At 46.0% G+C, this 144,179-nt stretch overlaps 2 protein-coding genes and 1 long non-coding RNA gene across 11 annotated transcripts in view; 1 reads left to right on the forward strand and 2 right to left on the reverse strand.

Moving 5' to 3' along the window:
* Positions 1–2,777: 2,777 nt before the first annotated feature.
* Positions 2,778–118,751, reverse strand: LOC132395755 (serine/threonine-protein kinase 38). Of its 7 annotated transcripts, none has more exons than XM_059972738.1 (15): positions 118,613–118,685; positions 81,306–81,377; positions 53,071–53,214; positions 49,260–49,311; positions 47,365–47,487; positions 45,378–45,461; positions 39,910–40,033; positions 34,646–34,800; positions 33,756–33,858; positions 30,347–30,408; positions 25,566–25,683; positions 21,754–21,877; positions 7,293–7,388; positions 6,873–6,964; positions 2,778–5,785 (listed from the first exon to the last, which is right to left on the reverse strand). In XM_059972738.1, exons 2-15 carry the CDS (start codon positions 81,323–81,325, stop codon positions 5,655–5,657), a joined length of 1,428 nt encoding a protein of 475 aa, XP_059828721.1. In that variant the 5' UTR covers positions 81,326–81,377; positions 118,613–118,685; the 3' UTR covers positions 2,778–5,654. The 7 variants fall into 7 exon arrangements, with proteins under 7 accessions (XP_059828721.1, XP_059828722.1, XP_059828723.1 ...); XM_059972739.1 differs by lacking the exon at positions 118,613–118,685 and adding an exon at positions 87,090–87,460; XM_059972740.1 differs by lacking the exon at positions 81,306–81,377 and having other exon boundaries at positions 118,613–118,751.
* Positions 118,752–133,553: 14,802 nt separating this feature from the next.
* Positions 133,554–140,087, forward strand: LOC132395757 (uncharacterized). Its single transcript, XR_009512734.1, has 2 exons — positions 133,554–133,674; positions 137,467–140,087. It is a non-coding gene; the product is annotated as an uncharacterized LOC132395757 (long non-coding RNA).
* The window catches only part of LOC132395756 (mitochondrial glutamate carrier 1-like), a 19,674-nt gene continuing 14,885 nt past the window's right edge, over positions 139,391–144,179 (reverse strand). For all 3 annotated transcript variants that reach the window (XM_059972744.1, XM_059972746.1, XM_059972745.1), the window contains 5 exons: positions 144,112–144,179; positions 143,823–144,018; positions 142,037–142,191; positions 141,306–141,381; positions 139,391–140,685 (listed from right to left, as the gene is read on the reverse strand). The exon at positions 144,112–144,179 is cut by the window's right edge and continues 51 nt beyond it. In XM_059972744.1, the coding sequence (XP_059828727.1) occupies positions 140,532–140,685; positions 141,306–141,381; positions 142,037–142,191; positions 143,823–144,018; positions 144,112–144,179 (649 nt within the window). In that variant the 3' untranslated portion in view covers positions 139,391–140,531. The remainder of the gene's footprint in view (positions 140,686–141,305; positions 141,382–142,036; positions 142,192–143,822; positions 144,019–144,111) is intronic.

Here is a 144,179-nt window from a genome sequence, read left to right on the forward strand (position 1 = left end):
TCTCCTTTGACATTAATCTTTCACCTTAAATGCATGCCCTCCTGCATTTTAACCCTTGGGAAAAGATATAATGTATCTACATTATCTATGCCTCTCTCAATCTTAAAAATCTCTGTGTTGTCTCTCCTCAGCCTCCATTGCTCTCGAGAAAACGGAAGTTTGTCCAATCTCTTGTTAAAATACATACCCTCTAAACCAGGTAACATCCTGGTAATCCCTTTCTGCAGCCTCTCCAAAGCCTCAACATCCCTCCTATAGTGGGGCGACCAGAACTGTGTGCAATATTGCAGATGTGGCCTCGCCAGCGTTTTATGAAGCTGCAGCATAATTTTGACTTCTGAACTCAATGCCTCGACTAATAAAGGCAAGCATGACATACACCTCTTAACCTCCCTATCAACCTAGCTCACCATTTTCAGAGAGTTATGAATATGTGTTGCATCCAAACTACCAGAAATGAAAGCTTTACCCTATACAGTACATTCAGGGAATACAATGACATCGATGTGCAGAACAACTCCACAGTGAATTTGTACAGAGCAGGATCCAACCAGCCACTAGATACTGCACTCCCTAGAGCATAGGATGTTGAGGGGTGATCTCGGAGGTGAGAGTGCCCTGACCACCGACTGCGAGTCCCTCTCCACCCCAACCCAAGATATTTATCACGAGTACACTATCTCTCTGGACCTACCACCAGGCAGGAGGTACCATTACATTGGGACAAAGACTTGGGATGGGAAACAGTTTCTTCCCCCAGGCTGTAAGACTACCGTACTCCCTGCCACCACCCAGTAGCGATATGCTGTTTACTTTTTGACTTACATCGTAAATGCACCTCACTATAGGTGTCAGTCTTCTGGAATATATTATTTGTAAATCTGTGGTAACAGTACTTTGTGTTGTGTGTGACTTTACTGTGTTTTGTATTTTCGCCCTGGAGGAACAAACAGCCTTTCGTTTGGCAGTATACATGCATATGGTTGAATGACAATAAACTTGAGCTTATAAAATCACGAGGGTCATGGATGGTCACAGTCTTTTCCCCAGGGTAAGAAACCTGAGGGGCAACTCTGCACACAGAGGAAGTGGTAGAGGTGGGTTAAATTATGTTTATAAGACATTCGCATAGGAAAGGTTCGGAGGGATGTGGGCCAGACTCGGGCAAATGGGACAAGCTCAGGTGGTCACAGCCAAAGGGCCTGTTTCAGTTTTGTACAACCTTAGGACCTCAAAGATGAGCCATCGGCTAACATGCCCACGTTCTGTTATCTAGGATTCCCGACCTGGAAAGAGAAGCAGAAACTGCGGCCGAGTGACTGCTACGAGGCGTGCAGCCTTTCATTTATGTCCTGGCAAAAGAACGTGAGGAAGAGCAAGCACACAGACTGCCAGTGCATCCAACGCAGATTCATCACCAAGTAGCCACCTGCACCCAACATCTGACGGGCCTTGGTGCCTGTGAGTAGCAGGGTCCCAGAAGGCATCCACGGGCTGCAGTGCCCAGGAGTAGCAGGGACCCAGACGTACCCACGGGCTGCAGTGCCCAAGAGTAGCAGGGACCCAGACGTACCTACGGGCTGCAGTGCCAATGAGTAGCAGGGAGCCAGACGTACCTACGGGCTGCAGTGCCAATGAGTAGCAGGGAGCCAGGAGGGACACTGTGACCAGGAACAGCTATCCTGTTGCCACAGCTCTACCTACAGACTTGGGCACTTTCATACCAGGAGATAAGGGCAATGTCAGTCATTGCTCAAGTATCGCTGCACTGTGATTTTGTGCTGGATTTACAGAACACGTCCTTACTGTGACGGCACGTCAGAGTAAAAAGATGGATCACTGTGGGCTTGGTACGTCTGCCTTTCTTCTCCCCTGCCGGAGGAAACATGCAGCCACTTACCCTGTGCAGAACTCCCGGGGTTTAGATCATGATCAGTTCCACCCAAGGACTCGAGTGCACACGTGTCACATATCAGAATCGCCAGAAGAGGGGGCTGCAATGTACCTGGACACCTGTCTTCGATCCTTTGTCTAAATCAGTCATTGCAAACAGCAAAAGGTTTATGGAAAATAAATCACCCTACTTCACCAATCTCTTTCAATCAACTGAGGGTGATTAATAGCTGGACAGGGTCCAACCTCGATTACGAAAGCTTAAACATTCTGTGCAGAGGCAGATTGTAAAGAACAGATCACAGCCCTACCCAGGAACGTGGACAATGAGGCAAACTCCCCCCACCGGAGTTCGGGGCCTCATCATCAGCAAGACCTGCAATCAATGGTGAAGATCAAAGCTGGAAGGTGCATTGGAAATCCAGAGGTTGTAGCCCAGTGACCGGAGCTCCAAGTCTGCAATGAACTGGGCAAGTTGAAAGCCCAGGGTCTGTGAAATCTGTGAGCTTACTGGAGACTTGACAGCCTGGCCTAGGGTCAGAGGACTTTGTGATTAAAGGATCACCACCTGTTAGGCAGTTTTTGCTTGTTGTGTTCTGTGTTATTCTACTGAGAATGGTGAGCATGCTATGTTGGCATGGAATGTGTCTTGACAATTGTGGGCTGCCCCCAGCACATCCTTAGGTTATGTTTGTTGTTCACACATTTCACTGTATGTTTCAATATATTCAAGAAAAATTATTCAGAATCTGATTCTGAAATTGTGGCTAAAACACTACCTGTGCTCCAATAACCAGCCCCGCTGGGTTACACAGCAGTTCCAAGTCCAGAATAAAGTGTAGAATCATTTTCAAAAGCACTCGAAATAAAGTGAACACACAATATTAACTTTGAAGCAGACTTGGTGTTATGTAAAAGGTCTTTTATAATACAGGTTTAAAGAAAGTGGGTGGTGATTCATAAAAAGCAATTCTGCTACGCATACAATACTTACACCAGATTCACCAATCTCACACAGTCACAGCAACACACCCCTTCCCCCAACTCAACTTCACCCACAGGCCAGAGCTTCAGACAGCTCTCAAAGCCAGAAGGTAAATCCTGGCCTGAGAGGGAACAACTGCAGCCGGTCTCTCTCTCTCTCTCTCTCTCCCCCTCCCTTGGACATGTGATCCCCAGTAACACCAGACTGCAGTATGTGTGGAGCTTCCTTTCCTTCAGAAGGGGCTGAAGCTGCTAGCCTACTCTTAAACCAGCCACAGCAGAGAAGTGGATCACCATTGTTGCAGTAATGGATGGGACATCAAACCGCTCCTGACGGGTTAAGGTTGGGGAACTGACAAGCAGGACTGTCATGCTGTGACCAGCTGCTCATCCTTGAGGTCCGGACTATTCTTAACCAGTGAGGTGCAGAGGTCCCGCTGGGAGTCAGCAGATTACAGCAGCTGCTTGGTCCATCTCTCCAAAGGGGGAGGGTGTGGAAGGTCACCTTCATCCTCTGGCTTTCTGCAGGATAAGGAATTTGGCCCAAGGAGAGCGAGTGTGACAAGGTGTAAGGCATGAAGTGGCAGAACACGACCTGCTACAACAGAAGAGCAGCAGATACTCCTGCCAGCAGTGAAAAGCGCTGAGATTTTATACTTACTGTTCAGTTTGCAGGCTGACAGGAAAACACCTACATCCAGTCATATTAACTGGAGGCACGTCTACCACCACATCTCATGGCACCGGGGTCAGAGGTGGGCACACCTATGGGATAAGCAGCTTACCCTGGCATCACAGGGACTGTACAGAATGTCCTTGCTGTGCTGGCATGAGGGGCCCCCTACAGAAACAACCAACTTCAACGCCAGACCCTTGAGCCATGAGCTCCTCCTTTGGATCAAGAGAGATGGTGGTGGTCAACCCTTCCTACATTAAAGTTAATCCCCTCTTGACCGACTAATGGGCCACATTATCTGCAGATAGTGGCAGAGGAAAGTGGAAATCAGAAGAGACCCATCGACGGGGGTGGGAGGCTCAGAGGAAGGGGAGATCAGCCTGTGAGATTAGATGGGAGGGGAATTTTTATTCCTCCATTGCTCGCTGTCCTAACACATTCAGACCTTCTCAGAATAAAATACAGAAAAATTCCACATCGCAACCACAGCTGCATCCTGGATTGTGGTTTGGCCGAGACCCTTTTGGGAGTTAAAGGAAGCAGCGAGCCGGGGTTGTATGCCGTGGTTCTCTCCGGCACTCAGTGGAGCACGATACAGGGGAACAGAGCCTACCACTTGCCAGCAAAGTGAGTATTCTCACTGGCTGGCAACCACCTGGTCCACAAGGAGCAGCAGCACGGGTTTTCACCTACCCTCACCGCACCAAACAACATGCCAGCAATCTGTTGTAAAGTAATACTAGGCCTGCAAACTCCATCCGAGGCAGGCCTGGGGGGTGGAATGGAGAAAAATGAGGAGGGCTTTCCAACAAACTACCAGGGATTAAATGAGGCAGAGAATGTACTTTCAATCACCAGACTGTCGAACCAGAGCTAGTGCACTGACTAGAGACACACACAGAAATACCCCGGACTTCAAAGGCCCACATAACAAAATCATTGCAGCAAAGTCCACTCCTGGGCTGCCAAACATCATGGTGGACTCTCCCATTTTTTTTGGCTACATAACTTCTTTATCTACATTATAAAATGGCTGCCATAATGCAACATCACACAGTGGTTCCCAGGAACACACTTCCCCTCGCTGTAAGGTGAGGTTTTACTCTGTTGGAGGGAGGAGAGCTCTTCACTGAGCCTGCAGAGATCCAGATTCCCGACAGCACGGCCAAACCGGAAAACATCTTCTATACAGGTACAAACACATAATCGGTATTTACAAACAAGAATTCACCAGAAATGTTCCCCTTATAAAATAATAAAAACTGCATGTCGTCAGAAAGGAAGGAGGAATCCCACAGAGTTCTTCACGAACCCCATCCAATTAAATGCATCCAAGCAGAGATTCAAACAGACACGAGAACAGTACCTTGGTGTTCATAGAGTCGATGACAGAGGATGGAAGCACTGAGCACAAAGCAAATGGATGGCTGCAGGGCCGGGCAGCCAAACACTTGGCAGATGTGCAGCGGCCAGCTGTGCATATCCAGATGTGCTTGGGCCATAGGTCAGGTGAGCAGCTGTCTGCTTTGCTGATCCCACACTGGGAACATCATTACCCTGCCCTCTGCCCAGTGCTGTGCATCTCTCTCACCATGGGTAGGAACTGAGGAAAGTCAGCACAATACTGACGAAACGCATCAAGAGTTGCTTCCTACGCTGGCACTTCATGGGGAGAAAGAGGTGGAGCGACTGAGGTACCTTTCAATGAAGGGTCATTATGCTGACATGCTCCAGAGACCTGGACAACCTACATGGACAGGGCAGAGTCAAAAGGGATGCAGAGACAACCCCCCTGGCAGTACGGCCGGAAGGCAGAGGTGTGGCACCAGGTCTCTGCCCCGGGACACCCATACTCACCCTTACACTGCCACTGATTCAGACAGGCACTGACCGATCTCTGGGTCTGCTTCCCATCAAGTTCCTAGCCCCGCCCCACATGGCCAGAGAGATTACAAAGGATATCTGGATATTAGGAATAAAATCTTCAGTCTTTCACAACTGTCACTATCCAGGGCACTCAGGCCCTACTACAGGACGAATCGAGTTGCTGAGAAGAGACCGGCACTGAAGCAGGGAGTCGCGCCCCTGGGGTCAGAGTTGGTCATTTGCCAGACTTCATGTACGAGGGGATTGCCCCTCGAGCCGTCAGACCCTCGAACCGCTTGTATGTGTAGTTGATGAACACCCAGTCCTTGTTCTTGTAGTCCGACTCCGAGTGGTTGCTCACTGCAACTGAGAGAAAAGACAAAGTGAGGGCGAGGCCCAAAGGCACCACACATTCTCGCGTAGCTCCACACACGAGTTCAGACCGACAGCATTACACCATACAGGAAGCTCCAGTCAGTCCCCTCCCCAAGCCCATGAAACCGTGCTACACTGTCATTTCTCCACTGACCCTGTAGCTAAACAGGGAACTACAGAGCAACACACACACACAAAGTGCTGGAGGAACTCAGCAGGTCAGGCAGCATTTATGGAAATGAATAAACAGTTGATATTCTGGGCTGAGACCCTTCATTGGGACTGGAAAAGAAGGGGGAAGAGACCTGAGGGAGAGCAAAGAGGAGAAATGAGAAGGTGAGACATGAATGCAGGTGGGTGAGCTACAATCCATCAGCAGCCCCATGTCAAAGGGAAGTAGGCAGCTCCTTTAGTAAATGATCTGAAGCGTACAGCTCAAACGGCTGGACGTTGACTGAAAGTGGAACGTAACGATTTGGAACAGTGGGAGCAAATTCCAGGGCTTCAGAGAAAGACCAGGTTTTTGCTACAAAGAGGCACAAAGACTGGGTCTGGGTCTATACTTGTTGGAGTTTAGAAGAATAAAGGGTGGGGTGGGGGAATCTCATTGAAACCTACTGAATATTGAAAGGCCTAGATAAAGTGGAAGTGGAGGAGATGCTTTCAATAGTAGGGGAGTCTTGGACCAGAAGGCACAGACTCAGAATAGAAGGATGTCCATTTAGAACAGAGATCAGGAGGAAATTCTTTATCCAGAGGGCGGAAAATCTGTTTAATTCATTACAACAGACAACTGTGAAGACCATGGCGTTGGGAATATTTAAAGCAGAGGTTGATAGGCTCTTGATTAGTTAAGGTGTCAAAGATTATGAGAAGGCAACAAAAGGATGGGGTTGCAAGGGATAATAAGACAGCCATGATGGAATGGTGGAGTGCACTCAATGGGCTAGAAGAGCATCATTTTATTTCTATGTCTCACGGTCTTAGCTCTAATTGAATATTTTGATAAAACAGGGTCCTATAATCCTGGAGAACATATGTAAATCTAGACAAGTCCTTCCTCTCTTGAAATCCTTACCAGGCTGCAAGATGTCTGAATCAGGAAATTCATCAAAGTTTGAAGTATCATCGATGCTCTTTATTTCAATCGATATGGCTGCCGGCCTTTCCCTGTTGAAAGAGGTTTGATCAGAAACACATTACTGTAGGACGGACTAAAGAAATGAGGGCTGCGTGATTTCGAGAGAGAATAAGGAGGGACAGGTCTTCAGTAGGTATATACACCAGGGTATACAGGGCACAAGTAGACCCACGGTAACCCAGCACAATGCAGGCTCAAGGTATCCAATCCCGTTGACAGGGGACTGCAGCTGTGTGACACTGGGAAGTATTCAGTGGACTAATGAATGAGAAGGAACCAAAATGTCTGAGGGAGGAGAGCTGTGGAGAAATCTATAATCTGGAGAACTGAAACCAATGGTAACAGCTCCACACTCACCTGATGTGCTCCCAGTCCACACACTCAAAGAACAGATTGCTCTTCACATCTTCCACTCCATTGGCCCCAATTCGCGTTTCCGACTCACAGCAGAACCTGGGGGATCGGAGGCCATAACTGTCAGGCAGGCACCAGGGACACAGCACATCACGTGTCACAATCCAATGTTGTCTCCCAAACCCACTGCCAACCTTGCTTGGTGCTTAGGTACAGGGGCAGAAGTGCCCCATTCAAAACTCACTCAAGTGCTCATTCACCAGGAATGTGTCTTCATAACATACATCAGCTATACTAGCTTTGTCTAGTCTCTTCTCCTTCCTCTAAAACCTCAGATTTCTCAATGTATTTTACAGAACTGCTGCCACAGAACAACAAATATTGCAACATATGCCAGAGATATTGAACCTGATCCTGATTCCTTTCCCTTGGACATTCCTTCTGTTAGGGCCCAGAGGAGGCCCACAAGAATGATTCCTGGAATGGAAGAGCGCTCGATGGCTCTGGGCCTGTACTCACTGGAATTTAGAAGAATGTGAGAGGATCTCATTGAAGTCTATAGAATATTAAAAGGCCTAGATAGAGTGGCTGTGAAGAGGGTGTTTCTTATTGTGGGCGAGTATAGGACCAAAGGGCACAGCCTCAGAATAGAGGGACATCCATTTAAAACAGAAATGAGGAATTTCTTCAACCAGAGGGTGGTGAATCTGTGGAATTCACTGCCATGGACGTCTGTGGGGGCCAAGCCATTGGATATAATTAAAGCATAGGGTGATAATTAAGGGTGTGAAAGGTTATGGGGAAAAAGCAAGAGAATAGGGTTGAGGAGGATAACAAATGAGCCAAGATGGAATGGCCTAGTTCTGGTCAATGTCTGCTCTAAATTGTGTACTCCAGTCCCTGGATTACAAGTGTCTTTGTGGTTGCCCCTCATTTCATTTTAGGCACTGAGGATTGCTGGAAATTGAGATGGACACCAGCAAGAGGAGTTCCTTGTGTCTGGCCACAGAACATAAAATGAATGACTGGAAATTAAAGCAACAGGGGATTAGTGGGTACGAAACAGTCAGCACAGTTAGGCTAGACATGTACAAGCATATCAATGATCACTTCAGTGACACAGATCCACCAGGTCAAGTATAGGACCTCCTTACCAGCACAGCTCACCTCAGGCTTGGGATGTGTGGAAAGGGGATGGACAGAAAGGGATGCAGCTGATGTCCAATGTTCTGTTTGTTCTTCTCCGAACAAACATCTCCGAGGATCTATCCTGGGCCCAACATATTGGCACAATCACAAAGGTGGAAAGACAGTGGCTATATTTTGATGAGAATTTTGATGTTACCAAAGGCACTTGCAAGTTTCTACACATGTACTCTGGAAAGCATTCTAACTGGTTACATCACCATCTGGTAGCACAGGATCAGAAAAAGCTGAAAAGGGTAGTAGACTCCGCCAGCTGCATCATGGAGCCTGAAGACACACACTCAATGTTTTAGGCAGATGCTGGAAACCTGAGCAACACACACAAAATGCTGGAGGAACTCAGCAGGCCAGGTAGCATCTATGGAAAAGAGTACAGTTGGACATTTTGGGCCAAAACCCTTCATCAGGACTGGAGAAAAAAGATGAAGAGTCAGATTTTGAAGGTGGGGGAGGGGAGGAAGTACCACACATTGATAGGTGAAACCAAGATTGGGGGGGGGGGGGGGGGAAGATGATGAAGTAAAGAGCTGGGGAGTTGATTGGTGAGAGAGATGCATGGCTGGAGAAGGAGGAATCTGATAGGAGACGATAGAAGGACACGAAAGAAAGAAAAGGTGGGGGGGGGGGCGGGAGCACCAGAGGGAAGTGATCAACATTTCAGGAGAGCTTCTTTGCCTCCAACATCAGATTTTGGAAAGGTCCATGAACACTACCTCATTATTTTTGCTCGTAAAAGGAGCATTAGGAGCACTATATTTAATTATTTTCTATATTTCTTACTGTAAGTTGTAACACACGGCGGATTCCAGTTAAGTGGGCTATCGGTTAATCAGGGCAGCTGCTTATTTGGGACAACTCTCAAAGAACTGTTATGAGTGATGAACAAACCTGATGGACAATGGGGTGCAGAGTTAACTATTCCCCACCCCCTCTTCTGAGGACTACGAACTATTGCTGTTGTTATGCTGCTATTGAGAGAGAGAGAGATAAAGCCCAGGCAAGAACATCTGCTACAGATAAGAGGGGGAGAGAGACTGTTGATTTACTGTATTATGACTCTTCCTGGATTATTTACCTCCCACGACAAGTTCTTTACTTTGCTCGTTAACATTCCTCAGGAGACAGCAGGAGTGGCCTGATTTGATGGACACAGTCATTCAGAGTTGATGGATAGCTGAGACCCTGTGAGTGGGGATAAAAAGACAGGTCTGGAGAGACACCCTTCAGACACACCAGTGGACACCGACTGAGTGTTGGGAACCCACAGAAAGGTGGGGACTTCGGAGACCAAACCAGGAGATCAGTCAGTAAAGCTCACAGTGTTACAGCAGGGCCGGTGAGGACTTGTGTGAGTGTCCACTCATGCCAGAGTGACGAGTCCACCACAGAAGAACGGTCTAGCTGAAGACCAGAGGGGTCATAACTGAATGGCCACAACGACAAGACAGATTAAGAAAGCCACAAAAGATTTGCCTGCCACAGCTGGTGCTGTTAAATCTCGCTCGCTCTCTCTCTCTCTCTCTCTCTCCAACAATTTCAATACAACAACCATAACTACTTCAGCATTTATGAACTGAACTCTATACTTTCCTATGACAATTCATTTACCCCTAGACATCGACAGAGCTTGTTCATTATTGATTATTATAATTCCTACACTTTTAGGTTTATTACTGCTAACTTTTTTATATGCATATTTGCATTTTTGATATTGTATTGTGTAGCTTACTAATAAACACCTTTAGTTTGGTACCACCAGACTCCAATGGATTCTTCTTTCTCTGCTGGTCAGACACCCAGTTACGGGGTACGTAACAAACTGGGGCCTCGTCTCCGGGATTTGATTACCAAATTGGGGGGCCAGTGAATCAGGATAATAGTCCCTTAACTGATCTGGTTGTGTGGATAACCAGACAGGAAACCAACAGAGATGGAAATTGACAAATTTTTAAAAGACCCGACTTTGGGGGCATTAGCAGATGCCAAGAAGGCGGAATTGATGAGCGTTGCAAAATGATTAAATCTCTCGGCGGTGAAATCATCTATGAGCAAGTTGGATATACAGAGAGCAATAACTGTGCATTATGTATCCGAGGGTGTGTTCACGTCGGATGTATTGGACCTGTTCCCTGAGAAAAAACCAGTCGAGGGTGAGCTTCAGATACAGATAGAAAGATTAAGGTTGGCTGCGGAGAAGGAGGAAAGGGAGCATGAGCTCCGGATAAAGGAGAAAGAAGCTGCAAGGCAGAGAGAAGAAGTTGATAGGCAGAGGGAAGAAGCTGATAGGCAGAGGGAGGACAGAGAGAAAGAGAGGCAGTTTGCGCTGGAAATGGAGAGGTTAAAGGCATCGCAGGGAAGAGACCAGGCAGCAAACCCAAATGAGAGGTTCAAGATTGGTCAGGAGATCCAGTTGGTACCTCCATTCGAGGAGATGGATGTCGATAAGTTCTTCCTTCATTTTGAGAAAATGGCTGTGAATCAGAACTGGCCTAAAGGGGAAATGGGCTGTTCTGTTACAGAGCGTACTTTGGGGAAGGCTCAACAAGCGTATTCGGCATTGTCCATGGATGAGTCTAAGGATTACGAGGAAGTAAAAAGTGCTGTATTGATGAGTTACGAGTTGGTGCCAGAGGGATACCGGCAGAAGTTCCGGAACTTGAGAAAGCCGTGGAACCACACGTATTTAGAGTTTGCCTGTGAGATGCAAATGTATTGTGAGCGTTGGTGCGCCTTAAAAGGGGTTGTTGGAGACTATGATAAACTATTACAGTTAATACTGATGGAGCAGTTCAAAGGTTGTATCCCTGAGAGTATGAAGACGTACTTGGATGAGAAGGAGACAGTGACTCTGTCTGCGACTGCCAAATTAGCAGACGTGTATGTCTTAACCCACAAAACAAAGTTTTCCCTAAATAAGAGCTACCAGAAAGGCAGAGAAAGCCCACCGGCTAAGGCAGAAAATAAGCCAGGAGCTAGTGGAAAAGGTAAGGAGGAGGAAAAGCAGGCAGGCAGGAAGGTTCCCAACTTTACATGTTATAATTGTGGGAAAGCTGGTCATATAGCATCTAAGTGTTTTGCTCTGAAGAAGGAGACAGGAAAAGGGAAAACAGCAGTCCCGACTGGTTGCATTGAGTCAGTCAACAGATCGATGGGGAAGGCAAAGTTAGGTAGAGCACAAGAGGGGCGTGAGAAGTTTATCTCAGAAGGGACAGTGTCTGTGAAGGAAGGAGAAACCCCAGTTCCAGAGCGGATCTGGAGAGATACTGGGGCTGATCAGTCATTGATTCTAAGGAAGGTGTTAGACTTCGGTCCTGAGACTGAGACTGGGGAGTTTGTGGTAAGCGGTATTGGGAAAGGGACCGAGGCCGTACCTTTGCACAGGATGTTTCTGAAATGTGAGCTGGTATCTGGACGAGTCGAAACAGGGGTGCGGTTGAAACTACCGATGGACGGCGTGGACGTCCTACTTGGTAACGATCTGGCAGGTGGTGACGTGTATTCAGCAGTGAAATTAACAAGCAAGCCTGTAAGTGCTGAGGATCTGCCCATAGATTCCAAGATTTATCCCGCATGCGCAATCACTCACAGCATGTCTAGAAAGGCGGCTGAGAAAGGAGACAGTTTAAATGAGTCCAGGGTTGATTTAGCGGAGGCATTTTTGCTGACCTTGTATGAAAAGGGGTTACCGGAGGAGAAGGAAAAGGATAGTGGGGTTAAGGAGAGTAAAGGAGAGGAAGTAGATCTACCACTAGCAAGGAGGGATTTTATAAAGGAGCAGAGTCGTGATGAGGAGCTTGTTAGCTCTTTCTGAAGTAGAGATTGATAAGGAACCAGGGGGATACTATCTGAAGGAGGGAGTGTTAATGAGGAAGTGGAGGCCGACCACGGTGCCAGTAGATGAGGACTGGGCGGTGGTACACTAGGTGGTGGTTCCGAAGGTTTATCAGGATGAAATTTTGAACTTGGCTCACAAGGGACCTCTAGGTGAACATTTGGGAGTAAAGACGACAGTAGATAGGGTTATGAAAGATTTTTAATGACCAAATATGAGGAAGGATAGTGTTGACTATTGTAAAAGGTGCCATACGTGTCAGGTGGTAGGAAAGCCAAATCAGGTTATCCCTAAGGCACCCCTCAGACTGATACCTGCCTTTGGGAAGCCTTTTTCCCGAATCATCGTGGATTTTGTGGGTCCTTTGCCTAGAATTGCGAGCAGGCAGCAGTATGTCATGACCATGATGTGTGCTGCTACTCGATTCCAAGAGGTTGTGCCTCTGGGGAACATTAGGACTCCTGCGGTGGTAAAGGCCCTCATTAAATTTTTCACCATGGTAAGGTTACCTAGAGAGATACAGTCAGATCAGGGGAGAACCTTCACGTCCCGTGCATTTCAGCAAATGTTGACACGGATGGGAGTTAAACAAATTCTCGCCTCTGCATACCACCCGGAATCTCAAGGAGCGTTGGAAAGATTCCACGCAACTTTAAGGACTGTGATTAAAACTTACTGTCAGGAAAACACTCGTGACTGGGATGATGCATTACCACTTCTGTTATTTGCAGTGAGGGACATGGTTCAGGAATCTCTGGGGTTCAGTCCATTTGAGCTCGTTTTTGGTCACAAGCCCAGAGGACCTTTAACCTTACTCAAAGAAAAATGGTCTAGTCCGAATGTGCAAGTCAATGTGATTGACTATGTTTTGAGGTTCCGTGAAAGGCTCCATAAAGTTTGCGAGTTTGCAAAGCAAAATCTTAAAGACTCCCAGACTAAAATGAAACAATGGTATGATAAACGAGCCCGAGAGCAAGAATTTCAAGTGGGCGATAAGGTTTTGGTCCTATTCTCTGTAGTTACCAAACCCCTACAGGCGAGGTTTCAAGGGCCGTACAAAGTGATTAAGAAAATAAACTCTCTGAATTAAGTGATCGAAACACCTGATAGGTGAAAGCCGAGCCAGTTGGTTCATGTTAACATGCTCAAAGGTTATCATGACGCGACCCCCACGGTGGTCAGTGTTGTCGCAAAGACCGATGAGGCAGAAAGGATTGATAAGGAGGGGTCCAAGCATTTTGAAAAGATAAGCATAGTACCCACCAGACTAGAGAACTCTGTTATTTTGGCCAACTTTGCTGATAAAGTCAGTCACTTGGAGCCTGAACAAAGAGAGCAACTGACACAGCTAATTAACCGGCATGCAGATTTATGCCCAGATGTTCCCAGAAGGTGCAAAGTAACAGAGCATGATGTTATTGTTATCTCAGCCCAACCGATTAAGCAATCCCCTTATCAGATGAATTTGGAAAACAGTAAGCTAGTGGAAAAAGAAATTGAGCATATGGTAGCTGCTGGTATTATTCGTGAATCTTCCTCTGCATGGGCATCTCCATGCGTGGTTGTACCGAAACCGGACGGTAGTATAAGATTCTGTACAGATTACAGAAAGGTGAATGCCATTACACAAACAGATGCTTACCCTATCCCCAGGGTGCATGATTGTATTGATAAAGTGGATAAAGCGAGATACATCACTAAGATTGACCTGCTAAAGGGATACTGGTGTGTTCTTTTGACTGACAGGGCTCAAGAAATTTCAGCCTTTGTCACACCATCAGGGTTTTATGAATACAATGTGTTGCCATTTGGAATGAAAAACGCTCCAGGGACATTTCAGAGAATGATTGACGCTGTGATTAAAGGGTTAACAAACACAAAGGCTTACATTGACGATGTAGTAGTTTGGAGTGACACTTGGGAGGAGCACATTGAAGCTGGGGAGAAACTGTTTAAACGAATGTCTGCAGCCCACCTCACAGTGAACCTTGCAAAGAGTGAATTTGGCCATGCCATGATCACGTACCTGGGGTATGTGGTAGGACAGGGGCGATTGGCTCCTGTGCAGGCTAAAATACAGGCTATTTCTGAGGTTCCTGTCCCAACAAATAAGAGGGCATTGAGAAGGTTTTTGGGCATGGTGGGGTACTATCAAAAATTTTGTAAGAACTTTGCGGACATTGCCCTCCCGCTTACAAAGCTCCTACAGAAGGAAGAAAAATTTGAGTGGAGCAGTCCTTGTCAGGAAGCTTTTGAGAAGTTGAAAACCATATTGTGCCACCACCCTGTGTTAAAAGCACCTGATCTCTTGAAACCTTTCTCCCTGGCGACTGATGCAAGTGATGAGGCTGCCGGGGCAGTCCTATTGCAGAAAGCAGGGGATGGAGTGTAACACCCAGTGGCATATTTCTCTCAAAAGTTCAATGTGCATCAGAGAAATTACTCCACTGTGGAAAAAGAATTGTTGGCACTTATTTTGGCAATTCAGCATTTTGAGGTCTACGTCTGTGCAGCACAGAGACCATTAATTGTTTATACTGATCACAACCCTTTGGTATTCTTGGCTAACATGAAAAATAAAAATAGGTGGTTATTAAGTTGGAGTCTGTTACAGGAATTCAATATTAAAACACAACATGTAAAGGGAAGTGACAATGTAATTGCTGATTGTTTATCTAGATGTTAATTTGAAAGTGTATCTGTATTATTCTTGTAGTTAAGACCACTTCTGTATTTTGTTAAACTCTGTAATTCAGTAATATTCTTTATTAGTTAATTTTCACTCTGGTGAAAATTTCCAGAAGGATGGGGGTGTTATGAGTGATTAACAGACCTGATGGTCAATGGGGTGCAGAGTTAACCATTCCCAACCCCCCTCCTGAGAACTACGAACTATTGCTATTGCTATACTGCTCATGAGAGAGAGAGAGATGAAACACAGGCAAGAACATCTGCTACAGATAAGAGGGGGAGAGAGACTGTTGATTTACTGTATTATGACTCTTCCTGGATTATTTACCTCCCACGACAAGGACTTTACTTTGCTCGTTAACATTCCTCAGGAGACAGCAGGAGTGGCCTGAATTGATGGACATAGTCATTCAGAGTTGATGGATAGCTGAGACCCTGTGAGTGGGGATAAAAAGACAGGTCTGGAGAGACACCCTTCAGACACACCAGTGGACACTGACTGAGTGTTGGGAACCCACAGAAAGGTGGGGGCTTCGGAGACCGAACCAGGAGATGTCAGTAAAGCTCACAGTGTTACAGCAGGGCCGGTGAGGACTTGTGTGTGCGTCCACTCATGCCAGAGTGACGAGTCCACCACAGAAGAACGGTCTAGCTGAAGACCAGAGGGGTCATAACTGAATGGCCACAACGACAAGACAGATTAAGAAAGCCACAAAAGGTTTGCCTGCCGCAGCTGTTGCTGTTACATCTCGCTCTCTCTCTCTCTCTCTCTCTCCAACAATTTCAATACAACAACCATAACCACCTCAGCAGTTATGAACTGAACTTCATACTTTTCTATGACAATTCATTTACCCCTAGACATCAATAGAGCTTGTTTATTATTGATTATTATTATTCCTACACTTTTAGGTTTATTACTGCTAACTTGTTTTATATGTATATTTGTATTTTTGATATTGTATTGTGTAGTTTACTAATAAACACCCTTAGTTTGGTACCACCAGACTCCCAACGGATTCTTCTTTCTCTGCTGGTCAGACACCCAGTTATGGGGTACGTAACAGAACAAAGACTTTAAAATCAAGAAAATAGCCAGGATCCCCTCACTTTATTTGCAGCACTATGCCACTTATTTGGGGCAGCAGACTGTTGCCAAACAGTTTCTAACGAGCATCAGTTGCATGCACTTGCGTGGCCATTAGACACAACAAAAGCTTTGAGCGAGCAATTTTTAAATAGTGCCAGTTATGTGTTTGTGTTCAAAAAGCAGAGATGTTTGTCACTGATAGTTGGCAAGAAATAAGCAACAATTCAGAACTGTTTTGCTCACTGCAGTTTCAAACATTCAGACTTAGAGATGCCAAAAACAGCTGGGAGTGAAAATGAAACAATTTCACTACTTCAACAAGTTAAGCACTACAAAGTATTTGCAGGCTCTATCAATCATCTTGAATGTTACAATGAAAATGAAGATTTGGAGGATGCATTCATCAACAGCTTTGAACGAAGGCAGTCCACTATCTGCACTAGGTGTCTGGGCAAATTTTGTTCATTTCAGTTAAATGAACAAACATGGATAAATTCCTCCGTCGATAAGTATTAGGAACTAATACACAATTTTGTATTATAGGTTTCCCCCACAATCCGAAGGTAGAGCGCTCCTCTGAAACCGTTCGTAAACCGAAATGTCGTAAAGTGAAGAAGCAATTACCATTAATTTATATGGGAAAAATTTTTGAGCATTCCCGAACGCAAAAAAATAACCAACCAATTCATACCAAATAGCGCATAAAACCTAAAATAACACTAACATATAGTAAAAGCAGGAATGATATTGTGGCGACCCACTTTCTGCGCAGGCGAACCGGCTCACAAGTAGCCAGTGCGCAGGGGGAGACTTTGGTAATGCACCTCCGACGTCATTTCCACCCGGAAAGGGCGGGCACTAGGGATTTAAATACCAGCACTGTGAAGTTTGAATAAACTAGTCTCGAAACGACTTACCGACTGCGTGTCGTTATTTCAGCGCTGTGTGTAGCACATCGCTACATTGGTGACCCCGACAGTCCAAACAGGATTTGGACCAAAGATGACTGATTTTTCATCTGGTCACGCAGTTTCGCACGAACTGCCGACTTTCTGGACGCTGCGACCACGCGTGTGGTTTAGCCAAGCAGAAGCCCAGTTCCAGATTCGGCAGATATCCTCTTGATTCCACGTGTTACTATCACGTGGTGAGCGCCCTTGACCAGCAGACGGCCGCCCAGGTTGCGGATTTCATACTGTCGCCCCCGGAAGAAGGCAAATATGAAGTATTCAAAGCGCTGCTCATTGGGACCTTTGGCCTCTCACGGCAACAGCGGGGTGCCCGCCTGCTTCACCTGGACAGTGTCGGAGACAGACTGCCGACAGCATTGATGAACGAGATGCTGTCTCTGGCTGACGGACACAAGCCCTGCCTCATGTTCGAGCAAGCGTTCCTGGAGCAACTGCCCGAGGACATACATCTGCTGCTGGTTGACGCGGATTTCAGCGACCCCCGGAAGGTGGCGGCCCGGGCAGACGTGCTGTGGAAAGCCAAGAGGGAGAACGTGGCGTCTGTCAGTCAGATTACCAGGCCACGCGCCCAACATCAGACCAGACCAGGCCTGGCCCGGCAGTGGAGCGCACACAACACAGAGGCAGGAGTGAGGAGGACAGTGAACAGTGGTGTTTCTACCACTAGCGGTGGGGCACAAAAGCCCGCCATTGTCGCCCACCCTGCAAGGGCCAGGGCCAGCTGCTGCTAATGACTATGGCGGCAGGCCACCAGGACAACCCTTGTATGTCTGGGACAAACAGTCGGGACGCTGCTTCTTGGTCGACACCGGAGTGGAGATCAGCGTTTTGCCCCCGACGGGGTACGACACCCGCAACAGGAAGCCAGGACCCACCCTGAGGGCCACAAACTGCAGCACGATACGAACCTACGGCACCCGCACAGTGCAGCTCCAGTTCGGCGTCAGCCGGTTCACGTGGGTCTTCACACTGGCCGCAGTGGCCCAACCACTCCTGGGGACGGACTTCTTGCGAGCTCACAGCCTGCTGGTCGACTTGCAAGGGAAAAGACTGGTACATGCCGAGACTTCCCAAACGTTCTCCCTGGGTGAAGCCAAGTTGCCGGCCCCACACCTGGACTCCATCACGCTGTCGGGCAACAAATTCACCAGAATCCTGGCGGACTTTCCATTGATTCTGGCACCGCAGTTCACGGCAGCCATGCCCAGACACAGGGTACAGCACCACATTCCGACCCAGGGACCACCCCTTCATGCCCGTGCATGAAGGCTCCCCTCGGAAAAGCTCCGCCTGGCGAAGGAGGAGTTCAACAGGATGGAGGAATTGGGGATCGTACGGAGGTCCGACAGTCCATGGGCCTCCCCCCTGCACGTGGTGCCCAAAGCAGCCGGGGGTTGGAGACCATGCGGCGTCTACTGCAGACTGAACGAGGCTACCACTCCAGACCGCTACCCCGTGCCGCACATACAGGACTTTGCAGCAAACCTGCACGGGGAAAGAATCTCGCCCGGGGATACCATCAAATCCCGGTGCACCTTGAAGACATCCCCAAAACAGCACTCATCACCCCGTTCGGCCTGTTCGAGTTCCTCCGAATGCCGTTCGGCCTGAAGAATGCCGCACAGATGTTCTAGCGGCTAATGGATGCGGTGGGATGCGACCTGGACTTCGTGTTCATCTATTTGGACGACATCCTTATAGCCAGCAGTAGTCATCAGGAGCATCTGTCCCACCTCCGCCAGCTCTACTCCCGCCTGAGTGATTTTGGCCTCACGATCAACCCGGCCAAATGCCAGTTCGGTCTCGATACCATCGACTTCCTGGGCCACAGGATTACCAAAGTCGGTGCAACACCTCTGCCCGCCAAGGTAGACGTGATCCGCCACTTTGCCCGGCCCAACACGGTCAAAGGCCTGCAGGAGTTCATTGGTATGGTGAACTTCTACCACCGTTTCCTCCCCTCGGCAGCCCGTATCATGCGCCCTTTGTACACCCTGATGTCGGGTAAAGGCAAGGACATTACTTGGGACAAGGCCGCTTTCGTTAAAGCCGAGGAAGCCTTGGCAGATGCCGCAATGCTGGTACACCGCAGAACGGATGTTCCAACCGCCCTCACGGTGGACGCATCCGACACAGCAGTCGGTGGGGTGCTGGAGCAGCTCACCGAGGGGCGCTGACAACCCCTGGCGTTCTTCAGCAAGCACCTACGACCCCCGAACTCAAGTACAGTGCTTTCGACCGGGAGCTGTTGGCACTGTATCTGGCAATCCGGCATTTCAGGTACTTCTTAGAAGGCAGGCCTTTCGCCGCGTTCTCGAACCACAAACCGTTGACCTTCGCATTCACGGAAGGTGTCCGATCCCTGGTCGGCTCGCCAGCAGCGACATCTGTCCTACATCTCCGAGTACACGACGGATATCCAGCATGTCTCGGGAAAGGACAAGGTCGTGGCAGACGCACACTCCAGACCAGCTATCCGGGCCCTGTCCCTGGGGGTGGACTATGCAGCACTGGCGGAGTCGCAGCAGGCAGACGACGAGATGCCCAGCTACAGGACCGCAGTCTCGAGTTTGCAGCTGCAGGACTTTCTCGTAGGCCCAGGTGAGAGGACCCTCCTGTGCGACGTGGCTACCGGCCAACCTTGCCCCATCGTCCCGGCAGCCTGGAGACGGCGAGTTTTCGACTCCATACACGGTTTGGCGCACCCATCTGTCGGGACAACCGTCCGACTGGCCTCCAACAAGTTCGCGTGGCACGGACTTCACAAGCAGGACAGTGAATGGGCCAGAATGTGCGCGCAGTGCCAAACAGCCAAGGTGCAGCGGCACACTAAAGCCCCGCTGCAGCAGTTCAAACCCACCCACCGGAGGTTCGACAACATTCATGTTGATATCGTGGGCCCCCTATCCGTGTCCCGAGGAGCGCGGTACCTCCTAACTATGCCAGACTGGTTCACGAGGTGGCCAGAGGCGGTCGGGCTCACCGACACATCTGCCGATTCCTGCGCCTGAGCACTGATCGCAACCTGGGTAACACGCTTCGGGGTACCGGCCCACATTACCTCCGACAGAGGCGCCCAGTTCACCTCCAGCCTGTGGTCGGCCGTGGCCAGCCTGTTGGGAACGCAGCTGCACCACACAATTGCCTACCACCCACAGTCGAACGGACTGGTGGAACGCTTCCACCGTCACTTGAAGTCGGCTCTCATGGCCCGCCTGAGGGGACCTAACTGGGTGGACGAGCTTCCCTGGGTCCTTCTTGGAATTCGTACAGCGCCCAAAGAGGATCTGCACGCCTCGTCAGCTGAGTTGGTGTATGGCGCACCCTGGCCATTCATACCAGCCCCAAGGGGGCAAGTGGAAGAACCCGCAGCTGTCCTGGACAGGCTACGCGAACGGCTCGGCAACCTGGTCCCCGTACCAACTTCACAGCACGGACTGACCCCCACCCATGTACCCAAAGAACTGCAAAACTGTAAGTTTGTGTTTGTACGAAGGGGCGGACACTGGGCGCCTCTACAGCGGCCGTACGAGGGGCCGTTCAGGGTGATCAACAACAACAGGTCCACGTATGTTCTGGACAATGGGGAGAAAGAGGAGGTTTTCATGGTAGACCGACTCAAACCAGCCCATGTGGACTTGGCGGGTTGAGGTTCAGGCACCGCGGCGCAGAAGTAGACCTCCCAAACAGATCCAGACTGTGGACATTGGGGGATGTATCACCGGTTCTGGGTGGGGGTTATGTGGCGACCCACTTTCTGCACAGGCGAACCGGCTCACAAGTAGCCAGCGCGCGAGGGGAGACTTTGGTAATGCACCTCCGACGTCATTTCCGCCTGGAGAGGGCGGGCGCTAGGGACTTAAATACCAGCACCAAGAAGTTTGAATAAACTAGTCTCGAAACGACTTACCGACTGCGTCTCATTATTTCAGCGCTGTGTGTAGCACATTGCTACAATATGATAAATATACACTCTATATAAAGTAGAAATATTATAGGTATGGTGTAGTTTCACATCAAAATTGACAAGACAGTGAGCCAAAATCGATTTGGAGAGAAAAAAAAATATCGGCACGTACATGCCTATGCACGTACACACATGTGTACAAACATGCATGGGCAAACAACTGCCTGCACAAGGTTTCACGGTCATTGTAGTCTTTCTCGGGATAAGCACACATATAAAGCGGGCATCTTTTTTTTCGTAAAAGCGAAAATCCTCTTTGGTTAGTGAAAACAGGTACTAATGCAGCAACAGCAAGTTGTCGTAAAGCGAACATCCGAGAAACGGGGGCCACCTGTACTGCAGTAGTATTGGGACTATTTTAATTTGTTCTGTATTTCATTTAAGTACTTAATTTCTTGCTCAGTTTGTCTTTTATACCTTTTTAACTATTTCTAAGAAACCTTGGCTAATTCAGACAGCCACTTAACTGGGCCAAAATGTATGGTCACAGTGTTTCCAATTAATCAGAGTCTACTGTATTTTATTATTGCATTGTACTGTCTGTAATAATAAATGACTCCAATTAAAAATCAAGTTCTCTCAGCAGCAACCAGAAGACAGAATTCAGCTCGATGTCGGGAACAGGCACACATTATCAGGCAGGTGCTACGACAGGATTCATTAAAAGACCGGAATTTTTGGATTTAAAGTGGGATTCCAAGCTTTACCTTAAAATCAGGTCCTTGGCTCTCTCTGAAATGGGAACCTCTGGTGGGAATGTGAGGGTCTCTCTCCAGTTCATCACCTTCTTGTACGTTTCCTGGGGGGTCTCCGAGCAGAAGGGTGGGTAGCCTGAAAGAAGCAACGGGCAGAAATGCAGATCAGGATCTGGTACATAGGGTGAGACACTTTCACAGAGTGTGTGCAGTTTGCATTGTGCACAAAGGGCACCATTCCCTTCACTGGAGCTTCAGGTCCCACACCACTGGGTTCAGGAACCAGTTATCAGGCTCTTAAACCAGAATGGATAACTTCACTCACCTCAACACTGAACTGATTCCACAGTCTATGGACTCACAGTGAAGAACTCCATTATTCATCTTCTCAGTATTATTTACTTATTTATTATCTGTATTTGTACATTTTGTCTTCTTTTGCACATTGGTTGCTGGTCAGTCTTTGTGTGTAGTTTTTCATTGATTCTTTTGTATTTCTTTGCGCTATTGTGAAATGATTCTGAAGGTAGTATATGGTGACATATCCATGCTTTGATAATAAATTTACTTTGAACACTCACTTCTCGCCATCGTATGTCAGAAAGTTGCGCTGTGGACAGCAAATGGTTTAATGGGCGAGAGCTGTTTTCCAGATGAGGCTGACTATGTGAAACATCAACCATAAGGTAGAATGCTCAGATATGACACCATCACAAAGCACCAGTGAGACACACCCAACAACCAGCACCGTCACAGGGCACACACTGGTAAAATATTCATTACCTGCAGAGGATGCCTACAATATAAACACACACAGTGTTGCTGGAACTCAGGGTTGGGCAGCATCTGTGGAGGCAGTCAACGCTTCTGGTTAAGAGCATCAGGACTGGTGAAGGATATCCCCTAAAACGTCAACTGTTTATTCCTCTCCACAGATGCTGCCTGACCTGCTCCAGCATTTTGTGTTGCTCACTATCTGTTATTGTCATACTGCTACCAGAGCTTGCTATGTACAAATCAGCTGCTCTCTCCTCTATATTACTGCAACAACTCTGTTTCAGAAACTATTCATTGGTTGTAAACAGAGTTGGAGTAATCCCAGATTGGATTCCTAAGTCTTCAGCCCTTTACCTATTCCACCTATCACCTGCCAGCTTCACCCATCGCCACCCACGTATCACCCGCCAGCTTCTCATCAACCATCCCCACCCATCACCCACCAGCATCACATCACACATCCCCACCCACCTATCACCTGCCAGCTACTCATCACCCATCCCCACCCACCTATCACCTGCCAGCTTCTCATCACCCATCCCCACCCATCTATCTCCTGCCAGCTACTCATCATCCATCCCCACCCACCTATCACCTGCCAGCTTCACCCATTGCCACCCACGTATCACCCGCCAGCTTCTCATCAACCATCCCCACCCACCTATCACCTGCCAGCTAATCACCCATCCATCACTCACCTATCACCTGCCAGCTACTCATCACCCATCCATCACTCACCTATCACCCGCCAGCTTCTCATCACCCATCCCCACCCACCTATCACCTGCCAGCTTCTCATCACCTATCCCCACCCACCTATCACCTGCCAGCTTCTCATCACCCATCCCCACCCACCTATCACCTGCCAGCTTCTCATCACCTATCCCCACCCACCTATCACCCGCCAGCTTCTCATCACTTATCCCCACCCACCTATCACCTGCCAGCTACTCATCACCCATCCATCACTCACCTATCACCTGCCAGCTACTCATCACCCATCCCCACCCACCTATCACCTGCCAGCTTCTCATCACCTATCCCCACCCACCTATCACCTGCCAGCTACTCATCACCCATCCCCACCCACCTATCTCCTGCCAGCTTCTCATCACCTATCCCCACCCACCTATCTCTTGCCAGCTACTCATCACCCATCCCCACCCACCTATCACCTGCCAGCTTCACCCATCGCCACCCACGTATCACCCGCCAGCTTCTCATCAACCATCCCCACCCACCTATCTCCTGCCAGCTACTCATCACCCATCCCCACCCACCTATCACCTGCTAGCTTCACCCATCGCCACCCACGTATCACCCGCCAGCTTCTCATCAACCATCCCCACCCACCTATCACCCGCCAGCATCACATCACACATCCCCACCCACTTATCACCTGCCAGCTACTCATCACCCATCCCCACCCACCTATCACCTGCCAGCTACTCATCACCCATCCCCACCCACCTATCACCTTCCAGCTTCACCCATCGCCACCCACGTATCACCCGCCAGCTTCTCATCAACCATCCCCACCCACCTATCACCTGCCAGCTTCTCATCACCCATCCCCACCTACCTATCTCCTGCCAGCTACTCATCACCCATCCCCACCCACCTATCACCTGCCAGCTTCACCCATCGCCACCCACGTATCACCCGCCAGCTTCTCATCAACCATCGCCACCCACGTATCACCCGCCAGCTTCTCATCAACCATCCCCACCCACCTATCACCCGCCAGCATCACATCACACATCCCCACCCACGTATCACCCGCCAGCTTCTCATCACCCATCCCCACCCACCTATCACCTGCCAGCTTCTCATCACCCATCCCCACCCACCTATCACCTGCCAGCTTCTCATCACCCATCCCCACCCACCTATCTCCTGCCAGCTACTCATCACCCATCCCCACCCACCTATCTCCTGCCAGCTACTCATCACCCATCCCCACCCACCTATCACCTGCCAGCTTCACCCATTGCCACCCACGTATCACCCGCCAGCTTCTCATCAACCATCCCCACCCACCTATCACCTGCCAGCTTCACCCATCGCCACCCACGTACCACCCGCCAGCTTCTCATCAACCATCCCCACCCACCTATCACCCGCCAGCTTCTCATCAACCATCCCCACCCACCTATCACCCGCCAGCTTCTCATCACACATCCCCACCCACCTATCACCTGCCAGCTACTCATCACCCATCCCCACCCACCTATCACCTGCCAGCTTCACCCATCGCCACCCACGTATCACCCGCCAGCTTCTCATCAACCATCCCCACCCACCTATCACCCGCCAGCTTCTCATCAACCATCCCCACCCACCTATCACCTGCCAGCTACTCATCACCCATCCCCACCCACCTATCACCTGCCAGCTACTCATCACCCATCCCCACCCACCTATCTCCTGCCAGCTACTCATCACCCATCCCCACCCACCTATCACCCGCCAGCTTCTCATCACACATTCCCACCCACCTATCACCTGCCAGCTTCTCATCACACATCCCCACCCACCTATCACCTGCCAGCTTCTCATCACACATCCCCACCCACCTATCTCCTGCCAGCTTCTCATCACACATCCCCACCCACCTATCTCCTGCCAACTTCTCACTTCACCCATCACCTGCCAGCCTCTCACTTCACCCATCCCCACCCACCTATCACCTGCCAGCTTCTCATCACCCATCCCCACCCACCTATCACCTGCCAGCTTGTACTCCTCCCTCTCCTTCAACTTCCCTTCCAGTCCTGATGAAGGGTCTCAGCCCAAACCATTGACTTTAATTCCCCCCGTAGCTGCTGCCTGACTGCTGAGCTCCCCCAGCACTTTGTGTGCAACTCCAGATTCCGGCATCTGTGTTTTCTTGTGTGTACGCAGCCCTGATGGAACAAGCCCTCTTCCTGCATGTGGTTCAACTCCATCACTCCACTTGTAGATGATGTCATTCAGGCAACCAGTAAAATGGAGGGGTTCATCCCCCTGACCCACACACCCTGTGCCGCAGGTGAGAGCAAACTTACCGATCAGCATCTCGTACATGATGACACCCAGTGACCACCAGTCGCACAGCTTGTTGTAACCAGTCTGCATGAACACCTCGGGCGCGATGTAGTCTGGGGTCCCCACCGTGGAGAATGCCTGAGGGGGAAGGTGAAGGAACAGACACAATGGTTATGAAATGACGTTTCTGTGCCTTTAACATCCCTCCTTTGAAAGTGATCCGGATTGGCCGCACAGATGAGAGCGCGTCTCAGATTCATCAGACCAGTAGGTTACCTCACTTCCAGTTCCCCTGACAAGCCAGATGGAACTCTGCCTCTCACAATTGCTCCCCAAATGTCCCTCAGCAGCACAGCTGTAGGTGTAACGCTAATAAAGTGCCACGGACCCGCTGTCTGGAAGGAGTTTGCATGCTCTCCCATCCCAGTGACAGTGCGGCTTCGCTCCAGGTGCTCCGGTTTCCTCCCACATTCGGATAGGTTAGTAGATTAATTAATCGCGAGGGTGCAATTGAGCAGCAGGGGCTCATCCTGCACTCACTGTACACACACACCATTCCACTCCTGTCTGACCCTCCCGTAGTCACAGCCTGCACTCACTGTACACACACCATTCCACTCCTGTCTGACCCTCCCGTAGTCACAGCCTGCACTCACTGTACACACACACCATTCCACTCCTGTCTGACCCTCCCGTAGTCACAGCCTGCACTCACTGTACACACACCATTCCACTCCTGTCTGACCCTCCCGTAGTCACAGCCTGTACACACACCATTCCACTCCTGTCTGACCCTCCCGTAGTCACAGCCTGCACTCACTGTACACACACACCATTCCACTCCTGTCTGACCCTCCCGTAGTCACAGCCTGCACTCACTGTACACACACCATTCCACTCCTGTCTGACCCTCCCGTAGTCACAGCCTGTACACACACCATTCCACTCCTGTCTGACCCTCCCGTAGTCACATCCTGTACACACACCATTCCACTCCTGTCTGACCCTCCCGTAGTCACATCCTGCACTCACTGTACACACACCATTCCACTCCTGTCTGACCCTCCCGTAGTCACAGCCTGTACACACTGTACACACACACCATTCCACTCCTGTCTGACCCTCCCGTAGTCACAGCCTGCACTCACTGTACACACACCATTCCACTCCTGTCTGACCCTCCCGTAGTCACAGCCTGCACTCACTGTACACACACCATTCCACTCCTGTCTGACCCTCCCGTAGTCACAGCCTGCACTCACTGTACACACACCATTCCACTCCTGTCTGACCCTCCCGTAGTCACATCCTGCACTCACTGTACACACACCATTCCACTCCTGTCTGACCCTCCCGTAGTCACAGCCTGTACACACACCATTCCACTCCTGTCTGACCCTCCCGTAGTCACAGCCTGCACTCACTGTACACACACACCATTCCACTCCTGTCTGACCCTCCCGTAGTCACAGCCTGCACTCACTGTACACACACCATTCCACTCCTGTCTGACCCTCCCGTAGTCACATCCTGCACTCACTGTACACACACCATTCCACTCCTGTCTGACCCTCCCGTAGTCACAGCCTGTACACACACCATTCCACTCCTGTCTGACCCTCCCGTAGTCACAGCCTGCACTCACTGTACACACACCATTCCACTCCTGTCTGACCCTCCCGTAGTCACAGCCTGCACTCACTGTACACACACACCATTCCACTCCTGTCTGACCCTCCCGTAGTCACATCCTGTACACACACCATTCCACTCCTGTCTGACCCTCCCGTAGTAACATCCTGCACTCACTGTACACACACCATTCCACTCCTGTCTGACCCTCCCGTAGTTACATCCTGCACTCACTGTACACACACCATTCCACTCCTGTCTGACCCTCCCGTAGTCACAGCCTGCACTCACTGTACACACACCATTCCACTCCTGTCTGACCCTCCCGTAGTCACATCCTGCACTCACTGTACACACACACCATTCCACTCCTGTCTGACCCTCCCGTAGTCACAGCCTGCACTCACTGTACACACACCATTCCACTCCTGTCTGACCCTCCCGTAGTCACAGCCTGCACTCACTGTACACACACACCATTCCACTCCTGTCTGACCCTCCCGTAGTCACATCCTGCACTCACTGTACACACACACCATTCCACTCCTGTCTGACCCTCCCGTAGTCACAGCCTGCACTCACTGTACACACACCATTCCACTCCTGTCTGACCCTCCCGTAGTCACAGCCTGCACTCACTGTACACACACCATTCCACTCCTGTCTGACCCTCCCGTAGTCACAGCCTGCACTCACTGTACACACACACCATTCCACTCCTGTCTGACCCTCCCGTAGTCACAGCCTGCACTCACTGTACACACACCATTCCACTCCTGTCTGACCCTCCCGTAGTCACAGCCTGCACTCACTGTACACACACACCATTCCACTCCTGTCTGACCCTCCCGTAGTCACAGCCTGCACTCACTGTACACACACCATTCCACTCCTGTCTGACCCACCCGTAGTCACAGCCTGCACTCACTGTACACACACCATTCCACTCCTGTCTGACCCTCCCGTAGTCACATCCTGTACACACACACCATTCCACTCCTGTCTGACCCTCCCGTAGTCATAGCCTGCACTCACTGTACACACACACCATTCCACTCCTGTCTGACCCTCCCGTAGTCACAGCCTGCACTCACTGTACACACACCATTCCACTCCTGTCTGACCCTCCCGTAGTCACAGCCTGTACACACACCATTCCACTCCTGTCTGACCCTCCCGTAGTCACATCCTGCACTCACTGTACACACACCATTCCACTCCTGTCTGACCCTCCCGTAGTCATAGCCTGCACTCACTGTACACACACACCATTCCACTCCTGTCTGACCCTCCCGTAGTCACAGCCTGCACTCACTGTACACACACACCATTCCACTCCTGTCTGACCCTCCCGTAGTCACAGCCTGCACTCACTGTACACACACCATTCCACTCCTGTCTGACCCTCCCGTAGTCACAGCCTGCACTCACTGTACACACACACCATTCCACTCCTGTCTGACCCTCCCGTAGTCACAGCCTGCACTCACTGTACACACACCATTCCACTCCTGTCTGACCCTCCCGTAGTCACAGCCTGTACACACACCATTCCACTCCTGTCTGACCCTCCCGTAGTCACATCCTGCACTCACTGTACACACACCATTCCACTCCTGTCTGACCCTCCCGTAGTCACAGCCTGCACTCACTGTACACACACACCATTCCACTCCTGTCTGACCCTCCCGTAGTCACAGCCTGCACTCACTGTACACACACCATTCCACTCCTGTCTGACCCTCCCGTAGTCACAGCCTGCACTCACTGTACACACACCATTCCACTCCTGTCTGACCCTCCCGTAGTCACAGCCTGCACTCACTGTACACACACACCATTCCACTCCTGTCTGACCCTCCCGTAGTCACAGCCTGCACTCACTGTACACACACCATTCCACTCCTGTCTGACCCTCCCGTAGTCACAGCCTGTACACACACCATTCCACTCCTGTCTGACCCTCCCGTAGTCACAGCCTGCACTCACTGTACACACACACCATTCCACTCCTGTCTGACCCTCCCGTAGTCACAGCCTGCACTCACTGTACACACACCATTCCACTCCTGTCTGACCCTCCCGTAGTCACAGCCTGTACACACACCATTCCACTCCTGTCTGACCCTCCCGTAGTCACATCCTGCACTCACTGCACACACACCATTCCACTCCTGTCTGACCCTCCCGTAGTCACAGCCTGCACTCACTGTACACACACCATTCCACTCCTGTCTGACCCTCCCGTAGTCACAGCCTGCACTCACTGTACACACACCATTCCACTCCTGTCTGACCCTCCCGTAGTCACAGCCTGTACACACACCATTCCACTCCTGTCTGACACTCCCGTAGTCACATCCTGCACTCACTGTACACACACCATTCCACTCCTGTCTGATCCTCCCGTAGTCACAGCCTGCACTCACTGTACACACACCATTCCACTCCTGTCTGACCCTTCCGTACACACCACACCATTCCACTCCTGTCTGACACTCCCGTAGTCACAGCCTGCACTCACTGTACACACACCATTTCACTCCTGTCTGACACTCCCGTAGTCACATCCTGTACACACACCATTCCACTCCTGTCTGACCCTCCCGTAGTCACATCCTGTACACACACACCATTCCACTCCTGTCTGACCCTCCCGTAGTCATAGCCTGCACTCACTGTACACACACACCATTCCACTCCTGTCTGACCCTCCCGTAGTCACAGCCTGCACTCACTGTACACACACCATTCCACTCCTGTCTGACCCTCCCGTAGTCACAGCCTGCACTCACTGTACACACACCATTTCACTCCTGTCTGACACTCCCGTAGTCACATCCTGTACACACACCATTCCACTCCTGTCTGACCCTCCCGTAGTCACATCCTGCACTCACTGTACACACACCATTCCACTCCTGTCTGACCCTCCCGTAGTCACATCCTGTACACACACCATTCCACTCCTGTCTGACCCTCCCGTAGTCACAGCCTGCACTCACTGTACACACACCATTCCACTCCTGTCTGACACTCCCGTAGTCACATCCTGTACACACACCATTCCACTCCTGTCTGACACTCCCGTAGTCACATCCTGCACTCACTGTACACACACACCATTCCACTCCTGTCTGACCCTCCCGTAGTCACAGCCTGCACTCACCAACTGTCGCCGGTTGCGCTTCCAAGTCTCTGCTTTCCGCTTGGAGTTCATGTTCTGGAAAGCTGAAAGGGCACAGGGTTAGTACACATCACAAGCCTCAATGGCAGCAAGGCCAAAGTTGAGCCTGAGAGACCATATTAAGCAGTCTCAGTGAACTGGGCGGAAAGCAGACTGTCGGTCAGAAGGATTGACCCCAGTTAAACTTCCCCAAGTCAGGGTGACAACTGTAGCTGCATTTATTCATGGTAAGAGGATAATTAGGTTTCATCTTTACCAACTGGGAGGATAAAGTAGCACCTGGCTCATCTCCTTTCTAAGTGGAAAGGACCAATATTCCTTACTTCTGTCAGGAGGAGGAAGACAGCCAAAATAAATGGATGGTACAGCGTGGAGGTGCAGGGGAAACAGGCATATAAAAAACCCTTGAACATTGGTAGAGAAAGACACAAGGTTGATATTTCAGGTTGATCAGGCAATCTTCTTAATGGATGAAAGTCAACTGATCAGCCTGAAACACTAACTCTCTCTCTCCCCGCAGATGCTAAGAGACTTGCTGAGTATTTCCAGTATTTTTATTTCAGATTTCCAGCACCTGCAGCTCGTTATTTTGTTCAGAAGGTGGCTTTCTAGATATTAGTTCAAAACACTGAAGCATTGAGTACAAAACCATGTCAAACTTTAATAAAAATCTGCTTTGTATGAATAACATGTTTTAATTCCGTGATACTATTCAGGATGGATGTGAAAGTGTCAGAATGAATACAGTAGTTTAACTAGAATACAACAGGACGACTAGGAAAGATGAGAAATTCTGGTGTTATCTGAGATAGTGCTGGTGAATCATGGTGACTGCTTACAAAACTTCTAAATAAACTTTTGCTGAATTACTCTCACTACAAGCTGCAAGTTCCCTACAAGTTATTACTTAATTATTATTATTTCTTTTTTTATTTGCAAATTATTGTTTTTTTTCGCACATTTGTTGCTCTTTCATTGATTCTCTTGTGTTTACTGTGAACGTCTACAAAAAAATGAAGCTCAGGGTTGTGCATGGTGACATATGTGTACTTGATAATAAATTTACTTTCGACTTCAACAAGAACGTGCTGTGCTTTGATAAGTGCTCAAGATCAAAGGGTTTTATTGGATGAATTAGGTGAAACTGATCCCAATGTTAATGGATCAGTGCTCACGTTGCCAAGATCCATTATAACCGGTAAACGAGCGGAAGATGACATGATAGATCTTACTTTAAAAACGAGTTGTGAACACAATGTCAGAGAGACTGGTGGAATTTTGTTTCAAAAAGGAGTTCATCAACACCTACAATCGCTCCTTGAGTAAACTGCCTCTAAACCATGCCTCACAAAACGCAAATTTATGGCAAAGCAGAGATAGAAACATACTTAATATTCTGTGATTGATATCACAGCCCACCTGCAGAAAAGGCAACAAATGACCTTCTTCCACTGCTCCGCACTGATGAAGAATCTCAGCTCTCCACAGACACCCACACTGTGTAGAATCGACTGGTCAAATGAATCACAAAGCTAACTTCACAGATTCTTCTAACATCTCTCCATCACATTCCGCTTCAAACGGCTACCCAACTTTGCCCATGTATTATTAAGTAAACAGTCTCTATGGCAAAGCAGCATGCTTCACAACACCATGTGGAAAGAAGTTTCTCCTGATCAATCTCCTCACCTATGGAGGACTGCGCTCTCCCCCACACCAAACAGAGGAAATAGATAATCACTGCTAAAAAGATGAATTCTCCTCAATTGTATAACAGACAGTTCCAATCTCACCAATCTCTTTAGATACTAGCACAGGGATTAAAACACATAGTTTGGCTCAGGCACAGACCAAACACAGATTTCTATAGAAACCTAGCCCATGGAGATCCCAGACATCCAAGAAGTTATCTGGGCACTACTGACAGAGTAGAGGCGGGACCAACCAGACATAGACAAGGTAAAACAGGGAAGATGCAGCCAATGAAACTCTGGGAAAAGGAGAATAAGAATGCAAAGCCGACTATTTCATTTCTAGTAAGGTGGTGGTGCTTTTGGACACAGCAGTCTCTCCGGAGCCAACCAAAGGCTGTCTTTGCTGTCTTTTTTATGATCGCAAGGCAATGCTGGACATTAAGAACTTCAGGGACTTTAGGCCTCCCCATCAGCGACCCGCTCATTAGTGGGGAAGCTGGACTTGGTGCAGATTGCGTTACTGCCTGGAACAGGAAGGCATTGAAGTTAGTGCGCAAAGGTGCTGTGCAGTCTAACAGTGAATGATTGTCCCAGATGTTTCTCCTGTGATCACAAGACCATATTGGACATCGATAACGTAAAATGCTGCAGGTACATTAACCTTGTTTATAGGCGAGACAAATGGCGGGAGGGCAGTGTGGCCTCGTTTGGAGAGAGGACTAAGCTTCAAGCTTGCCTGTTGCAGCAGTCCAGGAGAAGAGACGTCGGAGGCGGTGTAGCATAGCGTCCATGCTGGGGGTTGGCCCCACTCATCGGTGCTGTCATCCAGTGTTCGATCAGTGGAAGGACAATCCGGAATGTGTGTGTACATGCCACTGCAGACTGCTGAGATATACTTGTTCTTATTGATAACACCCATGCACCGTGTTCCTGGTGCTGTACGTGACTGCTGGCACGATGTTTTACCCCCTAGTCCTTGTTTGGCTGTATTCATGGATATTCATGTATGGTTGAATGATAATTAAACTTGTACCGAACGGGGGAGGGGCGAACCAACAGGGTCACAGCAAGGCAAGAAGGTCCAACCACCCACTCAAACCAGAACACGGGTCCAGCTGACAGGTCCAGTAAAGACTCGAGTTAGTATGCCTGTTCAGCTTTGCACACAATCTATTGATGAGGATGTATGTAGGGTGGATGACTTCTCACACAACACAGAACTCATTCCACAACCTACAGACTCACTTTTAATGACTCTACAACTCACATTCTCAGTATTCTTTTTGTACAGTTTGTCTTCTTGTGCATATTGGCTGTTTGTCTGCTTTTATGTATATATTTTTTGTAAATTCTATTGTTTTTTTTTTATTTTCCTGTAAATGCCTGCAAGTAAATGAATCTCAGGGTTGTACATGATGACATACACGTACTGATAATAAACTGACATTGACGAAGGCCTCGCCATTTCCACAGATGCTGCCTGACCTGTTAAACTTTTCCAACATTTACTGCTTTCATTTTAAATTGCCAGCTTGTGTTTTTTTAAATTCTCAAATCTTCGTGGACAGGCCTTGCCTTCACAAACATTCGCCTTAACATACAAAGGTTGTGAAATGACAGACAGCTACAAGAAAGCACCCAGCAACTGCGAATAGGTTACCACACCAAATGTTGATTCCGTGCTGTGATCAACTTACTGAAGTCGCTTGGCAGACTGTGACTGAGGTTTCGGTAGAACTCCGTCCTGTGAGCTTTCTTCAGACCTGTGCACAAGCCAAAGTCAGACAGCTTAACATGGCCCTGGAAGAAAAGCACAGCAAGAGGCTATTACACCACAGCCATCACCTACAACAGCCCTTCTTTACACCCTCTGCAGCCCCACAGAGGTGCACTGGCTTCCTAGATGTTGGCTGGAAGAGAGGAGTTTCCAAATGTTTGGTGATATGCTGCAAACTGGGTGCTTACAGCCTCCTTCACTGCATTCTTGATATAGTTATGTTTCTGTTGTTTATTTTGGATGATTGACTCCAAATTAAATTGAATTCTAATTCACTTTCTGCTTTTGCACAACCCAGGCATTTGTGTAGTTTGCCTGGGTAACTGCTTAAAGCAGAGCTATGTGTGACTGGCAGGGGAGAGGTGGTTAAAATTTCTGGAAGTGCACATCAAGGAAGGAAGTTGAGGACAGTTTGCAGAGTATAAATGGGGCGGCATGGTTAGTGTAACACTATCACAGCTCGAGCGAACATCAATTCCTGCCACTGTCTGTGAGAAGTTTGTACATTCTCCCCGTCGGTCGCTCTGCTTTTCTCTGGGCGCTCCACTTTCCTCCCACAGTCTAAAGGTTAGGTTACTGAGTTGTGGGTATACTATATTGACACAAGAAGCATGGCAGCCCTTGGGTACTGCCCCAGAACAATCCTCAGACCGTGTGGGATGTTGACACAAATGTCACTTTTCACTGTAAGTTTCAATGTACTCGTGACAAGTAAAGTACAGACTTTAATCTCTCATCTCTATGTCACAGTTGGGGTGCATTACCCTGTGAGTGCACTTCACCGCATTTATGCATTACCCGGACACACACCTTGCTGTCTAGGAGCAGATTGTCTGGTTTGATATCCCTGTGGATAAAGCCCATCTGGTGAATGGAATCGATGGCTAGCACGGTCTCAGCAATGTAGAACTGCGTCTCCTCTTCACTCAGTGTATCCTTCTTCATAAGCAGAGTCATCATATCCCCTACAGAGAGGCAACAAACATTTAGAACAGAGAACATGACAGCACAGTAGAAACTCTTTGACCCATAGTGCTGGGTCAAACTTTTAACCTACTCCAATTTCAATCTAACCCTTCCCTCCAACAGAGCCTTCCGTTTTTATATCACCCATGTGCCTATCCAAGAATCCTTAAATGCCCCTACTGTATCTGCCTCCATTTGTTTCTCCACACACCCACCATTCTCTGTGTAAAACACTACCTCTGACAACACTCCATTACACTATCTTCCAATAACCTTAAAATTATGTAGCATCATATTAGCCATTTCCACCCTGAGAAAAAGACACTGGCTATTTACTCGATCTATGACTCTTTATCATCTAATACAACTCTATTGAGCCATCTCTCATCCTCCTTCGCTCCACAGGGAGAAGTCCTGAGCTCAATTAACCTATCCTCATCAGACACACTCTCTAATCCTGGTAAATCTCCTCTGCACCCTCTCTGAAGCTTCTGTGTCCTTCCTGTAATGAGGTGACCAGAACTGAACACCATTCTCCAAATGTGCTCTAACCAGGGTTTTACAGAGCTCCAACATTACATCGTGACTTCTGAAGCTCAATCCATTTGACAGTGAGGAGTGAAGGAGTAGGCAGATACAATGGTCAGTTCAATAAGACAAAAAATTGTCCTGTGGAACCTAACTCAGCGATGTGCAAGGTCAGTGCATTTGGAAAATTGTCCGGCCGAACCTAAGCCAGAAATGTGCAAGGTCAGTGAATTTGGAAATGTTTCTTGTTAAACCTAACCCCGTGATGTGAGAGGTCAGTGAATTTGGAAAATTGTCCTGTTGAACCTAACCCTGGTGAAGTGAGAAGTCAGCCAATTTGGAAAATCATGGATTGTACCCAGCAATGGGCGAGGTCAGTGAATTTGGGAAATCGTGGAATGGACCCAGCAATGGGCGAGGTCAGTGAATTTGGGAAATCGTGGAATGGACCCAGCAATGGGCAAGGTCTGTGAATTTGGGAAATCGTGGAATGTACCCAGCAATGGGCGAGGTCAGTGAATTTGGGAGATGCAGAATATACAGGAACATATAATAATGGCAAAAGTCTGATAGCTGAAGTGGAACTTTGGAATAATCCACATCCTTAGAAGTAGCAGGACCTGTCAATAAGGTAAAGAAAATAAAAGCACCAGATGTTTTTCTTTATTAGCCAAAGCGTGAATATTAGAATGGCTGGGCTGAGGCAATATTAGATGCAGCACTGCTTGGGCCACAGCTCGTGTTCTGTACATGGCTCAGGTCAGTGATACTTAGGAAAGAAGGGATTACAATGGAATCCAGAGGAAAATGTTGGGGATGTTGATTGGGACAGAAATATTTTAACTTTGAGGAAAGGTTCCTCAGTGCCACAATAGCGTAGTGGTTAGCGTGATGCTACTACTGCTTGGCATTCCAGAGTTCAGGGTTCAACTACTGCTCTGTCTTGTAAGGAGTTTCCTCATATCCTCCCCGTATGCATGGGGCTTTTCCCTGGGTGTTCGGGTTTCTTCCCACAGTCCAAGGACATACCCGGTAGGTTAACTAGTCATTGTAAACTGTTCCATGATTTGGGTCGGGTTCATCAGAGAAGTGGGGTTGCTGGGGTGACATGGCTCTGAAGGGCAGAAGGGACTACTCCACACAATAATCGCCAAAGAAAATAATAGATTGGAGAGACTTGAGTTGTTTCCTCTAGATATGAAAGGAAGCTCAAATAAGATGTCCAGAATAAGGTGGCTGGGATTAAACAGAAAGCACACATTTCCCTTAACAAAGAAGTCAAAATAAAGTCAAAGGAGTCAAAGGAGACAGACCTCAGTATGTGCAGTTGGGAGACTGTAGGTCTGACACGGTGGTCAGCAGCACAGGAACGCCGCAGGGGACCGTGCTCTCTCCGATCCTGTTCATCCTGTACACATCAACTTCCAATATAACTCGGAGTCCTGCCATGTGCAGAAGTTCACTGATGACACGGCCATAGTGGGGTGTGTCAGGAATGGTCAGGAGGAAGAGTATAGGAAACTGATACAGGACTTTGTGATATGGTGCAACTCAAACTACCTGTTTCTCAATATCACCAAGACCAAGGAGATGGTGGTGGACTTTAGGAGACCTAGGCCTCATATGGAGCCAGTGATCATTAACGGAGAATGTGTGGAGCAGGTTAAGACCTACAAGTATCTGGGAGTGCAGTTAGACGAGAAGCTAGACTGGACTGCCAACACAGATGCCCTGTGCAGGAAAGCACAGAGTCGACTGTACTTCCTCAGAAGGCTGGCGTCATTCAATGTTTGTAGTGAGATGCTGAAGATGTTCTACCAGTCAGTTGTGGAGAGCGCCCTCTTCTTTGTGGTGGCGTGCTGGGTAGGCAGCATTAAGAAGAGGGACGCCTCACGTCTTAATAAGCTGGTAAGGAAGGCGGGCTCTGTCGTGGGCACAGAACTGGAGAGTATGACATCGGTGGCAGAGCGGAGGGCACTGAGTAGGCTACGGTCAATCATGGAAAACCCTGAACATCCTCTGCACAGCACCATCCAGAGACAGAGAAGCAGCTTCAGCGGCAGGTTGCTGTCAATGCAATGCTCCTCAGACAGGATGAAGAGATCATTACTCCCCAATGCCATTCGGCTCTACAATTCAACCACCAGGGGCAAGACAAGTGCCGGGGTTAGGACTGAGCTTAAGTTACCACTCAATGCACTTTAGTAAACTATTTAAGAACTTTTTAAAAGCTATTAATGCTTTTTGGGAGGGTGATTTTAGATGCATATCATATTTATACTGAGTTAAATACTGTATGTAATTAGTTTTGCTACAATAAGTGTGTGGGACACTGGAAAAATGTTGAATTTCCCCTTGGGGATGAATAAAGTATCTATCTATCTAAGGAGGCTGAGATTTTGGGTAACTGAAGAATCAGCACAAGTGTCAGCCAGCTTGCCGAGTGACCATGAACTGCAATTGGGGAACAAACATAAGAGAATTGCCAATCAGATACAACATTTTCAAAACTGATACTATCCTCTGGGTCTGCCTGACGATGCATCTCTAACAAATACTGGAGTTAATTGTTCTCCAAGACCAGTACAGATTTCAAATTTATTAACAAGATAGAGGTAGGTGACTTGAGAAGAACCCAAAACATACTGGTGCAATCCTCCACAGCCATCATAGGACAGAGAGCATCCTCACATCAGCCATCACTGTCTGGTTTGGTGCAGCACCCTCTCACAATACACAAAAACTGCAGTGAGCTGACAGGTCAGTAGGAAAGGTCACTGGCTGCAGTCTACCATCACTGCAGGACATGTACATGAGCAGGCAGGAAAAATCGACTGCACAGTACCCACCCTGTAAACTCTCTTTCCCAAAATCTCCTTTCTGGACCCTCACCACGTCCCAGTAGTTAATCTAATCAACCATTCTAGTTATCCCTTTACCTCTCCTCCATCCATTACCTCTGCCACTGTACTGCAAATACTTTAAACCACTTTTTATTATACTGGTTACCATGTATATACAAGCTGATAGTTCTGCACGTTTTAAACCATATCTGTACTTTATGGTCTCTTTTTTATATAATTCTTTATAATGCATTTATCATTTACTGACACACAGCATCGAATAGGCTCTCCGAGCCATGCTGCCCAACAAGCCCCCTATTTAACCGTATGTCATTGGACTGTGGGAGGAAACCGGAGCACCCGGACAAAACCCATGCGGTCACGGGGAGGACGTACAAACTCTTTGCAGGCAGTCACTGGAATTGAACCAGGATTGCCTGTACTGGAAAGCGTTGTGCTGACCACTATGCTACCGTGCTGCCCTGTAATTGTTGTTTTGCTGCATGTCATATCAACACACCACAGCAAACTCCTAACACATATGGTGAACAAAGATGATCCTTGAAATTAGAGCTGAACCATTCACTAAGTAGCTCCTGACACAAAGGACAATGAAAAACTGAACACATACATCATGCTCCCCCATCCTGAAGACCTGTAGTATCTGGCTCTAACTGATTTTTTCCAAAACATGATTAAAAAGTATTACTGAGCAAAGCTGGCTAGTTGGGGCTAATCGGCATTGTGACTACCATGTAAGACTGCTGAGGTTAGAAGGACTGTATGGCCAGCTAATCTCCCCATGAGCAGCAAGGCTGCAGTTGCCCTGAAGATGTGAGTTACATATGCACAGGACAAGAACAATAAGGGAGCAGTATGATTAAATGTTCTGACTTTTGTTATGATAGTAACTACATGCCGGGCAACTTGCAGTGTGGGTGCTATGAACCGGGTCTGGGACCACATCCAAGTCAGTGTCTGCTACATGTAGGAGGCCCAATCAGAATCAGGTTTATTATCACCGGCATGTGACGTGAATTTGTTAACTTAGCAGCAGCAGTTCAATGCAATATGTAATCTAGCAGAGAGGGGAAAAAATAATTAAAACATAATAATAAATAAACAAGTAAATCAATTATGTATATTGAATAGATTTTTTTAATATGCAAAAACAGATATACTGTATATTAAAAAAAGTGAGGTAGTGTCCATATAGGAATCAGATGGCAGAGGGGAAGAAGCTGTTCCTGAATCGCTGAGTGTGTGCCTTCAGGCTTCTGTATCTCCTACCTGATGGTAATAGTGAGAAAAGGGCATGCCCTGGGTGCTGGAGATCCTTAATAATGGACTCTGCCTTTCTGAGACACCACTCAATTGGCTGCAAGCGCACTTGCCATGTTCTCATAATAGATGCGATACAGTTCATCTCCCACTCCCCCACCCCGCACAGATGGAAACTGCGGAGGAAGGGAATGAGTGAGGTAACTGAGATCTACAATGAAATGCCTAGGTGCACCACGAGGGGGCAGCTTCTCCCTCTCTCTTTCTGCCCTCCTGGTTAGCTGATAGAGGGCAGTGGGCCATGCTTTTCCTATTCTGTCACCGCGTGATTGATCAGTTAGCTGCATGTGCACTTACCGCATTCTCATAATTACACTGACACAGTACAATGGGATAGGAAACACATGGGAATGATGGGAACAGCGGTGGGGAGGAGGTGCAGAACACAGCACTTACCTCCAGGAAGGAACTCCATGATCAGGTAGAGATTGAGCTTGTCCTGAAAACTGTAGAACATTTTCACCACCCACTGACTATCAGCCTCCACCAAGATGTCCCGCTCTGCACGGATATGCCCAACCTACGGCAGAAAGGATGATGATAGTGTTACTCAAATTACACAAGGAGACACAATGTTTTCCATGTGACCCCTGAACACAAAGACAACTGCACAACCATTCAGTAGAACTGAAGTTCTACAGCCTGCGTTTCCTCTGAAAAGAAGGCCCAGCTCTACCCAGCGGACATTAATCGGTTAGATTCTAATTCTTCTATTCCCCTATAAGGGGAATAGAAGAATTAGAATCTAACCAATTAATGTTAGGACGTTTCTCCTGTAAGAGAATGATAGAGGTATGTAAAATTATGAGGGTATAGATAGGGTAAATGTAGGCAGGCTTTTTCCACTGAGGTTGGGTGGGACTAGAACTACGGGTCAAGGGTTAAAGGAGAAAGGTGAAATGTTTAAGGGGAGCATGAGGGTGAACTTCTTCACTGTGAGAGTGTGGAGCGAGCTGCAGAAGTGGTGGATGTGGGCTCTGGTTTGATGGCAACATTTAAGAGCAGTTTGGATAAGTACATGGATGGGAGGGGTATGAAGCGGACTGGTCAATGGTTTGATGTGGACTAAGTGAGCAGAAGGATCTGTTTCTGTATCTGACTATTTCCAAGCTATGCAGACTCTCCTTTATCAACCCATCTGATAACAAAGTCAGCACAAAGAGATGAAACTGATAACTGCAGTACCCTCATAAGCCAGGTTGGTTAACAACTGCACCAGCAGTGGGACTAGGAGATTTCCCATTCTAATCCAATGACATGACTTGGGAAGAGAGTTAGACATTCTGAGTTGAACACCTACACTGGCAGGAATGCCTTTCCCTGGGATAAAACCCAAAATTTAAGGCGGTGCTGGTGAAACACAGTGACAACTTGCCGGCTGCAAACAAAACTACTAACTACTTTATTAATCACACATTTTTCTGGAAAACTATCACTGCAATCAATAGCCTGCAACTTCCTTTTCAGAGCTGAGCTTTCGAACTACCTACAGAAACTGGTGTTTTCGTGATGTAAACTGAAGGTGCACGACGGTTGCTGCATGGCGTGTACGGAATAAGTTGAGGCAGCAGGGCCCGAGCCTGACAGTGAGGAACAAGACAACGTTTATCTGATTTAAGCGCTTAGCTGGATTGGAAAGGTCGAGTGCGGCCCAATTCGAAATCCCCAAGAGCGTATCAAAGTGGCAGGGCCTGGGCCCAAGAGTGAGCAACAACCTGGCTGAGGCCTGCAGCTAACAGGCCCCTGGATCAGCTGCAGTGATGACCAGCTTCGTGGCTATGGGCTCACCTTCATGAACTTCAGTTCCGAATGAGCTTACTTTCATTGCTTGCACAACTTGGTTTTTTTCCTGCACATTGGGAGGGTGATGATCTTTTTCTTAATGGGTTCTATTGGGTTTTTTTGTGGCTGTCTGTAAGGAGACGAAGCTCAAGGTTGCAAATAGTGTACATATGTTGATAATAAGTGTACTTTGAACTCTCCACTATTGAACACGTGACAAGGAACGCTGCCACAAGAAAACTGCATTCACCATTCAGGACATGCTCTCTTCTTGCCACTACCATTGGGTAGAAGGTTCCACACTATCAGGTTCAGGTCTCAAATACCAGGCTCCTGAACCGGAGTGCACTAATACAAATCACCTCAACACTGAACTGATTCTACCGCCTGCAGAATCACTTTCAAGGACTCTTTACAACTCATGTTCTCAATATTTCTTTTACTTGCAGTTTGACTGCTTTTGCACACTGGTGGTTTGTCAGACTTTATCTGTTTATGTTAAGTTATTCATGAAATTCTATTTGATTTCTTTTTTCCCCTCTGTAAATGTCTGCAAGAAAATAAATCTCAAGATTATACATGGTAACATGTACATACTTAAGTAATAACCTTCTCTACACACAGCTACACACATAAAATGCTGGAGGAACTCAGCGGGTCTATGGAGCATCTATGGAGGGAAATAAACAGCTGACATTTCGAGCTCTGAGACCCTTCATCATGACTGGAAAGGAAGGGGGAAGAAGCCAGAATAAGAAGGTGGGGAGAGGGGAAAGAGTACAAGCTGGCAAACTAGTTAGGAGTACAAATACCAGTGAACCCCAAAACTCCACAATCTTATTTTGGCTTCTTCCCCCTTCCTTTGCAGTCCAGTCGATTGTCTAACCCCCTCCATAGATGCCGAGTTCCTCCAGCATTTCGAATGTTACTCTGGATTTCCAGCATCCGCTGAATCTCACGTCTACCCACAGCCACTAGCTTCAGTTCACATCAACTCTGAATGTGCTTGAGGCTAGAGTGGGAGAACAGTGGCAAAGGTGAAGTTGACACGAAGGTTGGTGATGTGGATAGTGTAGAAGGTTGCCTTCTGTTACAAAGGGACATTGATAGAATGCAGAGCAGGGCTGAGAAATGGCAGATGGAGTTCAACCCAGAAAAGTGTGAAATGATTCACTTTGAAATGCTGAGCTTGAAGGCAGAGTACAAGATTAATGGCAAGATCCTTCTCAGTGTGGAGGAACAATGGGATCTTGGTGCCTCAACGTGCTGCACAAGTTGATGGGGTGGCTAACGTATATGATGTGTTGGCCTTACTTTTAGTTGGGGGGGATTTCATTCAAGAGCCATGAGATAATGTTGCAGCTCTATAAAACCCTGGTTAGACCACACTTGAAATAGTGTTCAATTCTAATTGCCTCATTATAGGAGGGATGCAGAAGCTTTAGTGGGTACAGAATTGATTTACCAGGATGCTTCCTGGTTTTGAGAGCATGCGTTATGAGGATAAGGTGAGCGAGCCTTAAGTGAAGGAGAATGAGAGATGACTTTATAGAGATGTACAAGATAATAAGAGGCATTCATTGAGTGAACAGCCAGAGATTTTGTCCCCAGGGCAGAAGTGGCAAATGCAACAGTGTAGAGTGATGACAGAGGTAGGTGGTGTTTTTAAATATACGGTGGGTGCATGCAAAACGCTGCCAAGGGAGGCGGTAGAAGCAGATACAGTAGGGATCATTAAGAGGCTCTTAGATAGGTACATGGACAACAGAAAAATGGAGGGCTGTGAGGGAGGGATTGATCTTAGAGTAGGTTAAGAAGTCAGCACAACACTAAATGTACCAATGAGCTGCAATATGCTGTAACGTTCTCTGATCGACGCTTCAGTTTGGTACCCTGTCATCGGCAACTCCTGGGGTCAACACTGAAGGTTAAGGCCCAAAGTTCAAGTGGAAGTTCAGATGTTGGGTCCCGATGGCTGGAGTCTATGAGTCCATTAGGGGCTGGAGGGCCAGACGCACACAAGAAAGGAAGAGAGAAATACACAGACACACAGAGACTGGGTGAGAGGAAGGAAGGGGGCTTGTTGTTCTTGTTCTGATGAACACGGTGGACATGCCATGTTGGCGCTGAATATAAGGAGACGCTTGTGGACTGCCCTGAGCACATCCTTATGTAACTCCCTGGCTCGCCTCAGGCTCGCTCAGCTCGTTCTTGTCTAGGGGGAGCAGCCTTCGGCCCCGCCAAACTGGGTAATCAGCTGGTGTGGATGCTGTGTGATGTCCCCGCCTCGCCCAAAACCAGACAGTACACCATATGCGATTAAATGAGTACAATTTATAAAGGTTACTATAACTAAGTGATTAATAACGATACAGTATATATGAAGAGAAAATTAAAGAAAAGGCGCCAAACTTATCAAAGTCCAAACCACTTCGTGCACAGCCGTTGGAGCTCAATTACTGAAGTCTTCTGGCCACCATTCGCTCCCCTCGGAACTCCTCGACTCGCAGCTCAGGACCCTCCGAACTCCTCGACTCTCCAAACAGCTCAGGACCCTCCAAGTGGTCAACCAAGCACATCTAGCTTCATCCCCCCCCCCCTCGGAGAATCTCCCGGCCTCGGACCCCCCTTTGGGGTCCGATCCTCGCCCAGCTTAGAGCATTGCGTCCTCTCTCTCGACCCCCTCGCGCCGATCTGCCCAAAAGCCCGTCAACAAAAGCTTACAGACTCAGAAGAAAGAACATTAATCCCCATTTGGTTTACAAAGGAATACCATTCTCGTTATCAGTAAATTAGCATTCCTGCTAGTTAACAAAAAGAAGAAACCCTCTTTACACTTAGATTGCGCTGTTAATGCAAACAATGCATTTCACATATGTTTCCATAAGACCTTAAAACATAGGAGTAAAATTAGGTTATTTGGCCCATCAAATCTGCTCCATCATTCCATCATGGCTCGTTTATTATCCCTTTCACTCCCATTTTCCTGCCTTCTCCCTGTAACCTTTGATGCCCCGACTAATCAAGAACCATCAACCACCCGATGACTTGGCCTCCACAACTGCCGATGGTAATGAATTCCAGAGATTCACTATCCTCTGGCTAAGGAAATGTAACGTACCTGTGAAAAATAAATTAATCTGAACCTGTGTTCTGTGAGGGATGAGACTCCTTTGGGAACAGGATGGACTAAGAAGCTCCTGCATATTCGAAGATCTATTCTCTCAAAAATATTAATTACTTCCATGCTGAGATTTTATAAGGCATTGGTCAGACTGCATTTGGAGCAATGCGAGCAGTTTTAGGCCATATCTACGAAAAGATGTTCTGGCATTGGAGAGAGTCCAGAGAAGATTCACAAGAACAATTCCGGGAATGAAAGGGTTACCGTATGAAGATAGTTTGAGGATGGCTCTGGGTCTGTACTCACTGGAGTTTAGAAAAATGAGGGTGTATCAGATTAAAAGCTATCAAATATTGAAGGCCCTGACAGAGTGGATGTGGAGAGGATGTTTCCTATACTGGGGGGACTCTGGGACCAGAAGGCAGAGACTCAGAATAGAGAGATGTTCATTCAAAACAGGTGAAAAGGAATTTCTTTAGCCAGAGGTTAGTGTATCAGTGAAAGTCATTACCAAAGACCCGCTGTGGAGGCCAAGTCACCAGGTCTATTTAAAGCAGAGGTTGTTAAGTTCTTGGATAGTAAGGGCGTCAAAGGTTCTGAGTTGGATGATCAGCCATGATCATACTGAATGGTGGTGCAGGCTCGAAGGGCCAGATGGCCTACTCCTGCACCTATTTTCTATGTTTCTATGTTACAGGGAGAAGGATAGAGAATAGGGTTGAGAGGGAAAATAAATCAGGCATGATGGAATGGTGGAATAGACTCAATGGGCTGAATGGCCAGTTTCCATCTCTTATGGACTTATTCAGCATAACAGAGAACACATTTATTTCAGATACGTCCAGCAGCTCGACTTCGGGGAGAGGCTCGTGGAGACATGGTGTGAAGAGCTCTTCACAAGCCCTTCGCACCCATAAGAAAGGGGGAAACACCCTCTGGAAGTGATAGAGCCATCTACCTGTTCCTTCTCCAGCATGTCAGACTTGCGCAAGATCTTCATGGCATAGATGTGACCCGTGTCTTTCTTCTGCACAAGACGCACCTGCAAAAGGCAGAATCCACTCACTAGTTAGATCTCAGTTTAGCTGTTAATTACAGCCGACCCAGTCCATTCTGGAGACTCAAGTGCAAAATTCAAGGCTGACCCAGCCAAGACATGACCCACAGGAAACGGCAGTACAGAAAAAATGTTAACAAGTCTGCCCACTCAGGTTACAACCAGAAATCGGTAGAGTATTTGATGAAAAATGTAGAGGAACCTTCCCACTGTTTTGGCCACTATTTACCCCTCTAAGAGTACAATTAGAACTCGTTACAAGTGTTCGTGGGATCGTGCTATGTGAATACTGTCTTTGTGCATCCAACAGTTCAGTGGCAGCTACAATACTTAAAAACAGCAGATTCTGCTTCATTGGGCCACTGGTTAATCCGGGCAGCCGCTTATTTGGGACACATCTTAACGAACATAAATTAATTGAGAAAATAGCTGGGATTCCCTTCATTTATTTGAGACGCTATTCCACTTAATTGGGACAAGGGACTGTAGACGAACAGTTTCTAACTAACGTCAGTTGCATGCACTTGTGTGATTGCTGGACATAACGCAGTGCTTGGAGCGAACAGGTTACAAATGGTGTCAGTTGTATGTGCTTGTGTTATGTTATCCAAGTGGACCAACGAGAGATGTTGATTGAAAAAGCAGTGATTTTTGATCATTTTGATTTTTATTTTGACTTTAAAAAGTCAAAGAACATGGCAGCAAACATTGGATGAATTCTTCTATTGATAACTATTAGGAAACACTACAGTTTTATAGTACTGTATGGTTCTAATTGGTTCTGTATTTCATTTAAATATATTACTTACTACTCAGAAAAATGGTATCCTGCCTTTTTTATACTGTTTTAAATGTTTTCATGAAACTTCAACTAATTCCCATTCTGATGTTTGATCTGAACAACAACTGAACCTCTTGACAATGCCTGCATGCTTTTATGCACTGAGTTGCTGCCACATGATTGGCTGATTAAGTATTTGCATTAATAAGGTGTACAGGTGTACCTGATAAAATGGCCACCAGGTATAACTCATGAAACTTATTGCTTTGTGGTAGCAGTACCATGCAGTAATAATAAATTACTACAAGTTGCAATAAAAGATAGAAAATTGTTCAAAGCTGTGCCAAAATGCATCTTCAGCCATGGTACGAGCTGAGGTTTGATAAAAACAGTACCTCTCATGTTGGTTGCCTCATTACAGGAAAGATGTGAAAGCTTTCGAGAGAAGATTTAATAGTTGCTGCCTGGATTACATAGCATGTCCTATGTGTAAATGTTGAGTTAGCTTGGGCTTTTCTCTTTGAAGCGGAAGAGGATGAGAGATGACTTGATAGTGCTGTACAAGATTATAAAAGGCACAGATAGAGTGGACAGCCAGAGACTCTTCCCCAGGGTGGAAGTGGCAAAAATGAGGGGGCATAATTTTAATGTGATTGGAGGAAAGTATGAGAGTAATGTCAAAGATATGTTTTATTCTTTTTTTTAAACGTGGCGTGGTGGGCACATGCAACATGCTGAGGTAGGTACATCAAGGGCATTTATCTGACTCTTATGTAGATATGATTAAGAGAAAAATGTTGGGCTATGTGAGAGGGAAGGGTTAGATTAATCTTAGAGTTGATTGAAATGTTAGCACAAAATCATGGGCCAGAGATCCTGTACTGGTGTATAGAATATAGAAATCTACAGCACATTACATGACCTTCGGCCCACAATGATGTGCCGACCATGTTATAATGATATATTTTCTATATGTCTATAGTTTGTATATTTCTATAAGGCTATAATGTTCTATTTTCTCAAAAATGCATCAGGGTAGTTTGTAGAGGGACTCATTGGCCTTCAGAGGTTAGACTCAGTACACACCTTAGGCCAGGACAGACTTACCTCACCAAAGGCTCCTCGACCTATAACCTTTAAGGATTCAAAATCATCCAACCCTAGTCTGGTCCTCTTGAGCCTCAAGAACTCAGTCTCCTTCCTGGCGTGTTGGGACCTTCTCATCCGCTTCTAGACAATTAATAGAGAACACCGAGTTTAAACCAAAGTCCATGTATTCTTTACAATACCATTCCTATATAAAATTATAAGGGGTATAGTTCAGGTGAAGGCAAGCAGGCTTTTTCCACCAAAGTTGGGTGAGACTACAACTAGAGGTCATGGGTTAAGGGTGGAAGGGGAAATGTTTAAGAGGAACTTGAGAGGGAACTTCCTCACTAAGAAGGCAGTGCAAGTGTGTCATAGAGTCATAGAACACTACAGCACTGAGACAGGCCTTTTGGCCTACCTAGTCTGTGCTGAACCATTAATCTGCATAGACCCATCGACTTGCACCCAGACCATAGCCCTCTATACGCCCACCATCCATGTACTTATCCAAACTTCTCTTAAGTTTTAAAATCAACCCTACATCCACCACTTTCAGTGGCAGCTCATTCCACACTCTCACCACCCTCTAAGAGAAGGGGATAGTGTACCTCTATCAAATCTCCCCACGATCTTTTGTGCTCTGTAGTATGAAGTCCTAGCTGATTCAACCTTTCTCTATAACTCTGGTCTTCAAGTCCCGTCAACGTCCTTGTAAATTTTCTCTGCATTGATTCAATCTTATCTGCATCTTTCCTGTAGGTAGGTGACCAAAACTGCACACAAAACTCCAAATTAAGGCTCAATATCTTAAATAATGTCAACACCCCAACCCCTTTACTCAATACTATGATTTATGAAGGCCAGTGTGACAAGATGTGTGATGCCACTTTCAAAGTATTCTGAGATCCCTCTGTTCTAGCACACTCCTGAGTGCCTTACCACTCACTGTGTAAGATCTACCCTGGTTGGTCCCCCTAATTTGCATCATCTCACTCATACCTCCATTAAATTCCATCTGCCATTTTTCAGCCCCTTTTTCCAGCTGATCCAGATCCTGTTGTAAGTGGAACAAGCTGCCAAGTGTATGCGGGTTCAATTTCAACATTTAAGAGAAATGTGGATAGGGACATGAATGGGAGGGGTGTGGATAGTTATGGTCCAGGTGGACTAGGCAGAATAATAGCTCAGCAAGAACCAGATGGGCTGAAGGGCCTGTTTCTATGCTGAGGTGTACAATGCCTCTTCTTTGACAACTGCCCCCAGTTCACTATCAAATGGTCCAATGGGATAGCATTATTACCTGGGCTGCATTTGTTCAAATGGAGAGCCCAACATCTCCTCTGGAAGAGCAGTCATTGCTGTCCTCAGCAGTGACATCCACAGCTCAAGGAAAAATAAATCAGTAATCCCTCAAGCTGTTTGTCAGCGACATCAGGACATTTTAGTGTAGAAACCAGAACTAGATGGGCTGAATGGCCTTGCCACATGCACTGTATGTTTAAAAATCATTAATGTGCTGGATTAGAGTGTACAATTGTTATTTTTCCCCAAAGTTTTTAAACTTTTCCTATGCTTGCTTGTATTTTTATATAATCACCTATATATGTGTAATTACTAAGTGAATTTTCCAGTAATAGTAGTACAACTGTTTTTGTATTTTTCTACAAGCTTCTCCGTTCATCTGCAGGTGTCACACCATTTGAATCAAGCTATTTGATAGGTTCTTTGTTATCGTGGAATGTCTTGTCATCTTACCCACCCCAAACAGCTCCGAGCGATTCTGAGCCAGCGTAAAGGATGACTAAATTTAAACTCCCTCTCTGTTTATGTTGTTAGAGCCATTGCGCAAATACAGCTGCCACTCAGCTGAGATGATCGAGGCCAGGCCAAGACACCAGAGCAAACAAAATTACCTCATCATCCCCAAGTCCTTCTTCCTCCATCACTTTTTCCAGTTTTCTTTGTCTAGAAGAGAAACAAAGATGCCTGAATATATGAGAATTGTTAGTGCTCTGATCTGGTTTAAACATATGTCCTAGTGAGCATAAGGAAAGTAGCCAGCCAAAAGTGTAGAGGGAGTCTTCTCCTCCGAGCTTTGGGTGAGGGCTAGAGGGAATTATTTACACTTTTTATTTCAAGATACAGTGTGGAATAAGTCTTTCCAGTCCAACGAGCCACATTGCCCAGCAACCCGCCTATTTAGCCCTAGCCCAATCACAGGGCAAATTACAATGAACAATGAACCAGTACGTTTTTGGACTGTGGGAAGAAACAGAGCACCTGGGGGAAACCCAAGCAGTCACTAGGAGAACATACACACTTCTTACAGACTTCCAACTGTTTATATTGAACTATTGTTAATCTATGCTAATTACAGGCAAAGCACATCACATTACTGACCTATCACAGAGTTTTTCCATTTCCTCATTTGCAATACTGCTTTACAGCAAATGCTGCGCATTGAGCTAAGAGCCACGGTTGCACAGCTGGGTGGCCACAGTACCATGCCAGTTAGCATAACACATTACAGTGTCATCGAGGTTGCTATTGCCAATGGACTCCCGCCATTGTCTGTACATTCTCCACATAACTGCGTGGGTGCTCTGGTTTCCTCCCACGTTCCAAAGACGTTTGGGTAATGGTTAGTGAGTTGTGAGAATGCTTTGTATTTATTTTATGTACTCAGAGACCTGGCACAGAATAGGCACCAGCAGCAGCCCAATTGAACCTGTGGGAGGAAGCCACGCAGTCACGGGGAGGACACACAGACTCCTTACAGATGTTGGTGCTGGACTGTGTGCTGACACTTGCGGCTTCGCAGGTTGTTAATACAAATGAGAGGAGAGGCCGGAGTGGGGAGACGCATACCTTCTCACACAAGGGGAAGGTGCTGTGGAGGGACAGACAAGGGAGGAGGCACTGTAAAAGGAAACAGAGAGCAAGGAACACAGCAATGGGGAGGTGGGTGGACCACAGGGAGAAGAGGGTGCAAGAACAAATGCTTGTAGGAGGGGCTGGGAAAAATGGTCCACAGGAAGTAGTACAATCACTCGAGTCGGGTATGATCTTCTCCTAAGGGGTTGTCTATTGGGTCCTTGTGGATGTAGAGCCCGATTCTGTTGTAGCGCGGACAAGAGCAAGTTGTAGCTGTGGTCAGTGACTGGGTCTTCCTGTTGTTCAGTCTCTCCTTCCACAGCTGCCGCTTGTTCTCTGCGGCACAACCGAGACGTTCACATGTAGCTCAGATCCCTCTTGGACAGATTTCCTCCAGGTGTATCTATCGAGTGCAATGTCCTCTCGGGTTTTAGGCATAATGTAGAATTTCTTCAGGCTGAGTTTGATTTATCTTTGAAGTGTGCCTTTACCCACCAGGACTAAAGGATCAGTTTGGGGAAATACAAATTAGGCGTCCGGATGACATGACCATCTATCAGAGTTGGTGGTGTTTTATCATGGTGGAGATGTTCATGTTGGCCTTCCCCAGTATATTGGTGTTAAGTGTTGTATGTGTGCTGTTGCATGCACTTGGCGTAAGCAGATCACTTTAAATTGGACATGTAGTGTAGCAGCTAGTGGGGGGCATGGAAGGGGCAAGTCATCATACACCATGAAGAACCAGTGCACACATAGTGGGGCACGGGGAAGGTGAGATGGGGATTTGCTCTGAAGTGTGAAACTCCAAACAAGGATCAGCATGAGTGACTCATAGTAAAAGCACAAATCAATATCTGAGAGAGGGTGACCTACTCAAGGAACTTGTCAGTTCCTGACTCAGTGTGGGATGCTTGGAGGAGGCAAGTTCAAAATAAATTTATGATCAGAGTATATACATGTCACCATATACAACCCTGAGATTCATTTTCTTGCAGGTATTCACAGTAAATACAAAGGAAATGGATAGAGTCAATGAAAAACCGCAACCAAAGGCAGACCAACAGCCAAAAAAAATGCAAAAGACAACAAATTTTGCAAATAAAAGAACACAAAATAATAATAATATTACCACAAATTAAATTACACCTGATCAGTTATTACAGATAGGAGAATCCATAATAACCGTCTGGATCTAATAATATAGGATAAACAAGATCAATTTATTTAATAGATACAGCCATTCCAAACACACCTAACTTACAGAAATCAATAAGTGAAAAACACCAGAAAGATGCTGAGTTTAAAGAGGAAATTGAAACATGAACAGGGTATACATTGTCCCGACAGTCATATCCACAACTGGTATCATCCCAAAGCCACTACACAATAGTGTGGCGGGGTCCTGAATTACCCCTATGAACTGTGCTTTTGAAAAGAGAGAGGGAGTTGTTCAACACCAGACACCTTGTTATTAAGGGAGAGAGAGGCAAAGACTGCTCGGAGATGGTGTTATGGTTTCTCTGCAAGCATGTTTACACTTTGACAAGGACACTGTCAGCTTCTGTATTCATACAGAGAAGGGAGGAGCTGTTTAATGGACAGCTGATGTTCAGCACAGTGAATTAAATAGAAGGTCAGCTGATAGACCTACAGACACATGGTTTTGGGCTTTGTTGTGCCCACAGAAAAGGTGGGTTTTGGAGGATAGATCAGGCCGATTGATCAGTGGCTCTCGCAGTGTGAAAGGGTGTGACCAGTGGGGAGTTAATTCACGAGTCCAGCCCTCACCTGGGTTGATAATTCCACCACGGAAGAACGGTCCCCTTTGTTGTGGTCGCAAGTGGGTGACTGTAAGATTCGGGAAAAGGACGACGACGTGGAGGATCAGCATCGCCATTGGAAGATAAACCAACATTCTAACTCTCCATTTCTCTCTCCAACTCTACTCAAACCACATTCCAGAACTGAACTGATTACTTACCATACCACGTAAGACTGTATCACCTAATCACTGGAGCTGGGGAAGCTTGGGAACCTCATTTACCCACCTATATATATCTATATACTCTGCTAACCTGTATACCTTATCTCGTTTTATGTTACTTTATTCACGTAGTTACTAATAAAACAGAGTTTATAACAGAAAACTCAGACTCCAGGTGTGTCCATTTCTGCTGGTCCTTTTTAACCCGTTACGGGGTACATAACAATAGCATTAAACAATTAGGCCTACACACCAATACCTAAGTAAATCTTCAGAAAGCCCCAATACTAAACACCACTAGAATAATCGAAAAGTTCCCAGTGATTGAGAAATGAGCAGGCTTGATTATGTCTGTACCTCAGGTTTTACCAGCTTGAGCTGAGAGAAAATAAATAGATATAGTAATATTATTAGTATTAAGTAATATTAATGATAATCTTATTATTAATAAAAATTGAAAATGAGTTGTACAGTCCTTGAAAGTAAGCCTAGGTTGTGGAATGAATTCCAAGTTGGGGTGAGTGAAGTTATCCACGCTGGTTCAGGAGTCTGATGATTGATATAACTGTTCCTGAACCTGGAGATGTGAGTCCTGAGGCTCCTGTATCTTCTTCCTGATGGCAGCAGTGAGAAGAGAGCATGACCTGTGTGGTGGAAGTCCATCATGATGGATGCTGCTTTCCTGCAACAGCGCTGCATGTAGATGTGCTCAATGATAGGGAGGACTTTATCCGTGATGGTCTGGGCTGTATCCACTACCTTTTGTAGTCAGAAGAGTGGGAGGAGTGTTTACAGAGATCTCTGGCGAGCGTGTTCAGACCTGCAGACGGACATTAAGTAAGCAGACAAATATCCCACCCACTTACCTCATTTCTCTTTCTTCATGCTGTACAATCAGGTTGCTGTAAAAGTTTTCCAGAGTAACCTTTGTGATGGTGACCCGTTCCTTTGTATGGTTGCTCATGGTGGGGTAGGAGGTTGCCTGCCCAGTCATTGCCATGGTTACCTGCCTAGTAAAGACAAAACAGATGTGAATGGAGGTGTTTATACGATGTGGTTTTCACACAGCTGTTGTGCGCACCCTTTCAATGAGCCACCAGTAAAGCTGCCTTCAACAGACACAATTACCATCTTCCTCGTCTCCAGCTTTTCCCTAACCTGTCAAGGATTTTTCTTCAATTTTATTTTTATTTAATGATACAGAGTGGAACAGGACCTTTAGACTCACACAACCCAGCAAACCACTGATTTAACACTAGCCTAATCGCAGGGCAATTTACAATGACCAATTAATCCACCATCTGCTACACCTTTGGATTGTGGGAGAAAGCTGGAGCATCCAGAGGACACACACGCAGTCACAGGGAGAACATATAAACTCCTTTCAAATGGTGCCAGAATTGAACTCTGAACTCAAATGCCCCAAGCTGCAATAGCGTCATGCTAACCGCTACACTACTTTGGCACCCTGATTTTTGAACACAAAACTTGCACAGAAAGACGTTTCAATTTTGGAAGACAAGGTTAGTGAATCAGTTTAAGCCCAGTTTCAGATTTATCACATACACATGGAAACATCAAGTGAAATGCATCGTTTGATTAACAACCAACACACGAGAGTGTGTCAGGAGGCATCAACATAGCATGCACTTAGAGCTGGGCAGAACGAAACAGAACAAGCAACAACAGGAACAAAACAGTCTGTTTCTCGCACGCATGCAGTTCTAACCCCAGGACAGGCCGTCTTCTTCAGCTTCCATCGGAATTTGCAGATATTTCCCAGCAGCTATCAATTTTTTTGACTATTTTATATACCTTCAGTGACCACTTTATTAGGTACAACTGGTCATGAATGCAAATATCTAGTCAGCCAATCACATGGCAGTAACTCAATGCTTTAAAGCATGCAGACATTGTCAAGAGGTTCAGTTGTTGTTCAGACCAAACATCAGAACGGGGAAGAACTGGGATCAAAGTGACTTAAACTGTGTAATGTTTTTTGGTGCCAGACAGGGTGGTTTGAGTATCTCAGAAACTGATGTCCTGGGGTTTTCACACACAACAGTCTCAAGAGTTTACAGAGTTTACAAAAGAAAAATCCAGTGAGCAGCATTTCTATGGATGAAAACACCTTGTTAATGAGAGAGATCAGAGGAGAATGGCCAGACTGGTTCAAGCTGGCAGGAAGGAGACAGGAACTCAAATACCCACATACTGCAACAGTGTGCAGAACAATATCTTCAAAAGGTGATGCCTCAAAACAGCGGCACTCATCTTGAAGGACCCTACCCAGGCCATGCCCTCACCTCACTAATGGCATCAGGAAGATGGCATATGCGCATCAGGTCCCACATAACCAGGTTTAGTAACAGTTATTACCCTACAGTCATGAGAATATACAAACTCCTTGTAAACAGCAGAGGGAACTTAAGCCCGATCTCAATGCTGGTACTGATATGGTAGCTGCTGTACTAATATTCTTTGTCAGAAAAGAAAATATCATTGCTCATCTGGCAAAATGTAGTTATCATTGCCTCCACGTCCAGAAAGCAGGAACTGACAACTCAAAAAAAACATATCTTTTACATATGTTTGTAGTTGCACAATCTGTCTTTTCCACATTGGTTGGTTGTCAGTTTTTGTATAGTTTTTTCAAAGATTCTGTTGTATTCTTTATTTCTTCTGTAAGGAACTGAATTCCAAAGTAGTCCTTTGACTTTCAGAATCAGAACTAATTTCCAACTAAACAGAGTAATTTTGCATCGGTCTCAGAGAGACTACTCACCAATGTGACAAAGCCCAACAATAAATTAACCTCTCTCTGGATTCAAGTCCCCAGCAGTCGTTCACTCAGCTCCCCAAAACAATGGTGCAACCCACGCTGTTCACTGGGCCTCCCTCTCACAGACTTTACACAAGAACTAGTTCCACAACTTCAAATTCTTCTGAAATTGTCAGCCATGGCTGTCGTTCTACTCTAAAGCATAAATGGACAGATCACGGGTTCAAAGCCCACTGCAGTGACAGGAATCCATCATTAGGTCATCATTTACCTGCACTGTACTTTTTCAGCAGCTTTTACACTTTTTTTTTGAATTTTTTCTTTTACTTATTATAGCTCAATGTTCTATGTAACAATTTGATCTGTGTGAAGTCAAAGCAAATTGTTTATAAACGTATGTACCTTAAGATTGCCTTGAGATTCATTTTCTTGTAGGCATTCACAGTACAACAAAGAAATACAAAAAAATGAAAAACTATAAACAAAGACTGTCAAATAACTAATATGTAAAAGTTTGCGAGACAAATTTTTGACCGTATCTCAGTACATGTGACAAGAATAATCCATTTCCAATACTTCAGCAGCAAATTGTCACGCGAGATCCCAAAGCACCAACTGGAAAGTAGGCAAGCTTTCCCCTATGCCTTGGTTAAATTCAATCCTTCAATTACAGTGTAGAATTGGGTTTAAAAGTGCATGTGACCTCCTGAGGCTGGACAGCTTTTCATTCACTGCCACTCAATTTCTTGGTCTTCTTGAACAAACTTGGGAACTCTTTGTTCGAACATCAAGATCAGAAGGAGATCAAATTAACTGACTGGCCATGGCTTAGAGGGCTGCACTTGCACCTGTGGTAATTGTTGCTGCAAGTCTCATTTTAGAGTTCTGAGCACAATTATCCACTGATTGGAAAAAGTTGCATCATTAGATCACAGCCAGTCTGTCCTCTCTAGTGGGTGTAAAATATCCCATTTTGAGCGTGAGAGTGTTAACGAGTATCTTGGCCAATAGTTATTCTCAATGTCATTTGGATTGGCTGCCCAGTCACTTGTGAGAGCTTAACAGTGAGAAAGTTTCCTATATTATAACAGGGACTACATTTTAAGACTACTGAGTTATAAATCTCTTTGGTCTGTATGCCACAGACATCATTTAATTGCAAGTCCTTTTACTCCCAGGGACCTTAGCTCAAGAACAAAATGTGTGAGTGAACCCTGGAGGCTTTTACAACCAGCAAGATGAAAATCTCACGCTGCACTTTCCCCAATGCTTTGGCAAAGATGTGTTTATTTACCGTGTCTATTTCAATTAGAGCAATTTAATGAGGAAGTAATTTTTTGTCCCTGTGGGATAGTGACTGTGCGTGTCTGGTCCAATGGTTCTGATATAGCTGCTACACAACTACAACCACAGTGCTCACACATTACAAAACAAAATACGTTCAGATCACGCGCCAGCAACAACAGCAATACACTGACTGTTCTTACCTAACTGCCACCAGGAAAACCACCTTTCTTGAATGCACTGCAGCTTATATGCAGAGCTTACACCCCTTCTGCTGTTCGCTAGGATGATAAGACCATAAGACAGCCATCGAGTCTGCTTCACCGTTCCATCACGGCTCATCCCTGTCAACCCCATTCTCCTGCCTTCTCCCTGTAACCTTTGATGGCCTTACTAATAAAGAGCCTATCAAACTCTGTATTAAATATCCCCACTGACTAGGCCTGCACAACTATCTCAGACAATGAATTCCACATACTGACCACCCGCTGGCTAAAGAAATTCCTCATCGCTGTTCTAAAGGGACAAGCCTCTTTCTGAGGCTGTGCCCTCAAGTTCTAGATTCTCTACTATAGGAAATATCCTCTACACATCCACTATCTCAGCCTTTCAATATTCGATAGGTTTGAATGAGACACCACCCCCCACCCATTCTTCCAAACTCCAATGAGTACAGGCCCAGAGCCATCAAAGGCTCATACATTAACCCTTTCATTTCTAGAATCATTTTGTAAACCTCTGGACCCTCTTCAATGCCCAAAATGCTCACAATATTCCAAGTGCTGCCTGACCAATGCCTTATAAAGCCTCAGCATTACATCCTTGCTTTTATATTGTTACCCTTGAAATAAATGTCAGAATTGCATTTGCCTTCCTTACCACAGACTCAACCTGCCAGTTAACCTTTCAGGAATCCTGCATGAGGACTCCCAAGTTCCTTTGCACCTCTGATATCGAAATTTGCTACCCACTTAGAAAATAATCTACACTTTTAGCTTTTATTCATTCCACCAAAGTGCAGGATCGTCCACTTCCCGACACTGTGTTGCATCTGCACCGCAACGTCCACTCTCTTAATCGGTCCAAGTCATTCTGTAGACTCCCTGCCTCAACACTTCTTGCCCCTCCACCTTTCTTTGTATAGAAAAGTACAGCACAGAAACACGCCCTTCAGCCCATCTAGTCCGTGCCAAACCATTTAAGCTGCCTACTCTTATCAACCTGTATCTAGACCAGAGTACTCCCTACCCCTGCCATCCAAACTTCTCTTAAACATTAAAATTGAGCTTGCATGCACCACCTGTGCTGGCAGCTCATTCCATACTTTCACAATCTACTGCTTAAAGAAGTTTGCCTTCATGTTCCCCTTAAACTTTTCACCTTTCACCCTTAACCCATAACTTGACCACAAAGCGGATTTGGTAGCCCCACCTTAGGAAGAAGAAAGTTCTCAATTCAGAGCAGCTGTGTTTAGGGGAATTAACGTCCTATGGATGAATGGACTGACACTATCTCCTATTACCAACTTCAATCTTACATTATGCAGATATCACACAACTGTATCCCTCGTAAGGTCTGTGTGTCAAGATTCAAGATCGTTTAATGTCATTTCCAATACACAACTGTTAGGAAGAACAAAATTATTGTTACTCTGGACCCAATGCAGCACAAAACAAACATAAGATTAAGAACATAATAATAAAAAATATGCTAGGCACAGAAGCATCTGTACATTAAGTGGCTCTGACAGAAAATTATAAAGTAGTGGTGGTTGGGAGGGGTGTGGAGGGGTGGGTTAGTGGATGAAGGTGTTGATCAGCCTTATTGCTTGGGAAAAGTACCGTAAATTCCGGACTATAAGCCGCTACTTTTTTCCCACGCTTTGAACACTGCGGCAACACTGCGGCCTATACTACGGTGCGGCTAATGCATGTTTTTTTTCATCCCGCCAAAAACATTTTGCCTCGTAACAGTAGACCAATAAAATTGATGAGTAGTTCACAGAGGTCCAATGAAATTGTACGATAAATCAAGCGCACTTTCACAATTAAATTATTGTAAATCAGTCATTTGTACTCACCCTCATCAGCATGGAAAACACTCGAAGAAAAGCATATGATGCAGCTTTTAAGTTAAAGGCGATCAATCTGGCAGTTGAAGAAGGAAATCGAGCTGCTGCACATAATCTTGGCGTAAGTGAATCGATGGTGAGACGGTGGAGACGCCAGCGTGAAGAACTGAGTCAATGCAAAAAGACGACAAAAGCTTTCAGAGGTAATCATAGCAGATGGCCCGAACTTGAAAACTTTCTTGAAGACTGGGTTAGCACACAGAGAGCAGGCGGCCGCGGTGTTTCCACCGTGCAGATCAGACTGAAGGCTAAAGCAATCGCCACCAAAATGAAAATCGAAGATTTTAGAGGTGGGCCATCATGGTGTTTTAGATTTATGAGACGAAAAGGCCTGTCCGTCAGGGTATGCACCACTCTGTGTCAGCAGCTCCCTCCCGACCACGAGGAAAAGCTTGCTAACTTCCGCACATTCACTCAAACAAAGATAGCGGAGAATTCCATCGGGCCAGATGATATCATAAATATGGATGAAGTACCTTTGACGTTTGACCTGCCTCTCACTCGGACTGTTAATAAAAAAGGTGACTCGTCCATCACACTGAAAACAAGTGGCCATGAGAGAACGCATTTTACTTGTGTTCTGAGCTGCACAGCATCCGGACTAAAGCTTCCACCGATGGTGATTTTTAAGCGGCTGACAATGAAAGTTCAGTGAAAGCTGCCATCAAGAGTACAAACTCAATTCCAACTGTGATTCCTGGGGGCACCACGAAGTATTTGCAGCCACTGGACATCAGCGTGAACCGGGCATTTAAAGTGGCGCTGCACGTTGAGTGGGAGGCTTGGATGACGAGCGGCGAGAAATCCTTTACCAAAACAGGACGCATGCGAAGAGCATCTTTAACTCAAGTCTGCCAGTGGAGCCGTGTCACAACATTCACCATCACCAACGGGTTTCGAAAGGCTGGACTGCTGCGTGATGAAGAGGACCGCGTGCGCTCAAGTGAGAGCGACAACAAAGAGACTGAAGTGAGTGACGAGATCCTGAGGTTGTTCAATTCGGACACTGAAGGACTTTGATGGTTTTAGTGTGCAGGAGGAAGATGAAGAAGGCGATCAATAACTTTTCCTGGTAGGCTGCAGTATATATTTTTTTTACCAGTCGTTAGGAGATATTGGAATGTTGTTCGTGCACTGTTCAGTAAAAAAGTATACGCAACGTAATTTGTGTGTTACCGATACGTATGTATATTTAAAAGTAGCTGTGTTACAGGCACTGTTCGAAAAAAAGCATTTGCAATATATATTTGTTTATGTTACCATACAGGTTTAATTAAAAGTTAAAAAATCCTCATGTGTAATATCTTTCAGTGTAAATATCTCATATTACAACATGGGACACCTGTGGCTTAAAATCCGGTGCGGCCTGTACAAGTACAAAATTGATTTTCTTTCTAAAATTAGAGTGTGCGGCTTTTAATCAGGTGCGCTCTGTAGTCCGGAATCTACGGTAATTGTTTTTGAGTCTAGTGGCCCTCGTATAGATGCTAGTTCCAAGTTCTGTGTTCAGCTCTCTGGAAATGGATTTGAATACAGAACCTCACAATTATGGGTGAGAGGTCTTTGGTAATCTGAGGGTCAAAGCCAGCTCAAAGTTTAATGTCCACCAAGCAGCAGTAATCCACACCTGCCAGTAGAACTCATAGAACATCAAACAGTACAAATATTTCACAACATTTTTTTGATAAACAGACATCGAACAAATAAAAGGTAATCTTTATCAACCTACCCACCTGGTGACCCTGACAAGCACCTCCAACAAAGTTTGTGGGGCCCAAACCGGCCTCAGCTTTCACCTCAAAATGTACAAGGAAAGCAAATCTTCCTCAACCCTACTTTCTTATTCTGACTTCATCCCCTTTCCTTTTCAGTCCTGATGAAGGGTCTCAGCCAGAAACGTTGACTCTATTCCTCTCCACAGATGCTGCCTGACCTGCTGAGTTACTCCAGCATTTTGCATGTGTTGCTCTGAATTTCCCGCATCTGCAGAATCTCATGTGCTTAATATTTTGGCCACCTGTTCTATTGTCTCCTCGGGCTCTGAGAGGGTTTTTGTTTGATGATACAACTGTAAAAGGCCTGGGAGCAGTGTAGCACCCCTAACCATCACTTTATAAATTCAGGTTATTGTCTTTGCAAAGAGCACATTTGGATTCTGGCTCTTGGCGATGACTCCTACAAGTGATGCAAATAGAGGGAAAGGGCTTGGCACAGTTAAACAGGTTGCTGTTGAGGCTCACAGAACACAAGATATTGCAAATACAAAATTCCTACAGAGAAATGACAGTTTCAAGAGAAGGAGTACAAAATTAAGTACAAAAAAATGCATTAGCGATTGATGGAAACTGGCTAACTAGATTTATAAAACTGGAGGACAGGATTAGAATCAGGTTTATTGATATTCTGTAGCAGCAAGATATTTAAGAAATGCAAGTTACAATAAGAAGTACACTCAAGTGGCCACTTTATTACAGGACGTAACTAATAAATTAGCCCCTGAGCACAAGAGGTATGATTAATACAAGTTAGCTCTTTTCAGCAGTCAGTCAAATAATTAGCTTATTAAACTATAAGAGATAGGAGTAGAATTAGGCTATTTGTCCCAAGTCTTCTCCATCATGGCTGATTTATTATTACTCTCAACCCCATTCTCTTGCCTTCTCCCCATCAACCTCCACTTTAAATATACTCAAAGTACAATATATGGTGCTATAATTTTAGGCAGTAAAATTAATCCAAGCCAGAGCACAAGGCAGGCCCCAGGAGTTAAAACATTTTTTGTAGTCTGCTTTAATTTTAAAAAGGCCCTGAAGTCATGGCAGGCTTTGTAAAATGGATCCCATCTTTAAGAAGAATTTGTTAAAGCTCAACTTGAATTGCCAGCAACCACTCTTCCCCAAACTAACAAGGAAGCTTTTAAAAAATGTAAACACAAGAGATTCTGCAGATGCTGAATTCAGAGCAATGCTCACAGAACACTGGAGGGACTCAGCAGGTCAGGCAGCATCTGTGGAGGGGAGTAAAATCGATGTTTCAGTCCAAGACTGTTCATCAGAACTGGAAAAGGAGGAAGAAGTCACAAGAAAATAAAACTTAAAAGCAAATGTACTCTCTATTGTGGCCTGTCATTTTCACTTCATTGGTAAATTGTCATGTAATATTTCTGGTAGTGTCACGGTGCTATTTTTAACTCACATGCATCTTAGCAATGAATCAATAATCAGTCATCAAGGAAGTAAAGACAAAACATGGTCATAACTTTGTTGGTTTCAATTTTTGCCAAATCATTTCACTAACTAAAGATATGAAAAGGCAGATGTACTGTGAATATTGAGATCACATCCCAACAGTGGTGCCTGTGACCTAGTATTTATTTACTGGTCAGGAAATAAGTACATCTGGAGTCCCAATTAGTTGCATAGTGAGCAGCAAATGTTTGGGACAATGAGGCAAACGTCAGCTTCATCAATTGAATGTGCCAGAAATTGTCTTCCCTTTTTCCAAGAACAGCCACAGATTTTAGTTTCATTATTCCTTATGTGTATTAAATTTTCCCTCTGTCCCCAACATGTGTTTAAACAAATTCACAAAGGAATCATGTGAAGGGCACAGTAGTTCACAACTCCACACATGCCTCTCCTATGGATTTCCGGCCAAGGTGACTAGTTCCAAAACAGGGACTTGCAGAAGGACTTGAACAGATTAGCAGAACGGCCAAAGAAATTGCAATGGAATATAATGTAGGGAATATAATATAATGTATGATCATGCACTTTGGTAGAAGGAATAAAGGCATAAAATTGTTTGCTAAACGGGATGCAAATTCAGAAAGATGAGAAAAAGGACTTTAACTTGCAGGTTGAGTTGGTGGTGAGGAAGGCAAATTCTCTGTTAGCATTAATTTCAAGAGGACTAGAATATAAAAGCTAGCACATGATGCTGAGGCTTTATAAGGTACTGATCAGACCGCACTTGGGAGTATTCTGATCAGTTTTGAATCATAGAAATCTACAGCACGTTACAGGCCCTTTGGCCCACAATGTTGTGCTGACCATGTAACCTACTCTAGAAATTGCTGAGAATTATCCTACTGCATAGCACTCTATTGTTCTAAGCTCTATGTACCTATCTATGAGTCTCTTAAAATACCCTATTGTATCCGCCTCCACCACTGCCACTGGTAGTACATTCCACACATCCACCACTCTCTGTGTAAAACAATTTACCCTGACATCCCTGTTGTACCTACTTCCAAACACCTTAGAACTATGCCCCCTCACTTTAGCCATTTCAGCCTTGGGAAAATGCCTCTGGCTAGCCACACAATTAATAACTACCATCATCCTATACATTTCCATCAGGTCACCTCTCATCCTCCATCGCTCCAAGAAGAAAAGGCCAAGTTCACTCAACCTATTCTCATAAGGCACACTCCCCAATCCAGGCAACACCCTTGTAAAACTCTTCTGCACTCTCTTTATAGTATCCATATCCTTCCTGTAATGGGGTGCCCAAAACTGAGCACAGTACACCAAGTGGGGTCTAAGTTCTTATATCGCTTTAACATTACCTCACGGTTCTTGAACTCAATCCTACAGTTGATGAAGGCCATCATACCATACATCTTCTTACACAACACTGTCAACCTGCACAGCAGCTTTGAGTGTCCTATGGACACAGACCCCAAAATCTCACTGATCCTGCACACTCCCAAGATTCTTACCATCAATATTATATTCTGTCTTCAAATTCGACCTACCAAAATGAACCACTTCACACTTAACTGGGTTGAACTCCATCTGCCACATCTCAGCCTAGTTCTGCATCCTATCGATAGCCCGCTGTAACCTCTGACAACCCTCCAGACCATCCACAACACCCCCAACTTTTGTGTCATCAGCAAACTTACCAACCCACCCTTCTACTTCCTCATCACAAAGAGGAGGGGTCCCAAAACAGATCCCTGTGGAACACTACTGGTCACCATCCTCCATGCATGATACGAAACATGTACAATCACCCTTTGCCTTCTGTGGGCAAGCCAATTCTGGAATACAAAGCAAGGTCTCCTTGGATCCCACTCCTCCTTACTTTCTGAATGTGCCTTGCATGGGGGAACCATGCCTTACTGAAATCCATATACACTACATCTACTACTATACCCTTATCAGTGTGTTTTGTTACATCCTCAAATAATCCAATTAAGCTTGTAAGGCACACCTGCCCTTGACAAAGTCATGCTATCCCTAATCAGATTCTGGGCCCCTTATCTAATAAAGGTTGCACTGGGCATTGGTGGGATCCAGCTGAGATTCATGAGAATAATCCTGGGAATTAAAGAGTAAATGTAAGAGGCCCATTCGATGGTTCTGGGACTATATTCACTAGAGATTAGAAGAATGAAGGATGATCTCATTGAAATCTATCAAATATTGAAAGGCCTTTACGAGTGGATGTGAAGAGGGTGTTTCCTACAGTGCCGGAGTCTAGGACTAGAGGGCTTAGCCTCAGAACAGAAGGACGTCCCTTCAGAATAGATTGAGTAGGAATTTCTTCAACCAGAGGGTGCTAAATCTGTGGAATACATTGCCACAGACTGCTGTGGAGGCCAATTTATTGGGTATATTTAAAGTGGAGGAGATAGGTTCTTGATTAATAAAGGCATCAAACATTACGGGGAGAAGGCAGGAGAATGGGGTTGAGAGGAATAATAAATCAGCCGTGATGGATGGAACAAAAGGCCTAATTCTGCTCCAATGTCTTATTGTAGTTTGAAAAGAAAGTACCTCTTCCTCACTGACTCTCTCCTTGTCAAGGTGCTTTTTATCCCCAGTCTCCCTGCCTGTGAGGATGCAGAAAATACTTTACTTTTATTTCATATTTCCAGCGTCTGTTGCTTTTTCACTTTGCTCGGGATAGATGCAACAGTCTGACTCTGACAGCTGCACTCTCTCAGTGTATACTGCTTCATCCGGAAAAAACTGTTGTACTGCACTGCCGGAGGTGGGATCCTCCAGAGATCTTTAACCACTAACCTCTTGGGTGTGTGAAACCATCCTACAAAATTACTCTGAGTAAGCTGTGTTCTCTTCCCGTTGCCTGGTCAATATTTAAATTGAATCAAGTCACTTAAATCACTGCTATGTGGGATTTTGCTATGTGAGCATAAATTGACTGCTATAAAAGGGAATGTATTTTCATAAGTATCGTTGCAGATGCAGCGATTTGACATTGGTGAGAAACGCTAGGAAGAAAAAGAATTAGACCACAGGAGCAGAATTAGGCCATTCAGCCCATTGACTCTGCTGCACCATTCCATCACGCCAATTTATTATCCCTCTCAACTCCATTCTCCTGCCTTCTCCCCATAGCTTTCGATGCTCTGACCTATCAGCCTCTGCTTTAAATATATACCCAACAGCTTGGCCTCCACAGCCATCGGCGGCAATGAATTCCAGATTCACCACCCTCTGGCTGAAAAAAATCCTCTTCATCTCTGTTCTAAATGGATTTCCCTCTATTCTGATGGTGTGCCCTCTGGTTCTAGACTCCACCACTATAGGAAACATCCACACTATCAAGGCCTTTCAGTATTTCAGAGGCTTCAGTGAGATCCCCCCTCATTCTTTCTCTCTCTCCGTGTTGTGATGGTCCACGGTATCATCCTAGGGCAGCAGCTGTAGATTGGGGTTTGATTCTCACTTCTGTCTGTAAGGAATCTGTACGTTCTCCTTGTGACCACGTGGGTTTCCTCCGGGAGTTCCGGTCTCCTCCCACATTCCAAAGACATACAGTTAGGGTTGATGAGTACTAGGCAGAAGTGTGACAACACTTTCTGGCTGCCCCAGCACAATCCTTGTTAATTTGACTTGACACGACACAAACAACACATTCCACTGTTATGTTTCAATGTACATGAGACAAATAAAAGTAATCCTTAATCACACTGCACGATTCACATGCTTAAAATAAGAAGGGGCTGATCCGAAGAGTCAGTTGTGTGTCACACGGCAGTGAGGTTCAGTAACCAACACTTTGCTACATCTTCAAAGCACGCAGGGATGAATGGTGGCCTCAGTGTGTAAGATTAGTTAATGTACTCCAGAAAATAGAGGCATCAGACCTCCTTTTGAGACTCAGGAAAATTAGAGCTTAGAACTGAGGTATTTCTGCTCCCTGGAATGCTGACTTACTGATAATCAAAAGACCCCATGCAGAATGTACACTTAGTGGCCACTTTATTAGATACAGGAGATCCTGGCCACTGAGTGTATGTACATACATACATAGATAATAAATTTACTTTGACTTTATGTAAAACAAATGCATTAATATTAACAACCGTTTCTTATTCTTACACAGCCTGGTACGAAAGCTCCGATGCACAGGGCCAAAAAAGCCACAGAAGGTTGTAGACTTAGCCAGCTCCATCACAGGCACAACCTTCCCGATCGTCGAGGTCATTTTCTAAAAGGTGGTTGGTCAAGAAGGCAACATCCATCATTAAGGACAATAGAACACTATGGACCACATTGGCACTTCCATGGTCTTGTTTTTGATTGCATTGCGTCTTTGTGTGCTTTTGCACAAAATCCTGTTTATGCAGTGTTTCCACCCACCCCCAACTCTATGAGATGTGGTATGTCACCAAAGACTCTAGCAGGTTTCTCCAAAGGAGGGCATGCATCGCCATCGGTATCAAGGCTCCAATGCAGAGATTATCAGTCGACAGCTTGGGTGACACTGATATCTTTTTATAAACCTACCAAGAGTTATTACTCCTCAACCACCAGGTTCTTGAACTGGAGGGGATAATTTCACTCGCCTCTTCACTGAGCTGGTCCTACAGCCTATGGACTTATCTTTAAGAACTCCATCTCGTTTTCTCGATATGTATTTCTTATTTATTTACTATAATTTCTTCCTTTCTGCATTTGCAGAGTTTGTTTTCTTCCCACACTGGTTGTACACCCAGCTGGAGCAGCCTCATTGATTCTATTATGATTACTGGATTTATTAAGTGGCTAGCCAGGCAGTGAAGGAGATACGAGTATCGATTGCATCGATACGAATCCCGTTCTTCAAGCAGGAGGACAGAAAGTAGATGAGGCAGAGATGGAGGAACCGATAAAAGGGTTCATAACTGGATTCATATCGATGCAGTCATCACCCCTATCCCGCAAGAAAATTAATGTCAGGTGACATATATGTACTTTGAAATTATTTCTTTTATATCTTCTCTTCCTTTTTGTATTTACATAGTTTGTATTTTTTTGCATATTGGTTGTTTGTCCGTTCTGCTGGGTGCGGTCTTTCATTGATTCTATTGTGCTCTCTCTGAATGCCTGCAAGAAAATGAAGCTCAGGGTAGTATATGGAGAATATATGTACTTTGATAATAAATTTATTTTGAACTTTGATTCTCACAGCTGTCTTGCCTACACCTCTTCCCATCCTGTCATATGCTATTCCCTTTTATCAGTTCCTCCATCTCTGATTCATCTACTTTCAGAAGGTGTCTTTCCTTTCCAGAACACAAGGTGTCCTCCCACTTGAAGAACGGGATTCGTATCGATGCAATCGTTACCCATATCTCCTTCACTGCCTGGGCATCCACTCTCAACCAATCTTACCTTTCGTCTTCACAGCCACCCCATAAGCCTCTGCATCTAGCACATGATCCTCTCCAACCATCTTCTATAGGTTCCTACCACTAAACACACCTTTCTCTTCCCCTTCCCACAAGGATCACTCTCTCTCTGACTCCATTCTGAGCTTGTCCCTCCCCACTAATCCCTTGCCTGGTACCCCTCCCCTTCCTATTCTGGCTTCTGCTTCCTTCCTTTCCAGTCCTGATGAAGAGTCTCAGCCTGAAACAGCGACTGTTTATTCCTTTCTGTAGATGTTGCCTGACCTGCTGAGTTCCTCTAGAATATTGAGTGCACTTCTCTGGATTTCCAGCATCTGCAGGATCTTGTGTTTACAAATCTACCCCATCACATAAAAGGAATGGGGGACCCAAGGGAACAATTGCAAACACTCTGAGCTCCGGTCACAGAAAACTGCTGGGAACTTGGAGCAAAGTGACAATGTAGACTCATGGGACATACCAAGTTGCAAGGAGCACGTTGCCAGCCAATAGTTCCCTTCCAAGCCACTGACAAAAGGCAAATACCTGGTGGTTGATAGCTCACTCTCAGTACATTATACATGCAACCTGCCCATCAGATTTTTGGCAATGCTGGAGGAACTCAGGAAATCATGCAGCATCTACTGAGGGGAATAAACAATTTACATTTTAGATCAAGGCCCTTCATCAGGGATGATGAAGGGTCTTGGTCCCAACCTGATTATTTATTCCCCTCTATAGGTGCTACCTGACCTGAGATACTCCAGTGTTCTGTGTGTTACTCCAGATTTCCAGCATCCCCCATTTACAACAGGAGAAAGAATTCAGGCTCCCTCCCTGCATTTCTTCACAGCTCCAAAAGGAACATGGGGGAGTACAACTCGGATTTTAAAAGAAAAAGGAATCAAGAAAACAAAATGAAGATATTGGAAATCTGAAACAAAAACAACACAAGGCCACACTCACGTTGGAGGAGTCCATCTGCCAGAAAAAGCACTTCCCATTCCTATTCTGAAACATCCCTCCATGGCCTCCTCCACTGTCACAATGGCTTCACATCCCCATCCCCCCTTCCCTCTCTCACTATGTCTCCTTATCTACCCATTGCCTCCCTCCAGTGCTCCTCCCCCTTTTCTTTCTTCCATGGCCTTCTGTCCTCTCCTATCAGACTCTCCCCTCTCCAGCCCTATATCTCTCTCACCAATCAACTTCCCAACTCTTTACTTAACCCTCCCAGTTTCACCTATCACCTTGAGTTTCTCCCTCCCCTCCCACCACCTTCTAACTGACTCATCTCTTTTTCTCCAGTCCTGCCAAAGGGTCTCAGCCTGAAACATCGACTGTACTCTTTTCCATAGATGCTGCCTGGCCTGCTGAGTTCCTCCAGCATTGCTGGAAACCTCAGCAAGTCAGACAGCATCTGCGGAAAGGTAAACATTTCATCAGAATGAGTCGCTAACCTAAAACATTGCCGACTTCAGACTCCACAGCTGCTGCCTGACTTGCAGCTTCTGTTTTTGTTCATGATTTTAAAACTTCCCCAAGCAGTTCCTCCAACAGATTGGGAAGAAACTAGAAGCTCAAACTTCGCTGATGATACCATCAGACATTGTAGTGTTACCTTCCGGGTCAAATAACTGGAATAAATAACTTCAATGAGACAAATGTAGACTAAACGTCCAGTGAAATGTGTTGCTTGTGTTGGGATGTGCTAAGGGCAGTCCACAAGTGTTACTATACTCCAGTGCAAACACAGCATGCCCACAGCTTACTAACTCTAACCCGTACGCCTGATAGGAGGAGAAACCCCACATGTTCAAGGGAAGAACGTACCCCTTGACTGCATGGAAGTAGAATGCAGAGCTGGAATAACCTCCAGTATATCACAGTAGATCCCCAAGGGAGGTCCACTACATCAGTCCACGTACTTAAACAGTTTTCAAAACTTTACTGAAGTCACCCGTCAAGCACAGACAACACAATGAAGATCGTGAGAATACAAAGGGCCTCTCACAACTCAGATCAAGAGGTCCACTAAAATTAAGCAGGTATTCATGAGTGAGTTACAAATAGACAACTCAGACTGATTTTTAGGGCCTAAACCACATCCCCAGGGCAACACCACAGACGACAGGTTGCTGCAGCTACTGTGTGGTACAAAATGCACACCAGCCACATCCCTGCAGACCTCCACGCCATGCTGTCTTCATCTTATGAGAGACGGCGCACCACACGATCAAGTTTATCTGTGTCTGCTCATGCTGTTTCTATTTCTATGCCTGATGCGAGAACCCACACACTGGATAGAAGCTTCCTTCACTGTGCTATCAGAATTTGTGCTATCAGAATTCCTTCCAGATGCTGTGGTTGGAAACATCTGTGACGATGGGGTCCAAGCCTTCAAGAGTCGAGTGCACAAATACCTATCATCTCTGGGAGGGAAGTCACGTGCTTCTTCATAAGCTATTGCGAAGGGGACCAGGATGGCAATGCTTGGTTGTTGGCAGGTAGGGTTAATACAGACTTTCAAGAGCACTTGTGAGTTATGTTCCAGCTGGACTTAGTCCTTAAACTGCTGGAGAACAGTGCGGAAAGATCAGGTGCTGATTTCTCCCAGTGGGGATTTGTTTTTAGTTCCAAGTGCTCCTGTCACGTTTTGTCACCCCGTAACCTTATCCTTCAATCTCTCTGATTATGGAAGACAGCAGGTGTATAAAAGTCTCTCTCCAGCAGACTTCATCATGATCATCATGACTACAGTATTTCTATTTTTTAATGTTTCTTAATTGTACATATGATTTTTTTGTGTTCTTTCGCTGAGCAGCAGTGAACCATCTGATTGGCCTATCAGAGTTCTCTTTGGGAACTAGTTGACTCGATCAGCATTTCTGATCTGGCTATTGTTCACGATTGCAGTTAATAAAAAAAATTATCATCCAAATACATGTATGTCGCCATATTCTATACTGACATTTATTTTCTTGTGGACCTTCACAGCTAATACAAGAAATAAAAGAATCAATGAAAAACTACACACGAGCAAAGATGGACCATGAACATGCCATAGGCAAACTGTGCAATTACAAAAAAAAAGCACATAACAAATAACAGCAATCATATTAAACTAGGGAGAGACGTACTGTAGTTTAATCCTGCAGAATGAGCCCTGTTCCTGTGACCTCAAATCCAAACAACACAACACAACAGGTCACAAAGACTTGTTCCCACCGCCTCTTCCCACTTGCCAGTGTCAAAACACTGGCCCAGCCAAACTGAAGCTTCAGCTCTAACAACATTCACAGTCAAATGAACACTGATCTATTCATAAACAAGAGAAAATCTGCAGCTGCTGGAAATCCAAGCAACACACACAGAATGCTGGAGGAACTCAGCAGGTCAGGCAGCATCTATGAAAAAAGTACAGTTGACGTTTCAGGCCTGCCGAAGGGCTTTGGCCTGAAACATTGACTGTATTCGGTTCCATGGACGCTGTCTGGCTTGCTGAGTTCCTCCAGCATTTTGCGCGTGTTGCACTGATCTACTCAACACCGTCATACTTGTAAAATACTTGGAGAAACCTGCTCAGGGTCCCATAAAGCCACATGATTCCAAACTGGAATGTGAAGCCTGTGAATCCCAAAACAAAACTGGAAGCAACTGTCAGGATAAGGATTTCACAGGTTGAAAATGAAGAGAGAATTCTTGCTGCAGGCTTATATCCACTAAAATATTAAGACTTTTTATCAATTACCTCTCCTGCAATTCGACTCTACTTTGTGTCATGCCAGTCCTTAGAAAGTTGCATGATGTTTACAGGGTTCAGTGTGTAAACTTTCTCCGGCCAGCCTTTGGTCCTGCTGTGGCAGGCAGCCAGATGGAAGTTCAGTGGCTCAACTGTTGGCACCCTCAACGTGTGCTCCATTTCCCAACCATCAGCATCTGAGACGTACACTCCGCAGCCCGACCGTGGGCGCCCTCGACATGCGCTCAGTGACCCGACTGTGGGGACCCTCGACGTGTGCTCAGTAACCTGACTGTGGGGACCCTTGACGTGCGCTCAGTAACCCAACTGTGGGGACCCTGGACGTACACTCTGCCGCCCGACCGTGGGCACCCTCGACGTACGCTCAGTAACCCAACTGTGGGGACCCTCGACGTGCGCTCAGTAACCCAACTGTGGGGACCCTCGACGTGCGCTCAGTAACCCAACTGTGGGGACCCTGGACGTACACTCTGCCGCCCGACCGTGGGCACCCTCGACGTACACTCTGTGGCCCGACCGTGGGCACCCTCGACGTGCGCTCAGTAACCCAACTGTGGGGACCCTGGACGTACACTCTGCCGCCCGACCGTGGGCACCCTCGACGTACACTCTGTGGCCCGACCATGGGCATCCTCGACGTGCGCTCAGTAACCCAACTGTGGGGACCCTCGACGTGCGCTCAGTAACCCAACTGTGGGGACCCTCGACGTGCGCTCAGTAACCCAACTGTGGGGACCCTCGACGTGCGCTCAGTTTCCCAACCATCAGCATCTGAGACGTACACTCCGCAGCCCGACCGTGGGCGCCCTCGACATGCGCTCAGTGACCCGACTGTGGGGACCCTCGACGTGTGCTCAGTAACCTGACTGTGGGGACCCTTGACGTGCGCTCAGTAACCCAACTGTGGGGACCCTGGATGTACACTCTGCCGCCCGACCGTGGGCACCCTCGACGTACGCTCAGTAACCCAACTGTGGGGACCCTCGACGTGCGCTCAGTAACCCAACTGTGGGGACCCTCGACGTGCGCTCAGTAACCCAACTGTGGGGACCCTGGACGTACACTCTGCCGCCCGACCGTGGGCACCCTCGACGTACACTCTGTGGCCCGACCGTGGGCACCCTCGACGTGCGCTCAGTAACCCAACTGTGGGGACCCTGGACGTGCGCTCAGTAACCCAACTGTGGGGACCCTCGACGTGCGCTCAGTAACCCAACTGTGGGGACCCTCGACGTGCGCTCAGTTTCCCAACCATCAACATCTGAGATGTACACTCCGCGGCCCGACTGTGGGAACCCTCGATGTGCGCTCTGCAGCCCGACTGTGGGGACCCTCGACATGCGCTCAGTAACCCAACTGTGGGGACCCTCGACGTGCGCTCTGCGACCCGACTGTGGGGACCCTCGACGTGCGCTCAGTAACCCAACTGTGGGGACCCTCGACGTGCGCTCTGCGACCCGACTGTGGGGACCCTCGACGTGCGCTCAGTTTCCCAACCATCAACATCTGAGATGTACACTCCGCGGCCTGACTGTGGGGACCCTCGACGTGCGCTCAGTAACCCAACAGTGGGGACCTTCGACCTGCGCTCAGTTTCCCAACCATCAACATGTGAGATGTACACTCCGCGGCCCGACTGTGGGGACCCTTGACGTGCGCTCTGCGGCCCGACTGTGGGGACCCTCGACGTGCGCTCTGCGGCCCGACTGTGGGGACCCTCGACGTGCGTTCTGTGGCCCGACTGTGGGGACCCTCGACGTGCGCTCTGCAACCCGACTGTGGAGACCCTCCATGAGCGCTCTGCAACCCAACTGTGGGGACCCTCGACGTGTGCTCGGTTTCCCAACCATCAACATCTGAGACATACACTCAGTGGTCACTTGATTAGATACAGAAGATACCTGATAAAGAGGCTACTGTGTGTAAAAGTAAGAATATCCCTTAACAAATATTTTACGATGAAAGAAAGACATCGCAGAAAACCCAATATCACTTCCGGCTTTGATCAACAAATAACACTTCTGACAACACAATAATATTGAATAGGTTAGCAATCTACATTGCAGAAATCCATAGAATAGTACGAATTCACGTGAGCATAGAATGGTCCTAACACAGCCAAATTAATTAACTATTCCAAATGACATGCTGTATTATATGAGGCCAATCCTATGCCCAATATCTGCAGAGCAAAACCTTCTCCCCTGTCCACTTTGGATCTCAGTCTAGATGTCCCTCAAACTAAGAAGTTATTTTCGAATATTGCCAACAATTTCAATTTTCCTTTATCACAACTACCTCCTCAGAATTGTACTCCTTGGGATATCCATTACTTCTTCTACACCTTCTGATTCCTTCATTCCACGCTTAATGCCCACACCTTCCAAAGCCTCACACCCACGTTCAACAACTCCATCCTTTAAAATCTCTCAGTTGTTTTATTTCATCACCTTGACAGTCTTCATTATCTGCCCTCATTTTGAATTAATGCAGACCATGACCCTTCATCAGGGCTGGAAAGGAAGGAGCATGAAGCCAGAATAAGGCGGTGGTGGGGGTGGGGGAGTACAAACTGCCAGATGATAGGTGAGACCAGATAAAGCGGAAGCTAACTGGGTGGAGGAAGGGGAGATGGTGAGAAACTCAAGAGGTGATAGGTGGAAAAGAAAAAGAGCTGAAGAAGAAAATGATCTGATAGGTGAGGAGAGTGGACCAATGGAGAAAGGGAAAGAGGAACGGCAGCAGGGAGAGGCGATGGACAAATGAGGAAAAGAGAAGGAGGTAAGAGGGGAGCCAGAATGGGGTATTGAAAAGACAGAAGGGGGATGTGGATGTTTGAGGACACCCAGACAGAATATGAGGTGAGAGTGGGGCCATTGTGGCAGTATAAGAGTCCAACCTGTTATAATAGGAATGGCAAGTTGAATTGAAATTGGTGGCCACCGGGAAATCCTGTAGCGGTGTGCTACATGCAGCGCTAAAATTACGACACGGAGTCGGTAACTGCGGTCGAAGGAAAAACTTTATTCGAAATCCTCAGCCTCACTTCTAAGCCTCCCTCAAACTGCCCCCCGTGGAGCAGAGGCTCCAAAGCTCTGTGCTCGCAAACCCCCGTAGGCTATCTAATTGTGAGCCGGTTCGGATGTGCCAGGAAATGGGTCGCCAAATAACCCCCCCCCCAGAACTGGCGATACACCCCCCCAATGTCCACAGTCTGGGCCAGAACCTGCTTGGGAGGTCGGCCTCTGCGCCGAGGTGCCGGAAACTCGGCTGGTTGTGCCAGGTCCACATGGACCGGTTTGAGGCGGTCCACCGTGAGAACCTCCTCTTTCCCCCCAACGTCCAGCACGAACGTGGACCCGTTGTTCCGGAGCACCATAAACGGCCCCTCGTATGGCCGCTGCAGCGGTGGCTGATGCCCGCCCCTTTGTACAAACACAAACTTACAGTTCTGCAGGTCTTTGGGTACGCAGGTCGGGTTCCGCCCGTGCTGTGAAGTGGGTATGGGGGCCAGGTTACCGAGCTTCTCGCGTAGCCTGCCCAGGACTGCTGCTGGATCTTCCTCTTGCCCCCGTGGGGCTGGTAGGAACTCCCCGGGGACGACCAGGGGCGCGCCGTATACCAACTCGGTCGACGAGGCGTGCAGGTCGTCCTTGGGCGCTGTGCGGATGCCGAGTAGGACCCAGGGAAGCTCATCCGCCCAGTTGGCTCCTCGCAGGCGGGCCATGAGGGCCGACTTCAGGTGACGGTGGAAACGCTCCACTAACCCGTTCGACTGTGGGTGGTAGGCAGTTGTGTGGTGCAGCTGAGTCCCCAAAAGGCTAGCCATAGCTGACAACAGGCTGGAGGTGAACTGGGCACCTCTGTCGGAGGTAATGTGGGCCGGTACACCAAAGCGAGATATCCAGGTGGTGATCAGGGCTCGGGCGCAAGATTCGGAGGTGGTGTCGGTGAGCGGGACCGCCTCTGGCCATCTTGTGAACTGGTCCACAATAGTCAGGAGGTGCCGCGCTCCACGCGACACTGGCAGGGGGCCCACGATATCCACATGAATGTGGTCGAAACGCCGGTGGGCGGGATGGAATCGCTGCGGTGGGGCTTTGGTGTGCTGCTGCACCTTGGCCGTCTGGCAGTGCATGCACGTTTTGGCCCATTCACTGACCTGTTTGCAGAGTCCGTGCCAAACGAACCTGCTGGAAACCATCCGGACAGTCGTCCAGATGGAGGGATGCGCCAAGTTATGAATGGAGTCGAAAACACGGCGCCGCCAGGCTGTCGGGACGACGGGACGGGGCTGGCCGGTGGCGACGTCACAGAGTAGGGTCCTCTCACCCAGGCCTATGGGGAGGTCCTGGAGCTGCAAACCGGAGACTGCGGTTCTGTAACTCGGAATCTCCTCATCCGCCTGCTGCGCCTCTGCCAGTGCCTCAAAGTCTACCCCTTGGGAAAGGGCATGAACGGTAGGGCGAGAGAGCGCATCCGCCACGACATTGTCCTTACCCGAGACGTGCCGGACATCCGTCATGTATTCAGAGATGTAGGACAGGTGGCGTTGCTGGCGGGACGACCAGGGGTCGGACGCTTTCGTAAACGCAAAGGTAAGCGGTTTGTGGTCCGTGAACGCGGTGAAGGGCCGACCTTCTAGGAAGTACCTGAAATGCCGGATTGCCAGGTAGAGCGCCAACAGTTCCCGGTCAAAAGCACTGTACTTGAGCTCGGGTGGTCACAGGTGTTTGCTGAAAAACGCCAGGGGTTGCCAGCGACCTGCGATGAGTTGCTCCAGCACCCCACCGACTGCCGTGTTAGATGCGTCCACTGTGAGGGTGGTAGGGGTGTCCATTCTGGGATGTACTAGCATTGCGGCGTCAGCCAAAGCTTCCTTCGTTTGAACGAAAGCGGCGGCGGACTCCTCGTCCCAGGTAATGTCCTTGCTCGGACCCGGCATCAGGGCGATCAGGGGGCGCATGATCCGGGCAGCTGAAGGGAGGAAGCGGTGGTAGAAATTGACCATACCTACGAATTCCTGAAGGCCTTTGATCGTGGTGGGTCGGGGGAAGTGGCGGACCGCATCTACCTTAGCGGGCAGAGGGGTTGCCCCGTCTTTAGTAATCCTGTGGCCCAGGAAGTCAATGGTATCGAGTCTGAACTGGCATTTGGCGGGGTTGATTGTAAGACCGTACTCACTCAGTCGGGCGCAGAGTTGACGGAGGTGGGACAGATGCTCCTGACGACTGCTGCTGGCTACGAGGATGTCGTCCAAATAGATGAATGCGAAGTCCAGGTCCCGTCCCACCGCGTCCATTAACCGCTGGAACGTCTGCGCGGCATTCTTCAGACCGAAGGGCATGCGGAGGAACTCGAAAAGGCCAAACGGGGTGATGAGAGCCGTTTTGGGGACGTCGTCAGGATGCATCGGGATTTGATGGTACCCTCGGACGAGGTCTACCTTGGAGAAGATCCGTGCGCCGTGCAGGTTTGCTGCAAAGTCCTGAATGTGCAGTACAGGGTAGCGGTCTGGTGTGGTAGCCTCGTTCAGCCTGCGGTAGTCGCCGCACATTCTCCCGTCGCTTTAGACACCATGTGCAGGGGGGAGGCCCATGGGCTGTCGGACCGCCGGATGATCCCCAATTCCTCCATCCTCTGGAACTCCTCCTTCGCCAGTCGGAGCTTGTCCGGGGGAAGCCGCCGAGCGCGGGCGTGGAGGGGTGGTCCCTGGGTCGGGATGTGGTGCTGTACGCCGTGTCGGAGCATGGCCGCTGTGAACTGCGGTGCCAGAACCGATGGGAAATCCGCCAGGACCCTGGTGAAGTCGTTGTCGGACAGCGTGATGGAGCCGAGGTGAGGGGCTGGCAACTGGGCTGCACCCAGGGAGAACGTCTGAAAGGTCTCGGCGTGTAGCAGTCTCTTCCTGGGCAGGTCGACCAGTAGGCTGTGAGCCCGCAAAAAATCCGCACCCAGAAGCGGTTGGGCTACGGCGGCCAGTGTAAAGTCCCACGTGAACTGGCTGGAGCCGAACTGTAGCTGCACCTGACGGGTGCCATAGGTCCTTACAGTGCTGCCATTCATGGCCCTCAGGGGGGGCCCCGGTGCCCTGCTGCGGGTGTCGTAACTCGTCGGAGGTAAAACGCTGATCTCGGCACCAGTGTCGACCAAAAACCAGCGTCCCGATCTTCTGTCCCACACATACAGGAGGCTATCCCGATGGCCAGCCACCGTAGCCATCAGCGGCGGCTGGCCCTGGCGTTTCCCGGGAACTTGCAGGGCGGGCGACAACGGCGGGCTTCTGCGCCCCACCGCTGGTGGTAGAAGCACCAGTGTTCATTGGGCCGGGGGTTGGCGGGCTCTGCGGCCGGGCCTGGACTGGTTTGCTGCTGGGAGCGTGGCTGGGAGATCCGTGCGATGGACGCCCCGCTCACCTTTTTGGCGTTCCACAGCAAGTCCGCCCGGGCTGCCACCTTCCGGGGGTCACTGAAATCCGCGTCGGACAGCAGCAGGCGTATGTCCTCGGGCAGCTACTCCAGGAATGCCTGCTCAAACATGAGGCAGGGTGTGTGTCCGTCGGCCAGAGACAACATCTCATTCATTAAAGCTGAAGGAGGTCTGTCGCCCAAGCCATCCAGGTGCAGTAAACGGGCAGCCCGCTCGCGCCGTGAGAGTCCGAAAGTCCGAAAGTCCTGAGGAGCAGGGCTTTGAATTCCGTGTACTTGCCGTCTGCCGGGGGCGACTGTATGAACTCCGCGACCTGGGCCGCTGTGTCCTGGTCGAGGGAGCTCACCACGTAGTAGTAACGGGTGTCTTCTGAGGTGATCTGGCAAACGTGGAATTGGGCTTCGGCTTGCTGGAACCATAGGTTCGGTCGCTGTGTCCAGAAACCCGGCAGTTTCAACGAAACCGCATGAACAGAGGCGGCGTCGGTCATTTCTGGTCCAAAAATCATTTGGACCGTCGGGGTCACCAATTGTAGCGGTGTGCTACATGCATCGCTAAAATTACGACATGGAGTCGGTAACTGCGGTCGAAGGAAAAACTTTATTCGAAATCCTCAGCCTCACTTCTAAGCCTCCCTCAACCTGCCCCCCATGGCGCAGAGGCTCCAAAGCTCTGTGCTCGCAAACCCCCGTAGGCTATCTAATTGTGAGCCGGTTCGGATGTGCCAGGAAACGGGTCGCCACAATCCCACCTTTTGTGAATTGAATTGACTTTATTACTTACAGCCTTCATATACATGAGTAAAAATCTTTACATTACATCTGTCTAAATGTGCAATTTATAGTGATTTATTATAAATAGTATTTACAACAGGATACTCAATATAACATAGAAATGCAGTTATATCAGCATGAATTAATCAGTCTGATGGTCTGGTGGAAGAAGCTGTCTGGGAGCCTGTTGGTCCTGGCTTTTATGCTGAGGTACCGTTTCCCAGATGGTAGCAGCTGGAACAGTTTGTGGTTGGGGTGACTCAGGTCCTGAATGATTCTTCCAGCTCTTTTTATGCACCTGTCTTTGTAAAAGTCCTGAATAGTGGGAAGTTCACATCTACAGATGCGCTGGGCTGTCCGCACCACTCTCTGCAGAGTCCTGCGATAGGAGGAAGTACAGTTTCCATGTAGATGCAGATGGAGCATAGGTGCTCAGCAAATTGTTGAGTGCTTCATAAGGCCTTTTGGGAGGAGGAAGAGATTTAAAAGGATGCTGCTTGGATTAGAGGGCATGTAATATAACAAGAGATTGGGCAAACCTTAGTTGCTTTCTCTGCAGCGGCAGAGGCCGGGGGTGGGGGGGCGGGGGGGAGATCTGATGGTGATTTATAAGATTATGGGAGTCATAGGTAGAGTAGAGAGAGTATAGTTTTCCATGGTTGAAATACCAGAGGGCATGCATTTAAGGTGAGAGGAGTAATTTCAAATGGAGATGTGAGAGGCATTTTTTTTTAAAAAACACAGAGGGCTGGGTAGCTGAAATGCACTGCCTGGATTATTGGTAGAGGCAGATATTCAAAATGTTTGTTTAGATAGGCACAGGAATGTGAGGGAAATGGAAGGATATGGACATTGTGTGGCAGAAGGGATTAGTTTAGTTGGCCATTTGATTACTAATTTAACTGGTTCAGCACAACATTGTGGGCCAAAGGGCCTGTTGCTGTGTTGTACTGTTCTATGTTCTGTATGTTCCACTTTCTGGAAAAGGTATTCTCCAACATTACACTCTTAACCAAAGCCAAAAGATCACCTGGTTCATCAGCATGACTTGCGGTAGCATGTTATAACTGTTGTACACATCTCTGAAACTACTTTCAGGTGCTATTCAAATACAAGTTCATTTCCTAAACGTTACAAAACAGGATGTTACTAAAATGTGACAGTTAGGAGAACTGCAAATTGAGATTACAACAGCCCACAAGCTATTTGAACAAACAGCCACAGTTTGGAGAAGTACTTTGTGCCTGTTGCAATAGATAACACACACTTGCTAAACTTAGTTTCCTGCATAGTTTTATAATGACATCTGAACAAAAGGCAGGCTTCACAGGAGAGGAATTCTGCAGCAGCACTCTCCACCTCTGGGACCTAGACACACTGGAGCACCTCTCATCTGCTGTGAGATCAGGCTCAGCTAATCATGCCATATAAACATACTTAGTGGCCACTTCATTAGGTACACCTATATACCTGCTCATTAATGCAAATATCTAATCAGCCAATCATGTGGCAGCAACTCAATACGCAAAAGCATGCAGACGTGGTCAAGAGCTTCAGCTGCTGTTCAGACCAAACATCAGAAAGGGGGAAGAAATGTGATCTAAGTGACTGACCACGTAATGATTAAGTGTCACACAGAAGGGTGGTTTGAGTATCTCAAAAAATGATGATCTCCTAGGATTTTCACATACAACAGTCTCCCAGGCAGAATCTGCAGCTTTCACCAAAATTGGTGTCAGACAGACATTTAAATTTCCAATCCAAAAGGTAGAAATAGTGAGATGGAGAGGGAGAAGGAATGTTCTGGCTGCCATTGACATTGGAGATAAAACACTCAAAATGCTGGAGGAACACAACAGTCAGGCAGCATTTTGTGTGTTTTATCTCCAATGTCAATGTGTTCCTTCATCTGCAGAGTCTCTTGTGTTTGTGGTTGACAAGACATTTTTCACTCTTACCTTGAGATGTAAAACTGCTCCAACAATGCTGAATCCAATGCCCAACCATTACTGCAGCCATCTTACTCACATTTGCATGGTCCACCATGGCATTTTTCATTCCGAAGGCACATTCCACAACGCTGTGCTCTATCACTTGCACAAATCGGGACAGCTTTAGCCTTGCAGGGGTCCATGATAATATTGAAAGAGTAGGGAAAGGTTTTTTTTAAGATGAGATCCCAGAACACACAACGGATCACACTCACAACAAAGGCCTTACAACAAGTGTAGGAAAGCTGGAGTCCTGTGGAGTTAGGAGGACCAAGTTTCTTGGAGTGGAGATAATGTATGATCTCACCCGGTCCCTCAACACCACCTCTTTAGTCAAGACAGCAGAGCAGTAGCTCCACTTTGAGGAGATAGATGCAAGCGAGGCCCTCCACCCTTACTCTACCAGAGCACCATCGAGAGTCCTGACCAGCCGCATCACCATCTGGTATGGGAAATGCAAGGAATCTGACTACAAGACCCTGCAACACATTGTGAGGACTACTGAGAGAACTGCCAGGTTCCCTTCCTCACCCCCATCCAGGACGGGACATTTACCAGAGACACTGCCCTCAGCATTGTCAAAGAGCCATCCCGTCCCATCTGCCTCAAAATCACTCTGACCTCCTACCATCGAGCAGAAGAAGAACAAGGACTGTCAGGCTGGGTAACAGCTTCTTCCCCCAGGCTCTGAGACCTCTGAACACCCCAATACCGCCCAGTAGACAATATTTAGGACAGCACCAGTAACAATAATACTGTAGTCTATTTAACTATATGTCATATATGCACTTTATGTCAACTTGTACATCACCAGAATGCATCTTACTGTTAATATTATGTTACTATTTCATGCGCTGCATGTGATACTTCTGTACCTTGATTGTTTCATTTAGCTGTATACATCTGAACATTTGAATGACAATAAAATTGATCTTAAAGTCTTTGTGAAATGGAAAATTTAGTAAATTGAACAGAAAGGACAAGATGATAATGAATTGCAGTAACAATGATCAAAATAAGTATTATAGGAGAGGAGATATTATATCATACCTTCCCTTTCTCCCAGGGTCCGCGATCCTCTCCTATAAAATTCCTTCTTCCTCAGCCCTTTATTTCTTCCACCTATCACCTTCTAGCTTCTTACTTCACCACACCCCCTTGCCTGGTTTCACCTATCACTTGCCAGATTATACTCCTTCCTCTCCCACCCCCCCCACCACCTTCTTATTATGGCTTCTTCCCCCTTCCGCTCCAGTCCTGATAAAAGGTCTCAGTTTGAAATGTCGACTATTTATTCCCCTCCATAGATGCTGCCTCACCTGCTGAGCTCCTCCAGCATTTTGTGTGTGTTGCTTTGCAAATTCTATTGGGATTCTTTGTTTTGTGGCTGCCTGCAAGAAGATGAATCTCAAGTTTGTATATAGTATACATATTTTGATAATTAAACTACTTTGAACTTTATAAAAAGGCAAAAGGTCAAAGGAGGTAAAAAGAAAGGTAAACGTTTAAATTCAGAGATCCAGTGCAGAACTGACCCTTCTGACACAAACAGCCGCATCTCCTGGCAACCCACATTTAACAATAGCCTACCTATTTATCACAGGACCATTTACAATGAACAATAAAACCTACTAACCGGTATGTGGGAGAAAACCGGAGCACCCGGAGCAAACCCACAAGGACTCTTCATCTCATATTCTCAATATTCATTGCATATTTATTTACTATTATTTCTTTATTATTGTATTTGCATTTTGTTGTCTTTTGCACACCAGTTGGACACCCAGTTGGTGTGGTCTTTCATTGATTCTATCATAGATTTTTGGAGTATGCTCACAAGAAAATGAATCTCGAGGTTGAACATGATGACATAGAACAGAGAAATCTACAACACATTACAGGCCCTTTGGCCCACAATGTTGTGCCGACCATATAACCTACTCTAGAAACTGCCGAGAATTACCCTACCGCGTAGCCCTCTATTTTTCTAAGCTTCATGTACCTATCTAAGAGTCTCTTAATAGGCCCTAGTGTATCGGCCTCCACCAATGCATTCCACACACCCACTCTGTGTGGAAGAACCTAACCCTCTGTACCTACTTCTAAGCACCTTAAAACTATGCCCCCTCATGTTAACCATTTCAGCTCTGGGAAAAAGCTTCAGGGCTAGCCACACAATCAATGCTTCTCATTATCTTAAACACTTTTATCACATCACCTCTCATCCTCAGTCACTCCAAGGAGAAATGGCCAAGTTCACTCAACCTATTTCCGTAAGGCATGCTCTCAAATCCAGGCAACACCCTTGTAAATCTCCTCTGCACTCTTTCTATACTATCCATATCCTTCCTGTAGTGAGGAGACCAGAACTGAACACAGTACTCCAAGTGGGATCTAACTGAGGTCTTATAAGGCTGTAACGTTACCTCATGGCTCTTGAACTCAATCGCAAGGTTGATGAATACCAGCACACCATACTCCTTCTTAAGAACAGTGTCAACCCGGGCAGCAGCTTTGAGTGTCCTATGGACATGGATGCTAAGATCTCTCCGATCCTCCACACTGCCAAAAGTCTTACCATTAATACTATATTCTGTCGTTCAAATTCAACCTCCCAAAATGAACCACTTCACACTTATCTGAGTTGAACTTCTTTTGCCACTTCTCAGCCCAGTTCAATGTAGCACTGTAATCTCTGACACCCCTCCAAACTATCCACAACACCCCCAGTTATTGTGTCATCAGCAAACCTACTAACCCACTCTTCTTTACTTCTTCATCCAGGTCATTTATAAAAATCACAAAGAGGAGGGGTCCTGCAGAACATATGAAATTTGATAATAAATTTACTCTGAACATGGTCATGGGGAGAATGTACAAACTCATTACAGGCAGTAATGGAATTGATCTTTGAACTCCAACACCTGAGCTGCAAGTGTCGTGCTAACCGCTACACTACTGTGGCACCCTATGGTCAAGTAGGGCTTTTGTGGTAGATGAAAGGTTTAGTCTGAATTCCAGAAGCACATGTAACAAAGTAGATAGCACAAAACAGAGGAAAATGGTATGATCTACTAGCCATTATAAAGATGCTTGGTTGCAAGATGATCTAAACTGTAAACTGAATATTCAGAGTAACATGCACAAAATGCTGGAGAAACTCAGCAGGTCAGGCAGCGTCTGGAAATCCAGAGCAACACACACAAAATGCTGGAGGAACTCAGCAGGTCAACTGATATTTCATTCAGGAGAGGCAGGGCAGATAAAGAGGCAAACTAGCTCTGAAAATAAATATAAAGACAGTAGCAAGAAACATTTATTGCTCAGAAAGTGTGGGGGAGAGAAGAATTAAGGAAGAACTACAGTAATCAAGAAATCAAATTGGTGAACATTGAACTCACATTTCCTAAACCTGTCCTCAACCATTTCCTTGAACAATCTATGCTCAGTGGCCACTTTATTATGTACAAAAGGTACCTAATAAAACAAGCACTGAGCGTTTTTCTATATGTTTGCGGTCTTTTGCTGCCACAGCCCATCCACTTCAACATTCAATATGTTGTGCATTCAGTGATGCTCTTCTGCACACCACTGTTATAACACATAGCCCCTGCATCTCCTCCATTTCCTGGACATCTGCACTCACCCCATCTTCCCACTGCCTTAGCAGGGATAGTGTCTCTTGTCCTCATTTAATACCTCCCAGCCTTCACATCCAACACACAATTCCCCACAACTTCTGCTACCAAACGGATCTTTACCTCACCCCACTCTTCTGCAAGGATCACTCCATCCATGGTTCGCTTGTCCATTCATCCCGCCTCAGTAAAATCCTTCCCAGCACGTACCCCTACAACCAACCAAAATGCTACACTTGCCCATTCACTACCTCCCTCACCTCCATTCAGGGCCCCAAACAGTCCTTTCCAGGTGAGGCAGCACTTCACCTGCGAATCTTTTGGGATCATCGATGATATTCGAAGCTCCCAATGTGGCCACCTCTACTTTGGTGAGATCTGATGCAAATTGGAAGACCGCTTCGTTGAGCACCCAGTTCCATCCAGCAAAAGCTGAATTTCCCTTTGGCCAACCATTTTAATTCCTCTCTCCATTCCTATTCCCACATGTCAGTCCATGGGCTCCTCTTTTGCCAAGGTTACCCTTAGGGAAGAGCAGCAACACCTCATATTCCATCTGGGTGGCCTTCACCTTGATGGCATGAACATCGATTTCCCCTTCCAGTAAAAAAATAAATAAAAATTCCCCTCCCCTTCCCTCTTCTTCTATTCACTACTCTGGCCTCTTACCTTTTACTCTTCATCTGCATATCATCTCCCAGTGGTGCCCCTACTTCTTCCCTTTTTCCATGCGCCACTTTCCTATCAGATTCCTTCATCTCCAGCCCTTTACCTTTTCCCACCCACCTGGCTGCACCAAACATCTTCTAGCTAATCCTTTTTCCCTCCACCCACTTTTTATTCTGGCATCATCCCGCTTCTTTTCCAGCCCTGAAGAAGGGTCCTGGCTCAAAACATTGACTGTTTATTTATTTCCATAGATGCTGCCTGACCTGCTGAGTTCTTCCAAGATTTTGTGTGTACTGCTTTCAGTTTCTGACATCTTTTGTGTAAATGAGCTGCTAACCTTCCTTGTCAGCTTGAACCAGTCTGGCCATTCTCCTCTGGCCTCTCTTATTGACACGGGGTTTTTGCCCACAGAACTACCACTCACTGGATGTTTATTTTTGTTTTTTGCACTGTTCTCTGTAAACCCTGGGGATCGTTGTGTGTGAAAACCCCAAGAAGACAACAGTTTCTGAGATACTCAAATCACCCCAGCTGGTACCTACAATCATTCCATGGTCAAAAATCACTTGGATCACATTTCTTCTCCATTCTGATGTTTAGTCTGAACAACAACTGAATCTCCTAACCTTGTCTGCATGCTTTTATGCCTTGAGTTACTGCCTCATGATTGGCTGATTAGTATTAATGTACAGGTGTACCTAAAGTGGATATTGAGTCATGCATGTTTGTTCCTGTTGGCATTGGAACTAATTTCCATTCCTTCCGCTTCTTGTGATGTTATTTCTGCTCAATCTGAGGTGCTTTTGGAGCTAGTTACTACAATAGTGTGGAGGTATAATTACCATAATTAGTGATTTTTGTGTCCTTTCTGACTCACAGACAGAATGTACTTATGGTCACTTGTTTAAAAGAAACTGTAAACATTTACTACGCAGCTTAGACCCAGCAGCTTTGTTGGTCGTGTGTACACAGAAACATACAGCAAAACGCGTTGTTTGCATCCAATCAGTGAGGATTGGTCTGGACAGCTCGCAGGTGTCACCACGCTGCCGTCCCACAACTCACTCATCCTGACTGGTACAACTCCGAAATGTGGGAGGAAACCTACGTGCTCACAGCAAGAACATACAAACTCATTACAAACAGCAGCAAGGACTGAACCCAGATCTCACAACTGGCACTGTAATAGCTTTATGCAAACTGCTATGCTGCCCTACTGCTCCAAAGCAAACACACAATTACCATCTCTGCATTAAAAACAAGTTAATAAGTTGTGGCAAACTAATTTACTGCATTCAGTTCATGGTGCAAAACCTTTGGTAACATTTACTTGGTTGCACAACTTCAGCCTTAGAAGATAAAAGCAATGTTATCACAACCCTTCCAAATTTGTTGCACCAGTTTTTCGAAAACTGCCATGCTCTACAGGAAAGCTCGCCCATGCCTCCACTTTCTGAGGAGGCTGAAGAGAGCTGGACTTTGCACGTCTATACTCACGTCATTCTACAAATACAGAGTAGACAGCATCCTAACAAACTGTGTCACTGCACGGTACGGAAGCTGCACTGTGGCGGACAGGAAGCTCTGCAACGGACAGTCGAAGCTGCCCAATGCATCACTGGCACCAGCCTACCCACCATCAAGGACCTTATACAGAAAGGTGCCAGAAAAGGGCCAGAAACATTGTGAAGGATCCCACCCACCCTGCTCATGGACTGCAGCTCTTCCCATCAGGCAAGAGGCTACAACACATCCACACCAGGACCACCAGACTCAAAAACGATTACCTTCCCCCAAGCAGTAAGGCTGATCGATACCTAACTCCACCCCTCCAACCATCACTACTTCTCATTTCCTGTAAGAGTTCAGACAATCCTCTGCCTAGCATCACTTTACCGACATACAATCTATGTATAGAAGCTACTATGTATAGAAGCTACCTTTAGGTATTTCTATTTATTATGTTTTTTATGCCACATTGGATCCGGAGTAACAATTATTTCATCCTCCTTTCACTTGTGTGAAGGAAACGATTTAAACAATCTTCAAACTAAAAACCATGCAGTTGAAAGCTACTTGGTTTAGTGCTGTCTCAGGTGCAGGGTACGAACCTAAGTTGTTGCCGACAAATGATCAACGTTTCTATGCTCCCAACCACATCCCCACCACTTCAAACATGTTGCATTATACAATTTACTGCTTTCTATCTCTTCCCAATCAAAAGCTGCATTCTGATTAAGTATTAACAGCCAGATCTAACCCCTATCTCTCCCTAAATCCACCCCACATATGGTCAGAATTTGTAAATACAAAATGTGTATCTTCAGGCTCCTGTACCTCATCCCTGATGGTAGCTATGAAAAATGGTGATGGGGGTCCTTAATAATAATGCCGCCATTTTGAGGCATCCCCTTATGAAGATGAGAGTAGATAGTTTAAATGGGTCGGCATGGACTAGGTGGGCTGAAGGGCCTGTTTCTGAGCTGAGACTATATGGCCTCAATGCTGAGGAATCTAGTGCCCATGATGGAGCTGGCAGAACTTACAACCTTCGGCAGCTTTTTCCCGATCCTGTGCAATGGCCCCTCCATACCAGAGAGTGATACAAGCAGTTAGAATGCTCTTTGCCATACATCTGCAGAAATTGGTGAGAGTCTTTGGTGACATACAAAGTCTACGACTCAAAGTTCTAATGAAATATGGCCATTAATGTGCCTTCTTTGTAATTGCATCAATATCTTAGGCCCACAATAGACCTTCAGAGATGTTGACACCAAGAATCTTGAAACTGCTCACCCTTTCCACTGCCAATACCTCGATGACCACTGGTGCGTGTTCCCTCGACTTCCCCTTCCTGAGGATTCTGTGCCCCGTCACAATCCAGCAGCTCCCCTCACAAAGGCATAGCAAGCGACTGACTCCTTTCCAATGGTAACTCAGCTAATGCTCATTATCCAGCGTTACACATGCATGACTCTGGAGTTACGGAGTCCAAAAAAACAGCCCCACAGTATCAACCAGCTCCCAGCCAGGGAAAGAGAACAGATTCTTCTATTTAAATCATTCACCCGTGTCTGCGTTCGTTGCATAGGCTGTTTCTTTTCACATCCCTGTGTGGTTTGGCCACAGGAAATATAACTCAGTTAGTGATCTGGAAATGTTTTAGAGTATAGACTATGCAGTGTTGATACTCCTTTTCTGTCTGTTTGGTTTGGCAATCGTTGCCACACATTTCAGAGCAGAATTGGAGTCACACCCACATTCTTACGTACCTTGTTTAACACACAGTTCAGTGAATGCATGTTTTATTTTTAGACTATTCACTTGAAGAAATCTCAAACATCAGCACACAGTCCCACTGCTAAATACCCTGCTGAGCCCACCACAACTGCAAACCGCTTGAAGAAATCTCGATCAGCAGCACACAGTCCCACTGTTAAACACCTTTCTGAGCCCACAACTCCAAACCACTAGCTCAGATCACATTAGTTATAGAAAGGGGAGTCCAATTCCTCAATTGGCCAGTAGGAATAGTTCTCACAGGACTATACAATAAGACTGCCAACAACTCAGTTGACACCTACGTCCTTTCCCAAACTCTAACTAACTCCACCCTGCACAGATTCTTACGAATCATTCCAGAAATAACTTTATTTTCTTTCCATTCCTACTGATGTTGATGATCTGGATAACTTTCCAAATGTGACAGCAAATTTGACAGACTGAGCCATGGCTCAAAGTTGGGGGCAATAGTAGCATAGCAGTTAGTGCAGTGCAATTACTGCTCAGGGCATCAAAGTTCTGAGTTCAATCCCGGCATTTTCTGTAAGTTGTTTGTACATCCTCCACATGGAATATCTGGATTTCCTCCAGGTGCTCCAGTTTCCTCCCAATCCAAAGTGGGTTAATTGTTCATTGTAAATTGTCCTGTGGTAAGGCGAGGGTTAAGTCAAGGGTTGATGAGTGGATTGACTCAAAGGGCCTATTCCAAGCTCCAAGTAAACTAAAAACAGAAACTACTGCAACTGAGCTTCAGGATTGTGGTTTACGTTAAAGAACATCTAACACAGTACCAAGACTGCAGTGGTAGACTTCTCATGTGAAGTAATGAACCAAGAACTAGATACCCTTCAAAGTGGATGCAAAAACATCCTGTGCCATTACTTCCCTTTGGTGTCCCTCCTCCTTCCCTTTCTCCTATGGTCCACTCTCCCCTTTCAGTTCTTCACCTCATCTTCTCACATTGTCTCCCTCCCACTTACCTTCCCGTTACCTGCCAGCTTGTACTCCTCCCCCTCCCACCCACCAGCATCTACGGAGAGGAATAAACATTTGACGTTTCGGGCTGAAACCCTTCATCAGGATTGGAAAGGAAGCGGACAGAAGCTGGGGGGGGAGGGGAAGAGGGAGAAGTACAAAGTGGCAGGTGATAGGTGAGAAGGAGGGAAGAGATGGAGGAGTAAAAGTTGGCAGGTGGTGGGTGAGACCAGGTTAGGGGGAAAGGGGAGGATGAACCAAGTACAGACAATTGAGCAGTGAATACAGTCAGCCCTCCTCATCCGTCAGTTCCACATGCGCGAATTCAACCAACCGCGAATTGAGAAAACACGGAAGTGCTCTTCCAGCACTTGTACAGACTTTTTTTTCTTGTCATTATTCCCTAAACAATGCAGTACTGTATAACAATTTACATAGCATTTACATTGTATTAGGTATTATAAGTAATCTAGAGATGATTTAAAGTATACGGGAGGATGTGCGTAGGTTATCGTGGATCGGGATCGAGAAAAAGTCAGAAGTTTGCTTACTATGCAAGGTGGAACAGGTACATCCAGTATTATTTAGCATCAGTTAGTCAAATGTTTGTCTTAGTATATAGTATATATTTTACCTTTCTATACATATAAAACACTTAAGAACGTATGTTTCAGCGCCGGGCTCGGAAAGTTCCCGAGTTCGATCCAGTGACAGACCACTTCCGAGCACGCTCTCCTTCCGTGCCTGGTTGACGTGGAGGATCAAAAACCCAAAACCCAATAATTAAACCACTGCGTTGCTTAGTAATAATTGCAGCTTTCATCGGGGCAGGGCCTTTCTCACTTTATCCTTTAAAATTATTCTGATCGTTGACCGACGTAGCCTAATACTTTTCCAATGATCGATGGCATTTCACCTCTTTCAGATCACTTTATTATTTCCACTTTACTTTCAATGGTGATTGTGATTATTCTCGTGAACAGTAACACTGCGGATTCAGAGTTTGACCATCAGGTCCTAATGTCCACCGCACTGAGATAGGTTAAATAAGGTCTGGGGTTCCGCTGGGTCCTAATGTCCACCGCACTGAGACAGGTTGATTAAGGGACTTGAGCATCCGCATTTTTTGGTATCTGTGAGGGATCCCGGAACCAATCCCTCGCAGATAAGGAGGGCCAACTGTATAACCAAAGGTTGGTTAAGGCAGCACATGCCATGCTTGCTTTTATTCAGCAAGGCATGGAGTTCATAAATTAGAAAGTTATGCTGCACCTGGAGTATTGTATACAGTTCTATTGCCCTGGAAGAATGTTTTGACTTCGGAGAGGGAGAAAAACAGGTTTACCAGCATGCTGCCTGGATTAGAGGGCATGTACTATATAACATGAGATTGAATGTAATTGGGTTATCTTCTCTGGAATGGAGATCTGATAGAGGTTTACAAGTTATAGAGATACCTAAACAGAGTAGACAGATTTTATCTTTTTCCTAAAGTTGAAATGTCTAATACTAGACAGCTTAAATTTAAGGTAAGAGGGGCTAATTTCAAAGGAGATGTGAGGGGTAAGTTGTTTATCTAAGCAGAGTTGTTGGTGACTGGAATGCACTGCCTGGGTAGTGGCAGAGGCAGATATATTAAACGCTTCTAACAGGCGTTTAATTAGGCACATCAATGTGAGGAAAATGGAAGAATATGTAGGCAGAAGGGATTAATTAGCTATTCAATCACTAATTTAATTGGTTCAGCAAGATACTGTGGGCTGAAGGGCCAGTTCAGGGCTGTACTGTTCTATGTTTTGTTTCATGTTAATTTTCCCTCCCCCTTTGAAACAAATGAAATAATCTCACCTGGCTGTTTCTGCATATAAAGCCACTTTACAACAGCACAAACTAGCTGTAGTTCATGATCACACAATTAAAAGGTACAATTAATTTAATGGAAGCATCAGATTCTCAGCCCCAGCTGTATATGCGGTTACCACAAAGCAGTCCCTAAGGCACAACCTAGTCTAGGTTCAATGTCCCCTGAGCTAACACCTGCCACACTTCACTTCGGATAGCCCTATAATGCAAAAGCAAATGGCCGCAGATAAAATGCCACAATCATCATTGTCCTTGGGCTTTCTCCCAAGGCTTTGGAGTTACAGGAGTGAGGACATGACAACTATACATCACTGGCCTTTCATCCTTTGCGCTTCATGCAGCACAGGAAGAGGCGCTCTTCAGCATGCCTTTATTCTGTGCATTATTAATCCAACATCCTCTCCACGCAGCTCTGAATGCTGCTCCCATCAGGCAGCAGCTACAGGAGCCTTAAGTCCTATGCCACCAGGTTCAAGTACAATTTTTACCCTACAACCATCAGGCTCCTGAACCGGTGTGGATAACCTCACTCACCTCAACTCCGACTGCTTCCACAACCTAAAGATTCATTTTTGAGGCCTCCACAATTTCAACATTCATTATTTTTTATTCTTTTGTATTTGCACAATTTCTTGTCATTTGCACATCGGTTGTCTGTTCATCCTTATGTGTCATCTTTCATTGATTCTATTGTTATTCCTTGTATTTACAGTGAAGGACCGGAAAAAGATGAACCCTTGGGGTTGTATATGGCGACATATATGTACTTCGATAATTAATTTAATTTGAACATCAACTCCCTTTTCGAAGTTATATTTGAATCTCTTCCTACCATCTTTTACGTAGTACATTCTGTGACAATTCAGTTTCAAAACTTGTTTGTTTACCGAACCATTTCAAACTATTCTCTGATTGGAACCACCACTGAAAACAACATCTATTCCTGTAAAGGCTGCTGGCTATTTAAAATTTCATCCATCATCTCTCCTGCTGCAAGGAGAACAAGCCCAGCGTTTGAGTCTCCCGACATACTAACAGTCTGGCCCACAGGGCCTCAACATGCTACCTAATACCCTCACAGAGAATTGAAGGGCTCCCACAAGTTTAACCATGGGTGCAGCAATGACATGGAGAAAGAATGAGTTAAGAGTCTGGGAGTGATACATGAACACTGGGAAGTCACTACACCAAGCCACACCAACTCCATAAAGATAACGAGGCCAAGGTTCTACTCCAGTTTCGATGGACTATTTGGAGATGATGCAGTCCATTAAAAGAATATAGAACATTACAACAAAGTACAGGTCCACTCTGTTGTGCTGACTTTTTAACCTTACCCTAGATCAATCTAACTCTTCCTTCACACAAAACCCTCCATTTTTCTATTATCTATGTGTCTATCTAAAAGTCTCTTAAATGTCCTTCATGTATCTGTCTCTACTACCATCCCTGGCCTGGCATTCCACCCACCCATCTCTCTCTGTAAAAAAAAAACACCTACCTCTGACATCCTCCCTATACTTTCCTCCAAACACCTATAAAATTATGCCTTCGTGTGTTAGCCATTTCTGCCCTGGGAAAAAGACTCTGGATGTCCACTCTATCAATGCCTCTTATCATCTTGTACACATCTATCATATCACTGCTCGTCTTATTCCTCTACTACCCCTTATCCTCCCCACGACTCCCAACCTTCCCTCCACCCCTCATCCCCCTCCATTCTTCTGATCCCTCATCCTACCCTCAGCCTGCTCTCCCTGAACTTCCCAAAACCCCTCTCCCTCCTGACTAGAGGACACAGCCTCAGAATAGAGGCTCCCTGATGTATCTGTCTCTACTACCATCCCTGGCCTGGCATTCCACACACCCATCTCTCTCTGTAAAAAAAACACCTACCTCTGACATCCTCTCTGGACTCTGGATGTCCACTCTATCAATGCCTCTTATCATCTTGTACACATCTATCATATCACCTCTCATCCTCCTGCACTCCAAAGAGAAAGGCCCTCGCTCATTCAACCTATTCTTATAAGACATGCTCTCTAATCCAGACAGCGTTCTGGTAAATCTCCTCTGCACCCTCTCTCAAGCTTCCACACCCTTCACATTTGGACACCATGAAGTGCAGCGGTTACCGCAACGCTATTACAGCATGGGGCGTCAGAGTTTGGAGTTCCATCTGTCAGTTTTACGTTCGCCCCATGAACTGCATGGGCTTACACTGGGTGCTTTGGTTTCCTCCTACAGTCCAAAACGTACCAATTAGTAGGTTAATTGGTCATTGTAAATTGGAATTAGGCTCGGGTTAGCTGGACAGTAAGTTGCTGGATGGTGTGGCTCGTTTGGCCGGAATGTCCTATTCCATGATGCATCTCTAAGTAAATAATGTGATGGCCAGAACTAAACACACTATTCCAAGTAAGGTCTAACCAGGATTTTACAAAGCGGTTCTTCAACTCAGTCCTGCGAGAAAGGAAGGAGTTCTTAACCCTATCAGCTTCCATGGCAATTTTGAGAGATCTATGGACATTATAAACCAACAAAACTTAGAGAAGTGAGAGATACCTATTCACCACTTCATGCCTGTTGTACCCATCAGTGAATCTCTGCTGGCATCCTGCTGACTATCCCAAGCAAAACTTTCAATTGACCTCAAAATCTGTATTTTTGGAATGAGTTCTAATATTTCTGACAATATTTGTCTTACAATTCTATGGCTTATTCCTTTATTGGGTGTTCCCCCACTAGAGAAAATAGTTATATTTACTTCCTTTAATCCTCTTAAAAAAAACTTCAAATAGATCATCCATAACATCTTCGCTATTCTTCGAAAATGATAAGACCAAAAGACCTAGGAGCAGAGTTAGGCCATTCTGTCCATCAAGTCTGCTTCACTATTTCACTATGGCTAATGTATTATCCCTTTCAATCCAAATCTCCTGCTTCCTCCCTGTAACTTTTAATGCCCCTACTAATCAAGAACCTATCAACCTCTGCTTTAAATATACCCAGTAACTTGGCCTCCACCGGTGTCTGTGGCAATGAATTCCACAGATTTACCACCCTCTAACTAAAGAAATTTCTCCTCATCTCTGTTCTAAAAGGACGCCCATATATTCCGAGGCTGTACTATCTGGTCCTAGACTCCGCGAGTATAGGAAACATCTTCTCCACATCCATTCTGTGTAGGCCTTTCAATATTCAGTAGGTTTCAATGAGATCCTCCCCACCCCCACATTCTTCTATACTCAGCAAGTACAGGCTCAGAGCCGTCAAACGTTCCCCATACATTAACTATTTCATTGCCAGGATCACCCTTGTGAACCCCCTGTGGACTCTCTCCAAAGCCAGCATGTGATGTTCTGTACAGAAGTTAAAAACATGGAAATGCTTGCTTTGTGAATTAGCCCTTCACACAGTCTTTTAAAAAAAGCTGTTACCTTTAGTGTAGTGGGTAGCATGGCACTTTACAGCACCAGCTGTAATATTGGGGTTCAAATCTCACCACTGTCTATAAGGAGTACATTCTCCCTGTGACCATGTGGGTTTCCTCCAGGTGCACCAAAGACAAAGGTTAGGGTTAGCAAGTTGTGGGCATTCATGTTGGTGTCAGAAGCACGATGACACCTGCAGGCTGCCCCACATCATCTTGGACTGTGTTATTGTCACAAACAATGCACCTCACTGAATATTTCGATTAACATGTGACAAATAACAAAAGCTTTAAAAAAAACTTTATCTTTTTGGCTTAAGCATAAAGAATTGCTTCCAGCAGGGGTAAGATCAGCCTTTAAAATGACAAGATAACAGAAAGACAGAATTAAGAGACCATATTAAAATGTAAACCATCCACAGATTATCAATTCACAAGGCATCTAAATCCACTAAAAGTTTCACGTGCTTTTTGCCAGCTATCTAAACAGACAGCACCCTAGTACAACAACCACAGTACTCCAACACGTCCCGGAGGGTAATTCCACTCTTTCTGTGAAGGTCGCTGATGAACAAGTTTAATCCTGTTCACTTTTGGCTCAGCCGGTTAAAAACTTACTAATAAACATTGACAAAACATCACATGGAGAAAACATGCCAGGAAGACAATAATGTGAGATATGAGCAGCTCAAGGTCACCATTCTCAGCTTGGCCAGAACACAAACGTAACTCGACGTGTTGAACTCAAAACAAGGTACAGAGCCTGATGCAGTGGTAGTATCTAATTCACCTGTTTCCTGAGCTGCAAAAGCTTACCATTAGAGGACTACACTGTTACGAATATACCACAGTTCTGAGGGGCTGAAGGGTGCGGGATAGCCCCCTCCTTTGTGAGAATCGCAAGATCACTATTAAGTCAGTTCAGGAGACCCAGGAAATGAGAGAAAGACATGCAGAATCCACAAAGAGTTGGAATGTGTCCTGGCCTCCGAAAGGCCCATTGATACCGGCTGTCTCTTGGAGACGGACTTGTGTATTGAATCCAGTAGGATGCATCGAAGCCCCCAGGCAATGAACCCAGGAGGAGGTTGGTGGAGGGATTGCATTATCCCAACCTGATTGACATCTGAGACCCTGTGAGTCAGGATAAAAGAGAGACTGTGGGAACAGCCCCCCAGGCGCACCAGAAGAAACGCTAGCGATCCCATAATAGCGAAAGCCGGTGGGAAGGCCACGTGCATCCGTTTCCATTTGCCCCGGAATCGGTGTGCTTTTGCCACGGAAGAACGGTTTTTAGCTAACAACCGGGAAATCAACTCCCAACGACTCTCGAAGGATTGACATCATAAAAGGAATGGGCAAGTTTTAACCCATCTTTCTCTCCAACCAAAGAGCTGCAGCTTGAATGAACTAAAGTGACTTTTATATTTCCATCGGACAATACATTATCCCCTAGACAACAATAGAGCTATTCCTTATTGATTATTATTATACCCGCGCTTTTAGATTTAGTATTGACGTATATTATGTGTGTTTGCATTGATATTATTTTTGTGTATTTTTATCAATAAATACTGTTAAAAATAGTACCTCTCTATGTTTGCTGGTAAGTGACCCAGTTACGGGGTACGTAACAACACGCAGACTAGTTAAGTAACTGGTAGACTAAGTAGACTAGCAAACCAAGATAGGTGGCGTTGTGGATAATGAAGTAGGTTTTCAAAGTCTGCAGAGAGATTTAGGCCAGTTAGAAGAGTGGGCTGAACGATGGCAGATGGAGTTTAAGGCTGATAAGCGTGAGGTGCTACATTTTGGTAGGAATAATCCAAATTGGACACACATCGTAAATGGTAGGGCATTGAAGAATTCAGTAGAACAGAGTGATCTAAGAATAATGGTGCACAGTTCACTGAAGGTGGAATCTCATGTGGATAGGGTGGTGAAGAAAGCTTTTGGTATGCTGGCCTTTATAAATCAGAGCATTGAGTATAGGAGTTGGAATGTAATGTTAAAATTGTACAAGGCATTGGTAAGGCTGACTTTAGAATATTGTGTACAGTTCTGGTCACCGAATTATAGGAAAGATGTCAACAAAACAGAGTACAGAGAAGATTTACTAGAATGTTACCCGGGTTTCAGCACCTAAGTTACAGGGAAAGGCTGAACAAGTTCGGTCTTTATTCTTTGGAGTGTAGAAAGTTGAGGGGGGACTTGATGGAGGTATTTAAAATAATGAGGGGGATAGATCGAGTTGACGTGGATAGGCTTTTTCAATTGAGAGTAGGGGAGATTCAAACAAGAGGACATGATTTGAGAGTTAGGGGGCAAAAGTTTAAGGGTAACACGAGGGGGAATTTCTTTACTCAGAGAGTGGTAGCTGTGTGGAACGAGCTTCCAGCAGAAGTAGTAGAGGCAGGTTCGGTATTGTCATTTAAAGTAAAATTGAATAGGTATATGGACAGGAAAGGAATGGAGGGTTATGGGCTGAGTGCAGGCCAGTGGAACTGGGTGAGTATAACTATGGTTATAGTTATAAGAACATAAGAAATAGGAGCAAAATACGGACATTTGGCCCATCGTCTGCTCCATCATGGCTGATTTATTATCTGTCTCATCCCCATTCTCTTGCCTTCTCCCTGCAACCTTTGATGCCCTGACTAATCCAGAACCTATCAATTTCCGCTTTAAAGATACCCAATTACCTGGCTTCCACAGACAAGACTGACAATGAATTCCACAGATTCACCTCCTTCTGGCTAAAGAAATTCCTCCTCATCTCTGCTCTCAGGGGACATGCAAGTATTGATGTGTTGCCCTCTGGTCGTAGACTCCCCCCACGATAGGAATCACCCTCCCCATATCCACTCAATCCAGACCTTTCAAAATTCTAAAGGTTTCAATGTGCTCTCCCCTCATTCTTCCAAACTCCAGCGAGTACAGACCCATACGTTACAATCAGGCAACAACTGTGGGAAAACAGTGTTCAATCCTTCATCGCACCTCTACCCCTCAATGCATCTTCCTGATTCCCATCTACAGCTGGGATTCACCAAACAGTTGAAAGAATAATGGAAAATGCAATCAAATAAATTAAATTGCACAAAATTAAAAGAATTGAAGGGTTAAAAGGATTGGAAGGGGCTGGGGGTCCATCATTGAGGATCCACACCATCCAGGCCATGCTCTCTCACTGCTGCCATTGGGAAGGTGGTATAGGAGCTTTAGGTCCCACACTACCAGGTTCAAGAATAGTTTTTAACCCCTCAACCATCAAGCTCCTGAACCAGCGCGGATAACATAATTTATCTTAACTCTGAACTGATTCCATAACCTACAGACTCACTTTTAATATTCTTCCCTTTCACAGTTCACATTTGCACAGTTTGCTTTCTTTTGCGCATTGTTTATTTGTCCATCTTGGCCATGTGTAATTTTTCCATTGATTCCATTGCGTTCCTTTCTATTTACTATAAATGCCTGCAAGAAAATAATTTCAGAGTGCTATATAGTGACATATATGTACTTGGAAATAAATTTACTTTGAATTTTGCAGGCCAGTTCTCCCATCAATACTGCTCTCCATGTTCCATCAATCTACAGGCCATACCAATCAGGGACCACCCAGTATTATTCTGTGACTTTCTTCTACTTTATCATAAACTACATGTGCTGTGTGTGACTACATGTGCTGTGTTTTGCACCTTGGCCCCAGAGAAACAATGTTTCACTTAACTGTATACACGTGTATGGTTGGAGGACGATAAGCTCGAACTTGGAAAGGTAGGAGGTATATTTGACAGCTCATTCAAACAGCCAGCACAGTAACAGCAAACTGAATGGCTACCTCATGTACATGGAATTAAAAATCGTACAACATATTTTCTTTGTTACGAAGAGGTACAGAACTGAACAGCAGGGAGGTTATTTGCAAAATGTGCAACATTAGCTAGGCCACATCCCGGGTATAATCCTGTGATCATATTACAGGAAAGATATGATCATGTTGGAGAAAATGCAGAGGAAATTTAAAAGGTTTGCCAGAACTCTGAAATTTTTAGCAACAAGACTACATCAGATGGGCTAGTTTTCTTTGGAACAAAAAAAACTGAGGGGAGAGTTAACTGAGATGTATAAAATTCTGGGAAACGTAGAAAGGATCTATTTCCTTGATGGAAGGAACACACACCAACCCTCAAGGAGGGTTCAGCAGTGGAAAGAGTGCGCAATTTCAAATTCCTGGGCATCAGCATCTCTGAAAATCTATCCTGGGCTCAACATATTGATGCGATTTAAATTACAGTAATACACACACACACAGTGTATTAGGTGGCGTACCCTCACTCCCAGCGTCTGTACTGTGTATTTCGTATGCATGACACACCAGTCCATGGCCTCCTCTACTGTCCCAATGTGGCCACACAATACCTCAGATTCCACTTGGGTAACCTCAAGCCTGACAGCATGAACTTCCTTGTGCTCATCAAGCATTCCCTTTGGATTCTACTCCCGCAGGTATCGAGTTCCACACAGTTTCCACCTGAAGCAACAATCATGGTCCACTTGGAAGACCAGAGCATCATACTCAGCTAGAAAGACTGGGTGGTAGTGGGAGCTGTGAACACACAAGGATGGGGGTGGTTGCGATTTAGACCTGTGCTCCCTGAGCTGTCGGAGTAGCAAAGCTGTGGAGCTGTGAATACATAAGGCACAATATTACATACTCGGGAAGCAAGAACAATGAAGTGGTAGGATTGTAGTGAGTCACGCTAGTAATGGTGCATACTGGACACACTCAAGTAATGAACCAGGCCCAGCCAAGATGAAAAAGCGCTCTCTCGAAAGCCCAAACAAAAAGAGAGTGCCTTTCTTGTGCAGGAGTCCCAACTGATACACCAAGTAATTAGATGGCCTCATGAACACTTGCCACATTCTCAGAATCGGTCCAATATGGTTCACACCGAGCAGCCAGACTCTATTTTCTCTGCCATCTCCAGTTAATTACCAATAAGTGTTCATATTTTCTTTTGTCACCAACCATTGCAAACCACTGAGCATTCTAATGGCATTGCACCATTAATCTGCGACCAGCACATGCATATCAGCACCTGCCATGCAACACTCAGCTTTGCAACAACATACAGAATATGCCGCAGGTTTAGTGAGCTGGGGATTCTCTCTTTGGAGCAGAATACAAGAGGTGACAAATAGAGATATACATGATAGGGCAGAGATGGCTAATACAAAGGGGCATAATTTTACTATGATTGGAGGCGTCTACAAGGGGTATGTCTGAGGTTTATTTAATACACAGACTGATGGGTGCATGGAACACCCTGTCAGGTATGGTGGTAGAGGCAGATACATTAGGGACATTTAAGAGGCTCATGGACAATAGAAAAATAGTTTGCATTGAACTCAGCACATTCACTACATTTTGTCAACCAGAAACGTTTTCACGTTTCCCGCACCTAGATGACCCTTCTCTTACCTCATGTTTAGAGTGAATATGGAAAAAGTATTAGTTTCATACATAAACAAGCTGGCCGATGAAGAGTTAAAATTAAAGAACGAGGATATGGATATCTTTAAGCCTAGTCTTATCTGCACACCAGGCCTGACCATGTGCCTTATCGTGCAGATTAAAGAGAGCAGAGCACACAGGCTCCTGAATTCTGCTGGGCCTGGTAGCATGCCCAAGCAGGAATGATTGGTACTCATCACCAGGTGAACTCTGAGGAAACCCAGAGTATATCACCCCAAGTGATGCAGTCACTGTTCTGTAAGACCATACGGCCCATCAAGTCACTATATTCCATCACGGCTGACTTATTACTTTTCTCCACACCAACCTCCTGCCTTCACCCCGTAACCATTGATACCCAGACTAATCACAAGCTAATCAAACTCTGCTTTAAATATACTCAATGACTTGGCTTCATGGGCATCCATAGCAATTAATTTCACAGATTCACCACCTTCTGAGGAGTCCCTCCTCATCTCGGTTCTAAATGGACATCCCTCTATTCTGATGCTGTGCCCTCTGGTCCTAGACTCACCCACTATAGGAAACACCCTCTTCATCCTGATTCATCTAACCTTTCAACATCTAATAGGTTTCAATGAGATCCCTCCTTGTCATTCTTCTCCAGTGAGCACAGGCCCAGCGTGATCAAATGTTCCTCATATGCTTCCTCTTTCAAGCCTAGAATCATTCTTGTGAACCTCCTCTGGGCCCTTCCCAATGTCAGCACAGATTTTCTAAGATATGGGGCCCAAAACTGCTCACAATATTCCAAATTCAGTCTGACTAATGCTGTGTTCCCACCCCCGGCTGACAATGTAGCGGGTAAAACTCCTCAAGGTGGATAATGTAGAAAAGGAGACTTTAGTGCCCGGTAAGGATGGTCTCTGTCTCAGGAGTTTTTGGGAGATCCAGATCTGTGAAAATACTCAGCCTGATCCCTCTGCTTGAGGGAAAGATAGTGCACAGTATTTAAGAATAATAAGATGGTTTCTCTCTCCACGGATGCTGCCCACTTTCACCTACTAAAGATCCGCAAAGCTAGCTCAAAAAGGTAAACACACAAATTCTGCAGGTGCAGAAAATACAGGGCAAACAGCAATGAGTAATACACAAACTATGTAGGTCAGGCAGCATCTACGGAGAGGAATGAACAGTCGATGTTTCAAGTTGAAACCCTGCACTTACTCAAAATGCCAGAGTTTATATATACCCAAGGTCTGCCTCAGGTCTCAGCCATAAACATGTCCTGCAGGATCACAGCTCGGTTGCAATCACTGGGCAACTTCCTACATCAACCTTTACAATACCAACGTACTACAGCAAGCTATCATTCATTTTAAAAGCCAACTATTGCAGCTCAAATTTTAAACCTGATGCACCCTCACCCCCAATATTTAAAACAATATTTGTTTTAAACAGTATATGTCACCATATACTGCCCTGAGACTTATTTTCTTGTGGGCATTCACAGTACAGGAAACAGAAAGAAGTAAGTACTGTAAATGTAAACGTTAAGAAGCATTTTAGGGTAAGACAGAGATTTAGAACTGGACTCAGTTATACACATGGGCTTTCTGAGAGAGCAGTTAGTAAAATCTGCGATCCTGGGCTTCATCCATAGAACGAGTAAACAGCAGGCAGATTAGGCAATGTTAATCAGGAACTCACTGCCTGATGAGTTGGTGGAAATAAGCCAACTCAAAAGCTGCACTTGAAACAAGTAATAAGCCGGGTGGCTACAACATGCCAGCCAAAACGGTTGGCAGAATGGCCTCTCCCTGGGCCATCGGTGCTCAGGGGTAGGGGAGGAGGGCTACCTTTGTAGCATGCTTGCACCTTACTGGTGGGATTGGTCATCAACACTGGGTGGGAAGAATGAGGAGAATAGCACAATCTGCAGCGATGACCAGAATTAATGATTTCAGTTGAAAGCATTCTGCACAACCGGGAAAGAGACAAAAATGTCGTTTTACTGGTTCCATAGGGCCAGATTGCTCAGATTATCACTGCGTGGCAGGTGTGTTACATTGAGATATTTGTTCCTTTAAATTTCAATAACAAAACCTTCTCAGTTTAACTGCTTCACATTTGAATAACTCATGAGAATCACACAGCCATACAACATTATAGTGAAAAAAACAGGCCCTTTGGCCCAGCTAGTCCATGCCAAACTATTATTCTGCTTGGGCCCATCGTTCCACAGCCAGACCATAGCCCTCCATACTCCTTCTATCCACGTACCCATCCAAACTTCTAAATGTTACAATTCAACCCACATCCACCAATTCCATTGGTAACCCATTCCACACCCTCACCATCCTCTGGGTGAGGAAGACTTCCTCTCGTGTTCCCCTTAAATACTTAACTTTTACCCTTACCCAACGACCTCTAGTTGTAGTCTCAGTGGAAAAAGCCTGCTTGCATTAACTCTGTCCATACCCCTCATACACTGCTTTACATTAGGTCAGATTTGAATGTTTTAGTCAGGCGTGGGGCGTGGGGAAATATCACAACTAAACACTTGGGTGTGAAGTGGGAGCTCACTTTTAACTTTACATAGGACCTGGGCCTTTGCTCATAATTGCATTTGGTAATGTATCAGGAACATCAGGACAGGAATGGTTGGAGATATCTACCTCTAAAACCACCTGTCCTGGGTTTAGAGTTCTGCGTAAGTGCATAGGCCAGCAGGTGGCTGGGAGGGAGGATAGGGCCTTGTTTTGAGGTGCCTCATGAGTTGAGGGAGGAGTTGTCTTGGAGACCACCTGTCCTGGGTTTAGAGGACTGTGTAAGTGCATAGGTCAGCAGGTGGGTGGGAGGGAGGATAGGGCCTTGCTCTGAGTTGAGGGAGGAGTTGTCTTGGAGACCACCTGTCCTGGGTTTAGAGGACTGTGAAGTGCATAGGTCAACAGGTGGCTGGGAGGGAGGATAGGGCCTTGTTTTGAGGTGCCTCATGAGTTGAGGGAGGAGTTGTCTTGGAGACCACCTGTCCTGGGTTTAGAGGACTGCGTAAGTGCATAGGTCAGCAGGTGGGTGGGAGGGAGGATAGGGCCTTGTTTTGAGGTGCCTCATGAGTTGAGGGAGGAGTTGTCTTGGAGATCACCTGTCCTGGGTTTAGAGGAGGTCAGCAGGTGGGTGGGAGGGAGGATAGGGCCTTGTTTTGAGGTGCCTCATGAGTTGAGGGAGAAGTTGTCTTGGAGACCACCTGTCCTGGGTTTAGAGGACTGTGTAAATTCTCAGGTGAGTGTGTGTTTGGGTGGGTGGGTGGGTGGGTGGGTGGGAGGGAGGAAAGGGGCTTGCTTCGCAATTTGGTGTCATTACTTGGTACGTTGCGTTCTGCCGAACACAGCGGGTATGCTATATTGACACCAGAATGTGTGGTGACACTTGGAGGCTGTTCCAGCCTATCCATAGGCATATTGATTGTTAATGCAAACAATGTATTTCACTGTATGTTTCAGTGTACGTGTGATAAATAAATGAATCTAAATCTCCAAATAGATCACACAACACTTGTAAGTATAGCAGACACCATGGAAGAGCAATGACCATCAAAATGACAAAAATTACATTCATAAAATGGGCACGTGGTTGGTGTAAAAGTCTAAATCGACATCTGAGGAAGAACTAGGTGAGATGAAACCTGTTCAATACCAGAATTGAAAATGAATCCTAGGAAAGGACCCCGTGGTCAGAAATCATAAACACAAGAGTTCTACAGATGCTGGAAATCCAGAGCAACACAAACAAATTGCTGGAGGAACTCAGCAGGTCACACAGCATCTATGGAGGGGAATAAACAGCTGAGGTTTCGCATTGACAGGTGAAGTGTAACATGGGGGCAAAATCAAAAAGGGTGATAAATACAGGAATGAAGGTGTTATATTTGAATGCAGGCAGAATACAGAATAAGGTAGATGATTTTGTAGCACAATTAGAGATTGGCAGGTACGACATTGTGGGCATCACTGAGTTATTACCAAATGAAGGTTACATTTGGAAGCTTAACATCCAAGGTTGCACCTTGTATCAAAAGGTCAGGCAAGCAAGCAGAGTGGGAGGTGAGGCTCTGTTGGTTACAAAAGTGTAATTAAATCATTGGAAACAGGTTTCATAGGATCAGAACATATAGAATCCTTGTGGGCAGAGTTAAGAAACTGCAAGGGTAATATAATAAGACACTGATGGAAGTTATATACAGACCTCAAACAGTAGCCAGGATGTGTGATACAAATTACAACAGGAGATAGAAAAGGCTTGTCTAAAGGGCAAAGTTACAATTGTCATGGGGGATTTCAATAAGCAGGCAGATTGGTGCTGGATCCCAGCAAGAATTTGTGGAATGACTACAACATAGCCTTTTAGAGCAGTTTATGATTCAGCCCACTAGGGTTTCAGCTATTCTGGATTGGGTGTTGAGTAATGAACCAAATTTAATTAGGGTGCTTAAGGTAAAGGGACCCTTAGATAGTAGTGATCATAATATGATTGAAGTTACCCTGCATTTTGAGAGGGAGAAGATAAAGTCAGATGTATCAGTATTACAGTGGAGTAAAGGGAAATACAGAAGCATAAGAGAGGAGCTGATTAGAAGGGGACACCACAGGGATGATGGCACAGCAGCAACGGTTGGAGCTTCGGGGGACAATTCAGAGGGCGCGAGATAGATATATTCCAAAGATGAAAAGGTATTCTAAAGGGAGGCTGAGGCAACCATAGCTAACAAGGGAAGTCAAAAACAGCATCAAAGCAAAGGAGAGGGCATGCAATAGAGCAAAAATTAGCAGGAAGTTAGAGAATTGAGAAGGTTTTAAAAACCAACAGAAGGCAACTAAAAAAACCATAAGGAGAGAAACGATGATATATGAAGGGAAACTAGCCAATAATTTCAGGAGAGGATACCAAAAGTTTGTACAAATACATAGAGCAAAAGAGACATGAAGGTGGATGTCGGACTGCTAGAAAATGATGCTGGAGAGGTAGCAAATGAAAAAAAAAGGTAGAGGAAATTAATAAATATTTTCTGTTAGTTTTCACTATGAAAGACACTAGCAGTATGCCAGAAATTCGAGAGTGTCAGGGGACAAGTGAGTGCAGTTGCTATTACTGAGCAGAAGGTGCCTGGGAATTAGACCAGATGGACTACACCTTAGTCTTCTGAAAAGAGATAGCTGAAGAGACAATGGAGGCATTAGTAGTGATCTTTCAAGAACCACTTGATTCTGGAATATTACAACTGTCACTCCACTCTAAGTAGGAAGAGAGACAGAAGAAAGGAAACTATAGGCCAGTTAGCCTGACCTCAGTGGTTGCGAAAATGTAGTCCATTATTGATGATGAAATTTTTGAGTACTTGGAGGCTCATGATAAAACAAGTCAAAGTTAACATAGTTTCCTTAGGGGAAATCTTGCCTAACAAATCTGATAGAATTCTTTCAGGAAATAACAGGTAGGATAGACGAAGGATGGTGTTTACTTGGATTTTCAGGCAGCCTTTGGCAAGAACTAAACAAGGGCTCATGGCTTTACAGGAGCGAAACAAACATGGAGAGAAGATCAGCTGACTGATAGGAAGCAAAGAATGGGAAACAGGGGTCTCTTCCAGTTGGCTGCTGGTGACTAGTAGTGTTGGGAATGCTGCTTTTCACATTATATGTCAATGATGGAATTAATGGCTTTGTGGCCAAGTTTGCAGATGATACAAAAAATACACGGGGGGCAAGTGGTGTTGACAAAGCAAGGAGTCTGCAGAAGGACTTAGAAAGAAGTGGCAATTGGAATGTAGTGTTGGGAAGAGTGTGGTCATACACTTTGGTAGTAAGAATAAAGACATAGACTATATTTATTCCAAATGGGGAGAAAATTAAAACATCTGAAGTGCAAAGTTACTTGGCAGTCCTTGTGCAGGATTCCCTAAAGGTTAGCTTGCAGGCTGAGCCAGTGGAAAGGAAAGGAATGCAATGTTAGCATTCATTTCAAGAGTACAAGAACGTAAGAGCAAGGATGCAATACTGAGGTTTAAAGGCCTTGGTCAGACCGTACTTGGGAGTATTTATAAGCAGTTTTGGGTCCCATATATAAGAAAAAATATGCTAGCATTGCCGAGAGTCCAGAGGAGGCTCACGAGACTGATTCCAGAAATGAAAGGGTTAACATATGAGCAGTGTTTGATGGCTCTGGGCCTGTACTCACTGTAGTTTAAAAGAATGAGGGGGTATCTCATTGAAACCTATTAAATATTGAAAGGTCTATACAGGTCCCCCCGCAATCCAAAGGTAGAGCGTTCCTATGAAACCATTTGTAAACCAAAATGTCGTAAAGCGAAGAAGCAATTACCATTAATTTATATGGGAAAAAATTTTGAGCGTTCCCAGACCCAAAAAATAACCTACCAAATAACACATAGAACCTAAAATAACACTAACATAGTAAAAGCAGGAATGATATGATAAATATACACCCTATATAAAGTAGAAATATTGTATGTATGGTGTAGTTTCACTTATCAAAATCAGGAAGACAGCGAGCCAAAGTCTATTTGGAGAGAAAAAAATCAGCACGTACATGCATGGGCAAACAACTGCCCGCACAAGGTTTCACGGTCATTGTAGTCTTTCTTGGGGTAAACACACGCATAAAGCGGGTGTTTTTTTTTCGTAAAAGTGAAAATCCTCTTTGGTTAGCGAGAACAGGTACTAATGTAGGTCTTTCGTAACAGCAAGTTGTTGTAAAGTGAACGTTCGAAAAATGGGGGACACCTGTATAGAGTGGATTTAGGGAAGATGTTTCCTGCAGTGGATGAGTCTAGGACCAGAGGGCACAGCCTCAGACTAGAACAGAGGTTCCCAACCTTTTTTATGCCATGGATCCCTACCATTAACCAGAACCCCTCGACCAGAAGGACGTCCCTTTCGAACAGAGGTGAGGAGTTGTTCTATTGGCCAGTGAATTCATTGCCGTGGATGGCTGTGGAGGTCATGTCATTAGGTGTATTTAAAGAAAAAGTTGATATGCTCCTGATGTCAGGATGTCAAAGGTTAAGAGAGAGAAAGCAGAAGAATGGAGCTGAGAGGGATAATAACTCAGACACAATGGAATGGCAGAGCAGACTTGATGAGATGAATGGCCTAATTCTGCTCCTATGTCTTATGAGCACACTTTATCAGAGCCTCGACCAACAATGTTAACTTTTGTTCATTTCCATAGATGCTGCCTGACCTTCAGCATTTTGTGTGTGCTGTTCTGGCGATGTTTAGGTGTACACTTCTGAAGATGGTAGGCCAGACTGAAAACATTTAATAAATCACATGGGATTTGGGCTTTCCGAAATAGACACAAACAAAGAGCATTAATTTGCTCCAACAACAGTAACGTGCCCAATTAAGGGCATCACACTGCCAGAAGTGTACAAGGGCTTTGGATCAGGTGCCGACTGCACTAATTCAAATATTCTGGAGATCAAGGACACAAGCACTGTCTGGAGAAACCAAAATTGTGGAAGGTTTCAGATTGATTTGACTTCTTTACCACTACCTGAAAGGCCAATTCCAAGGATTGATAGTGACACAGAATAAAACACTTTTGACTATTCTTTTGACGCAACAATGTGCAATCGAGGTAGAGTAAAAGGTAAGGAGGAGGGAGAACCAAAAGGCAGCACATATATTTTTGACTCTATGACACCCCGGAGAATTTTTGGAGAGCGATCATCACCAAATGATTGACCTATCTAAGGGCCATAACCTAAATGCCAGCAGGTAATCTTTACTGGGCACTCAAGGAGTCTGGTGTCCATACAATGCAGAGCGTACAAATGTCACCCAGTACAATGGGAGAGTGAATAGCCACACAGGTTAGTCACATAACCTGCATAGCCTGATCAAAGACCAGACCAGTGTTCATTTAAATTAAAACAAGGGGGTGGGAAGAAAAAAACCTCTCCTCTCGATCCCTCAGCAAAGTTCTCAGTACTCAAAAGAGTATGTGGAAACAAGTCTGCGCAGATTGGCAACACTGAGCCTTTTAGCAACCTGCCAGAATGCAATGCAACAGCTGAGATGCACTTCAGAACCGCATCCTAAATGTATAGATTAGTCAAGTTTATTGTCATTTATTGATATACATGTATACCGTCACACAAGACAATGTTTCTCCGAACCAGGGTGTAATGCACAGTAATACACATAATACACAATAACTTACGCAAGTCAAGATAAAATCTACAAATTAATTATTTCATAAATAAAATTAAATATTGTAAGGTACAGAACAGATTAAACAGTGACACTTCAAGTGCGATGCAACAGAGAGTTCAGAAGCCTAATGGCCTGAGGGAAGAAACTGTTTCCTATCCTGACCATTCTTGCTTTTATACATGGGAGTCTCCTGCTTGATGGTAGAAAGTCAAAGGGAATACTGGATGGATGGGTGGGATCCTTAATAACACTAAGAGCCATGTGTATGCAGTGCCCCTGCTAAATGTCCCTGATGGATGGTCCACTCAGCTGGTCTCACAGTCCTTTGTAGAAAATTCTGGTCTGATGCTCGACTGCTCCCATACCAGATGGAGATGCAACTTGTCAGAATGCTCTCCTGTAAAACACAGTTAAGATGGGGGTTGGGAGCCTCACTTACCTCAATCTCCTTAGAAAGTGGAGGCGCCACTGTGCCTTCTTGTTCAGAGAGGTGACATTAAGGTACCAGGTGAGGTCATCTATGATGTGATCTCACAGGAACTTGGTACACTTAACTCTTTCTACAGAACAGCCAAGTATTTGCAGAGGGAAATGGTTCATCTGCCCCTTCCTGAAGTCCACAATGATTTCTTTGGTCTTCTCCACACTCAGACTTATGTTGTTCTTCTCACACCAGTCCATCAGCTGCTCCACTTCCTCTCTATACTCCGATTCATCGTTGTTGATGAAGCCAAAATAATTTTTACCCAGCAAAAACCAGATATAAAAACACTATTTATAACACCTGCAAACATCACCAGACAAATGCCACCCACTGAGTCAGTGCTACGTAAGAGCATCAATAACAATAAATATTCCTTTCAGGCAAGGTCCTGATGTCAATGTCTGCACCTTGGAATCAGGAGAATGATTTAAAATTGGCATTTAAAATTGCCCATTAGCATTCTTAGATGGAAGCTCTCAGGAGAGGTCACAATGGAACAACAAGCAAATTTACCTCTTTTATTGTTATCAAATTTCAGATTCAATGCAAAATCAATTAAAGAGAGATTTTGAGCAACACACACAAAATGCTGGAGGAACTCAACAGGCCAAGCAACATCTAGGAGAACAATTGACGTTTCAGGCCAAGACCTTCTTCAGGACTGGAAAGGAAAGGGGAAGATGCCAGAATAAAAAGGGGGGGGGGGGAAGGAAGACAAGCTAGAAGGTGAGAGGTGAAGCCAGGTGGGTGGGAAAGATAAAGGGATGGAGAGGAAGGAATCAGACAGGAGAGGAGAGTGGACCGTAGGAGAAAGGGAATGAGGAGGAGCACCGAGAGGGATGATAGGCAGGTGAGAAGAGGTAAGAGGCCAGAGTGGGGATTAGAAGATGGAAGGGGAGGGGGAGAAAAAAAACAGAAAATTACCAGATGGAGAAATCGATGTTCATACCATCAGGTTGGAAGCTATGGAGACAGAATACACTCCCCTAACCTGAAAATGGGGCTGCATCATGGCAGAAGAGGAGGCCATGGACTGACAGATGGGATGGAAATACAGAAGCTTTGTACTTCAGCTGAAACAAAAGGATGCTGAATTAATGAGGTACAACTCTGATTTTCAAATTTAAAATGCTTTTAAACACTTTTAAAATGCATAAACTCCCACAAATTCAACAACGGCCAGATAACTTATGCTCCAGTAGCGATGGCTGACCAGAAGCACGGCTCAGGGACTAAAGTGCAGTCTGGTTAAGGGTCTCAGCCTGGAATGTCAACTGTTTATTCCTCAAGGATCAGATATAATATCACTGGCATAAGTCATGAAATTTGTTGTTATGTGGCAGCAGTACAGTACAATACATAAAAAAACTACACATTACAATAAGAAATGTATATAAAAAATTAAATATGCAGTGCAAAAAGAACAAAAATAGTGAGGTGGTGTTCATTAGTTTGCTCGTTGCCTGTTCAGAAACCTGATGGCGGAGGGGAAGAAGCTGTTCCCCACATTGAGAATGTATCTTCAGGCTCCTGCACCTCCTCTTTGATGGCAGTAATAAGAAGAGATCAAGTCCTGGGTGATGGAGGTCCTTAATGATGGATACCGCCTTTTTGAAGATGTCCTCGATACTCGTGCTCAAGATGGAGATGGCGGAGTACGCAACCCCCAGCAGGTTAAGCAGCATCCATGGAATGGTCACCATCTGTCTGGAGGGGCCAGTTCACAAGATTGGAAAAAGCCGCAGAGTTCCTCCAGCATTGTGTTTTACAGGGAAGTAGTATCCCAGCTCTTCACCTCAGGGTGGAGATTCGACTGAGGCTTCTGATACAAAAACTCTGAACCACTACTTATATCTCTGGATGAAACAGTCACAGGTTTGGTGAAAAAAAGTTACCATTAATATAAATACAAATGCCATTTAACCACCAGGTATAAGCTCAGTAAGGCAGGCAAGTGCAGAGGCAGCATCAGTACATAATTAATGGCATGAGATGAGGTCCAATACATTGTGCACCTGCTATGTCAAAGTATTGATGAATCAGACACTATTTGAGCTTAGTATGGACAGCCACCCGAAAATTCTTTGTCACATGTACATCAAAACATACAGTGAATTGTTCTCTGCATCGAATCAGCGAGGGTTGTGATGGGCCATTCCCGAGTGTCACACACTACTGGAGCCAAGATAGCACGCCACACAACTCACTAACCCTAACGTCTTTGGAACGTGGAGCACCCAGAGGAAACACACACAGTCACGAGGAGAATGCACAAACTCCTTCCAGTGACAGGCATCAAAACCCAACCTGTGATTGCTGGTGCTGTAAAGCGATGGCACTAACCACTAGCTACCATGCGCAGGCTGCTGCCCTGGGTATGTAAATACACTGTCCCTGTGAGCTCGTTTCAGTCCTTGCTCCAAAGCATTTGAAAAAAGAGACCAGAGCAGCTCCAGACACTGCACTGAGCACAGAACTCCAGACAATGGACAGAACTTGTGTGATACACTCTCAATACAACCTATACTTCCAGAATTCCTCGTAAATGGCATCAAAGGTACAGTAGATAGGGTCATAAAGAAAGCTCTTAGTCTTCATAAAGAACCTTTATTCTTCATAGAGATTTATTGGCCTTCATCGAGCACAGGAGTGGAACGTCATGTTGAAGTTGTGCAAAATGTTGGTGGGGAATAATCTAGAGTAAATGTGTGTAGTTCTCATCACTTACCCACAAGAAATTTATCAATAAGATTGAAAGAGTGCAGAGAAAATTTACAAGGATGTTGCCAGGACTTAAGGACAAGAGTTATCAGGAAAATTTGAATAGGTTAGGACTTCATTCCCTAGAACATAGAAGATTGAGGGGAGATTTGACCCGGTGAGGGGTACAGACAGGATAAATGCAAGCAGAATTCTTCCACTGATGTTGGGTGAGACTAGAACTAGAGGTCATAGGTTAAAGTGAAATGTTTAAGGGGAACATGGGAAGTTTGGATAGGTAGGTCAATGGGACCAGGCAGAATAATAGTTCGGCATGAACTAGATGGGCTGAACAGCATGTTTCTGTGTATGACTCTTCACAATAGAGGAAATGCTTAGTCAATTTCAGCATTATACATTTCCACAATGAGCACTGTGATAATAAGCACAAGCAGTTTTTAGTGAACTTGACTGAAGACATTCCTGTCTGCTCTGCTTCACAGAGACGTAGCTCACCCCAACACTCCAGCCCATCGCACGGATCAGACAGTGGTCTGGAACATCTAGCAGTCAAGTGCCATCCATTCTATCTGCCGAGGTGGTTTTCCATCATTAGCCTGCTTTCAGTGTACATTCCACCCCTGACCAACATAACACTGGTGTTCAGCACTGTGCTAGCAGTCACAAGATTTCCCTAAGATTGCGGGGGATTTCAGGCAGGCCTGCATGAAAAAGTCTCCGACCAACTACCACCAACACACCCCCTGTGGAACCAGAGGAGTCAACCCACTTGACCTCTGTTACACCACCATTAAGAACACTTACCCTACCATCCCACTGTGAGAGAAAACAGGAGCACCCGAAGGAGAAAAACACACACACACACACAAACCTGCTTACAGGACACCGGAATTGCAGCCCAAACAACGGCCGAGCTGTAATAGTGTCACACTAACCCCTACGCTATTGAGACTTGCAGGGCCAGTTTTATTTTCCTGCACAGAAAGCAGTGCATGCCTGGAACATGCCGGCTGGAGTGGTGGTGGAGACAAATACAACAGAGTTACTTAGAATGCTCTTAGATAGGCAAATGAATGTGCAGAGAATGGAAGGACATGGACCACATTGCTGGGACCTGAGCTACGGGGAAAGGTTGAACAGGTTAGGAATTTATTCCATGGTGTGCAGGAGGATGAGGGAATTTTGAGAGATGTATACAGTTATGAGGGGTATAGATAGGGTAAATGCAAGTAGGCTCTTTTCACTGACGTTGGGTGAGACTACAACTAGGGGACATAGGTCAAGGGTGAAAGGTGAATTGTTTAAGGGGAACATGAAAAGGAACCCCTGCACTCAGAAGGTGGTTAAGATTAAGAATGTGAAACCAGCTACCAGCAAAAGTAGTGACTTCAACATTTAAGTGAAATTTTGATAGGTACATGGATGGGAAGAATATGGAGGGATATGGTCGAAGTGCAGGTCTATCGACTTGTCAAAATAACAGTTCGCATGGACTGGATGGGCCGAAGTGCCTGTTCTTGTGCTGCAGTGTTCAGTCAGAAGGGATTAGTTTAGTTGCATGTCATTAGATTAATTAGTTAGGCACAACATCATGAGCCAAGAAGCCAAGCTTGTGCTCTGGTCTTCTCTGAAAACCATGAGATAGCAAGGACAAGAGGCTGAGTGTCATCCTCCTGAGTATGCTACAGGCTACCCAACACTGCAAACATTTAGTCTGGCTGGCCTGGTGTTCCTCTGCTGAAACAGACATCACATCAACATCTCTGATGCTGCACATCTCAGAATCGCTAACTGTGGTACACACGTTTCATATTACTAATGCGGCCTTAATCAGGAGTCCAAATTTCACATAGGGTTCAAAGAGACATCTATATGGAGACATGCAAGTTCCACAGTTGCAAATCAGCATTCATGTCGAGAGGACTAGAATATAAAAACAAGGATAAAATGTTGAAGCTTTTTAAGACTTTAGTCAAACCATGCATGAAGAATTGAGAGCAGTTTGGGGCCCTTTATCTAAGAAAGGAAGTTCTGGCATTGGGGAGAGTTCAGAGGAGGTTCGTGAGAATGATCCTGGAAATGACAGTGTTAATGTAGGAGCACCGTTTAATGGCTCTTGGCCTGTACTCATCTGAGTTCAGAAGAATGAGCGGGGATCTCATTGAAACCTATATTGAAAAGCCCAGGTAGAGTCAATGTGGAGAGGATGTTTCCTATGGTGGGGCAGTCTAGGACCAGAGGACACAGCCTCAAAATAAGAGGGACATCCATTTAGAATAGAAATGAGGAGCGATTTCTTTAGCCAGAGTGGTGAATCTGTGGAATTTAATGTCAAAGATGGCTGTGGAAGCCAAGTCAGAGGTTGATAGATTCTTGATTAGTCAGAACATCAAAGGTTACGGGGAAAAGGTTGAAAGGGAAAATAAATCAGCCATGATGGAATGGCGGAGCAGGCTCAAATAAACCAATTGGCCTAATTCTGCTCTAAGGTCTAATGGTCCAAGTCATCCAGATACAAACTACAAAGGCCATAATTAGAGTGAAAAAGCAATTTCTCGTCAACTTACATACAGAAGCAGATGTACATCAGCTACTCAGGAACTCCCTCCCCTGAGCTATCTGAACTGTTTCAAAGCTTTCTGAGTAAAATTGTGCTAAATGCATTACAGTTATTCCTTCAGCACCAAACATCAGAATAAAATTCAGGAGAAAATACAAGAGTCAGTCTTTCAACCAACCCTCTCGACGGATATAAACACATTTCAGAAATCATTGAGTGTGGGTCTTCAGGCTCCTGTACCTCCTCTCTGATCGCAGTAATGAGAAGAGGACAGGTCTCAGGTGGTGAGTTTCCTTAATGATGGATGCTGCCCTTTTGAGTCACCATGTCTTGAAGATATCCTCAGTGGTGGGGAGGGTTATTCCCATCATGTAGCTGACTGAGCCAACATCCCTCTGCAGGCTTTCAATCCCGTGGATCAGAGTCTACTTACCGGATGTTGATGCAAACAATCAGAACATTCTCCACTGTATATTTATAGAAATTTGCAAGTCTTTGGTGACATACCAAATCTTTTCAAACTCCTAATATAGCAGCTGTTGTGCCTTTTTCACGAATGCATCAATGTGTTGGGTCCAGGATACTGACCCCCAGGAATTTGAAACTGATCACCCTTTCTACAGTTGACTCCTCAATGAGGATCGATGTGTGTTTTCCCTATTTTCCCCTTCCTGAAGTCCACAATCGATTCCTTGGTTGTGTTAATGTTGAGTGTGAGATTGTTATTGCAACTTCACTCAACCAGCTGGTCTATCTTACTCCTGTACACCACCTCTTTGCCATCTGAAATTTTACCAACTATGGTGGTGTCATCTGTGAATTTGTAGATGGCATTTGAGCTGTGACTAGCCACACAGTCATGGGTGTAGAGAGAGTAGAGCAGTGGTCTAAACACACATCCTTGAGGTGCACCTATTTTGAACCTGTAAGGGAAAGACATTATTTCCAATTCAACTGATGAGGAAGTTAAGGGTCAAGCTGCAGAAGGAGGTACAGAGGTCCAGGCTTTGAAGCTTATTGAGGAGATGATGATGTTGATACTGAGCTGTAATCAGTAGACATCAGCCTGACATGTGTTTGCTGTTGCCAACATGCTCCACAGTGGACAGCCAGTAAGACTGCATCTGCTGTTCACCTATTCTGGTGATAAGCAAATTATAGTAGGTCCAAGTCCCTGCTTAGGCAGGAGTTGATTCTAGCCACGACCAAGCTCTCAAAGCACTTAATCACAGTAGATGTGAGTACCACTGGGCAACAGTCGTTGATGCAGCTCACCCAGCTCTTCGGTACGGGTATAATTGATGGCCTTTTGAAGCAGGTGGGAACCTCAGCCTGCATGCTCCAACCAGTTGGTTGGTACAAATTTTTAGTACCTTACCAATTATATGTTTGGGGCACCACACCTTGCAAGAGTTCAGCCTCTTGAACATGCTATGACATCGGCCTCCAAGACAGAGCTCACAGGATCACCGGATACCGTGTGGGGGGGGGGGGGGGGGGTGTTCATGAAAGTGTCGTGTATTCTCCCTTTCATTTATGTTGAGCTCGTTGGGGGTGAAGCATTGCAACCATTGGTACTGCATGTTGCACCTTACAATAAATAATGGCCTGCAAACCCCGACGTACTTTGATTCCCTCTCTGCTCTAGGAGCTTGCTGGGAACAGCCAAGTAGAGAATGACAGTCCCAGCGCAGTGCAGGAGCATATAAATGTTGGCAAGAAGTCAAACACCAGTTAAAGCCTCAGGCAAGCCACCTGCATCTGTCCCAGGATACAAGCATTTGATCATTTCGTTTCATCTCTGTCAGCACTAATACTCCCACAGACACAAAGAAATTAATGTGTAACTAAAGTCTCCTTGTTTCCAGTCCTCCGCCTCTCCACACATTGCTTCCTTCTACCTCATTGAAATTCTGGAATTGTATCACCTCACCCCCTTTGACAACCTACACTGTGGATTGCCTCATACTCAACCCCCTCAGTAGGCACCTGAAAAGCCCGCAGGCATACCACCAAAGATCCTTACGAGAGAGTTTGAGGGCTAGCTGTTAGGACTGACACACTAACACCAACGTGAGCAGGTCAACATGAACAGGACATCCACGAAAAACCAACACAGATTGGTCATGTCATTCAGGTGCAAACTGATCCTTCACTCCCAGTTGAAGGAAGGTCGGCGAGCCCCTGGTGGGCAAAGGAAACGCTTTAAAGATAACATCAAATTCAACATTAAATCTAAAAACTGGTAAGACATTGCACTCAATACACACCTGGAGGAAATCTGTTCAAGAGGGCACTGCGTTACATGAAGCAACCTCAACGGTGCTGCAGAGGACAAGGGGCAGCTGCGAAAGAGGGATTGAACAACTGAAAGACCCAACCACTGACCACAGCCACCACTTACTCTCGCCCACACTGCACCAGAAGATGTGGATCCTGGAGCAGCCTCCACAGTCACCCAAGGACAACCCTTAGGAGAACAGCATACGCGACTCGAGTGATCTCACTACTATCCCCTAAGACATTGGATGACCTCTTTAAAATCTGGAACACCACACAGACCACTGGAGGAACTCAGCAGTCAGAGAACATCTCTGGAGGGACTAAAAGAAAGCAGTCCAAAAGGCGGCAGGTGGCGGGAGGATCCAGTTGAGGGGGAGTGATAGGCAGATGAGGGCAGGGTGGGAATGGCGCCAGAGGATAAGAGGTGACAGGAATGTGGAAGGGAGTTGGGGAGAGAAAGCAAAGGGAGGAATATGTGGCTGATGGAGAGGGTGGGGGATGGGAAAGAGAGAATATTGGGGGCAGGACAATCAGGAGGAGAAAAGAGACAGAGGAGGACTGGAGGTTTGAGAATTCAACAGGTTGGACCGCTGTTCCTCTACTTTGCCTCTGGCCTCAATTTGGCAGTGGAGGAAGCTTGGACAGACAGTACAGTACAGGCCACTTGGCCCAAAATGTCAATCCAACATTTTTAATCTACTCAAAGAACATTTGCACCTTTCCTCCTACATAACCCCCCACTTTTCTATCATTCAATCTAAGAGTTTCTTTAATGTCCCTAATGTACCTGCTTCTACCCACCAATCCTGGCAGGTGGTCCACACACCCACACACCATTCTGTAAAAAATAGCTTACAGTCCCTCTGATATTCCCCCCCCTATACTTCTCCCAGTCACCTTAAGATTATGCCCCTTCATATTAGTTATTTCTGCCCTGGGAAAAAGTCTCTGTCTGGCCATTCAATCTATGCATCTTGTGCAGCTCTATCACATCCCCTGCCTTACTCGACCATAGAACATTACAGAACAAAAACAGGTCTTTTGGCCTTTCTTGGCTGTGCCGAACCAATCATGTTCTTTAAGCCAGATAAAATCCTGGTAAGTCTCCTCTGCACCCTCTCTATATAGCTTCCACATCCTTTCTATACTGAGACTACCAGAAATGAAACACAAAACTCCATGTGCTGTCAGATTCACCACTCTCTGGCTAAAGAAATTCCTCCCCATCTCTGTTCCAAATGGATGTCCCTCTATTCTGTGGCTGTGCCCTCTGGTCCAAACTCTCCCACTATTAGAAACATCCTGTCTGCATCCATTCTATCTAGTCCTTTCAATATTCGAAAGGTTTCAATGAGGTCCCCTCTTCATTCTTCTAATCTCCAGCAAGAACAGGCCCAGAGCCATCAAACACTCCTCCGCATACATTAACCCTTTCATTCCTGGAAATATTTTCATGAGCCTCCTCTGAACTCCTTCCAATGCCAGCACATCCTTTCTCAAAATTAATACTAACATGGAATTCTTTCGCTCTACCGAGGCCTTTAAAATATTCTTTTTTTAAAAAAAGACGCCAGTGAGTACAGGCTCAGAACCATCAAATGCTTTGGGCACTCAATCTGTTTCAGAAATAAGGCAGCTGGACTCCAAAAGTCTCTCCAGGATGATGCCTAGTCAAGTTTAACCACAGCGCAGAGTACACTCAGGATAAAGTCCCACCACTGTCTATGGACAATAGGGGTGAGCTACCTACCAAAAGTCTACCCCCTACCTCCACCAATTAGGCTCACTTTCTCAATAAGAAAATTGAAGAATGCTAGACATCTGAAATAAGACTAAAAATGCTGGAAGCACTCAGCAGATCTGTACAAGGAGAAACAATTAATGTTTCAAGTTGAGGGCCCTTCACATGTCCATTGGTATACCTGATCTGAAAATCAAAGTGTTAAAAGGTTTCTTTCTTCACAGATACTGCCCGGCCTGATGAGATCCATCTTTTGCCAAGCATAGAAAGAAACAACTCAATAAATCGGAGGCCACAGTGAATTCTTTTCCTCCTCACCTTCCTAGAAAACCACAATTTCTCACGGGCAGATGACCGTTCATGAAAACAGTACTAAGTCCTTCAACTTGGCACCTGACAACTGAGAACAGACCCAAGAAAATTCAACTTGAAAGACGCTCTGGACAATTGAGATTCTGGCTGAGATGCAAGAATCTGTCGCCTTTCAGAAAAGGAACCTAACAATTTCCTCCCACAGTCCGGGAATTAAGCGACCCGAAGGCCTATTCTGAAGAATGGGAAGTAGCAAACAAAGTAGCCTGGACATGAGGACATCACTTACCAAACTACAAAGCTGCTCCAGAGGTAAGACTTGTGACCTTCACCACTAGTTTGCAGTGCTCAAATATTACAGCAGACCTTGTACATCTACACATACAGAACACCTCACATTCATAGCTGAATATGAGTATTATAGTATTATGTGAATCTAATAGTAGCGAGATCAGTAAATATATAAATAAAGACAGACAAGCATTTATATAGGTAATATTAAAAGGGGCTTGGACCTCCCGATGAACACTTAAAACCAAAGAGTGCAGGGAATACCAATGATAACAAGGCTGTCTGAAAGTCGCAGATAAATCACAAAGAAGCAGCTCGGTCAATAATTGTGATCAATACTTCTGTCGATAATCGAAGTTCACTGGACGCCTGGAATATGATATCAGGCAGCCAACTGAAGGCCTTCACTTCCTTACCCCAACCACTGTCCTCCCCGTCCACCGTCTTCTTCACTCCCTCCACCGGCTCACCCCAATCCGGGACCGGGCAGGGCCTTCCCTTCTCAGCCTCCCTCGGCGCCAGCCAGGTGCGGCCCACCGCTCCCGCCTCGGTCTCTCTCTCCCCCGCTAGCTCCGAACGCCAGGGCCCTGAGCCCGGGCCCCGGGAGTAACCGTGCCCGCGGCGCCCTCCCCGCTGTCGTCGCTCACTTACTCACCGGGCGGCGAGGGCGAGGCCTGCGTCGGCTCTGTCCCCGGCTCCTTCTCACTCTGTCCCCGGCGCCGGCGCCACTCCACTCCGCTTCGAGCCGCTTCCGCCTCGGATGCTCAGCCCCGGTTCGCTGCGCCCCCGCGCGGCCCCGCCACCCTGCCCGACAGCCCATAATAGGAGCGGGCCTCGGCAACAGGGCCGCCCTTAGCAACCGGGCACCGGGCTGCCCACTGCAAAGCGACGGGGACCCTCTGCTACCCGAATCCCCAGGCTGTCCCGGGGTCCCAGCAAAGTGCTGAGGAGCTCCGCAGGATCTGAGGGTCATCAGCAGGGTAATCCCCACCCCCCGGGGACCTGCCCCTGGGTCTGAGACGGTCTGCAGTGACCAACAGAGTCCTGTGGGACATCACCCCCGGGGTGACCGGCGGAGTCCTGTGGGACATCACCCCCGGGGTGACCAGAGGAGTCCTGTGGGTCATCACCCCTGGGGTGACCAGCAGAGTCCTGTGGGTCATCACCCCCGGGGTGACCGGCGGAGTCCTGTGGGTCATCACCCCCAAGTGACCAGCGGAGTCCTGTGGGTCATCACCCCCGGGGTGACCGGCGGAGTCCTGTGGGTCATCACCCCCAAGTGACCAGAGGAGTCCTGTGGGTCATCACCCCCGGGGTGACCAGCAGAGTCCAGTGGGTCATCACCACCGGGGTGACCGGCGGAGTCCTGTGGGTCATCACCCCCGGGGTGACCGGCGGAGTCCTGTGGGACATCACCCCCGGGGTGACCGGCGGAGTCCTGTGGGTCATCATCCCCGGGGTGACCGGCGGAGTCCTGTGGGTCATCACCCCCGGGGTGACCAGCGGAGTCCAGTGGGTCATCACCCCCGGGGTGACCGGCGGAATCCTGTGGGTCATCACCCCCAAGTGACCAGCGGAGTCCCGTGGGTCATCACCCCCAAGTGACCAGCGGAGTCCTGTGGGTCATCACCCCCGGGGTGACCGGCGGAGTCCCGTGGGTCATCACCCCCGGGGTGACCGGCGGAGTCCCGTGGGTCATCACCCCCGGGGTGACCGGCGGAGTCCCGTGGGTCATCACCCCCGGGGTGACCAGAGGAGTCCAGTGGGTCATCACCCCCGGGGTGACCGGCGGAGTCCTGTGGGTCATCACCCCCGGGGTGACCGGCGGAGTCCTGTGGGTCATCACCCCCGGGGTGACCGGCGGAGTCCCGTGGGTCATCACCCCCGGGGTGACCGGCGGAGTCCCGTGGGTCATCACCCCCGGGGTGACCGGCGGAGTCCCGTGGGTCATCACCCCCAAGTGACCGGCGGAGTCCCGTGGGTCAAAACCCCCGGGGTGACCGGCGGAGTCCCGTGGGTCATCACCCCCGGGGTGACCGGCGGAGTCCCGTGGGTCATCACCCCCAGGGTGACCGGCGGAGTCCTGTGGGTCATCACCCCCAAGTGACCAGCGGAGTCCAGTGGGTCATCACCCCCGGGGTGACCAGCGGAGTCCTGTGGGTCATCAACCCCAAGTGACCGGCGGAGTCCAGTGGGTCATCACCCCCGGGGTGACCGGCGGAGTCCCGTGGGTCATCACCCCCGGGGTGACCGGCGGAGTCCCGTGGGTCATCACCCCCGGGGTGACCGGCGGAGTCCCGTGGGTCATCACCCCCGGGGTGACCGGCGGAGTCCCGTGGGTCATCACCCCCGGGGTGACCGGCGGAGTCCAGTGGGTCATCACCCCCGGGGTGACCGGCGGAGTCCCGTGGGTCATCACCCCCCGGGGTGACCGGCGGAGTCCCGTGGGTCATCACCCCCGGGGTGACCGGCGGAGTCCCGTGGGTCAACACCCCCGGGGCGACCGGCGGAGTCCCGTGGGTCATCACCCCCGGGGCGACCGGCGGAGTCCCGTGGGTCATCACCCCCGGGGCGACCGGCGGAGTCCCGTGGGTCATCACCCCCGGGGCGACCGGCGGAGTCCCGTGGGTCATCACCCCCGGGGCGACCGGCGGAGTCCCGTGGGTCATCACCCCCGGGGCGACCGGCGGAGTCCCGTGGGTCATCACCCCCGGGGTGACCGGCGGAGTCCAGTGGGTCATCACCCCCGGGATGACCGGCGGAGTCCCGTGGGTCATCACCCCCGGGGTGACCGGCGGAGTACCGTGGGTCATCACCCCCGGGGTGACCGGCGGAGTCCCGTGGGTCATCATCCCCAGCGCAGTGTTGAGTTTCCTAGCAGAGTGCCGACAGACATCACCCCCAGGCTGACCTGTCCCAGAGACTGACCTTGCGGAGTGCCAAAGGACATCACCGGACAGTTTCAGAATCCCTGAAGGTGCCAGCACAAATAGATACAGGCAGTGAGAAAATCATTGTGGGTACTTGCCTTCTTTAGTCAGAGTATCAACTTCATACTTGTATTTAGATTCTGCACGTCTTCTATGAAGTTATGGAGTATAGAAACATAAAACAGTCCAGGATGTTGAGCTAACCTTTTCCCTCACGTGTTGTCCTCCATTTTTCTATCATCCATGGGTCTCCAGGGAACCCCTCTGCACTCCGCTGATTGTGGTTCCCCGTCAGACCCCTCAGAACCACTAGGCTCTCCACCATCAAAGATATCTTCAACAGGTGACATCTCAGGAAGGCAGTATCCATCAATAAGGACCCTCATCATCCAGGTCATGCCCTCTTCTTATTACTACCTTTGGAGAGGAGGTACAGGAGCCTGAAGACCCACATTCAAAGATTCAGGAACAACTTCTTCCTCTCTGCCAACAGATTTTTGAACAGTCCATGAACACTACCTCAACATCTTTCTTTTATTTTGCACTATGTATTTATTCTGTAGCTCAGAGTATGTTTTAAGTCTTTGCAGTGAGTGTACTGCTACCACAAAACAACAAATTGTATTACATCTGTACACTTGTTCGTTAATGCCAATATCTAATCAGCCGATCAGGTGGCAGTCGCTCAATACATAAAAGTATGCTGACCTGGTTAGGAGGTTCAGTTGCTGTTCAGACCAAACATCAAAATGCAGAAGAAATGAGATCTAAGTGACCTTGAATGTGGAATGATTGTTGGTGCCAGATGGGGTGGTTTGAATATCTCAGAGACTGATGACCTCCTGGGATTTTCAAACTCAGAGTTTACAGAAAATGGTGCGAGAAACTCAAAAATATCCAGTGAATTGTAGTTCTGTGGGCGAAAACGCTTTGTTAATGAGAGTGTTTTGGGGAGAGTGGCCAGACTGGTTCAAGCTGAGAGGAAGGTGACAGTAAGTCAAACAGCCATGTTTACAGTGGTGTGTGTGGAAGATCATTTGTGAATGCACACCTTGAAGTGGATGGGAGACAGCAGCAGAAGACCAAGGGCATTTATCCAGTGGTCACTTTATTAGGTGTAGGGACCTAATTGGTGATAAGAAACTTGATTCTGTTAAACCACCAGCAACAATTTAGAGTTAGGTTTCTGAAAGTGCATTCACCCAAACATCATCACCATCAGACTCAAAAACAGTCCCTTTCCCCAAACAGTAAGGCTGGTCAGCACCTCCACCCATTAACTCACCCCTCCACACCCCCCCCCCCCCAGCCACCATGACTTTATCATTTCATAGAAAATCAAATGCTACAGCACAGGAACAAGCCTGTTGGCCCGCATTGCTGATCCTAACCCATTCAGTTAGTAATTAAATGGATAACTAAGCTAATCTCTTTTGCCTACACAATGTCCAGATCCTTCCATTTTCCCCACATTCCTGTGCCTATCTAAACATCTCATAAAAGTCCCTAATGTGTCTGCCTCTGCCACCACCCAGGCAATGTATTACAGGCACTCACCGCTTACCCCTCACATCTCCTTTGAAATTACCCCCTCTCACCTTAAATGCATACCCTCCGGTATTAGACATTTCAACTCTGGGAAAAAAGTGTGCTATCTCTTTCCTGTCAGTGTCACCTATGTTCAGACCCCCTGTTCCTAACGTCACTTTATGAATAGACTACGTATATAATCAATCGTAAGTAATTACATTTAATTTTTTTAACATTGTGTTCTTTATCGCATTGTGGTTTTTTTATTCCACATCAGATCCAGGGTAACAATTATTTCATTTTCCTTTACACTTGTGTACAGGAAATGACATAAACGGCCTTGAATCTTGAGTCTTAAATCAAGAATGTAAAAGAAAATAAAGGAAAATAAATTGGTAGGCCCCCTACTGGCAAAAATGGAAATGCAAATAAATGGCAGATTAAAGACCTGAAGGGTCTTGGTCCGAAACATCGACTTCAATAGAGGCTGCCTGACCTGCTGAGTTCCTCCAGTATTTTGTGTGTGGATTGCTTTCAATTAAACACATATCTTGGTTCCTCTTTCATGGAAACAGATACAAAAGTAACTTCCTAAGAAACTAAAGAAAGGACAAATTAAAGGTGTAAAGAGGGTTTCTTCTTTTTGTTAACTAGCAGGAATGCTAATTTACTGATAACGAGAATGGTATTCCTTTGTAAACCAAATGGGGATTAATGTTCTTTCTTCTGAGTCTGTAAGCTTTTGTTGACGGGCTTTTGGGCAGATCGGCGCGAGGGGGTCGAAAGAGAGGACGCAATGCTCTAAGCTGGGCGAGGATCGGACCCCAAAGGGGGGTCCGAGGCCGGGAGATTCTCCGGGGGGGGGGGGGGGATGAAGCTATATGTGCTTGGTTGACCACTCGGAGGGTCCTGAGCTGCGAGTCGAGGAGTTCGGAGGGGAGCGAATGGTGGCCAGAAGACTTCAGTAATTGAGCTCCAACGGCTGTGCACGAAGTGGTTTGGACTTTGATAAGTTTGGCGCCTTTTCTTTAATTTTCTCTTCATATATACCGTATCGTTATTAATCACAGTTATAGTAACCTTTATAAATTGTACTCATTTAATCGCATATGGTGTACTGTCTGGTTTTGGGCGAGGTGGGGACATCACACAGCATCCACACCAGCTGATTACCCAGTTTGGCGGGGCCGAAGGCTGCTCCCCCTAGACGAGAACGAGCTGAGCGAGCCTGAGGCGACCCAGGGTGTTACAAAGGAAATTAGTGTTTGTTTAAAAAGAATGTGTTGAGGATGCACTAGCCAATAAATCTCCAGGGAATTGGAGTCTGTTTCCAGGAGTACTAAAAGTAGTACTAAACTTTAGCGGTGGTTGTCACGGATTCCCACAGTACAGTAATGACACTTGAGTCTGCCGTTCCCTCACAGTCCTGATAACCTGTTTACAGCTGATCGCTATGGTTTGATCAGATAAAAATCACTTCCACCCCCACCACCCCACCCTGCCCACTGTCCCAGGAGATTTACAGCCTTCATCCGTCTCCTTCCTAGTTCTGATGAAAGAAAAGCTGAGCTTGATGAAGGGTCTCCTCTGTAAGCGCTGCCTGACCTGCTGAGCATTTTGTGTGTGTTGCAAAAGATTAGCTCTGTTTGTCATATCTACATTGAAACATCGAAACATACAGTAAAATGCGTTGTCTGCATCAATGACCAGCACAGGGCGTGCTGGAGTCAGCTGTCGTCGCAATGCTTACGGCACCCACATGACATGCCCACAACTCACTAACCCTAACCCAAGCAACACCTCCAAACTGCTGGCGGAGCTCAGCAGGTGGGGCAGGGGGATGAGACCGTCGACATTTTGGGCCGAGACCCTACACCAGGGCTGGAAAGGAAGGAGAAAGAAGACAGAATGAGAAGGTGGGGGGGGGGGGTAAGGGGTGCAAGCTGGCAGGTGATAGGTGAGACCAGGTGAGGGGGGAGGTGGGCGAGAGGGAGGGGGGATGAAGTGAGAAGCTAGGAGGTGATAGGTGGAAGAGGTAATGGGCAAGAGAAGTAATCTGATAATAGGAGAAAAGAGCAGACCATGGGAGGGTGGGAAGGAGGAAAGGCAGGGAGGAGAAGAGATCATTGGGGGGGGAAACAGTGTGGGGAATTGAAGAAGAGAGAAGGTAGGGAGTAAAATTACCAGAAGGAGAAATCAATGTTCATACCATCAGGTTGGAGGCTATCCAGATGGGATACGAGGTGTTACTCCTCCAACTTGAGCGAGGCCTCGTTGTGGCAGTGGAGGGGGCCATGTCAGAATGGGACTGGGGATAGGAATTAAAATAGCTGGCCACTAGGAAATCCTGCTTTTGTCCTTCTGCAGTCAACAAACACCTTCTTGGTCTTCCTGCATTGAGTGAGGGGTTGTTGTTGTGGCATCATTCAGCCAGATTTTCAATCTGCCTCCTGTTTGCCAAAACTTCACCATCTTTGATTCTGCAAACAACAGAGGTCTCATCCGCAAACTTAAATAAGGCATTGGAGCTTTGGTTAGCCTGCAGGGTAATGTAATGTAACACAATTCACAACCACTGACGTTGAGCTGAGGTTCACTTTAAGAGGCTGCTTTGATGTGATGACATAATCACGAAAAGGTCTTTCAGTGTGCTTTTGTGTTCAGGGTTTGGAATTCAATAAACATGTTGTTCCATTTTTCTTAAACTTAAAATCCTCAATGTTGTCTTATTTGTGAGAGCCTACACTGGTGACCCTGATGATTCCAGAGTTATTGAACATGTCAGCAAATGCAGTTGCTTTGAAATTGCCAGAGTTTTGGGAGCAAAATGCCGTCACTTAGGTTGTACCAGCCAAGGCCAAATTCATGCTTTGAGAAATCACTGCCGATGACACCAAGTGCTACTACTACGTGGTAATTTTGCTCAGAAACTCCACGGCTGCGAGAGTGGTGAGTCTGCTTGATCTCCCGCCTGAACACAATAAATAGTGACTGCTGAAAGCTCACCTTTTGCAGTCTTTTGGACTTCCAGAGTCTGAGCACGCCAAATCAGTTGCTCTCCTTGCCTGGCCTCAGTGATGCTATAGCCCTTCAGAGCTGATGGACCACATGCCGTCTCTCCTGGAAAATCACCATCCTTGTTTTATTTTTAGAGAACTCTTCATGCAGCAAATACCTGAACAAGTTCGCTCGCTCACTAATGCACCTGTAGAGGTCTATAGGAAGCTTGTTAAATGGCTGATGGTCTACACTCAGCCGGGCAGCAGTGCATCATTCCTCCTCTCTCTTCCTCAATAAGCCCAGTCAGCAAGGCCCCCAACATAAGGGCACCCCGACCCATAAAACAGACAACGCCAGGCCTGTGCTTTTGCCACACTCGCTTTGATGTAAACGCTAGGAGGTTCCAACTGTCTTGCAGCTTCAACAGTGCCAGCACATTGGGACATCAAAGGTCTGTGAAATCCAGCTGCCAGGGTCATCCATTGATCATTACGGACACCCTTTCAGGCCAACACTTCCTGTGTGTCAAGTGAGTGTGCTGCCAGCAATGCCTATTGATGAGAAGAAAGAAGAGTGACGAAATCTCACTGGAGGCTGCTAACGGCAGCATGATGCAGACTTACGAGACACGATGGGTGACCCTCTGCTTCAGTGGGTGATATTATACATGGGACAGTCCTGTCCTCTGCTCAGTCTGCCCAAACACTGTTGGTTGATCTTAAGAACTGCCGGCTTGTGGATGTCAGGGACTTTGGGTGGTCACCCTGATCCCCCAGTAAGTTCCCCACAATGACTGTCAAGCCCTGACGTGCACCGCTGCACGTGAGTTTACTCGACTGCTGGGTGAATTCCCAGACCTCACCAAGCCCACATTCTCCACTACAGTCCCAAAACACAGGGTTGAACACCACATTCCCACAACTGGCCCACCAGTCCATACCCGCATGTGCAGACAGGACCAGATGAGCTGGTGATCGTGTTTACCAACCTGGAAAGACTTGGAATTGTACACGAATCGAATAGCCCCTGGGCTTCACCCCTCCCTATGGTCCTGAAGTCTGATGATGGTTGCTGCCCATGTGGTAATTACCGACGCCTTAACGAGGCCACCGCCTCCGATTCTTACCCAGTCCTACACAGTCAACACTCTTCTGCATGTTTAGCCAGAAAGTTAATTCTTTCCAAAGTCGATCTAGTTGTGGCTACCACTGGGTGCCCGTGTGCTCAGAGGACATTCCCTAAACAGCTGTGATAACCCCATTTGGCCTCTTAGAGTTTCTGACCATGCTGTTTGGGCTGAAAAATGCAGCACAGACTTTCCAACAACTGATGGACTCTGTATTAGAAAATTTAGATTTTCTTTTTTGTTTACCTGGATGACATACTTATCAGCAGTGCGTCCAAATCCAAACATGTATCTCATCTCCTCATACTTTTCAAGCGCTGAAGCCAAGACGGTTTGATTATTAACTCTGCTAAATGCCAGTTTGGGTCATCAACCATTGACTTTCTCGGCCATCACATCTCTGCAGAAGGTGCAAAAGCCTCCAGTCAAAAGAAGCCACTATTATGAATTTCTCACCTCGCTGCTTCAGGCTATGCTGTGGTTGCTGTGCAAGAACAGTTGGTCGGAGGCCTGTGGCAGCCTCTTGTCTTCATTAGCCAGCAGCTCCATCCCCCCCAAAAGCAAGTACAGCACGTTTGACTGTGAACTTCTCAGTCTCTATCTGGCTATTTTTGTTTTCTTCTAGAGGGTCACTATTTCACAGTGTTCGTTAACCACAACCCTTCATGCACACGATGGCCAGACTATCAGACCCTTGGTCTGCACAGCAGCAATGCCAACTGGCCTACATATCCGAGCTCACACCCAATATATGATGCCGTGGCTGATTGCCTCTCACAGCCAGCCACTGGGGCCGTACACACAGGGGTTGACAATGCCAGCATGGCAGCGAGCCAAGTTACTGACCCAGAGATCCAGGCTTAACGAACAGCAGTGACGGGCCTGCATTTGGCTGACATAAGTTTGGGGAAGCTGAGGTTGCCCTCCCCTGTGATCTCTCAGCCGGTTGCTCTCACCCCATAGTGCCCGCAAACTGGAGGTGGACTGTTCTTGACGACATGATCTCTTGCATCCGGGCTGGAAGGCCTCACAGAAACTGGTTACACTGAAGTTAGTGTGGCATGGCCTTAGGAAGGATGTGCGTGATTGGAAAGCAGCCTGTGTGGAGTGCTAGCAAAACTGATGGTCTGAGGCATTGATTTCTCCAACTTCCAGTAATTTCTCCCCCCTCCCTGTCTCTCTCTCTTTTTCCATTCCCCACCTGGTTAAAGACAGAGACTGGTTCTAGATGGAGAGAATTCTGCCTGGAACTCAATGACAGGGATCTGTTCTGGAACCCCTGCTCTTTGAGATTTCAATAAAATACTTAGATGAGAAAGGGGAGGTTTGGTTTAGAAGTTTGCAGATGAATGAATGTCGGTGGAGTTATGGATAGTGTAGAAGGTTGCCATAAGTTACAACAGGACATAGACGGGATGCAGAGCTGGGCTGAGAAGTGGCAGATGGAATTCAACATGGAGAAGTATGAAGTGATTTGCTTTGGAAGGTCAAATTTGTAGGCAGAGTACAGGATTAATGGTAGGATTCTTAGCAGTGTGGAGGAACAGAAGGCTCTTGGGGACCATGTCCACAGATCCATCAAAGTTGCTGTGCAAGTTGATGGTCACCTAGTCACCTGCCTGCTTGTCCTTCTCCCCAACTCCCCACCTTCTTATTCTGGTTTCTGTTCCCTTCCTTCCCAGTCCTGATGAAGGGTCTCAGCTGGAAACATTGACTGTTTATTCTTCTTCATAGATGCTGCCTGACCTGCTGAGTTCCTCCAGCATTTTGTGTGCGCTGCTCTGGGCTTCAGCATCTGCTCTGTTTAAAACTATTTCAGCAGTCGTGGGAGTGGCGCATTAGCTTTTTAAGTTGTGCAGCTAGCCCACTCCTCAAATGGCCTCTGTTTAATTCGGCCTCTGTTTCTGTGTGCAGTGTGCAAACAAGTGCTGTGAATTATTCCTGGTGAAGGTTGTTGGTGGGAGTTCCTGATGGAAATGTAGTGGAGAATAGGTTCCACAGTGATAATTGGATGATGAGATTGCTGTGGGAGCTGGAACAGACTTTCTTCATCCGTTTTGTGTCCTCTTTACTGTGTTTTGCCTTAGTGTCAGTCTGACAGGATTTGCAATCATAAAGACGACTCGGAACATAGTGAGTATGGTAAATAAACCATCTTTCCAACTTGACTCCTGTGCACCAACCTTTCTAAATACAGTGGATTTCAACTTCGTTTGACTGTATTCATTTATGGTTGAATGATAATTAAATCTAAACTTAACTTAATTGGGACATGGCTAATCAGAGCAGCTGCTTAATTGGGTCAACTCTTAAAGAAAAAAACTAATTGAGAAAAAAGCCAAGACTCTGTTTTATTTGGGACTGTTGGCCAATTAATTGTGGCAAGACACTTGCCAAACAGTACCTAACTAGTGTCAGTTGTGTGCACCTGCGTGACTGTTACACACTACACTGTGCTTCAAGCAGTTTTAATTATCATCGGTTTGCATGTTTTTGTATTCAAAAATGCAGCAATTTTTGCCACTGTTAGTTGGCGAGAAATAAGTAGTGAGACCATTCAGAACCATTTTGCTCACTGTGGTTTCAAGCATTCAGGCTTGGAGACGCCAGAAATAGTCTGGAGTGAAAATGAAACAATTCTGTTACTTCAACAAGTTAGGAACTACAAAGAACTTGAAGCTATCGACAATCATCTTGAATGTTACAATGAAAATGAAGATTTAGAGGATGCAATCATTGACAACATTATCAATTATCTACACTAGGTGCCTGTACTGGTTTTGTTCAACAAAATAATATCAGCAGACACTGGATTCCTCCTTTGATAACCGTTAGGAGCTAATACACAGTTTTATAGTACTTTTGTAGTATTGGCAGTGTTCTGTATTTCATTCAAACTCTTCCATCGTGTCCTGGCTAATGGACTACCTGACTGGCAGACCAGTTTGTGCAGCTTCAGAGCTGAGTGTCAGACATGGCTGCAAGCATCACTGGGGCCCCATGGGGAACTGTATTGGCTTCCTTCCTGTTTACCCCATATACCTCAGCTTCAGATACAACACTGAGTCATGTCATCTGCAGAAATTCTCTGATGACTTAGCAATAGTTGGGTGTGTAAAGGGAGGATGGATACAGGGCCTTCGTGAAGGACTTTGTCAAATGGTGCAAACTGAATCATCTGCAGCTCAAATCAGTAAGACAAAGGAGATTGTGATGGACTTTAGGCTTGCCTGTACTGCTCCCTGTTACTATTAATGGTGAGGATGTGGATGTGGTGAGGACCTACAAGTACCCAGGGATGCACCTGGATGACAGACTTGAGTGAGCACCAACACAGAGGCTGTGTACAGGAAGGGCCAGAATCGCTACTACTTCCTGAGGAGACTGAGGTCCTTTGGAGTACGCAGGCCTCTCCTGTTGTCGCCGGTACAATATTCTACATGGTGGTGTGCTGGGGCAATGGCATCAACATGAGCTAATAAGCTCAAACTGATTTGAAAGGCTGGCTCTGTTATGGAAGTTAAACTGAACACACTGGAGGCTGTGGTAGAACAAAATGCCCTACGGAAAATCCTGACAATTCTGGACAATGTTTCTCACCTTGGCTGAACTAAGACAACTGCACTACTTCAAATAGACAGACAACTGTGTTACTCCAAAGAGCACTATAAGAGTTCATTCTTACCCTTGGCCATTAGGCTCTGTAATGAGTTAACCTATAACTGGGGAAGTGATGACCCCCTCCTGTTTTATTCTTTCTACTTCTCTTCTAATATTTGTATATAGGTATATCTGTGCATTTGAAATGCTATGTGACACAGTAATTTCCTTTAGGATCAATAAAGTATCTATCTAATTTGTTCTTCAGTCAAACAGTAGTTTGCCTTTTTTATACATTTTTAACTTTACGAGAAACTTTGGTTAATTGGGGAGCAGCTTAATTGGGCCAAAAAGTACTGGTCCTGATGTGTCCCAAATCCACTGTATTTACAAATGTGGCAAAGACTTTATTAGTGTTTAGTGTGGGTGGGCTTTGTGTTTTCCTGGATCAATTAATAAAATTAATTGAAATAGCTTCTTCCATCTTGAGATTTTAAAATCACAATCAGAATCAGGCTCATCTTCCTGATGAAATTTGTTGTTTTGCAGCAGCAGTACAGTGCAAAACACAAACAAAAATACTATATTTTATAATATTCTATTTCATTTTTAAAAATCAATAAATAATGCAAATATAGAGAAAAATAGTGAGGTAGTATTTATGGACCATTCAGGAATCTGATGGCAGAAGAGAAGCTGTTTCAAAACCAGTGAATGTGTCTCTTCAGGCTCCTGTACCTCCTTCTTGATGGTGGTATTAAGAAGGGGGCATGTTCTGGGTGATAGGTGTCCTTAATGGCAGATGCTGTCTTCCTAAGGTATTGCCTTTTGAAGGTAAACACAAAAGACCCTGCAGATGCCGGAAATCCAGAGCAACACACACAAAATGCTGGAGGGACTCAGCAGGTCATGCTCTATGAAGCTCTGTGAAGAGGAATAAGAAGTCAATGTTTCAGTCTGAGACCCTTCGTCGGAACTGGAAAGGAAGGGAGAAGGTACCAGAATAAAGAGGTGGGGAAGGGAAAGGAGGAGAGCTAGAAGGTGAGTGGCAAATCCAGGCGGGTGAGAAAGATAAACAGCTGGAGAGGAAGGAATCTGAGAGCAAAGGAGAGTGGACCATGGGAGAAAATGAATGAGGAAGGGACTGAGGGGGATGACATGGGCAGGTGAGGAGGAGAGGTAAAGGGCCAGAGTAGGGAATGGAAGAAGAGGGATGGGGGAGGGAAAAGATTACTGGAAGGAGAACTATGTGTTCATGCCATCAGGTTCGAGACTAGCTGGACAGAATATGAGGTGTTGCTCCTCCACTCTGAGAGTGGACTCATCATGGAAAAAGAGGAGGCCATAGACTGACATGTTGGAATGGAAATGCGGATAGGAATTAAAATGCTTGGCCACAGGGAAATCATGCTTTTGGTGGATGGAGCAGAGGTGTTCAACAAAGAGGACCCCCAACTTATGACAGTTATCACCAGTATAGAGGAGGCCATATCAGGAGCTCTGGATGCAATAGATTAGCTGCTGAAGTGTTGCCTCTCCTGGAAGGACAATTGTGGCCCTGAGGAGAGTATGGGCAGGTTTAGCATTTCAGTTGCTTGCAGGAATAAGTGCCGGGGGGAGATTAGTGTGAAGGGGAGGTAAAGATATGTTTGGTGGTAGCATCCAGTCAAAGATGGCAGAGGTTGTCGAGAATGATGTCCTGTTGAAGATGGGCCTTCACATTCAATACATTATTCTTACCAACTATCCACTCTCCGCTCCTGTCAGATTCCTTCTTCTCCAGCCCTTCAGCTTTCCCACCCACCTACTTCTAGCTGGTCCTCCTTCCCCTCCTTATTCTGGCATCTTCCCCTTTCCTTTCCAATCCTGAAGAAGGGCCTTGGCCCGAAAAATAATTTCCATAGGTGCTGCCTGACCTACTGAGTTCCTTCAGAATTTTGTGTGTTGCCTTTACAAGGTGTTCTCGAAGTCAGTAAGGCCAGTGTCCACAATGCAGCTGGCTGAGTTTACAACTTGCTGCAGCTTTTTCCAATCCTGTGCAGCGTGTGCCCTCCATACCCTCTGGTGATGCAACCAGAAATTATAATAGGAGTCTCACCTTTTGATTAAAGTATTACAGCATTGTATTAAATCAGAATCCTTGCTCTTAGTGAAACATTGTGGTGTTGTGTGAAAGTCTCAGAGGACACCGCATCGGGTTTAATTTTAGCGTGTCTCAGTGACCATCTACTAACACATTGGACAGCTGTTTCACGGTGAAACTGAATCTGGGACAAATGTTCCATGAACCACATTTAGGTTCATTCCCAATGAGTCTTCAGTTACACCGAATCGATCACCGGAAAAGTACACTGGACTGAGCACATTGACTTTATTGTAAAGTTAGGGAGATGGTGGGCAAGATTAGGGTGGTTGTGTGGTGATGAGAATTGGTATGTCACTGAAGACCCTTGCAAATTTCTACAGATATACTGTGGAGAAAATTCCAACTGGCTGTGTAACCGTCTGGTATGGACGGGCCACTGCATAGGATCAGAAAAAGTTGCAGAGGGTTGCAAACTTAGCTAGCTCCATCATGGGCACCAGCCTCAAAAAGGCAGCATCCATCATTAAGGACCCCCATCACCCGCTTTTCATGGCTACTATCATGGAGTAAGTACAGAACCTGGAAGACAGATACTGAACATTTCAGGAACAGATTCTTCAACTCCACATCAGATTTCTAAATGGCACAAAAATACAACTGCAGAAGCTGTGGATCAAAGAATACGTACACAACGCTGGAAGAACTCAGCAGGTCAGGCAGCATCCGTGAGAAAAGAGTAGCCAAAGTTTTGGGCCGAGACCCTTCATCAGGAAATCAGGATTTCTCGGCCCGAAACGTAGGCTGCTCTTTTCTCACGGATGCTGCCTGACCTGCTGAGTTCTTCCAGCGTCGAGTATGTAAGATTTCTAAATGGACAGTGAACACTACCTCACTGTTTTACTCCCTCTCTTTTTGCACTACTTAATTTTCTTTTTTAAACATACTGTAGCGATGTGCTACACCCAGCGCTGAATTAACGACACGCAGTAAGTCGGTTAGTCGTTTCCAGACGAGTTTATTCAAACTTGGCGGCGCTGGCATTTAATCCCGCGCGCCCGCCCTCTCCGGGCGGAAATGACGTCGGACGTGAATTACCAAAGTCACCCCCCCCGCGCGCTTGCTATTGGTGAGCCGGTGCGCCTGCGCAGAAAGTGGGTCGCCGCAGTACTGTAATATATTGTAATTTAAGTTTTTTATTATTATGGATTGCAATCTTCTGCTGTTGCAAAACAGAATATTTCACGACATATGCCAGTGATATTAAACACGATTCACATCCTGGTGTATACGGACTGCTCAATGGGGCGTGTGAAACTCAGGGAAACGCGATACTCACATAGAATTCCAAGTGCACTGTGCCTAGAAAATTAGCTGAAGGCCGTGTTGCTGAGAACAATGGTAAACATTTTTCAAACAGGAATGAGGCAGACAATGCTACAGACAAGGTACAATGGTTCTTTTTAATGCCAAATACCTTAATTTGTGTTAGGGATAACATTTCACATTTGGCAGATGAAGTAAAATTAAGAAATGAAAGCCACAGAAAAGTTTGCTGGAGGAACTCAGCAGGTCAGGCAGCATTCGTGTGGGCAAAGGGACAGCTTGTAGCGGTGTGCTACAAGCAGCGCTAAAATTACGACACGGAGTCGGTAACTGCAGTCGAAGGAAAAAACTTTATTCGAAAACTTCAGCCTCACTTTTAAGCCTCTGTCAACCGGCCCCCCATGGCGAAGAGGCTCCAAAGCTCTGTGCTCGCAAACCCCCGTAGGCTATCTAATTGTGAGTCGGTTCGCATACGCTAGGAAATGAGCCGCCAGAAACCCGGCAGTTTCAACGAAACCGCATGAACAGAGGCGGCGTCGGTCATTTCTGGTCCAAAAATCGTTTGGACCGTCGGGGTCACCAATTGTAGCGGTGTGCTACAAGCAGCGCTAAAATTACGACACGGAGTCGGTAACTGCAGTCGAAGGAAAAAACTTTATTCGAAAACTTCAGCCTCACTTTTAAGCCTCTGTCAACCGGCCCCCCATGGCGAAGAGGCTCCAAAGCTCTGTGCTCGCAAACCCCCGTAGGCTATCTAATTGTGAGTCGGTTCGCATACGCTAGGAAATGAGCCGCCACAAGCTGATATTTCAGGGTGACACCCTGCATCAGATTGAGTGTAGAGTGAAGGGAGCAGAAAAAGCTGAGAAAGGGGATGGTAGGTAATAAGTGGAATCGGGTGAGATGTGGGTTGATGTGCCAGACTTGGGCAGAAGTTTTGATACAGTGCCAGGCAGCCTCACACTACATTCCCCCTTCCTTCCCTCCACCAAGCTCCATTCGCTCAAATTCTTTTACTGTCTCCCCCATCACCCAATAATCTGTTTTAAAAATCCTCCCACCTCTAGTTGATCCTGCAGAACAGTTTTGTCATTTGAAATTGACAGGTATGTCGTTGTGGGTGTCATGGAGTCGTGGCTGGAAGATCATAGTTGGGACAGGCAGGTAGGCAGAGAGGGTGTTGTGGCTCTGTTGGTAAAAAATGAAATCAAATCCTTAGGATCCATAGAATCAGGAGATGTACAATCGTTAGATGTAAAGTAAAGGAACTGCCATGGTAAAAAGATCCATATGGAAGCTACATGCCTACCTCTGAATGATGGCCAGGATGTGGGCTACAAATTAGAATGGGAGATAGAAAATGCATGTAAAAAGGGCAATGTTGCGATAGTTATGGGTGATTTCAATATGCAGGTAGATTGGGAAAATCAGATTGATGCTGATTTTGGATCCCCAGTGAGATACTTTGTAGAACGCCCACAAGAATGCTTTTTAGAGCAGCTTGTGGTTGAGCCACAAGGGGATCAGCTATTCTGGATTGGATGCTGTGTATTGAAACAGATTTTATTAGGGAACTAGAAGGCAGTGATCATAATATGATAGAATTCATCCTGCAGTTTGAATTGGAGAAGTCAGACGTATCAGTATTACAGTGGAGAAAAGGGAATTACAGAGGCAGGAGAGAGGAATGAGCCAAGGTTGATTGGTAGGGGATACTAGCAGGGATGATGGCAAAGTAGCAATAGCCCATTGACCTGCACCCAGACCATAGCCCTCCATACCCTTGCCTTTCATACACCCATCAAAACCTCTCTTAAATGTTGAAGTTGAGCTGGCACGCACCACTCGCACTGGCGGCTCATTCCACACTCTCACGATCCTCTGAGTGAAGTTTCCTCTCATTCTCCTTTTCACCTTGTACCCTTAAACCATGACCTCTAATTATAGTCCCACCCAACCTCAGTGGAAAAACCCTGCTTGCATTTACCTTATTTGATAGATGTATACAAAATTATAAGGGGTATCTATAACAAAATATGCCAGTCAGCATGGTTTCCTTAAGGAAAGAACTCATCTGACAAAACTGTTGGAATTTTTTTGAGGAAATAATAAGCAGGACAAAGGTGAATCAGTGGATGTTGTATTCTTGGATTTACAGGCCTTCGACAAGGTGCCACACGCAAGGCAGATTACAAGTTAAGAGCCCATGGTATTCCAGAAAAAAAATACTGGCAGGGTGGGAATAAAGACAGCCTTTTCTGATTGGCTACTGATGACTAGTGCTGTTGGGACTGTTTTTTTACATTGTATGTCGCTATTTGGATGAAGGAATTGATGATGTTATGGCCAAGTTTACAGATGATACAAAGATAAGTGGAGGGGGAAATGTTGAGGAAGCAGGGAGTCTGCAGATGGGCTTAGAAGTTTAGGAGCATGAGCAAAGAAGTGGCAGATGGAATACAGTTTCAGGAAGTCTATGGTCATGCACTTTGGTACAAGGAATAAAAGCATAGACCTTCTTCCTATGTGGGTAGAAAATTCAAAGATCAGAGGTGCAAAAGGGCCTTGGGAGTCCTCGTGCAGGATCAACACAGGTTGATTTGGTGGTGAGGAAGGCAAATATCTCGTTACCACTTAGAGAGGACTAGAATATAGAAACAAGGTTCTAATGCCGAGGCTTAATAAGGTACCGAATATTGTGAGCAGTTTTGAGCCCCTTATCTGGTAAATGGTGTGATGACATTGGAAAGTTCAAAAATAATTCCAGGAATGAAAGGCTTATCATATGAGGAATGTATGATGGATCTGGGCCTGTACTCACTGGAATCCACTAGAATTACCGTTGAAAGACCTAGATAAAGTGGATGTGGAAAGGATGTTTTATATAGTGGGGAAAGTATAGGACTAAGATGGCACAACCTCAGAATAGAGAGACATCCATTTAGAAAGGAGTTGAGGAGGAATTTCTTTAGCGAGGGGTTGGTGAATCTGTGGAAATTGTTGTAACAGGCAGATGCAGAGACTAGGTCATCAAGGGTGTACTTAAGGTGAAGGTCAATAGATTCTTGATAAGTCAGGGCATGAAAGGTTACAGGGAGAAAGTGTCGTGGTTACTTGAAATGACCAGGAGACGCAGACAATTCTTCAAGAAGTTTAAACCTTTATTTGCAAACAAAGGCTGAGGCAATCAATGAACTTGTCACCGAAAGCCCGCCGAGCTCCGGTGTACAGCATTCTTTATAGTAATTGCTTACCTCAGTTACATTCCGGTTTCATCAGCATACCCAATCAATTTATAATTGCATATCATCTATATATTAACTAATCAATCGCTGTTGCCGAGCTCTCAGTGCGTCACCATTATTTTTCACCCATTCGCATTGGGACCTTATTCGTGGCCAAGATTGTTTTCCAGACAACCTCCCTCACATTACATTCCTGCTCGCAGCATCCTGTCTGCCACCGTTATCTCGTACTAAACAAAGGCTGAGTGTAATACATGGGATACATCTCAGCTAGTAGTGCTGCTAAACAAACAGGTGTTCTTTAATTGCCATAATATGCAGCTAAGAGAGTACAAAGTATCTAGTGAAAACAACACATAACAAAATGTGTCTAGTAAAATAATACATATTAATATTCAGTACCTAGAAGAGATTACATAGTATAGTAAATAGCTAATACATGATTATATTTCAGGTATATATAGTGGTTATGTCAGATATATTTCTCAATAAAAGCAGGGTAATGGGGTTGACAGGGAAATTGACCAACCATGATCAAATGGCAGAGCAGATTTGATTAACCAAATAACCCAATTCTGCTCCCATTGTCTTATGGTCTCAGGATCTCAACTTGAATTATCAGCCAACCGCTTGTTGCATTTACTGATGACCCATTGTTTTTCACTCCAGATTCCTCCATCTCCCAAAGAAATGGGAAGGTTACTAACATATTTCATGTGTCTGCATTCCCTGCGCAAAGGTGGTCCTATCAAACAGATCTTGAGGACATATATTACTCTCTTCACCAGTGCATTCTGCAAAGCACAAGGGCTGATGTGATTCAAAAGTAGCAGAATTTAGACTGCACACAAAAGCCTGCAGCCAGTGATGGAGAAGGACGTGAGAAGATCCTTGCCTGCAGGGTGAACCGCACACTTCATGAGTCTACTGTGTTGTTGGTAACCATTTGTCAGATGAATAAGACACAATATACCAGGGTCTCTCTCCCCCTTATTTATGACATTTACTGGGAGTGTAGATGAAGGGCCTGAAGCTTTGTTGAAGATCCAAACCATCTATTCCACAATCTCTTTGGCCCTCTACCATCAGGACTAGGATGGCCAGACAGGGTATCAGCTTCTTCCCTTAGGCTGTGAGACTAATGTATACCCTACCACCACCACCACCAAGGTTTTGTCACTAGGACAGCAAGCTGTTTACCTGCACACAACATGCATTTTGAATTATATTTTATTAACTTATGGTAATATTTTGTTGTATGCGCTGTGTTTGATGTATCCTTTGTGGGTGCATTGTGGTCCAGAGTACTGTTATATTTTATATATATGACAAGCTTAAACTTGAATATACTTAACAATCCTTAACCCAATGCTTCCAAGTCCACCCATACACAAAATTTCAACCAATTCCAGCAAGAGCAGTTAATGCATTGTAATTGAGACATTTTTTGTGAGGACAATATTTGCTTGTGCTTTGTATAATCAGTGGGGAGGGGGGGGGGGAAGGGGTCTGACAACTGAGACAACTATCACCACACATCCTGCCAGGCTTTCCAGTTCCTCTCCTGTACACTCTCACAAATTAATTGTGTCCTCCTCTGTCTCTTTCACAAAGCCATATGGATCTGGCTGGCATGGGGAATGCATCTTCATCGGCCATTGCCCTTCTTTGTATAGTGTTTAAATCCAAACATGGCTCCTTAGCACACTAAATCAACCTGCTACAAATAGTTCACTGGTCTATTCAGATTTTTTTTGTTTGTGGGAACCCAAATTGGTATTAATACTGCACTGAAGAAATTATCCGTATTCTAAGCTAATTTATAAATGTCTGTATTTTGAAGGCAGGAAGAGGAAACTGTGGGTGACAAGGGAAGTCAAAGACAGCAACAAAGCAAAAGAGAGGGTATATAATATAGCAAAACATTGTGGGAAGCTAGAGAATTGGGTTTTCAAAATCTTGAAGGAGCAGTGATGGGTACTTTATAAATCTAGCAAAAGGTAAAAGGTTCTGTGGGTAGGTGGAAACAGTCAAGGTTGCAGTCACATCAGAATCAGCTCTCAAGAGCAGCAGCCACTAGGAGCAGAAGACCACCAGGCCCTTTGAAGCTACCCCAACATTTAATATGATCGTGGCTGAATGCTACCACTCTGACTAATGCATTTACTATTGGACTTCAAGAGGAAGAACGGTTGAAACCACAGTTTCAAATTCAAGAAAGATAGTCAAGAGTTAAAAGTGTTGCTTCTTAGGGAGATAACACTACTGCATTTAACTCTAGATTACACCGCAACAGAAATTTAATTTGCAGTCAGTCCAGAAAGTGACTAGTACATGTGAAATGAAGGGTCCAGTGGAGGGGTCTGCAGCAGTCCATCAGACAATTCCTTCAGAATCCACCTGTAAGCACGAGGACATGAACACCAGTCACTATGCTTACTGATGGCAACATATTGGCAAGATGAGAGGTACTTTTACAACTTTATATCAGCTTTCAGCTGGGGGGGGGGTGGAGGGGGAAGATCAGTAACAACAATGACACCTCTTTATCAGCAGAAGAGATATTTCACAAGTCAAACTCGGGACGAACCAAGATTATAAAATTGAGTTTATTCTTACAGATGAAATTAAAATTTGCAAGTAGTCTTACTTCCAAGTATACAGTCTGAGTATGGTGCTCCGTATGGTAACCAGTTTAACAGCATAAAAGGCACCATTAAATAAATTATTACCAGAGGCACTGTTTGTTTAATGCCATTTCAATAGTGAAAACACCCAGGTAAAGGAGCAGTTACAAACTAAACTGCCAGAAATTGACACTGCCCCCCTTCCTCAGTGAAAATGTCAGTCATCTGACAGTTCAATAACCCACAGGCATTTGGAGATGAGTTATTTAATTGTATATAATCACATTGGTACTTTTGCTCTGATAGAGCCAATGAGGAATAGATGTTGTTCAAGTGGACCTCAGCCTTGAATGACCTATTTTAATGCATCACTACAGTAACATCAACACGTTAAATTGGTGAGTCTTAGTTGAACCAATTACAGGAAACATGGCTCATGATCAGCATTGAAGAGGAACAAAGATGGCCTGCTAAAGTACTTGGGGGAGGGGGTGGAATACACAATGGATTAGTTCCTAAGCAGACATTCCTACAAGGTAACATTGATTGTCTCTGCCATGTTTGTGTGGGCAGTTCAATGCTGAGATTAGCAATCTCTCAGGTGAGGAAGTGTGACAGGTTGTGAAACCAACAGTAATGGTTCTCAGGGCAAAACAAGGTGGGTGATAAGGGCTAAAGTCACTACTTCGGCTCTTGCCCACAATTTCAGATAGTTGCTCTTTTTCTTACACTTCAATGTGCCTACTTGGGGTAATTAGTTTAAATTAGGGTTACTTCACAGGCTCAGAAAGTGTAATCAATGTATAAAAAGGTTTTAAATACTGTTAACTGTACAAAGATGCATTCCAATTTTTCATGAGTAAAAAATGAATACGGAGCTAGAGAACAAAGTTTGGCCCCTTGGTTTAACCATTCTTTCATAACACAAGACATTCTTCACACACCAACCATCCTGCAATATGCTTCCTCTACCTCCCAACACCTTCCCAACACCAATGTGAACAGCAAAGTCATCGTGAACCTTCCAATCAAGGCAGTAGTGTCTTGGTTACATGTTTGGCATTGCTCATTGTACAAGGTAGTTCTTCAGGAATGGATGATGTCAGATCAATACACTTCGAAATGTGAAAAGCCCAAGATGAACTCTCCAACTCCTATAAAGTAGATCACTTGGGCAATGCCAAAAAGAGGTGCAATAACTAATGCCCGACAGCCTGACCCCTTCAGGAATGCAGAAGGACCTTCGTTTCTCCAGATTCTCCTGCAGATGAGAAAATAATTAACTTCATCAAGTCATTTCAAACCTGAGAAATAAATATAAAGTTGTTTCCATTGCAACAAACAAAATTTGAAAAAGCCATGAACCAATAAGCATTTGGGTTCAATAGCAATCAAGGTTGCATTGCAAGGAAACAAAGTAGAAAGTTCAAAGTAAATGATCAAAGCCCTCCCCAGCATCCAGCACATCTACATAGTGATGTCGCAGGAAAGCAGCATCCATCTCAAGGATCCCCACCACCCAGGACACACACTCTTCTCACTGCTGCCGTCGGGACAGGAGCCTCAGGACCCACACCATCGGGTTCAGAAGCAGTTACTATCCCTCAACCACCAGCTCTTGAACCAGAGGGGATAGCTTCAGTCAACTCAATACAGAACTGATTCACTTTTAACACCCCTTTCTGAAATCTTATTAGTTTTTCTTAATAATTCAGTCCATTGATGGAAATGTCCCTATATAGAACATGTAATTAAATCCTAATTAGAACAAGGAGTAAACTAATCTTTTTAACTAAGTACATGAATAACATGTCAGCCACAAATAGTTAAGGAAAACAATTGTATAATTAGCCAGAAGTTGATTCACCAGTACTCACTCACCTAGCACAATCCACAATACCACTGTAGGCTTCTTCATTTGCCCCTCGATGTAGAGACTGGAATCGTGTTTTGATCACTGAAATACAAAAATAAATTTATAATCCAATAACGTTCTGCTCACTTTCACAAGCAACACTTGCATTTTACACTAATTGAAGCAAACTACATCTGACGTAGTAGTTTGGTTATTCTCAAACTCAACCCCGAGTTAACTGGCCAAATAACAACTGCAAAGTGCTCAGCTTATTTACTAGCTTGGAAAATCACAGCCTAACCGGGAACCAGCCAATCTGTTCGAATGAAGTACAATGAAGTGCACCAAGTGTCGTTTATCATCTGTCCTCCCACTGAGCAACTGGCATTGGGCCGCAAACCGAATCACATCAAACTTCAATCAGAATAACATTGCGGGAGAATTTAATTACAAATCTCTGATGAAGCCCAAATTTCCACTTACCTCATGCAGTGCTTTTTGCAAACTCTTTCACAGGCATTGTTCTAACAGTTGCAATTTCAAACAGTTCAACAGTCAAGGTGAAGGTAACAGAATTATTGCTGTTCAGCAGCTCCTGAACTAATCCTGAGCAGATTGTTTGAATTATATTTTAATAATTTGTGGTAATATTTTGGTTTATGTGTTATGTATGATATATGTAGTGTGGGTGCACTGTGGTCCAGAGAATTGTTTCGTTTCGTGGTATATATGTACAATTAGATAACAATAAACTTACCATCACATGGATTGACAGCCACAGCTGCAACAGATCCAGCGATGCAACCAGATAGAAATGAATGGACAAAGGACACTTTCCCATCCACTGAATTTTGCCCAAGTTTGTTCAGATGGGCGAACAACGGAAAATAGATGACAGAGAATGGAACGTCCCTGTTCAATACAAGAAAACAATTTTATCTTAAGGAAATTGTGAAACTATATCATTATACTGTTCAATTATTATGACTATACTTACATAACAGATGCAGAGAGGGAAGTGCAATTAGTGATAGTGGGATTGATAGAGAGGATGAGCAGTGACTTGATAAAAGATGAGAGGCATTGAAAGAGTGGACAACCAAGGACTTTCTCCACAGGATAGAAATTGCTAATGAGGGGATTTATCATTAAGGTAATTGGAGGAAATTATTTTTATTTTGTATTTATTTAGAGGTACAGTACGGAATAGGCCCTTCAAGCTGTGTCACTCAGCAAACCTCAATTTAACTCCATTTACAATGACCAATTAATCTATTAGCCAGTGTATCTTTGATTTGTGGGAGGAACCAGAGCACAGAAAAAAAAATCATTCCAACAGGAGGACATACAGACGCCTCACAGAAATGAACTCCAAACTCTGACAGGCTGAGCTGTAACAGCATCGCTCTGACCGTTACACTATCATGGTGCCCAGGGGTGGAACATACTACCAGGGATAGTGGTACAGGCACCCTATGTATATTTATTTTTAAAACATGGTTTTAAATGGTATAGCTTCTGCAGAGCCTGGATCCCAGCATCATCGAGGCTGTCTGGGATTACCTGGAGAGATAGAAACAAGTGAGAGCCAAATTCCACAGAAGAACTGTGACAATTTCACCAAGATGCTTGGAACAAGCCACCAGCCATTTTTTTAAATATAAAACTGCACAACGTGTACTTAAGAGAATTGATGCAGTTTAAAAGGCAAAGGATGGTCATCCCCAAATATTGATTTTAGTCTTTTACTGTTTACTACTCTTTATAGTAATTTTCTTGAAACTTTTCATTATTTTTGAAAGCATCTTTGCTTTACAGATTTTTTGAACATGTGCCTAAGACTTTTGCACAGTAGTATATGAGTGTCTTAAATGGGAAAAAAAAAATCAGGACTATGTGGTAGGGAAGTGTTAGATTGATCTTGGAGTAGGTTAAAGTGCTAGCCTATCATTGAAGGGCGAAGGGCCTTTATTGTGCTGTTCTATGTTCAATAGATAGGCTCAATATTCAGCAGAGAAGGGCCCCTTTATATAACATTAGTCCTCTTTAGCTGAGAAGAGCATTGCATAAAGCTCGCTCAGCAGAACCAAGGGTTGTAGTAGAAAATATGGCATAGAACTCCCCAAAGAGCACACTAGAAGAATGAACCCATAATCCCCATACAATTTTATACCAATATCCATTTCTTAAAGATATATAATAGTATTTAATTACATTCCTTCCCCTGCCCACTCCACCTAAACTTGGATACTTTATTTGCAAGAACACAATGCTAGGCCTATTTTATGACAAAACATTCTAATAAGCTACACAGAGTAGCAATAGGTTTAGAATAGTTAAACCTATTGGTTCAGAACTAGGTTTATTATTACCAACCTATGTCATGAACCTTGTTGTTTTGTGGCAGCAGTACAATACATAAAATCTAATTTAATATAAATATATACACACAAAATGAGCAAACTAGCGAGGCAGAATTCATGATTTGTTTAGAAATCTGAAGGTAGAGGGACAGAAATCATTCCAACACACAGCTTTTGTACCTCAGTATAGTTGCTCCTAATCCTTTGTACAGTCCTCTAAACCCTTGGGAGTGGAATAAATCCTTGGCAATCTGGGTTGCAGATGCTGGCCTGGAGGAAGTAGCAGGGCTGACATTGTAAGCCCGACTCAAAACTGGATTGCTGGCTACGATTTTAGTGGTGGAACAAGAAGGCAGTAACAATCTCTGCTGAGCAGCTAGAACAAATTAAGCAAGAGTTTTAGCAATCTCATGAACATGGACACTTCAAGTATTATTGATTTATAAAGATGGGCAAATTGGATAGTTACCTAGTCTGCCAGCATCTTGAAGTTGAATTTTCAGCATCTCCATAGGAGTAGTGACTATAACTTGACAC

Source organism: Hypanus sabinus, chromosome 6 (assembly GCF_030144855.1).
Source record: "Hypanus sabinus isolate sHypSab1 chromosome 6, sHypSab1.hap1, whole genome shotgun sequence".
NCBI classification, from domain to species: domain Eukaryota; kingdom Metazoa; phylum Chordata; class Chondrichthyes; order Myliobatiformes; family Dasyatidae; genus Hypanus; species Hypanus sabinus.

Coding starts and splice junctions, on each gene's coding strand:
- LOC132395755 (XM_059972738.1), bottom strand. CDS start 81,325: ATGCTGGAGGAGCTCAGCAG. Junction 49,312..53,070: donor CATGAAGAAAGAGAAATGAG/GTAAGTGGGTGG, acceptor TTTCTCTTCTAG/ACAAAGAAAACTGGAAAAAG. Junction 21,878..25,565: donor CATGTACGAGATGCTGATCG/GTAAGTTTGCTC, acceptor TGCTTCTTTCAG/GCTACCCACCCTTCTGCTCG.